This window comes from Chlamydotis macqueenii, chromosome 3 (assembly GCF_036417535.1).
Source record: "Chlamydotis macqueenii isolate bChlMac1 chromosome 3, bChlMac1.mat, whole genome shotgun sequence".
NCBI classification, from domain to species: Eukaryota; Metazoa; Chordata; class Aves; order Otidiformes; family Otididae; genus Chlamydotis; species Chlamydotis macqueenii.
The window spans coordinates 44,334,996-44,479,174 of NC_141558.1; the positions used below are offsets into that span (position 1 = coordinate 44,334,996).

Here is a 144,179-nt window from a genome sequence, read left to right on the forward strand (position 1 = left end):
AGAAGTTATCCTCCCCCCTCCTCCTCCCTTTAAACTGTTTAGGTACCAAAACAAAACCCCAGACCCACACGCACCCCCACGCCGCTCCTGCCAGGGCCGGTGTCGCGGGTGCTTCGCGGGGCGCCCCGCCACCCTGACGGCATGCGGGGGCGCTGGGTGAGGTGCGGTGCCGGGCCCCGCCGTGCTGCGGGGTTTCGCCCCGCGCAGCCCTCGCTGCTGGGCCGACCCCGCTGCTCCCCGCTCCTTCTCGCCGGAGGATGCGCGGCGCGGGGCGCTGCAGGGCGGTGCGGAGATGGGGAGCACGGGGCTGGGGCGGGGGCCACCGAGGCTCCTCGCCCCCCCCCGGCAGCCCGGGACGGCCCGCACCGCGCTCTTATTTTGGTTGGGAGCGGGAAGGGCTGGCGGCTGGAACCGGGCGAGCGGAGGGAGGCGAGCTGTGCCCCTCTGTCTGGTTTAAGGTTGGGTGGTTTTTTCTTTCCCTTTCCCTCCTCTCTCTCCCCTTCCCTCCTCACTATAGCAACCAACGCCAGCCTGACAAAAATGCACCCTCCGTGGACAATGGCCCGGCCTTCCTGCTCGCCTCGCTCCTCTTCTTCCTCGCCGAGCGAAAGTTTCCAGACCCCCCTCCCCCGTCTCCCCCCTGCCCCATTTCTCTCCTCTCCCCCGCCTCCCCGCCCCGGGGCAGGCTCCTGCCCAAATCCCGGAGCGAGGCCACCGGGCCACGCTCAGCCCCCGCCTGGGACCAGGCCGACCCCCACGTGGGAGTCCGGGTTAGGGGTGGGAATCACAAGTCGCCCCCCCCAGCCGGGGTCCCGCTGCGAACGAGACGGGGCACTTCTGACCTGCCAGGGCGGATGGGGGCGGAAGGGGCTGCCCCCCGTCGCATTGGGCTGCAAGGGTTTTTGGGGAGGGGGTGATGCCGGGGGCGGTGGTGGCCAGGCAGGACACCCCTGGGCAGCCCTCCAGCCCCGTGTCGGTGTGCGGGGCCGCCCGCAGCCCCGGCGATGCAGAGCCCCGGCTCCCCTGCTCGCATCTCCGATGGTAAAAAACAGCGTCCCCGGGCCGGCCCGGCCTCAGCCCGCAGAGGGGCGGGAGAAGTGCCCCGAAAAGCTGTAAGGGAGGGGAGAGAGGACCATGTCCCCTTCGGTGGGGCAGGGACACGATTTGTCTGAGCTCCTCCCGGGGTGTCTGCTTGTCTCTCCATCAGGCGCGATCTCTGAGTGAAACAAACAAAAAACAACAGTTAGATTTGGCAGAGAAGGCTGGGCACTTTTTTCTTTTTTTTTTTTCCCTTTATTTCTTTCTTTCTTCTTTCTTCTTTTTTTATTATTTTTTTTTTAATCTGTTGCTGCGTCTCGTCCTGCACCACTCCCCGCACAGCACAGGCTTTGGAAAGTCCCGGCTGATCCGGCTTTCCCGTGCCGGAGCAGGCAGGACCTCCCCTCCTTCTCCCCTCTCCCCCCCCGCCCCGGACCCACCCGCTCCCCCTAACCCCCCTCCAGCCCCACGGCGGGGCCGGCACTGCCCGGCCGGGTTTTTCAACACCAAATCGCAAAACTCGCAGCACCGACCGCATCTGGGTCGGTCTGGGAGAATTCAATAAACAAGCTCACTAACTCCAACCAGAATTTATCCCGCAGACTGATGGAATTTTGTCTTTTTTTTTTTTCCTTCTGCTTCTTCTTCCCCCCCGCCCTCCAAGGCCTCATATCCACCACTCAAAATTTAGCAGCCTGCCTTTGATAAATTACTCAAAGTAATCCCCGCAACAGCTAAGTCTGACTGGTTGACGTCGTGTTAGAAGTCTTCATAGCGGTATCTGTCTATAAAATATTCACTCGCGGACTACAAAGGGTGGATCATTTTTAATGACAAGATTCAGAACGGGAGGATGAAGGGAAAAAGATTAATATCCGTGAATTCAAATAATTTCATTGCAAATGCCGAACTTAGAACGTTGTATCCGACCAGTTTAAACCGGGATGCAGATAAAACAGCGGAGTCTCAGGTGGATGAAGTGGCCGGAAGAACGGAATGTTGGAAATGAACATTTGTACAAACTTTACGGGAACTTTTTTTTTTTTTAAATCGACACCTTTCTATCTTCTGGGATAATGAGTATTCTAGCAGGATGTATAGGATGTAACACATATTTGCGTGTATATCTATATATGCGGGGAGGGAGGTTTTCTTTCCCCCAGAGAAAAATGGAGAAATCTATTTAGACGGCGGATTTTAATTTCAATGGGTCATGCGAGCTTGTGCAATCAAAGTTATCAATTTCTGTCCTTTTTGTTTAGATTTCTTAGTTAAATGTGTTTGTTATATCTACCCCGAGGAGAAGCAACTTGAAAGTGTAGCTTTCGAGTCATCTTATAAACACATCCCCGAGGCTGCAGTTCTTGCAGCTTTAAGGAGTTTTCATTAAAGCAGCCAGCTGCCTCTTTGTGTAGATTGGATTTTTTTTCTTTTTTTTTTTTTTTTAAGCAATCACTTGTGAAGCCCCGGCCTCAGTTTTGTCTCTCCGCAGGCCCTCAAAGTTGAAGTTTCATTCATGCCCTGGGTCTCTCCACCGCATCAGGCTCCTCGGAGCAACACTGGAAAGAGCCGCACGACAGCGCGGGCATGAATACCTCCTAGAGTAAAGGTTAAAAAGGAAGCAGAGATCAAAACAATCCCATCTCACAAAAGGTGCATTAAACGCGCCCCGGCAATAAGCACAAATCTTCCGAGCCGGCCTTTAAAAGCCAGCTCCGGGAGCCTCCCCGTTTATTGCACCCCAGCCGTTCCCGCAGCGGCTCGCCGCGCCTCTGCGCTCCTCGGCGCGTTTCTTCCTCCAACAACACTTCACGGGAAGGGAATGGAGACGGGGAAAGGAGGCGCGGGGATTTCCCCCCTACATCCTCCTTCTTCCCCTTTCCTTTTAGCCGCTTGAGTCCATCTGCAGGCTTGGACAGTTTAAAATAAGCTTTTTTTTTTTTTTTTTCCACCTCCGAAGGGAGCGGGCAGGGGCGATACATTCCACCCGCCCCGCCGAGGCATCCACCCAAAAGCAGGGGAGAGCTCCCTCCCCCAGCCCCTTCCAGGGCCCCGAGGGAGGCTGCTGAGGGGTGGCCGGTAGCCCAGGCTCGCTAGCAACGAGCCGCGCTCGCCTTTTTCCTCCTGGAAACGCGGCTTTTCCTCCCGGGGGTCGAAACGCCGAGGGAGCCTCAGCGTCTGGCAGCAAGCCCGAAGCGTGGGAGGGGGGACACGACACCCCCGGGTCACAGGAGTAAAGGGGCAAAGGGGGGGTCCCGAAGCCCACTCACGTCCCCCCCGTCTCGCGTGCACCTGATGTGTGCGCAGCAGCTCGCCTCCCAGCCAGTGTGTTTTATGGGGAATATTCTCGAGTAGCTCGCACCGCAATGAAGGAGATATCAAGGAGGCCTGTCAGTTCAAAGCTTTTGGGGTTGTTTGAAAATCTTCTTCACGTCAAAGTAAAGCAGCCCCGGTATTTGAACAGCTGCTTTGAACAGTGAAAAAGGGCTGAGCCGAATCAAAACACCGCAGTGTCTGCCCGAGACACCGCATCACCCTCCACCCTGCTTTTATACCAGCAGAGAAAAGGAAAGAAAGGCTGGTGAGACCTCTAATCCCGCGGGGTCAGCTCCGCCGGGAAGGGGGGGCACACGGCTGTCCCTTTCACATCGGGACCCCAGCGGGTCCCCGAAAGCCGGAGCCGCTCGCTTGCTTCCCGGCGCTCCCCTCCCCGGGGGGTGGAGGAGATGCGGGATGGGGGGGCAGGGGGGGCGGAGAACGGGAGCGAGGGATGCTCAAGGAGCGGTATTAATGACAGGGCTGACAAGGATGGGGAGGACGAGGAGGTGGAGCCTGCGGCGGCTCCGAAAGCGCCGGCCGGGCTCCTCGCTGCTCCCCCAGCTGCGGCCCGGGAAGGGGGCGGGAGGGGCGCCGGCGGGGGGCGGGGGGGTGTGGGGGCTCTGCGGCAGGGCTGGGGTTTTGTCTGCCTCCCGATGCCGTGCTGCCACTTGGGTGACTGTGTGATTGCCTCTGAGATCCGCCCGCGGGGGCGGCGGGGAGGCGGGGAGGGGGAAGACACGCAGGACGGTGACCGCGGGCATCGCCTGCCAAGCGGCCGGGCAGGACGGAGGGACGGGTCCGAGGGGGAAGGGGAGGGGATGCACGAGCGGGGCAAGCTGGAGGCCGTTCCTCGTGCGCCCCGCACCCCTCAAAAAAAAAGAAAAAAAAAAAAAGCTGGAGTCACCCGCGTGAAAACGCGGCCCCGCGTGGCGCGTCCGCGCAGGAAGTTTCGGCAGCGGAGCCGGACTGGCGGGAACGCTGGGAGCGGGGGGGGGGGGGGCGGTGCGGGAGGGTCCCTGGGATGTCCGCTGAGGAGCGGCCCCGTTGTTGTGCTTCAGCTGGCTGGTCTGCACCTCCCGGGGCGGGGAGGGACGAGCAAGCGAGCAGTGAGTCGTAAAAATTCCAGTTTGTTTCCACGCGGGGAACGCACAAAAGGGCAGAGCATCACTTCGGAGGCACTGGGGTCCCTCCCCGCCACACTCACGGAACAGGCGGTATTGTTCCTCCCTCCGCCGGCACCTCCAAGAAAGAGGGGGGGAACAACAACAACAACAAAAAAAAACCCGGGGAAGAATCTCCGCTCTTTCACGGACAAAGTTTGCTTCCCTCCTCCCGCCCCCGGCACCAAGGAGAGGGAGGCGACCCCCGCTGCGCCCCTTCTCCCCGGGCCCCGGATCCCCCCGTCTGAGCCGCTCCTGCCTGTTCACCTGCCCATCCCTCCCCCCATCCCCTCACCCCGCGCGCTCCTCCACACCCCGACGCAGGGGGAACATTTCCAGGCGAGGAGCTCACGTCGAAGGCGATGATTTACACACAACTCGCGGGAAAAAAAAAAAAAAAAAAAAAAAAAAAAAAAGCCGTTTCCTCGTTAGCGGTAATAAAATCCCCCCCCTCGGCCGGCCCCATTGTGTTATTTCGAGGGAGACAGCGGCAGCCTGCGAGGCACACCTGCCCGCGTGGGCCGTTTGTTTTCCAGACAATGCTTACGGCTTCCAGCCCACGCACGGGCACCCAAACTCTTTTGGGGGAGTCCAGCCCGGGCGCTGCTCATCCCTAGGAAATCCGGATCCAGTTCCAGGGTCCAGTTCCAGGGTCTCCTTCCTTCCCGTCCGGGACGCAACTTCTTTCTTTTTTTCCCCATCCCTCTCTTTTTTCTATTTTTCTCCCGTCTCCATCCCGCCTCCTCTTCCCCAAATCCTCGGTATCGATGCAGAGCCGCCAGCGGGACGGGACAAGGGGGACGCTACCCGCACCCCTCCACCCCGCGCAGCGCCGAGGTGCGAAGCCCCGACACCCTGCCGGGCGGGGAGGGGGCCGCCCGTTCCCCTGCTCCCCGCCCTCGGGGGGCGCGGCTCTTCCCCGGCCCCACCGGCGGCACCGGCTGCGCTCGGCCCGGCGGAGGAAGTTGCGGGCGGGAGGGCGACCCCCGCCCCGCAGCGGGGGACCCGCCGCGGGGCTCGAGCAACAGGAGCCGGCGGGGCGGAGCGGGGCGGGGCCGGCGGCGGAGCCCCCTCCCCATCCTCTCCCACCGCCCCCCCCCCCCCCCCCGCCCCGCGGCCGCCGCTCCCCCGCGCCCCGTTCCCCCTCGGAGTTGGGTTCCAGAGGGCGGTCGGGGGCGGGGCGGTCGGGGGAGGGAGGGGGGGAGGTAGGCGGGGCGCCGCCGGCGGGGCGCGCCAATGGTGGGCGGCGGCGGCGGCGGTCGCCAGGGGCGCCCGCGTCCGTCAGGGCGCGGGGAGCCAATGGTGTGCGGCGGCGGGGCGGGGCGGCCGCGCGTGCCTTCGCAGTGGGCCCCGCCGCGCGGGCCGGGGGGGCGCGGGCGCCGCGCGGCGCCCGAGGCGAAAAAGTAGCTGTCAAATGCGCGGCGCCTTTAACCGGCGCGATCAGTGCGGCTCGGCGAGTCATGGCGACCGCAGCCTCCAACCACTACAGCCTGCTCGCCTCCGGCTCCCCCATGGTGCACGCCGAGCCGCCCGGCGGCATGCAGCCCGGCGGCGGCTACCGCGACGCCGGCGCCCTGGTGCAGGCGGACTACGCGCTGCAGAGCAACGGGCACCCGCTGAGCCACGCTCACCAGTGGATCGCGGCGCTGTCCCACGGCGGCCCCGGCGGCGGCGGCGGCGGCGGTGGCGGCGGGGGCGGCGGCGGCGGCGGGGGAGGCGGCGGCGGCGGCGGCGAGGCGCCCTGGTCGGCGGGCGCGCTGGGCCAGCCCGACATCAAGCCGGCGGTGGTGCAGGCGGGCGGGCGCGGTGACGAGCTGCCGCCGCCGCAGCACCCGCCGCCGGGGCGGGCGCCGCACCTGGTGCACCACGGCGGCGGCGGCGGGCACCACGCGGCGGCGGCGGCAGCGGCGGCAGCGGCGGCGGCGTGGCGGGCGGGCGGCGCGGCGCACCTGCCGCCCGGCATGGCCGCGGCCAACGGCGCGCAGGCGGGGCTGCTGTACTCCCAGCCGCCCGGCTTCACCGTCAACGGCATGCTGGGCGCCGGGCAGCCGGGCCTGCACCACCACGGCCTGCGCGACGCCCACGACGAGCCTCCGCACCACGGCCCCGAGCACCCGCCGCCGCCCCACGGCCCCCACCCCGGGGCGGCCGGGCCGGCCCCCCCCAACGCCGCCGCCGCCGCTCCCCCCGGGCCGCCGCCGCCGCCGCACCACGACCCGCACTCCGACGAGGACACGCCGACCTCGGACGACCTGGAGCAGTTCGCCAAGCAGTTCAAGCAGCGGCGCATCAAACTGGGATTTACCCAAGCGGACGTGGGGCTGGCGCTGGGCACCCTCTACGGCAACGTCTTCTCGCAGACCACCATCTGCCGCTTCGAGGCCCTGCAGCTCAGCTTCAAGAACATGTGCAAGCTGAAGCCTTTGTTGAACAAGTGGTTGGAGGAGGCGGACTCCTCCTCGGGCAGCCCCACCAGCATAGACAAGATCGCGGCGCAGGGCCGCAAGCGGAAAAAGCGCACCTCCATCGAGGTGAGCGTCAAGGGCGCGCTGGAGAGCCACTTCCTCAAGTGCCCCAAGCCCTCCGCCCAGGAGATCACCTCGCTCGCGGACAGCCTACAGCTGGAGAAGGAGGTGGTGAGAGTCTGGTTTTGTAACAGGAGACAGAAAGAGAAGCGCATGACTCCCCCGGGAGGGACGCTGCCGGGCGCCGAGGACGTGTACGGGGCCAGCAGGGACACGCCGCCGCACCACGGGGTGCAGACCCCCGTGCAGTGAACTCGCGGCGGGGGCGCCCGGCCCCTCCTCCCCCCCACCCTCCTCCTCCTCCTCTCCTTCCCCCAACTTTTGATCGTCCTCCTTTTTTGCTTTTTTTTTTTTTAATTTTATTTTCTCCCCCCTTTAAGAAAAAAAAAGACAAAAAATCAAAAAACAGACACACACACACAAAAAAAAAAAGACGACAAAAAGCGAACGAGAGGGCGAGCGCGAATCACAGCAGACAGACAGACAGACAAAGCACCTGCACCGGACTGTCCCTTAGACGGCAGCAGGTGCGATGCTGTATTTTGACCTTTCCCAGGCGCGTGCCCGTGCACCGGAGTGGAGTGAGTACCGCGCACGGGCAGGTAGGGCAGCGGCAGGCACCGGTACCGGTACCGGCAGGGCAGGGGCAGGGCCAAACGGTTGGCGCAAAACTCCCTTTTGCTGGCTGGCAGAGGATTTAAAAAAAAAAAAAAAAAAAAAAAAAAAAGAAAGAAAGAAAGAAAAAAAAAAGACAAAAATCCCGGCGCTGCCCGGCCGGGGAGGGGTCGGGAGGGGGAAGGGAGGGGGGTGAAGGGGTGCTAGCCACCTCGGGTCCCCTCCGCCGCCCCTCCCGCCACACAAAGGCAGATTGCATTGTGGAATGTCGCTCGGTGTTGGCACATGCTGCTGTGTTTATTTTCTGTGGATCCCCTGTAGGAATATATGGAGAAAAAAAAAAAAAAAAAGAAAAGAAGAGAAAGGAAAGCTATCCCTTTTGATGTAGACAGTATTTAACCGTACCAATTTGCACTGCAAGAAAATCGAAGTTTACATAAACAAATTCTTTTTTTTTCTTTTTTTTTTTTTCTTCCTTTCCGACCTTAATTTTGCAAATGACTTGCATTTTCCACGGTGAGCGTTAGTGAACCGGTGACCGGTCTGCGATATGTTACTGTGTTTTAGCCTTTGCTTTATGTGTATATGTGAACTTTTGTTATAAACAAGTCTTCTTAAATATGTGTAACGCTTATTTTCTCCTTTTGCCGTAGCAAAAAGAATGCGTGTTATCTGTATGTATGTATGCACAGGCGTATGTATATACAGATAGATATACATATATGTAAAATCTCTCTATATACACATATATATACCACCAGCTTCCCTTCTCCAGAGAGGTGACTCTCCTTGTTGCTTAACAGACGCCTTCAATGGCAAGAGTCGAGTTTGGAGAAGGGAGAATGGATGCAAACCGACAAAGTAAACTTCGTTTTCAGGCAGTGCGGCCGGGGGCTGAGGCGCAGCTGGAGGGGGAGAGGAAAAAAAAAAACAAAAAGAAAAAACAAAACTAAAAAAAACAGGCGCAGCCTTTCCAGGTCCTGTCAGAGCGGGCCGGCGAGGCCCGGCATGGGAAAGGCGGAGGCGAAACAACGCTTTTCCATAGTTTTCCCGGAGAAAGTGGCACTTCCTTGAGAGGGAAAGGGGATTCTTTAGCTTCAACCCCCACCCCCCCAACCCCCTTCCTCTCCTCCCCCTGCGTGCCTTCGGCATCCCCGGTCCCGCTGCCTCGGCAGCCCGTGCCCGTGTCGGCCCCCAAACTTTCACTGAGCAGTTTCGGATGCAGGCAGAGCCAGGGAGAGCCCGAGGAGATGCTGGGCCCGTGGAGGGGAGGGGGAGTTGCATGGGTGCTCCACACCTGCGTGTAAATCCACGCTCCCCCCCCCCACCTCCGCTTCCCTGCAGAGACCGTGTGCATTTCTTTTTCGCTTTTACTTTTCGTATTTTTTTTTCTATTCGTACCTACTCCCCCTCCTCGTCCTTTGATCAGATTGCGGTATAATTTGTTGAAGGAAAAGACCAATTTCAACTGGGACAGCCTTGTGTCTTTCACTGGGGAATGAAATGAAGTGGGAAAAAAAAACCAAATATGCCATTTTTCAATCCGTCTTTTTCCCCTCCTTCGTTAATGGTTTTAAAGTGCATTTCGTGACATTATCTCGGTAGGAAACGGTTAACTTTCAAAAAAGAAAAAAAAAAGAAAAAAAAACCCATGCGGACAAAAAAAAAAAAAAGGAAAAAAAAAAGGCAAAACAAAAAGCTCCGAAGGGAAGCGGAGCGGAGGAGCGGGCCCTGGGAGCAGCGCATGGATGTGCGTGTGCCCGCCTGCGTGTGTTTGGGTACTTGTGCACACACACAGCTGTGCGTATGCATTGGAGGAACTTTAAACTACCATGGTTATAAATTCATAAAGCGGTCATTTAGTCAGCACAAGCGGGTGCTATAGAGACAAAGCGTTTTTGTAATCTAAAAGTTTACTTAGTTGAGTGTTGGACCATTATGGAGAAAAAACAGTGAGGCATTCCCGCAGAACCCTCCTATAAATATTGCATTCAGTAGCTAAGGCTTTAGAGTTTGTTTCTCATTGTCCTTTAAAGCGCCTGTGACATTGGGTTTTCTTTCCCTCTTTCTTTCTCTGTCCCTTTCTTTCTTTCTCTCTTTCTGTCGTTCTTCTTGGTAAGACAGATAATGGTTTCAAAGAGGCACACGCATTAGCCTTTTTCCTAGTTTTTCCAACAATTGTTACAAAGATACGGGCACCCGGCTTTTCTCTTTTCTTTTTTTTTCTTTTTTTTTGGTTTTTTTTTTCTTTTTTTTTTTGTTTTTGGATGTATTGAGCTGCTTGTTATTTAAAGTGTTGAGGACTAGCGCCTAGTGAAGAAGTGAATCAGATCAGGGCAGATCCAGTGGTAAAAGGAGGAAATGAACTTTTGGACACTTATTAATATGTGCGTAAGGTCAGAAAACGGAGTCGAGAGGATGTTTGAGAAAAGCCTCAAACTCCAAATAGGTTTACTAAAAAAAAAAAAAAAGTTACCACGCAAACCTTACCACTATGTATATATGTTTAATATTTGTCCTTTGAAATGCAGAAATAGTTTCAATGTTTTCTTTGTCTATTTTTCTTTTTTTTTTTTAAATGCTACCCAGGGAAATATTTTCATATCATTTTTAAGTGGCCTGCCTCAATGTATATTTATTTCTTTTAAAGCAAACAGGTTCTGGAAACTGTTTTTCTGTAGCTTTAAACGAGTAGGTGAACAAAATCTATATGGGATGTAATTTTTTTTTTTGTTCAGTCTCTTTAAAAATACTTTGTTTTGGTACATTTGGATGTGCTTGTGGGGAAAAAATAAAAACGCAGAGATCCTTATATATTTATGTTAAAGTAATATTTTATTATCTACATAAAACAGAAATGCACAATACCTTCATAGTTTGTTCTAATTATTGTAATACCTTTATTTTATTTTTAAAGATAGCACAGATTTTGCGTAGCTCTTGAGATCTCGAGGGAGAACGCCCCGGGTACCCGTTCTGGGTTTAGTTCTGTGTCTCGGCGCCGCCGTTCCTTCCTATTTCCTGGCATTTTGGGGACAAATTCGATGCCGGTCCCTAGCTCCCAGGCTCTGGCCGGGGGGTGGGGGGGTGTGGGCCGGGGCCTCTCCCCGCGGAAGAACCGCAGCGGCGTTGTCGGGAGCCGTGGTTTGGGCGCGGGGGTGCCCCGCATTCGGCGCGGGATGGGGAGGGGCCGCAATCTGCTCGTTGGGTGCGTGTTTCGGCGGGGGGAGACCTCCTCCTTCCCTTTGGATAATTTAGGGTCTGACTCCTTAAAAAAAAAAAAAAGAAAAAAGAAAACAGAAAGGCGGGGCTTAATTATGGGCGGGGGGGGGGGGGTGCTGTGTGAAAGAGGGGGGGAAGGACTCGGCTGCCCTGTGGCAGCAGCGGGGGCCGGGGCTTTGGCTTCAGGCGCCTGCGGGCTCCCCCGTCTGTGAGGGTCCGGTCGGTTTTTAGGAGCCGGCGGGCGACACCGAACCGAGCCGTGCTGGGACAGGCCGGGGGTACGCTCCCCTGCTTTTCGGCTGACCGGGTGTCCTCGGTGCGATACCCACTCCCCTTTCCTCCCCCGTGCCTTCACCGTAGTTTCGAGGCTGATTAGATTTAATCATCTTTTCTAACTCGCGGTCAATATTGCGCTCATCCCGAACAGATTCAGCTAAACGATCGTATCAATAGTTTCGAAGAGCAGTGACAGGAAGAAGAAGCGGTGGGGTGACCGCAGACGTGCTGACGGGGTGCAAAATTGTGGAAGCTGGGTATGGATTTAAAAGCCCCGGGTCCACGGCCCGCGGAAAGCGGGCAGCCTCTGCCCTCTGCAGGACAATTCGCTTGGGGAGGCTGGGGAGTGGAGGGGGTGATTTGTTTCGGCTTCGGCGATGGGGGTCCCTTTGCTGTCGGATGACTTGGCCGGACAGTGCCTTGCTGGGGGTCCCCGGGCTCCAGCGAGGCCGGGGGGCCTGACCGGACGGGAGAGGCTTCCACTCCTCCTTCCCGGGAGGCCGGCGGGGCTGGAGGGATGGGGGAGTCTCCTTTTCCCTGGTGCCTTCTTTTAAAATAAGAAAGAGGGGGAAAGGGAGCAGCCATCGGACGCGACTTTTGCAAGGGGGAGGGGGGAAGGGGGGGGGGGTCGGAGTGCGCGGCCGCTCCCTGGGCTTCCCGAGTCTCCTTCCCAGCGGGGACTCTGTCGTAGGTCGGGTGTCAGCAACAAAAACCCCTTTTTCCTCCGGTCCCTCCCTCCGACGCTGGCAGGCGGGAGGACCCTGCTTATCCCGAAGCCCTTGAGCCGGTATTGCCTCCCCCTACTCGTGTCCCCGAGGGTGGGCGAGCGGGGGGCCGGGGTTTGAAAAGAGAGGAGCGGGGGAAGGAGGAGATAGTCCGGCGAATCGGCCAGGCCGCGGGGCAGAGCGGCTCGTACCTCCCAAGGTGATGCTCTCGGGCTGGGCCACTGGCGAGAGCCCCGACGGGGGCAGGGGCCTCGGTCACCCCCCGGCTCTGCCCCGTCGTCTCTCTCTCTCTCTCCCCCCCCCTCGGGTTTTGTTGGAGGGAGGTCGGGGTTCTCCCTTGTAGGGATGGGCCCTCATCCTCCTCCGGCTGCTCCGGGGCGGCCACAGGCCCCGGGGTTTTCCCACACCGCGTTGTTGGGGGTCTCATGGCTCTTTGTGTCGGTGCCGTCGGTGCGGGGGACGGGTGACCCGCCTGGTGAGGGCAGGCGGCGACCCCCGGGTGGGCGATGGGGCCCGAGCGGCCACGGCTGGGTTTCGTCCGGCTTAAACCTCGGGGCTGAGATCAAGCCGTGGGGAAGGTCGCGCATTCGGGGTGTCCCCCGACCCCAGCCCAGGCAGCGCCGTGCGAGGCAGGAGCGGTGGGAGCAAGGAGCAGGATGAGGGGAAGATGCCGGTGGCTTCTTGGTGGGCGGATGGGGCAGCGGCGGCCTTCTCCTGCCCCGAAAACCGGGGCTGGGTGTTGTGGTCTGTCTCGGAAAACGTGTTTCTCCCGCATGCCCCGCTCCTTCGTGGGGTTCTCTGTTTATTTTGCGTTTCGGAAGGCGCGGGGGCCTTGGGTTGCCGCTCCAGCTTTAATGTTGAGGTGGGAAAGATGACAAAAAAATAGTTTTTCGGAGTTGTGGGTGCTGAGTTGGTACTTTGTGTTCGGGGCACGGCCGGACTGTCGTCGGGGATGCGGGAAGATGCTCCGCAGGAGGCAGGTTTCGCCCTTCGGGTTTCGAGCAGCGGGCGGTAGCTGGAGGAGCGGGGGAAATGAGTGAGGGCAAACCCGAAGCGCGCTGTACCAGAAACGGGAAAATAAAAAGTGAGACCTCCTTCTCGGACCCGGCTTCTCCCCAAAGTACAGACCAAACAAGTGGGCTTTTCGGCAGGCGAGCCCCAGCGTGGATTTCCACGCCGCATCCGGCCTCAGCCTATGGCCTGACCCACGCTGCGGGTTCCTTTCCTGGAACCGCACATCCCTTCGTGCGAGCTCCGCGCAAAAACAGCCCCCGAGCGTCCCGGCTGTGCGGGGGTTTGCCGCAGCACCCTCGGGGCCGCGGAGGCCGGCGCGGAGCCCCTTCCCCTTGCACTCCCTCCCCCCCCCCGGCCTCACAAGGCTCCGCAAGGCCCGGGCGTCCCCGCAGGACGCAGTGGGGGGTGGAAAACCCCTCGCCGGCGCGGCCGGGGGCGGGGAGCGGCGCCGGGTCCCTTGGCGGGAGCGAGTTTTGGCCGGTGTCCGCCCGACCCCGCCCTCCGACTGGATCGGTCCCTCGCCGGAGTAAAGCCGATGCCGGCCCGGGGCAGGGTACGGGGCGTGGGGGGCGAGGGGACCCCACCGCTCCCTCGACGGGGCCGGGCCGTCTCGTGGGGCGGAGAGGCGTCCCGACCGCGGCTTTCCCGGCGGCGCCGCACCGCCCCGCACCCGGGGTTGTAAGAGGCGCTTGCCTAAAAAGTTAAGGCTGGTTTTTGGCCAGCCCGGCTCATTCATGAGCTCCTTCTCCCCCCAGGGTTCATTCACGGCTCCCGCCATTCACCGCCAAGTCCGCGCAGCCGTCGGTCAGTAGGGGAGGCGCGCAGACGAGGATGCTGCTATTTATTTCCCTCCGCCTGCGGATTTCTAAGACGTTCAAGCAGGCACAATCATTAAACTAATTTGTGTTTGATTGTTTGGGCGGACGGGGGTGAATTTTATTGCGCTGAGCATTCAAGCACGCACGCATCGCTGATTACCAGTATACATTAAATAAAGTTGTTTGTACACATTGTCTTACCACATATAGGCAGTCTTATTATTCTAATTACTCTAATTAGTGCATTGAAATGTTTTCTACTTGATTTGAGGAGACAGTGATTAGTTCTATTACTTCTTTTAACTCTTATTTCATGGAAAACTGTTGATGCATGTTCCAATTACCTTGTTTTTCTCTTTCATATAGCGCGGGCCAAAAATATGATGAAATGATACCGTCGGCGGGTAGAAACATTCATCTGTTTTCCCTTTTAAAAGAGCTTCCATTTTTCATAGATCCCCCCACCAGATAGACACTGCCTCCCCTCCCCACCAAAGCGTTCAGAAATAATTATTTCTAGCCAAAGCAGCACGTTTCTTCTTTACAATTTATTATGCTAGTGCTTTGGTACTTTATGGTTGTAGCATTTACCTTTTTTTTCTTCGTTTTTTTTTTTTTCCCCTCTCTCTCTCAAAAAGAAAGAAAAGGAGTCTGAGCTATATTTAATGCGAATCTACTTCGTAAGTTTTAAATTAAGGCTACTATTAATTGATAAGATCAGTTCATCAAACATGTTACTTCGAGAGGGAATTGTAATTAAAACCTTAATCCCGTTTGAGACTTTTTTTTTCCCTTAAACATTTTCTTGAGGGATTTTTTTTTTTCCCCCTTTTCCGTGGCGGTGCGGTTTCAAGCACGGCCGAGGTAGGGAGCAGAGCCCAGAGCCCACTGGAGTAGGGGGGTTATCCCCTTATCAAAACACCCATCCCCACTGTTGAGCCAATAGAGTTTTTGTGTCGAGTTTTGGGAGGGGTGTGTGTGTGGGGGTTGCCTTTTGTGTTGATATGCCGGCCACTTACACTCAGCCGGTGACAAAGCAGGCGGCGTGGGACGGAATCTCGCCTTCCTCTCACGTTACAGACAGGGAGACTGGGCACTTCTTATTCAGAAAAACACTGCTTTTATTGTTGGTGTCTCCGCCCCCAAAACGCTCCCCTTCCCGCTAGTTTGTTAAATAAATACGAAGGGATGGGGAAGAAAAGAAAAAAAAAAAAAAAAAAAGGAAAAAAGAAATGCAAACCGTCCCGTAAATTCTTAGAAGTCCAAGTCTGGAGGGAAATCTATGGAGTTACACAGGTAAATACTGGGCCTAGGCCGCTTATACTTTTAATATTTAAACTGGGATTATCGGGGATCTGAAGACGCCTTCCTAACCTTTGCCAATTGCCTGCGCAAGGGGAAAATCCCGTGGGATACACAAAGGGGCGAGACGCCTTCCCACGGCCTCTGGCAAACGGGACCGAGCTTCCCCCAGGGTCGAGGTTTTGCGGGACACACACACGCGGGGACAGCAGCGGGGTCTGAAGGGGTGGGAGGGATGTGTTTAGGTGAGGGAGTCCTGTTTCTCCTTCACGCTGAAACTCGCTTCGCTCCTTGGATCAGCCTCAGAGCCGGTACCGATTCGGTCTAGGGAAGATGCCACGGCCTCGGCTCCGGTCCTGGCCCCGGTTCCGGCTTTGGCCCCGTTGGGGACCGGGGCCGGGACCGGAGCCTGGACCGAAGCCGGAGCTGGGGCCACGCGTGGAGTGCGGGCGCCCCCTAGCGGCCGCCTCCGCCGCCGTGGGGACTCCCCCGGGTCCGGGGCAACCGGTGCAGAAGTGGCTGGAGCCCACCGGTGCCTTTGAGTGGAGGTGGAAAGAAGAAAGAAAAAAAAAAAAAAAAAAAGAAAAAGAAAAAAAAAATCCCTCTCGCTCCTGCGAGGTGAAATCCCAGTTTCCCAGGAAAAGAGAACCAGAGCTCTCCCACGGAAGCCATTCGGTGCTGGCTGGGGGTGCTTCTTTTTTACCCAACACCACAACAGCCCCGCTGCGACACCCTCCCCAAACTGCCTGACAGCTATTGGGGGGGTTTGGCTCTTTACAGGACACACACCCCAGCAGCAGCGCTGGTTGGGGAGGCCGTACGTGTTTTACATCTTGCATTTCTTTCGGTGCTACCGGTTTCGTAACGAGCTCCTGGAAAATGTTAAAATATTGTGAATACTGAGGAGCCGTGCCACTCAGGCGTTCTGCTACAAGCAGAGTAAAGTACGCTGAAAACAGATAAGTGACATATCACGATCGCAGAGCCTCTTGCTAACTCAACACGCAAATTGAGCTGAAACAAAACAAAACAAAACAAAATCCCAAGATTGAGTTTTAGAAAGAAATGAGCGTTCTGTGCAGAGCTAATCACGCTACAGACAGCCGATACCATTAGCACGGAGCGGGCAGGGGTGGAAATAACCTGTTTTCCAGCTGAACATCGATTGCAGCCCCGTTCAGATCACAGAAATAAGATCCTGCGTGCAGGGCTGAGACAGGAACAGTAAGCAGTGGCTACACCCTCCTTGATGGACCAAGCGCGTGCCAGCCCCAGCTGCGGAGGCAGCTCCGTGTGCCATAGGCAGAAAGCCACACCGAAGGTTCAGCCTCTAGAGGGAAAAGCTGGCTTTGCCTCAGGGACCCTTCCTAAACTAGAAGATAAGTAACAATGGATTTCTTTGTTAATGGGTTTGGGGAGCTGGGTAACACTGACCTTCTGCATACGAATTTTGCTGAACGCCCACAGTGTATAAATCACATCCCAAACCAGGCAGTTTTAATTTGGTGGGGGGAATCTAGGCCCTTAACTTAAACAGTCCCTTACTAAAATTATGAACTTCTGGCCTTTTGAATTGGGCAAGAAAGAGGACAGACAAGCCAGTCTGCCTACATGCCTCGTGTAGGGGAGGGAGATGTGAAGGGGTAGCCGGTCAGCTCAGGGTGCGTGTTGCCACCTCTCCACCTGACCATCCAGGGTCAGCCGGGGCCAGGCCACATGAAGTTATGTGTCTGTAGGGGTAGGTTGGATTTCACTTCTCTCCTGCTCGCGGGCCCTACTCACGAGGCTGAAATCAATCTCCCTCTTCCCACCTGGTCCAGCACCGCGACTCTTGCACTCCTGCCTCTCTGTCTCCAGCGAAAGGGCAGAAGGGGGCTCACCCACAGTATCGCCGTGTGACCCAGTGGCCACGCCTCAGCTGTATCTTCAGTTCCCCTTGGCCTGAACCCAAGGCTTCCCACATCCCAGCAGTGCTCTACCACCAGACTCGGACCTAATGCTTACCAGGTCAGACAAGGTTAGCTGAGGTCCGGACTGAATCTAACGTCAGCAGTGTCTGGAGAGTCTGAGGTAAAAAGGACGCGCTTTGGACTTTGCAGGAGAGGCAGCGACAAAACATGAGCAACAGTCTCAGCGAAATGCTACCATTGCAACGTGTTACTTAAAGCAGAAAAGCATCCTGAGTGAACATGGCCCCTTTTCTCATTTCCCGTAGTTTTGAGATAAAATCTAGCATGGCTATTTCTCAACAAGAGGGAATGGCCTCTACCTTCCCAGTACAGATTCTGCCGTTCTGTGAGAGCGGGGCCACAACAGGCACCAACCGTCCAGCAGATGGAAAGATGCAAGAAGCAGCTGCGGTTCTCTCACTTCTCCAAATTTAAACTCATCATCTGCAGGAGACTTCTGGGAAAAAGTGTTTTTACTGGAAAAGAGTGTGATTCTGAGGGGAAAAGAAGCTAGTGAGCAAGGTAGCATGCTTGCTTTCTTGCAAAGAGGAAAGTGTGCGTGTTCACTTGGTCTCTTAGAACATTTAAGAAAGAAAATATCTCTGTATTAATACAAGAGTGTTCAGCATTTTTAGGGGATGAATTGCAGTAACATTGGAAGTATGGTATGATACTTGCCACACACCAAGTACAGGCATGAAGGTGATCCATCTGCTGATGCGTGGCACGAAGCTCCTCCAGTCCAGCTGACTGTGGCAGCTTTAGCTGCCAGGGTTCTGGTTCAGTTCCTACCAACCGAAAGATGTAAAAACTGCCTAAGGACTGCATATGTAGAAAAATGCAAAAAGGTGGGATCATGACCCCACTCCCTTGCAACTGACTTCTTGCTCTCAGGTGACAGACACCACCTGATCATTAGCTGGAAATCGTTACTCTTGATCCACGCCCCCTTTCCGAAGATCTGCCACTTTCAGCAGCGGAGGCACAGATGCAAAAGCCTCTGAGCCCTTTGGAGAGCAGCAGAACACCCGTGGATCAATACTTTAACTTGAAAGCTGCTGTCACTCTCAACAGACTGAATTAAGTATATAAAAAAAACAGAGCGGCATTGTGGATCTCTAGGTCTGAACGGTACCCGCTGCATCTTGCTCTTAAAAATCCTTTCTCCTGGCCAATTCAAAGATAATGATTTAGTCTCACATAATTTCAGTTCTTCATTAATCTCATTAGTATGAGATAGAGTAAATATTACCTGATCACACAGAGATGGAAAGTGAATTACAAGTTTGGCAACTTGTCCCCAGGTCAATGGGCACAGGTACAGCACTGACAACGACACAGGCCAGGGCGCCCACCTGAAGGCTCTGTACCCACCCACTGTCTTTTTTCCCTTCCCCAGTCACTTAAAAAAGATGAGCATCTTGTGCTCAACAGTAGGTAGTGATTGCAGACTTTAAAGAAAATACATCTACTGGAGGAATGAAAGTTACTCCAAAGCATCATATCAAGTCTATCAATGCATTGTGTGGCAAAAAAAATAAATATACAAATGCTGAAAATAGTGTGTCATCACCTTCAGTAAATTCTTCGTATGGGTCAGATAACTTGCACACAAATCCTTTGCAATTACTAAGAGAAGTGACTGCAAAAAATGCAGCAAAGATTTCTCTGAACAGATACTGCGTAGTCAAGTCTCTAAAGTTCATCCCAAAGCACGCTCCTTTTACAGATTTTCAGAATGCCCAATTAAGCAGTTTAGCAATCTGACATTTTGCTGTAGTCACTGCAAGGGAACAGCTGCTCCCAGCAGCAGCGTCCCGCGAACAGGTGTTGGAAAGCGACAGCAGACACCAAACCCAACCATCTTCAGCAGCATCGCGAAGCAAGAATGAGAATTGCTTGCATCAATCACCCTTTCTCAGATGTAATGCAACTTTTTATTTTCATTCCCATTCCAGTTTTCATTAGCTCTGAGCTGCTTTTGTTAATTTTTAGCAACTGTTAAAATGACATGGTGCACTTTCTTCTTCTATGAGAGGCCTCCTGTGCTGAACTAACAGCTGTACAAATTGTTACATTTACTCTTGGATAAAAGTACTAGAAAAAAATAACTTAAGTAGACATGCCAGTCGCCTTTTTCTATGACATTCAGTGTAGTTTTTAAATATGGACTATTTTGTTCAAGCCCTGAGCTTGTAGCCAGTTAAGGTGGCTAATTCTAAACATAATTTATCCTTTTTTACAAAGGAACTATGTGGATCGTATCACTGGGCTCCAAAATTACTCGGAGACCTATTGTCCTGAAGTTTGAACTTAAATTGCTGGTACATTTGCATTCAGAGTGCTGGACATGACCTTGTTACAAAAATGCTGCCGCACTTACTTTAACTCCAAAGGATCTTTGGCCGTTCAAGACTGCATGGTCACTGTGTCAGAGCATTTTTATTTCTAGCTCTTCAAAACTGGGAGGGAAAGTATTACGCTAAAATCTGCTTATAATAATAAATGTCTGCATTGTACATGATGACATTTGATTTTACCTGTGAACAACTGCAGCACGTATGGTATCAGATCTACAGAGTTCTGTTTAAATTCAATCAAGATTCCCCATTGCATCTTAAAAGTGAAAAGTTCACACCTTTGAACATTTTCACAGAACACTGAACTTTCCTCCCTCCCTCTGGACATGTAAGATGTAAAACTACATGAGTACGGAGAACATGTAACTGCTTTCACTGTCCCAAATAAAAACACACTCCTGCCAAATAATAATGTAATACAGTGTACTACAGACTCTTGGGGATTAAAGTCTGGAAATCCTGAAATATTTTGAAATACAGCTTTATCTGTGTGTTTTTTTTAAATGGTTTGCATGATCAGAAGTGCCACACAGAGGAACAGAGACACTTGACAATTTTCATTTTTATGAGTGAATTTTCAATACTGCGAAAGTAGCACTGCCAAACAGGTATCTGTCAGAAACAGGGCATCAGAAATGACATCTGAAACTGTACTTGGCACATGTCAGAAGTCAGCTGCGCTTTGCCCAAGACGCACAGAGGCTGGGTCCAGTCTTGTCCTTCTCAATAACCAGAAGCACCAGCAGCTGTAAGTTGGTGCTAGAAGACAGTTTTAGCACATTTTAAACAGTACTGGCCTGAGGCAAAGTTGTGATACAAAAGCCGAACGCTTTGGTAGGTGCCAGAGATTAAAAGTCTTAATAAAAGTTTCCTTAAGAGATGCAAGAAAACAACTCAAAACTTTGTATTTATTTTAGTAGGAGCATTGTCTTTAATAATTAACAGTATCAGGCAAATCTAACACTTAATAAACTTTGTCCACAAGAAAATGGGCACTGATCAGACCAACACCAATTTCTGAACCAAGAAACAAACTGTTTAAATACTTCAGGAAAAAGGAGGACAAAGTCTAGCAAAGCAGTTCTCATTCCCAATTCAATACTTGGGTTGTTTTGGACAAGCTGAGTCCAACCCACCACCTGTCTCCTTCTGGTTCCCATTTTCCAAAACTGCAGAACGCTGCAACATCTTTGCTAAATTTAGAGTTTATCGTATTACTGAAGTTCCACAACATTTAAACACAACTATATCACTACCTGTATAATTAAAGGGATTAAGAAATCTGTTATGGTAACATAATTTGTGCTAGAGGATGGAATTGTTCTTGAAAGAAATTCAACAATTATTTTTTTTCCTGGAGGTCTCTCTTGCTACACTGCAACCTCCATATTCCGCTTTATATCCCGTCTGTCTATATACATCTGCTGTTTCTTGCTCTGTACCTAGATCACAAACAGTTTCAGGCAGTGAAGCATCTATTTTGTCCAATCCGCCTAGTTCCATGTGCTCTCATAGGACTACAGTAAGCTAAACAATAACACATTTTTCTTAAAAAAAAAGTTAGCTCACTAATTTGTGTCTAAAAACATCCAGAGTAGCTTATTTCAAAATGAACAGTGATAAAAATATGACTGAACTGTTTCTCTGAATGCATCATATTTTGTGTTTTATTTCACTGTTATTTCAAATGAATGTACAAAAGGTCAATGAATGTAGACAAATAATTTATTTTTGTTTTATTTATTCATTATTTTATGTACACTTGGTATTTTGCAACACAGTCAAAGGGAAACAAATTAAGTGCAAAGCAAGATAAATATTATAGGTTGAATATATTTTAACACATTTTTGTCATCTCTGAATTAGCAGACTGACAATTCAGTGAGGACATTAATTTCAACTTCTTTATACTGGCAGTAACAGAATAAAACTGTTGTACAATGCAGTATTATGACATTTTAAATGATCCAACGTGTCAGAATAAAACAGGTTTAATTTACTAAACAGAAATAATTGGTGTATAAATACAGAATTAACTTTTTAAAATAAAAACAAGCGATCTTTGAGTTCGCAATAAAAGGCATTAGATGATTTCTCCATAATTAATTCAATCTTTTTTTAAATACAGAGCTAACATCTCTGTTTTGTGTGTGTTCAAGTACACCCTTCCCTTATACCACAAAAACATACTTAAGCGGTACGAGTCAAAGGTACTCAAAGGAGGAGGAGCCAGGTATCTGTGCCTGACCTGTGCCTGCACATGCAGAGAGACCTTTGGGTTTATGCAGAGAGAGAAGATGCAGTACTCAAACCTGAACAGAAGTAAGATGTTAAGAATGTACCTTCTGTTTACTACTGGTCAACCAGAATACTGAGGCGGGCGGGGGGGGGAAACATAATTTTGAAACATAATCAAGTACTTGCATAAGTATAAAAAAATGCACAAGCCTCAGAGAGGAATATTAAAAGCAAATGTACAGAAGATGCCAAGGTAAACACTGCTAGTGTACTAAGAGGAGAACAAAAGGAAAATTGGGGTTAATGCTGAATGTGTGCGACTTGGTGAATGGCAGCACAAACAACAGATTCGGGAGCTAAGATTGCACATACACACACAGCTCTTGGGATACTGACTATATTTAGGACTGCAATGGTGCAAAGTAGCAGATGGGCCCATGGGCTCATGTAGCTTAACATCAGAAAAACAGTCCTAAAAAACACATCCACAAACCGCTGCCCCAACCTCCCACTTTCGGTTTTGCTAACCATTGCCTTCACCACGCTTTAAATACGCTCTTACAAGCCTTTCTAACCTACACCTTCCCACGCCTGTTTCCCAAAGGACATTCATTGAAACCAGTTAGGACTTGCATGTCCTCATATGTTCACAGTAGCATTTTATACTTTAGGGCTTTAATCACCATTATGAGGTGAAAATAAAAAAAAACCCTTGGTTTGGACATCTTTGCGACACAGTACTGAGATGAACTATCTAGAAGTTACGGAGCCTTGGAACACAATCAAGAGTGGCTGTCCTCATTTATGCTAATCTGAATTAAAACATTTGCACAACCAACGTGCTCCCATCTGCTGTTTGTTACTCTTTTCACTGAAGTTAAATGCCCTCTTCCTTCTGCTGGCTTTAATACCCAACTTTGGAGGGCAAAAAAAAACACCCCAAAACTTTAACACTCAACTACTAGAAAACAAAAAATTTTCTAGTTTTAGCCAAGATATTTTGTAGAGAGCCAACAGATACAGTTCAACGAACAGAGCAAAGAAAGTGGTGGCCTTTGGTGGAAGCAAGGGAAGCTACGGAGCTTCCAAGGGGTAAGCAATCCCTAACTCTGAATCCACACATGCTAAGACAGCACGAGTAGTTCAGGGAGCCAGTTTCCAACAGAAGTTTTATGTGGTCTATGTGGAGCTCTCCAGAGGTCAATTCAAGACCTCAATTTAAGACCAGTCTCCTGATCTGAATCACCCCATGGAAGAATCGATCTACCCAGAGTGAAGGGACCATAGAAGACTAGTTTCCTAACTGTAGTACCTATCCTAGATATTTAAAATTAGATGATACAAATATCCTCCAGTTACAGAAAATGTGCTTAGAGGTAATTATCCCTTTTTTTCCTTCTCAATCTGTTATTTAAAAAAAGGCATAACTTGCCTCTGGTGCTTAGCTCTGGCACAGCATGCATAGCAGAGCTACTTACAGACAGTGTCCAGAACTGTTCCCTCTACTGCTGCTCTTCCACCTTTTACAGAAATTAATCCCTTTAAAAGGTAACACAGTAGGAGTTTGTTGTAACATTACTCAAACTCCTATTATTGCAGCAGAAAATGGAGTATACTATTCAATCATAAATACAGTGCAAGTATTTTGTTGCCAGTTATTTGAGAGGGGGCAGGGAGAGACCTATCATTTTAAAATGAATTCAGGTGCTGGGTTCAGGTATTTAAATTTAAAGACCTGGAGATGCCATTCCTTCTCATCCGCACGTAGGAATAAACGTGAGCAGGGAATTTCCTCAGGTAATTCACGCACCTCACCTGCAGAGCTCAGCCCACTCTCAACACACCCCAACTCCACTGTCTGCCCGGTAAGGAGATGAACACAAAACGCCACAAGATGCTGAAGAGCTGCAGTGGCTTCATGCTCACCAGGAAGAGCCAGAATGAGACTGTCACATCGATTTCACTAAAAAGGCTCAAGGGACAGCTGGTAATTAGGACTTGTCTGAATGTGAAAGTTAAATTAAAGTGCAAGGCCCCCTGCGAACACACCAATTCCTCGTTATTTTAATTCACTTGCAGTAGTTGTTCCAAAATAAGTCCAAGAGTAGACTAGCCATTAGTTTCCAAATCACAACCAAAACAGCTATTTTTAATCTGCCTCTAATAGTTTCACAACAGTGTACACGTGCAGAAATCTGTGCTGCTGCCTTGAAGAAAATAAATCTAAATAGACCAAGGTCTGATAGAGAGAAGCCATCTCCTGCTGGTGAGCAGAGGACTGTTCAACCCAACAGCTCTTGACACTGAACAGTTAACCACTATACTCTGCTGGAAACTGAGGAAGCAGAAACAACTGGCACCTAAACCATGGCAATCCCAGCTTATTATAACATCTATGTAAACCAATACTAAAAATATGCAAACTGAACTGTTCCTAATATATTATAGACAACTCAGTTTCTAAACAGAAACTATCATCAGTATCCAAGAATAGGGATATTTATCTTAGTCTTTGGAGCCCAGGACCATTGCCAGATGGCTTCTGAATATCTACAAGGGTGAAGACTCCACAGCCTCTGTGAGCAACCTGTGCCAGGGCTTGGTCATCCTTACCGTAAAACATGTCATCTTCTATTCAGATGGAGTCTCCCGTGTTTTAGTTTGTGCTCATTGCCTCTTGTCCTGTCTGCAGGCCCCCTCTTCTTCATTCCCCCTCTCCATCAGATATTCCTATACATCGACAAGACTTCCCCTGAGCCTTCTCTTTTCCAGAGCCTTCTCTTTACCATTTTTACCCCCAAACTGCAGTTTATTTGTCCTCAAAAAGAGAATAATTGCAAAAATTCTAAGCAACTAAGTCTTACATACGTCTGTGTGTGCATGCACAAAATCATTTCAGAGTTTAACAAAAAATGCAGCTCAGCAGTGGTAGGTGAAGAAAAAATATTTTTATGTAGTTCATAAAAAATGAAACAAAGAGACTCCTGGGATTACTACACAAGCACATATATGAAAGGTCAATATCAAGAGCATCTAAATGCTAAATCTTGACTTAGAAGTATGAAAGTATGTGAAATTATATGGGAAATTAAATTTCTGGGAAAGATAACAGCTGTTCTAGAACAATGCACTTACTTTCCTCATGTCTATAAATGGCTCTGGCCACCCTTTCGTAAGTTTCCAGATAAATCTGGGTAAGTCCCCTTTGTTTCTTTCCTCAACTTTCTTGACATTTGCATTTCTCCAGTGTCCAAAGAAAAAGAAAGAGCTTAAAAATAGTTGAGGGTTTTTCAATTTGTTTGGTTGGTTTTTGGTTTGTTTGGTTGGTTTTAGAAAAGGGGAACAAAACATGCAAGAGAAAAACATGCAAGAGAAAAACTTAATTCCTCACAAAGGATCCCCTCTGATTTAGGATGTTCACAGAATCACAGAATTATCAAGATTGGAAAAGACCTAAAAGATCATCCAGTCCAACCATCACCAATACTTCTCAGCTAAATCATATCCCTCAACACAACATCCAAACGTTTCTTGAACACCCCCATGGTCGGTGACTCCACCACCTTCCTGGGCAGTGCATTCCAGTGTCTGACTACAGGATGTTTGTCCTAACTGAGCCATTTATCATTCTTAAATAACAACAAGACAGGAAGAAACTAGAGCTACATAATTCAAACTAAAATAACAGTACTTAGCCCATTAGCTAAAAAGGAAAATCTCACTACTGCCCTGCTATTACTGAGGCTGAATCTTCTTAAAAAGAGCCACCTCTTACCCGAGGCCCTTCTGGGAAGATTATGAGGATCTCTAAGACACACCAGACTCATGCCTCAGCGCTTCCTAATGTCAGTGATCACAACCTGTCCCATGCCTGGTAGTATTTAATAGAGTCCTCCCTGGGTTTCATTATCAAGTCAGAAATCTAAAATCACATAAAAATCATCTCAGCAAAGGACAAATGCCTTCATTTGGGAAAAATGTTGACTGTGTCTAACACAGCATGTACAGACGCATTAAATCAGAATTTTCTAGCTTAGTAATTTCAAAAGTTACAATTTATGGAATCATTGCAAAAGAGTAATAATGAACATGTAAATCAATATATAAAGTCACCCCCACAGTCCATATAATAAAATGCTACATTTTATCTACTTTTTGTAAATTTAGTAGTCCTGCAGATGTGACATGGGAAACATATCGCAGAAGATGCAATAAGCCACACACAGTAAGAACCAGGACTAAACACACAATTTTTGCAAATGCACAGTGGGTAACATTTCTGATGACAGGAGAGCAGTTAAACTAGTCAGTCTTAATTACAGCAATATGAAAGATTATCAAAATAGCTGCAACACATTAATTACATTTGCCCATTAATTTCATGCATTTACAGAACTATATGTATAGCCAGTCAAGTACATGAGATTTCAGAACAGGGAAAGAGGATGTACTTCCACCATCAAAAAAAAGAAAAAAGGAAAAAAAAAACAAAAAACAAACAAACAAAAAAACCCCACCCCAAAACCGACATACCACAGGCATTGATTGTTAAGGGACTCTGGGGCAGAAGTAGATCCTGTTATTTAAAACACTACTTTTGAAGTTGTCAGCATCTCTAATTTGCTTCTTTCTGGACAGATTTTGGAAGGTTTTGAGATCTGGGGATGGATGTTGTTCCAGTCTTGTTTTTTGCTATTCCAGCACAGATAGTACAGCGCTGAATTGAATTAATGTCAGTTTAGTATTCTAAAGCCAAGTATCTAACCTGAGCTAAATCATAGCTTCCACAGTCTCCAGAGAGGCTCCCCAGAACATGACTCACTTTCCTTAAATATTTATTGTAGTAGGAGATTAACAGCTCTTTAGAGGTGCTCAGATTTCTCCTTTAAACTAGATGTCTAACTTTGAGACCTAACATGCAGTAAGATGAATTCTACTCACTATGTACCATGACTACTGGACATCTTGGATCTGGAAAAGCTGGCATGAGAGCTCCAAGAAAAGAACCTGGCAGTAAATACAAAAGTCTTCTGTTTTGGTGGGAAGGCATTTGGTCTGAAATTTGGACCTTAAAGTACAAGTGGATTATAAGATCCAAAACTCCTATGCAAAACTATTCTTCCATATGAGTCCTGCTCACTAATATATGTAATCATGTGCAAAATTTAATTGAAGCCTTCAAGAGCTGGGAAGATGCTTCAAATTGTAAAGTTATCGTATTCATTTTTAAAATGACCAAAATAATGACATATCTACCTACACGCCACCTCACACCAATTTCATACACCCAGTACGGAAGCTCCCTTTTAATTTAAGAAGAGAAGCACTTCAAAGAAAGCCTCTTTTTTTTTTGGACATGTTAGCAATGTTTTTTTAACTTCTATTGCCAAAGCACATCTTTTACAATGCTTCAGAAAGACAGACAAGATCAAAGCACAAGATAATAAAATGGAATATCCTCAAAAGCAGAATTTAGGTAACATGACTGAGGGATGGTCTAGTGTTGGAGGTTGTCCACCACAGAGATGACAACCCAATTAGAGAATAACTAAATTCCTCCAACTGAGGAATTGCCATCATTCATTTTGGATCAAATGAAAACAGAATACACTTCCCTCTATATGACTGCTTCAGAACGCGACAGTCCACAGTAGTTATCGGACTTTGCATTCACATTCTACCATACCCTGTAATACCTTTCACACGTAGACAAATCAAAAGGCACTTTGGCAAAGTAACACAGGAAATCCAGCACACCTCCCGGCCAGGCTTTTCCTGCAGCACAGGTGGAGAGGAACTCATTCACCTCCAGTTACAACAGTTGAAAACAGAAGTGCTATGAAAAATCTTCTGCTATTACTTTCACTTCACAACAGTAAATACTGCCTGAAAAACTTTGACATTTATACATATAAGTATGTACACATATACAAAAAAAATTTAATCTATACACAAACGTGTGTATATACATAATTTATACATACATATGTATAAATAGATACACACATAAGTATAAAATAGCAGAAGTAAAATGTCAGTGATCTATTTTTGCTTTTTTGTGATGTATAAGGAAGGTATAAAAGCCTGTTGTTTTGTTTATCTTGGAAATATTAGAAATGTCAAGTGTGGTCTATCCTCTCATTTCTGGAAGACTTCTTGGATGTATAAAGCCTTAGCTAAAAGAGCTTCTCATTTGCTGACTGAAGGTTAAAGTCTACAAGTAGAGATGGAAGTCTTTCCCAATTATTTCTCAGCTATTTGAATTAATTATGTGTTAGCAATAGCTAAGTTTTAAATAGTCCAAATAAAAGCAGACTTCAATTTATCTTTCAAGTGACAATAGAGAATTCTTGACAAAAACAATTTCAAATGGAAGAAGCATAAGAACATAAGAAAAATAAATCCTTTAGTATGAACAAAGCATCGGTTTAAACCTCCTTTATACTACCTAAAAAGCAATAGAGAATGAAATCATTTACACATACATGATTACAAAAACACCTATTTGATTCACTAATGCTGTAGAAGTGAAACTGTATTATTTACCAAGTTTACCAGTTTGAAGGCACAATGGCTATCGCTTCATCCACATCCCATTCTATTTACAGTGTAAAACAAACAAGAAGGATCTCTAAGAAAACAAAGGAGATAAACACAGATGCACCCTGAGAAGTGAAATTTCACAACAAAAACATTTGTTTTGAAACTGTTAATTGTAAACTCCCGTTATCTGAACCTGTGTTCTCCTATGACTAGAACAATAATGTTTAATACTTTATTACAATGAAAAATATTACTTCCAGATAAAAAAAAAGTTAAAAGCTAAGTTTCCAAAAAAATAAATCAACCCAAACCTGATTGAAAGAAATGAGGTCTCACATAGAATCTCACTAAAGCGGACATCGGGGGGGGGGGGGGGGGGCAAGAAAAAAGAAAAAAAAAAGAAAATCAATCTAAAGATCTCCGAAAATGTCCAGTTTTCTTAAAAAAAAAAAAAAAAAAGGAATGGCATAATCTATTGGAAATCCCATAGTGCCATCTGTGTGGAGGAAAAATCAAAAAGCCAGCTGTGCGTGCCCTTCTTTGGATCTGGAATTCTCAAGAGATTCTGTAAAAATTAGAAATCTGAAGAAAAAGGTCTTTCTATAAAATCAGATAAACGTTCTGTAGCTGTTCCATGATATGGTTTATAAAGTATTGGCACCAGCACAAAGAGTTAAAAGCGTTCATTGAGAAGTCACAGAGATCGTCAAATCTTTAATGATTTGTAGCAGTCCTCTAGTAGCGGCTGGTTATTTACTGCATAAACTGAAGTACTCTTTGCCAGTGATCTTCAGTGCAATAATGTACTTCTGCCAGACAAAATATTTTTCTTCTTATTCCAGTAGGTAGTAAATGCCATCAATAGAAGAACAGAGGAACCAATATCCAATGATAGGCTGTATTTCATGGTCCATATTAATCAACAATGGCTAAAGAGGTAAAATTCTAAACTCAAGCTGTACATAGCAACATACTCTAGTAGTGGTATTCAAGAGAAAAAAAAAAATCATCCAAGGAAGTGCAAAATTAAGAAACCTCTAGAATTTGTCCATCAACATAGTTTTCCTTCTCCAGAGGCTAAATAGCATTAAAGAGAGAGAGTGCAATAGTACTTTGAGCGATCACCTCTTGGAAAAAAAAAAACAAAAAAAAACAAAAAAAAAAACCCAAAACCAAACCAAATCCAGCACTAAGGTTTGGTGATTATTAAATCACAAAATTATATTGCCCTCATTTCAAACCCATTATATTTTCATTGCTGTTTTATTGAACAAAGAGATTTGTTTTTACACTTGACAGTAGATTTGATGCCAGTGTAAGGGACAGCTGCTAATGCAGTACCCCAAGTTCTATTTTTTTTATGGTACTCTGCAAGATAACCAGACGTATCACAAATCAAGTCTTGACTACAACAGAAATTTGAAGAGAAAATTGCTTTGGAGTTTTCCACACATTACCACTGACGACACTAAGTACCTGGCTCAAACTTTATATCCAATACCAAGAAGCAGCTGGCAATTTCCTCTTTCATTTCTGCTCTAAGTTCAGGCAGAAAGTTCTTGCATTTATCTGTGGACTGTAAAACATCACTACCACCTATTTCAAGTGGAGGAAGGGAGAAAAGTGTATCAGATACAATCCACTGCCAAAAAAAATGAAGAAGATAAGGTGCCTTTTCAATCCATTCTCACACAAGTTTAAACAGGTTTTCAAACAACTAATTATAGGCCAGATCTTATGCTGCAGGCCAAACTTGAATGCTACAGTATCTGTATATGTATATACAAATACACCTGTATACATTTATATATACACACACAAACACATATACATAAAAAGGAAGCACCCATCTTTTCCTTACTGCTAAATACTGAACTTCTGCTTTCACCTGGATATTAACATAGTTTATTGTGTGCAACACCCCATAAAGGGACATTTAAGAAGACGTTATTAATTTTCTCATTCAAGCCACCCCTGTGGCTGGTATTTAAAAACATGCAGTACCAGCAATTAACACAGAGTAAAACAATTCTTAGATACAATATTAACTCTTTAAGAAATGCATAATACGTTTAAATGTATTTTACCCATTTGTGTAGATAATTAATACTTTCCACTATTTCATAAGGGATTTATATTCTTCATTAAAAAGTCAGCACAAATTCACAGGAAACAGCTCTGTCAAACGAATTCCGCGGCAGCATATGTAGTGAGTCACTGGGTGAAACTCTTCTTTATGAACACATTAGGAAAGTTGGCATTCAGTTCTAGGACAACTCTATTATCAATTTGTGAACAGAAGGACACATCAAGTAAAGAAAGATCTTTACAAGACTCCAGCAATTTTCTTAAAGATGCAGGGCTTACCATCCTTGTCCCTGTTCAAAAAAAAAACAAACAAACAAACAAACAAAACAAATTGTGAAGTTACTGAGAACAGCATTTCTTTTTAAAGCTGCTAAGCTTCATATGTCATGAAAAAAATGCTACTGTAACACAATTGTCATTTAGATTATTTCAGTTAGATTTCAGACTAAAAGCTTCTCAGAGACAGTCCGGAATTTTTACCTTTAAGAAGCCTGTTGTGCTTCCTTAACTCAACCGCTTACATAACTCCATCATTTTCTATTGGGGACAACATGACAACTTCAAGGGGAATCTCTAAGCCAAGTACCCAAAGCCACAAGACCTCCCAGTGACCAGATCCTGGGCTTTGGCAGCAAGGGACACAGTATGCTACACTCATGCTCTCATAACTCTCCTGCTGACTGCACTTGCCAGCACAGCACACAAGCTATTGTGGGTTACTCCAATTCCAAATACATCAGAAGGCTTCTAGGACTCCAGAGTGAGTGTGAGTATTACACACATGCAGGGACAGCTCTTCAAGAGACAAGCAATCATACCTATATATACACTAACCATAACAGAAACCACACTATTTACCCCTGCTAAAAACGTGACCACGGTGACTGAACTCCTTAAGTGTCTCACAGAGGCAGATCAAACACGGGATTCAGTCAGAAATCAAATAAATAGGTGTTTATAAGCATGCATCTACACACCCATTATAGGTGATTGAAATCTAGTCAGTACAGTCAATGATTCAGCTGACTGGGCACTGGGGTATGATTCAGTTGCCCGAAGTGTCCAGTGCCCCTTGGGGTTCCTTACACCATGCAGGACATCCACACAGAGCTGGCAGACAGGACACTGGACCCAGAGGATGAGATACATGCCTTACTGGAATGGCTGGAAGCCAGGCAGGTTACTCTGGCCAAGTGAACCAAGCCTGGATGTCACAGTATCACAGAATAGTTCGGGTTGGAAGGGACCTTTAAAGGTCATCTAGTTCAACCCCCTGCAAGAAGCAGGGACATCTTCGACTAGATCAGGTTGCTCAGAGAGCTGTCGAACCTGGCCTTAAATGTTTCCAGGGATGGAACACCTACCATCTCTCTGGGCAACCTGTTCCAGTGTTCCACCACCATCAGCGTAAAAATTTTTTTCCTAATGTCCAGTCTAAATCTACTTCCCTCTATTTTAAAACTATTATGCCTTGTCCTATCACAACAGGTCCTGCTAAAGAGTTTCTCCCTGTCTTCCTTATAAGCCCCCTTTAGGTACTAGAAGGTCGCTATTGTGTCTCCCAGGAGCCTTCTCTTCTCCAGGCTCACCAGCCCCAATTCGCTCAGCCTGTCTTCATAGGAGAGGTGCTCCAGCCCTCTTATCACCTTCATGGCCCTCCTCTGGACTCACTCCAACTGGTCCATGTCCTTCTTATGTTGGGTTCTCCAGAACTGGACGCAGTACTCCAGTGGGGTCTCACGAGAGTGGAGTAGAGAGGAAGAATCACCTCCCTCGACCTGCTGGCTACGCTTCTTTTGATGCGGCCCCGGATGCAGTTGGCTTTCTGGTCTGCTAGCACACATTGCTGGCTCATGTTGAGCTTCTTGTCCACCAGTAGCCCCTAACTCTTTTTCTTCAGGGCAGCTCAATCCATGTCTACAGTGGGCTAAACTGCTCACCAAGCTCTCTCGGCTCTAAAAAGAGTTTATACATCCAGCACGACTGCAGGCATCTGCTGGTAGACACTTCAACTTACACAGCTGAACTGCACTCCAAAAAGCCATCTAGTTCAGGATCTTGTCTATGGTCAGGGCCAATAATGCTTACTAAAAAAAAATTTAAAAGAAGGAAAAAAAGAAAGGGCAAGAGAAGATTTTTGAAGCAGCTTTTCACTGGTGGATCTTCTCAACTATCAGAAATTATCAGTTTAGGGATTTCTAAAGCTACCTTTCATGAATGCTATGACTTTTCTGAATTTCTTCATACTTATGACCCCTTCACACGAGTTCTACAGTTGAACTATATAATGTTAAAAAAAGAAAAGAAAAAAAACAGCCTTAAACCCACTGCCTATTAATTGCAATAATTAAGGGGCAATGAATCATAAAGCAGCAGTGAGAGATCATTCCCAGTTCACTACTTTCACATCATTCATAATCATATGGACATCTCTTCTGTTCCCTCAAGGCTGTCTGTCTTCCAGACTCTTTTGCATCTTAAAGGACCCCTGTTGTCCTGTTTCTGCAGTAACTTAGTATTTTCGAAATTGTATAACCAGAACTATACAGTGCACTGAACACAATCTCACTACCTGTATAATGAGGTTTCCTCTATGTCTTCCTAAGAAAGTCTAACCTTCTCTTTGCCCGTCAGAATGACACTGAGCAATGAGCTAACGTTTTCCAAAAATTGTCTGTCAGACCTCTTTCCTACAAAACAGTAACTAATATATAGCCACCCTCCACCATATGCTTAGTTAATGTTATTTTGCCTCATGTGACTACTTTGCACTTGATGGAACAGTTTTCCTCCTGCTTTATCATCTGTTTACTAAGTATCATAAAAGCATTCTGCAATTTTTCAGTGTAAAGTTCTTCAGCTTAAGATTTTTCTGTCCTGAATACCTGTGCGTTACCCTCTGGTACACCACTATTCACCACTTTGCCTGGATTACTTATACAAATCCTTGCTGACCACAGCCGTGACGTTCTTGTCCTCTGTTGTCTTTGAAACACTCATCATCCAGGAGAAGACAGCTAAGTTACAAAAGCAGAACAACCCTGGCTAAAGCATTTGAAAACACACTCCTCTAGGGACTGGATCACTGCTCACCTTCACCAAGAACTCCAAGGAATTCTAAAAAGACTGGAGAGGCATAACTATGCTATCCTCAGAGGGATGGACACAGCTCTCCTTCAAAATATCCTAATAGTCTTCACGTCCACTGACTGACTGACTTTCTTATGGTTGCAAATGGTTTACACAGAGTAAAAGATGATCTTACTGTTTTGTAGCTTCTAACAGAAGACGGTGCCACATTTGTAACCATTCATTCCTCTAGTGCTGAAGCTGATTTAAGGGACAGATCACACACCAGAAATAAGATTTCCATAGCCCTGTATTTGAGCTCATTTAGAACCACTGCATAAATGACATTTAGTTCTAACAATTTATTATTGTTCAATGTATTAATCTGTTCAAAAGCTTTCTGTATTTGCATTCCAATTTAAGGCAACTTTCCAGGCTAATCTCCTGGAGGCTGTGATGTAGCAGCCCACTTGATGCCCCTTGCCACGAACACTAAGGGACAGACAACAGTTCTCTTACAACAGCCTTCTTGTTATCTGAGTGATCCTTCACATCTGAAGTATCTACTAACCTCAGAAACTCTCCTGTAGACAACTTCTAACATATCTGAAACACCGTTTTAGCATTTACCTTTAGCCAATGGTTTCTCAATATCTCATACTGCCTTACTGTGATATTGTTTCACTTTGTAGGGTTCATCTTCCTATTTTCCTTTTCTGAACAGGATTCACTTCCAGAAAGATGCCTCTGTTTTTAGTAGTCTCCTGTACTCTTCTGCATAAGCAACAGGGTATCTAAGCGTGGTCTTCACTTCTTCTATGGCAGGCTCTCAGATTAGTTGCTTTGAGACATCATTTAACATCACCCCAAAGCAGTCTTTGCTATCACGTCCCTAAATTTTACCTCACCTACACAGAGGTAATCAAAGGTTGTCATTAATCTTGTGAATTTTAACTCCTTTATCATCATATGATCATTGTCACCACAACTGTCTGGTGGTTCATGTAACAGTCCCTATGGCCATATGCTGGAATATGCTTTAGTTATTCACTTCACTTGACCATAAATTTTGCCATATTACCGCTGTCCTACCATTCTATCAGGATCTGCTCTACCATTCCAACTTAAACTCTAGGAACAACACATTATGCTACTCATCTTTTTTCCACCAAGCCTTAAAATTGCTACTGCATCAGCACCTCCATTTAAAACCAGTCTCATTTACGCATCACAGACTTTACGCTTCAAGATCCAAATGTGTGTTTCTACAAAAATGTTACATCTAGATGCCTAGTCACAGATTTCTTGTGTAGGATGTTCTTCATTGCTTCCTACCTGAACTTCGACAGTTCTCCTACCATTTCATTTAAGACTAAGTTACAAATCAATTTAAAAAAAAAAAAAAAAATTATCTAAGTAGGCCATCTTGAGTTGCATGTTTTACTGCACCTGATTCTTCTTTCCTTCTCAGACTTAAAATTTTATGTTAGGAAATACCTTTTTCTAAAAGCTAGAAAAGGCCAGCAATCTGTTTGGGGTTTGGTTATTCACACCATGGGATATGCAATCATCATCCACAGCCTTACTTTTATTTATACAATGTACAATTTGTGATGTATTTTTCTTAAAAGTATGTTCGAAAGCATTTCAGAAGTGCAATACAGCACATTTTCCTTTGCTTTTGAAAAACAATGTATCCTGCTTGTTACCTATACAGTGCCTTTTTTCTAGAGTTTGGAGGCTTCTGGACCTTTGTTATTTACTACAACTTTTCCTACATGGACTAATCAGCCATTTCTCAGAATATACACACATAACTAGTATATTAAAATTTGCTATTTAATTCTGTTGTTCAGTTTATTCTCTGGAAAAATACTCTAGTATCACCTTTGTAAAAAGCACTTCTGAGTAATAATTTTTTTTCTAAAACAATTAGGTTTATTAGCTGTAAATTATTTCATTTATATCTATCATATATCCAAGTCTTCAAACTCAACAGCTGTTCAGGAGACCTGTGTATGATGGCTATAAAATTGCCAGAGCCCCAATTTCTAGGGCAAGGAATACTACTACACATCAAATAATATTTAAGAGTAGAGACTCTGAAGACAACCAGCACTATTCCCTCAAATGTTCATTTCCTTTCCTCCCCTAGACCAGCCAGATCAGCCTTTTATTCTTTACATTGTTCAAGCTATTGCACACAACTCAAATTCCAAATTTTAACACGCTACACATTTTCATGTTTGAATTGACTAACTACGTGTTGATGCTCTCAAGATAAAGCTGACAATTCTGACAGCTGGCAAGGGGGCAGTTGGGTTTTCTGTTGCTCAGGAAGGTGTGGGAGGTGTTGGTATGTAGACAGGAATACATAAATTTTGTGGTAACAAGGGTGTCTACTTTTCATTACTCTTTTCGTGCAGGACGGAGGCAGTCAGGACTTTTGGGGAGTGAGGTTAAGATGACTTATAATTCATCCTTGACAGCAGCTGGTAGCCCCACAGCAACAGAACTAAGCAGCCAATATGATGTACAAAAAAAAAATGCTTTCAGCACTGCCAATTCAGGTTGTCATCCGACTCGTCACATTGCTCAACGCTGATCACACTTTGAAGACTTGTTTTCAACTACAGGTCTAGAGGCGTCCACTTAACTTTCGATAGCACTGGATGATGTACTCCATCACTACAAAGCTGTCAGATGATCACAGCTGGATTACTCTACTGCAAGGTGGAAACCTGCCATGTCAGTCAGCGGAAAAGACATGGGCAGAGACGGAGACAATACTTGTAAGCAAGCAGCTCAGTATGTAATGGGTAAGAGAAAGCTCAGAACTAAAACTTCAAGAAGCACACCCTCATGTACTCAGTGACACACATCATGCTTTCTCTTTCAAACTGTATTGTAATACAGCAGGTATGGATCCAACCCATGATTTATATATTTTTTAAACAGAAATTTACTTTCTGAAGTATGTTTTACAAACCACAATCACAGCCACCCATCAAACAAAGCTTTACATGGGCCAGTAAGTTTATGAAGCCCTTGAAAGCTGGCAATTTTCATCTTCTATGGAGTCCTCTGATTCTGTAACAAGGAAATTGCCAAATGACAATGGAGATGCTAAGTAAAGGACAGATGGGCAGCAAGCTGTGGGACCTACCTCCTGAAAACACCATCCAGGGTATATATAATATTCATTCTGTAACGCTTAGAAGAACGACACACAGTTAAACGAGATTTATTTCAGAGGCTTACACTCCTCCAGTCCTGAAGCTATTGTGATGACAAATAATCTGTAACTAAAACAAGATGTTTTCCCTGACAAGTTTATAAGTTCTCACAACTGCAGGGAGAAACCAGTATAGTACTGTCAACACTGGTGGCTACTGTGCAAGGTAAGACATTTTGATCCCTACTTAGGTAAGTGCCTGTATACAGGAAAACACCTCAAGCTTTCATACAGCTTTGTTGAAGCAAAATAAGTTATCTTACAGTACGCACTGCTAACCTTGCAGCAATACTTCTACACCCTTCACAAAGCATGTACAAGCCAGGTATTTCTGTACTTGGGAGATGACAAAGGATATAATGAGAGCACCTCTCATTCACTTACATCACAGAGAAGACCCACTGTTCAAGGTTATTCTTGCAAAGCTGAGCTCTGACCTCAGGCCTCTAACAGTTTCAAGACCTGTTGTTACACTTCTTCAAAAGGACCAAAACATATTAAGCACCTATGTAGCTTATAGTTACAGGATGGCCCTACATCAGCTGCCAAAAGTTAGAGCACATATAGAGATTTGAGACTTTCTTAGTACTTCTGCTCTGTAAGAGACTAGCTCTTCAGTTCAGACAACAGACTTCTGCACTTACATGAGGAACACCTGGCAACTCTACCTCCAGACGACCCGATGTGGTTCTGCTTGACAATTTTTTCTTTTAACCACAGACTGTAATGGTTCTCGTATTCAGACAAAGAAACGAACGCAATTTCCTTGCTGTTGCCAAAAAGGCTGGGTAACTCCTTCACATATATCATATCATCTTGTACCAACTTGTTTACAGCAGAAGACAATCTTTTTTCCCCTCCCTACTAAGTATTCCACTGAAGGAAGAAAGCAAGGTCTGGAAGGTGGATATTAAGGTTTTGGTAAGATCTTGCAGATGCTATTGGATATCCTCTGGAGAGCACCTATCTGAACCCAACATGCTGTCTCACAGGGAAAGGTTGACTGCAAATCCACTCAACTCAGGAATACTGGTAAGCACCCAGGGGACAGAAGAAATTCCTTTTCCACATTCACACACTATTTTTCCACAAAAACATGGATAAGATGTCAAACAATTCAAATGCTAAAGAACTGCGGCAACAAACCTTCACTGCCAGCAGAGAGGCAACAGAAGTAGCAGACTATCTGTAGGCTTAACACAGCTGAACTATTAATCAGGCAGCCTCTGATGTAGTGACAAGGTCAGACCACTTTGTGGGCAGACACAATGCCATTGTAATAAAAATGCATGGAAGTGGGTGGTCACAAGAACATACATGTTTATGAAAGACTTCGTTCACCATGCTGTTTGGAAATTTTTCATGTCTGAACAGGGACATCCAGCTACAAAATACATTTCCTTAAGGATACGCAAAGCACATTACCTCCTGTAGACATATACATCAAATCTCTACAATTTGTACTAGGTAGAGATAAGTTTTTGTCTGTTCATCCTCCTTCCCCATGTTGGTCAGAAGGCAATTTTCTCAGTCAGAGGTGAGTAAAACCATATTTCACAGCAGAAGAGGGTGCTAGCTATACTGCAGTGACGACCTGAAGCCATATGGTAAAGTTTTTGTAAAGAGAAATGCTAAATGCTGATAATCTTAAACTTGCTTGGAACACTATTCAAGTCAAGTGCTCTCAGTTCTTTCCAGCATCTCTCTCAACCTAAATAGAATATTTTTATTAAAATGATTAATTATTTAAAATATTTAGCCTATCTGCCTTCTTCCCTTTAAATCTTCCTTTTTCAACTAACCCTGTGAAAATAAGTCAGTAAAAGCATGAAGAAGTTTCTCCCACCTTGATGTCACAAATATCCCTGCTGTCCTACATTTTTTTAAAAAGAAAACTTCAAGTTCCTCATAAAAAGAATAAACTTCATAAAAATAATAAATTCACTATCATGCAAAACTAAATTTCTCAAAGTCCTTACTCAAGAGCCCGAAGTATATTTACTTTAGATTTCTGAAAATATTTTTAACTATAGAAGCAGCACAGGATTAGAAATTTAAGATTTGCTATGCTTTTTGCCCCTCATAATTTCCTTCTCACCTTACTAAAAAGTCCATTTTAAATTTTGCTGCTAATTACCTTTTTCTCTTTAATGAATCAAATTCACTTCCTGGTAAAAGTGACAAAGAAATTCAATACTGCTTGGTCTATCTGTATTGCATAAAAGCAGAAACCTGTTTATTGATCACAGACTTGCACTATAAATGTACTTTGTCACACTTCATAGAAATAAGACAACAAACAAAAGCAGAAGGAAGGAGAAGAAACTGGATCTTCTGACAATCAACAGATAAAGATTTCAGTTAAAAAAATTAATAGGCATGAAACAAAAAGCTATTGGAAAAATCTTCCATTTAAATCTCAGTTTAAGCAATTCATACTAAGCAGTCAAATTACATTGTTGGTGTAAAACCACTGGATTCTAAGTCAGAAACTCACTGCAGTGCGTAAAACTTCCCTCCATTTTTTTTTCATAATTTTAAGAAATATTTCCTTAAAAATACATCTAGAAAACAGTTTTGTCTTAAAGACTCCTTTTTAACAGCAAGGATTTGAGATGCAGTAAGAAATATACCAATAGTCCTTTATTTTCTTACCTAATATATCCAGCTGCCGTAAATGTGTACAGTTAGCAGCAAGCTCCTCAATGTCTGTGTCACACACAGACCTGTTGGCCGTAAGAAAGAGCTTTTGCAAGTTTGGGAGTTTACGTGCAAGGTTTGTGAAACAGCCTGTACTGCTCTGTAATGTAGGGCACCAGCCAAGATCAAGTTCTTCCAAAAGCTGGCAGCCTGAAGCCAATTCTGCTATTCCACTTTCAGTTATGTTTTTACATCTCCACAAATCCAGACTGCGAAGCTTTTTGCATTTCGCTCCCATCATGCTTGCTATAAGATCATAGTCTTCAATCTGCAAGGAAAGCAAACAGTTTGTCATGTATATCATCTTTCCAAATATACATAGGTGTTTCAAGATTTGCTTGCTAACACACTTACAGATCTGTCTTAAGCATTTATATTTCTAAAGAGCTCTGAAAATTATTCCTTGTAGAGTACAGTGAGGTCTACTTTTACAAAAGACAAAAATAAAATAAATTTCCTATCAACTCCCAGACATAAGTGATTCTAAATCCACTTAAGTGAATTTAAAATTTTCACTTTCACGTCAGTGAAAACACAGTGAAAAGTTGCTTGTATTTGAAAAGCCATCCTGGTTTTTTTTACATAGTTGTTTTTCCTTTAAAAGATTATTAAAACCAGTTTTATGGCCATAGGCACTGAAACCATAAGCACATGCAGATTTAAGAATGTGCTTCTTTCCATTCTAGGTTGATCAGCTGCTGCATTTCCTTATGGAAGCTTTATTAGTTACCTTGGGCAAGCCAAAGGGACTGAAGCAGGGTCCCACTATACAGGCAGAAGGGACAAAATCCACTATCAAAAAATGCAGGAAGACAAGGACTTTTGGAAGAACATAGTCACACTGCCTTCCTTTCCTGTCCATGAGTCAAAGGAGGGAAGGCTGAGCCAATTCTGCTTTGTTGCTTGCTTCCTGAACTACAAGGATGGTCAGCTAAGTCTTCCCGATGAGTTATCTGGAGTGTCTATCACCAGGGACAGCAGCAAGACAGAATCCCACTACTCACCCCTCTGGCATTCACATGCAACACAGCTCAGATGAGTGCCCTGCAGGAATTGCCATCCCTCCTCTCTTTCTTTAAATCAATGTGTGAGCCCAGCAAGTCTATAACTCAAAGGGCTTTTGCTGAAAACATTTTTCTCATGGTTATTATTGCAGGGTCACACAAAAGCATTCATCTGCTAGGAATGATGATTTGGTCTGAATAAAAATAAATAAGTCTTGATTATTAGTTTTGGAAACAAAAAGTGATTATGCATATAAAGAATGCTCAAAAATTTAGGAAGGGCTAAAGAACTATGAGAAAGCCTACAAGCTAGGTTCTAGGCAAACTAAACTGCCATGTAATCCATAAGTATATGACTAAGTTGCATTCACCCTGGACCTTTCAAGAGAGTATAGCTTAATATCAACCTAGCATTTAACAAGTCTTTGTGAAAGAAACTCAGGTGTAGGTGCAAAGAAGGCACGCGCGCACACACCCCCACCTCACGTGGTATAAGTACTCACCATGACGCAGCTGCCCAGGCTGAGGTGCTGCAGCTCTGAGCAGAAGTTCAGAATACTGAGCAGGGCTGTTTGCTGCCACGGGGGAACACATCAGAAGGAAATATGGAAAGTGAAACAAAGAGAAGAGGTCAATTAGACATTAAAGGCTGTCACAGCATTTCCTGAAATAAAGCTCAAAACTCTGTTACAGACATCACAAATGCCACTTAATGAGTCCCTGGGTACTCTACCCATCGATTGCCTTAAAGCAACGGTAATCGTTACAAACCTTTATGCAAGTCACTTTGGATGTGGTTTTGCATTGCCCTGAAGATACCTACACACCCATGACCTATCTGCTCATTTCCCACAGGAAATCTGCTGAAGAAGTGTGGCAAGTTCAAACAACAGGCAAGGCCAGCCCGAAAACACAGAGGGCTGGCGACATACCAGAGAAACAGCAGAGGCTCTGACATTTGCTGATCGGCTGTAGCCTGATGGAACTGCCAATAGAGCTGCGCAGCACCAGGACCAAGCTGGTGACTTTAATGTCAAAGGAGTCTCCGTGCTGACAAGGATGCTGACAACCATTGAGCACCTGTCACTACTAGCATTCAGACCGAAACAGATATAATGTGTATTTTACAGTCATCTTCCTGCCATTTAACATGGCCATTCTTTTCAGAAAGTACTGCACTCTGCTCAGCCTGAAATTGGACTGGAATATCAGAAGCATCTTACAAAATGTAAAGTACACAGCTGTTCTGTTCCACAACAAGGGAAACTTCACAGGTTTTTATTTGTGTTTCTAAGATGCAGAAAAGATTCTTCTGCATTGTCTGTAGCCATATTTTGTTTTGTAGTTGGAAATACACACAGTGCAAAAAAAAAAAAAAAAAACCAAAAAAAAACCAACACAGTCTGAGATTCACATCACAAATAGCTGTGTATCATACTTAAAACATTGACCACTTTGTTAGGACTTTGTCATCCATATGAGCTTGAAAACAGGAATAAGTTTCACAACATATTAACAATAGAAGTTTCTAATGGAAAAAAAACCACCCCAAGCACTGTATAAGGGACAAAATAATCTACTGCTAATAAGTGAATTCCTACAAGAACACTAGTCAACAATATTTGTATGCATGGGTAGTATGGTTTATTTAGAGATTGTTTTTAAATTATAAATTTACTTGTTTTCAGAAAGTTTACAGTAAAATGTTTTCATTTCCTCTGTTTGTTATATTCTAATGAAACTTGGCAGGAACATGATCCTTTGTCACAACGCCATGAAAAAATATCTGATCCCTTGCACTGAAAGGCTAGTGGACACAGAATAGTGACATAGCATGGGGTATTCAGGGAGACCATTTCAGACATCTAATGTAGGTGTCTTCAGGGAGCAATTAGAAACACCCAGCACTTGCCATGTATGGAACCGCAGCTTCCAACTTGGCCTTCTAAGATTTGATTTCCCAAAGGCAGCCTAAAAGTAGATGCTATGAGTAAGCCTTCCTCACCTATATCTTTGCAGAGGTCTTACAAAGCCACTGTCCACTTGCTTGCTTTACTTTCATTCATGTTTTTACAGAAAAGGTAGCTAGGGAATTAGACACAAGAGCACTAAAAAGTCATTATTAAAGAGGTAACACTTAAGAACACTTTAAAGCTAGTAAATGTGTAAATATCTAATACATTTTAAATAACATACTTAATAAGCAAATGCTTCATTTGGATCATTAAACCTGAATAAATGAGTAACTCCAAGAGAATGAGACACAGCCTTTACTATTTAGCTCAGTGAAAGCTGTGAGCTTTAGAACCTACTCGGGTGCACAAACTGAAAGGAAAATCCCCAAACTCCTCTCTACAAACCTTAAATATCAGAGCTAAATAAATCAGTCTCTGACTGCACACACAGCTCTAAACAGGGTTTCTGCAGGCATTCAGCAAACTCCACAGGAAAGCTGAAGACCTTGGTGCATTCCACCATAGCTTTTAGTAACAGTTTCCAGATTGGAACTTAAACACTGGCCTGAAAGGATGGGAAGCAGCGCTATCTTTCCTTAATTGACACAACCAGTACAAAAGGGAACAGTCATTCTGAACAGCTTGTAGGATGTGAGATCAATTCCATACTTCCTCTTCTTCACAGAGGGGTGAGATAGGTATGAAGACTAATATTCATAGTTATCTTGATTAGCTAACTGCCTTACTTTTGTTGACTTGAACAGGAATTCAATGCATCTCTCAGAATACCTTTTGTAATCCCTCTCTAATTTGAGACAGTCCTTCCTGTATCGATATGCATTGAGTCCACGTTTTTAAAGATCTTTTCACAACCTATAAAACCTAAATTTAAACAATTATTTTTAAAAAACTCAAACAATTTTTAAAAAATGACTTCGGAACATAGGTAATAGAAGGGAGCTTGGTAGAACCATGTTATACCATTATAAATCATGCCAAGTCAAGCCCAAGAGTAAACAACTACTTAACATTAATTATAGCAGCTACATTAATTTCTCTTCTGAGGTGCAAATATGCCCACACACAACAAACCATATTTCTTTCAGAAGTAGTATTTGTTCTTCTATAACTGAGGCAGGGTTTGCATATGTCAAAAAATAAGAAAAAAAAACCTTTTGTGCATGCCTAGTTGTGCCTCAGTCAATTGAGAATCCAGGTGGCAAAGGACATGAAAATAGCAGGACAGAATGGCAGCTCACAGAATCCATATGCACTACATATAGAAGGACTATCATTGTAATAACCTGTCTGTTTCAAGCCATCTGTCTGTACAATTCATCTCTCTGACTTGCAATACAAGATGAGTGATAGCACTCCTATTTAAGCAAAGGAGAAGGAGCGAGGCAATTGGCCGACCCTGAAGCTGTAACACAGGCCAAACTTCAGAAGTTAGAGTGTTTTACAAGAAGAGCTAAGAGGCCACCTAAATCCTGGATGAGCAAGCTTTAACCTGGACAAAGTCTAATGTCACTTTCTCAGCCAAGGAGAGACAGTCAAATCAAAGACTACCCATGTAATAATATTATTAAGCTTAGTAGCCAAGACATGCATGGGTTGGAGATTTTTTTGAGTTTTCCCTGAACCAAAGGTAAGGTTTGGCTTTGTACCTGCTCCTCTTTACAGAGTTTGAGAAAAGAAAAGAGTGGATGATTTAAAAACAAAACCAAAACAAACAACAACAAAAACTCACTGTGGAAACAAACTTCAGACAAGAATTACTTTTTCTTTGTGGAGTAATGTATGGCATAGCTTCAGTGGTGTAAATTTCTTCTGCTATCAAAGGCAAAACAAAGTACTAAAATAATCAAATTTTTCAAGATGGCACAGACAACAGAAGACTTCAAAGGGGCCAAATAAAATGGTCTACCCTATCCTCCTGTTTTTCCCCTTCTCAGAAGAACTGCATCTGACATAAGCTGGGAATTCTTCCAGCTTCTCCATGAAATAAGTTGAGAGCCTAAATATTTTACAAGACTTTTATTCTCCTGCAATTTTTTCTTCAAATTTTTCAGTGAAGTGAATGTTGAAAGAAAGTAATCTTAAAATCTCATTAAAAAGACTGCTTCCTCCCTTCTTTAAGTATGGTTTCCCTTGTTTGCTATGTTTTTAATCACAGAGTTACTAATTCTCCAGTTAACCACTTTGTCGAAGGAAAAATTGAATTATGCAGGACTTAAATTTTGGGTTTTTTTTTTAAACTAAAAATTTAAGTTAGAGGTAAAAAAAAAAAATTCCTTTAATCCCTACCCCTGTCCAATTGCATTACATGAGAGGACAACCAAAGTTGTATTATTTTTTCTTACCATTTCCAAATGACGACCTCATCTCTAGCCCTCCCTGCCCTTTCCCGCCTCAAATCCAGTTGTCTCCACTTGCTTTCAAATACTTACAGAACATTAGTTGCAGGCAGATATCAGATAACCTGCCTACATTTGCAAGCTCACCACAACAAGAATATTGCATTTTTCCACAACAAGAAAGAATTAATATAACATTCCTAAAGACAACTTCTTCTTCATATTTCAGTTACTTTTCTCTCCATAAAAAAAAAATGCATCTTGAAGAGTCTATGCAGTGAGTTGCCTTTGCATATAAATTTATGAGGTTGTTATATTTAATAACAGATTCTATCACAGTATTTATCCCTGTTTCCAGGTAGCGTTTTCATCTTACTCTACAGACCTACACTGTAAAAAAGATTTGCTTTTATGTTAGGATCAGGGTCTTTCGGACTATATTAACCAATGGTACTGGATACCATGTTTAGACAAGCTTACTCCACAAACATGACTAAAGATTTGATCAGTCCGCTGGTAAAGAATTGTGGAACCCCGAATATCCAGTACCCAATCAACAGCTGTCACATGCTGTTTGTGTATAAATCTTAACACACTTAGCTAACAGTTGACAACAGCAATTCAGCAATTACTATAGGACACCAAACAGTCAGTAGACATTTGATACTACGCATTTACATTTTGGGAGCCTATTTATCTGACAGAACACCTAACAATATTATTCCATTTAGTAACAACTAATAATCTGCATGAAAATCCAAGACAGAAAATTCAACCTTGCCTGAATGAGAAGGGGTAAATGTGGTAATAAGGAAGTAACTTGACAGGGTACTCCAAGTATTCTGTCTTCCTAATAAAAATACTTGTAATCTGAAAAGCAGCAGATAGAAAGGAGAACTGGAGAACTACAGATTAAGGTCAGGCCAATGAAATCTTCCACGTCTCTCTGACATCCTTATTCTCAGAAGTCAATCCTTCAGTAAAGCTACATCTGCTTTAGCAAAAAAAAAAAAAAAAAGAAAATATTCTCAGAAATGCACTGGAAGGTTCTTCTATTCATGATCTGGGCAGAAGCTTCCCTTTTGTTCTCAAAAAGCATAAATGTACAGCAAAGGAGGCTGGAACCAGCTGACTCAGTCAGACAAACACACAACTGTGGCAACAGATTAGACCAAAACGTCTCAAATTTCAGCACGCACATCACGAGTGCTACTTCTATCACCACTGCAGATACAAAACCCCTCCCTACACAACTGCATTGTCCTGCACACAAGTATTACCACATACACATTAGTGTGTAAAGTAACTTTAGAAACTCTCCTTATAGGTAACACAAGGCCTGCAGCATGCCACAGAGTAGAATTGTCCTGTTGGAGAACCAAGTGAGACATACAACACACACAAAAGACATAAGTCTGCATCACATCTTTCTGCATGCAGTCACAAAGTAAAGATGATACAGAAATTAGAAAGTTAACATGCCAAACAGAACTTCCTCCTTAATAGTAAAAAAGATCTGCCAGGTTATTGCAAGTAAAACCAAACCTTTTAATGCTGAACACATATGCATGGAGAACCCCATGTGTCCTGGTTTTGGCTAGGGTGGAACTAAACCTCCTCTCAGTAGCCGCGGTGTTTTGGATTTTGTATGGGATTTGGTATGTGAAGAACATTGATAAATACACTGATGCTGTTACTTGTGGGTAAAGAGACCAAGGACACTGTCCAGCTTCCCAGGTTTCACTAATGTGCAGGTGGAGAAAGCTGTGAGTGGTATAGCCAGTGTACGTTGACCCAAACTGGCCAAAGAGAGTCATAAATGTCATGGTCAGTATAAAAGTTGGAGTTGGTCAGGGGGCAGCTCTCCCTTTTGCTCCTCTGCTTGCTGCTCAGTTTCACTTCTGCGATCACTGCCTCGTATGGGCTGTATCGGTTACTGAGGCATCGGAATGTGAGAAATTGTGCATTGGCCATTTTATATATTTTAGTATCCTATATTTTGTTATATTGTCATTTTCCTTTGCTATTCTAGTAAACTGTCTTCATCTCAACCCATGAGTTCTCCTTTCTTCCCGATTCTCTCCTCCATCCCACTGGGGAGGGGGAGGAAGAGTGAGCAACTACGTGGTGACTAGTGCTAAACCACAACAGCCTTTTTGGTGCTCAACGTGGGACTCAAACCCACAACCCTCACATTAAAGTCTGATGATCTCCTGACTGATCTAGCCAGGTCCCTTTGAGTCCCACAACACCATGGTGAAACAAAAAGCTGACTATCAAGTCAATGAGAAAACAGAGAGAAAGGAAACCACGACTTGCTTTAAGAAAAGTACAAACAAGTTCTTGGCAAATCAGGAAGAGACATCATGCATGCGGTACTTATCAGTTGACACTGAGATAATAGTCTCACACAGGTTATCTATTGGGATCAAGTAATCTGAATCAAAAGAGTATTTGGAAGTGTTTACAGAACAGCCTGACTACCAGAATCGAGGCCAAGCTTTTTGGAAAGGCAGTCTAGTGACTACAAGTTTATCCCCTTCCCAATTTCACATCAACAGTTCAAATCTCCTGTGGTAAGACTAATCCTACTTAACAGCCACCATACCCTGCTTTTCACCAAGGATGTGTTTCTGAAAGGTGCAATTGTTAGTGATTCCATGGGCAGCAAGTAGTTTTCGCCCATAAGAACTAACATAACAGAGGGGACATGCAGGGACCTAAGAAATACACACTGGTTTAATATAGACAGGTCACATACATGATGTGATCATCACCTGAGGTATGCGATGGCTTTTAAACTGGCTTTAAATTTTTCAATTTCAGAGAAAATAATTGAGACACTCAACTAAATGTTAATTCAGCTTTAGGACTCCCAGAAATGCCCTAGCGAATAGCAATTGCTATGTGTTCCTGCATCATGCGGAGACAAGGAATCTTGATAGCAGTACATCACTGGATTCATTTATTTTTTTTTTTTAAGACTACAGCTATTACTGTATGTGATTAAGGTATCTTTGGAATGGCAATTTCTTTCTATATGTAAAACTTGATAAAAGGAGGTTCCAGAAAGACTCCTTGAAAAATAAAGAAACAATAATCAATTCTCCCTCCTTGTCGTAGTTCAGCCCTGATCAGGGCCAGACTACGCAGTCTCTCTCTCACTCCCCCCACCTTCCAAGAGAACAGGGAGAGAAAATATAAGAAAAACGGCTCGAGGTTTGAGATAAGGACAGGGAGAAATCCTTAAAGTTACCGTCACGGGCAAAACAGACTCGACTTGGGGAAAACTATTCATTTATTACTACAAACAGCAGGATAATGAGACAGAGAACAAGATAACCTCCCTCCACCCCTCCCTCTTCCCAAGCTTAACATTATCTCTACCACCTTCCCCTCCTGAGCGGCACAGGGGGGAAGAGGGAATGGGGGTCGCGGTCAGTTCATCATACGTTGTTTCACGCCGCTGCTTCATGGTCGGGGGAAGAACTCCTCACATTCCTCCCCTGCTCCATTGTGGGGTCCCACCCATAGGCCACAGTCCTTCGTGGAACTGCTCCGGCGTGGGTCATCTCTTCCACGAGGTGCAGTCCCTTCAGAACAGCTGTCCCAGCAGGCCCTCCACGGGCCACAGCCGCCTTCAGGCATCCACCTCCCCCGGTACGGGGTCCTTCACGGGCTCCAAGTGGATCTCTGCTCCTCCGTGGACCTCCATGGGCTGCAGGGGGACAACCTGCTCCACCATGGTCATCACCACAGGCTGCAGGGGAATCTTGGCCAGGAGCCGCATTACTCCTCCCCCTCCTTCTTCACTGACCTTGGCGTCTGCAGCTGTTCCTCACAACAGGCTGGTAGATGTCTCTCAGGATCTTTTTTACATCTTATTCACTTCTCATCTCCTCTCCACTTCTTGCAGCCGGGCTGGACCGAGTCGGGCCCAGTCGGCTGCCTGGCGAGAGGCCAGAGGGTGAGGCCTGCAAGGCCCATGAGGCCTGCGCCTCCCGCTCTGCGCCTCTGCCCCCACTCAGCTTCTTCACATCTTCTCTCCTCTCTCTTTTTTCTGTTTTCCCTTTCTTAAATACGTTATCGCAGAGGCGTTATCACGGGACATTCTGCTACCAATCGGCTCGGCCTTGGCCAGCAGTGGGTCCGCCCTAGGCCCAGCCAAGTCCACTGAATAAAGGGGAGCGACTTCTAGCAGCTTCCTACAGAAGCTACCACCTTAGCCCCCCCTCACTAACAAAACCAGAACACTCCTCAATAACACAGCTCAGCAACAAAGTTCTTCCCTCCAATTTTGGCTTCTAGTAACAAAAATACTGCAGAAATGTTGGTTTGGTGTTTTCCATCAACTATTTGAAAACATATAACTGTACTCTATCACAATATTTATCTTACGACAGTGAAGTTCTATTTCATAGGTACTGCCCCAGAGAAAGTTTTACCATACTAGAACTACCTGTGGTAAAACAAAAAACAACAACAACAAAAAAAAACAAACAAAAAACCCCAAACAAACAAAAAAAAAACCACACAACCAAGAAAATCCTAGATGAAAGCAGACAATTTTATTCCAATCTGAGTGCTGCTATTGCTATAAATATTTGTAATTACAAACACCTCATACAAATGTAAAAGGTAATCTTGTTAAGACTGTCAAAAGTAATTAAAAATCTGTATAAATTCGGAATACTTTATTTTCCTCCCTTCGGCATTATACAGGACAAGAAAAGAGCCAAAAATCAGCTTTTCGGGTGTAGGGTTTTTTTTGGCACAGTCTATGAAAGAACTATGTCAGAAATTACTTGGCATCTGCTATTCTAATACAGTAATTAGAAAACACATCAAGTGAAAAGCCAGATTTTTGTAGAATTCTGTTACACCATTCATTTTGAAAGGTACAACAGGGCAAATCAATATTGTATATAAAAAGGTAAAAAAAAATCCACTTAATGAATTTCAAGGTATTGTACCCCGGCATCTATAAACTAACCTACAAGCAACTTACAATAGTCTCAAAAAGCAATTCTTCTCATAGAAAGAAGAATGTAATATGTTAATAATATAGTAACAAAAGGTATAGTAATGGTGAACTACAACTCTTACCTAAATCTGCTCCAGCAAAGAAACTGTAAAATATGCTTCTGGACGTCCTCTTTTTTTTCTTCTTCCTCCTCTCCTCCCCACCCCAATAGTATTTTAAGACATCAAGATAATTTCAAAGTTATGTACTTGTTAGTATGATACTTTGAAACAACTATGTTAAAGATATGAGGGAATTTGAGAAGTTCAGAGAGGTGAGATGATATGTGTGCTTACAAACACATGACAGTCATTGGTTTAACCAGTTAAAAAGGACAGAAATTTAATTTTAGATATTTATACAGTGCTAGCTTTTAGTTTTCAGGAAAAGTTTTCATACCTGTTGGCTTCCCAGAGAGCGTTTGTTTTCAGACTACTTCTAAGATTTTGAGTTCTAAGAATAAATACTTATCCTCAGTATCTTATTTTTGACAGAAAGAACATATCTTAGGACAGTACACAAACATTCAGTACACACCAGTAACATACTGGTTTTGGAAACTTAAATTGGATCTAAAGGTCTACAAAGCTATTCAAGTTGTTCAACTTCTTTCAGTTTCATCTGTTTTCACTGTTCTTTATGTTAGTTTCCAGTTATTCATGCTACAAGCTGAAAATAGCAGGAAATCATATGCTAAATTAGAATGAAATGGTGGCCAAATTTGTTTTATGTTTAAGTCCTTGAGTTCTCGGAGCTAACTTGCACCTTTTCATGGCAAAGCAAATAGGAGAGGTCAGCTCATCCTTTACAAGGTAGTTTTTGTGGCCTTTAGGAAGAACAAGATACCCATGTAGTCCCAGACAGAGATAAATACTGAAAGTCTCCAAAACCATTTAGCTCACAGAAATGCTTACGTCTCTTAAGCAAGCTTTCTTTAGCAATCCTTTTCTCAATTTTTTTTCCAGAGGAAAAAGGCTGAGCTTTGCAACTGAATGGACTTCCTGCAACTTAGAAAAGCATGTTATCAAGTGACAGTATTTCAAGTCCTCGTACACAGTCCTATGTAAGGCACTCTATATAGTACCATATGTATCAGAAAAACTCAAATTGTTCTGTGTATTTATCCTTATACCACAGCTACAAAATGAGAAAGTTGCTATTAAGCAAATTTTACTGATGGGAGAAGCGTGGCATACAGAAACAGTGCATCTCACAACTGGCCACTGTCACAGATCAGGAAAACAAAGCTCATGGGTTAAGTCCTCAATTAGTGCCATCAGCACCAAGTCACAGAATCACAGCAGAGCTGAGTGTTGGAAATTACTTCCAGAGCCTGTTTAGCCCAGCTCACCTGGCCTCTCCAACTAGACTGAAAAAAAGCTGTCAACAGGTGTTGGAGCCAGCCCCTTTCACAACTTCCCAACTGAAGTCTGCAGAAGGGGAACCCCAACCTGCCCTTTATTACTACAGTCACAAGTGTACTCAAGTCATGCCTTCTAGATAGATACATTAACACAGACAATTTTCATTTATAGATTCAAAATAAATATGGCAGCAAAACCATTTTCCTCTACAGTATAAACTGGTATTAGAACAGGAAGCCTATTCTCCCTCAAGCATCCATTGGCTATCACCTTGGAAAATACAATGTGGAAAGAAACATGATTAAAAGGGTCAGAATTGAAATATATTTGTTAAAAATCGACTCCTCACTCCTTCTCTCTACCCCTCCCTACAATGTATGTGGATTATTAGATCATTTTTGAGATTAAGAGCTAGACAGTGACAAAACTTTTGCCTACAAAACTTTATGACACAGGTTTAAAAACAGATGCAATATGAACACTTTTGAGCATCAGGTAAGATAAGAAAGAGAATACATGGAAATGAAAATGCAATGAACCTTATTATTGAGAACAGATGTAACCTTTCAAAAGTCAAAACACTTGCCTCCTCACAAATAGGTGCAGTGTATTTTGCAAGCCAGAATTCAGGAGGTACAGGGACATCTTTCTGTTCTCTACAGCTACTTGGCAGTGCCAGGGACACAGCAGTGACTGGGACACAGCAACACCGCAATTACTGAATTAATTCAATGAAAGTAATACTATCTGTAGTTAATTCAATTACTGTATTTTGGTTTTGCTTCATTTGGTCAAATTATGCCCTCTCTTATGTCTGCAAATCTGTTTTACACCTTCACTCTTCCCCTTCACTGTTCACATTACAGGCTCAAATGACCAAATTCAGCCCCATGAGCCTGACACAGGATCAGAAGGCACCATTAAGGCCCTGTATTACATGATTATTTGTCACTGGCTCAACCTTCCTCCAAGAATCTACTTTCTAGCTAAAGGCTTTCACTGGTTCCCCTCCACTATTTGTTTGCAACTCTTAATCCTAAAGATTTGTACCCAAGCCAATGAAGTTTCATCCAAGCTGCAAAACCCCAGACAATAGCTCTCAGAAGTATAATATGACTCATAACAGGTTATTTCTGAAAACTCTACAGAATTATTTTATGGCAGTATTAACTCTTTCACTGCTCATGGCATAAGAAAATAAAAGCTGTTACATTTACTGCTAAAATTCTTATACCTCTTCTCAGTATCTAAAATTTCTGAGGTCCTCTCTTACAGTCACCCAAGTTTCAAATCTGTTCTCGGTCAAAGTTATGAGAGACATAATTCTTAAACAAAACACTTGCTTTAAGACATGGGCAAAACAAAGTCCTTTGTCCACTGTAGTTTGATTTAAATTTAGTTCATTTTGTATTTAAACTATAATTGTAATACAAACTTCTAAAACTTTTTCTCCACACACTACAAATAAGCAATAAGGACACTGTCAAGTTCTCCTACTGTAGTAGTGGCTTTGGTTTCTTTAAAATACAATTTTGGCTGCATTATTTATATGGATAGAATACTTCATAGTAAGTATTAAATCAAGATAATATTCATACCCAAACCACAAAAATGTGCATTGCCAATTACTGTATACAATAATACCCTCATTGTTCATTGTATTCTTCAAGTGTGTCAATGCCAACAAGTGCTTGAATTATGCTGTGAATACATTCACAATGAATACATATTAAGGATTCGTGCATCAGCAAATACCAAAACCACCAGCACAAAAATCTCACAAATATAATAGTGGTCTTGAGCTAGCAGAAATTACATTTACAAAATGTTTGGATTAGTTTCTCAAAGCAAGTTAACAAATTATTTCAAGCATATAAATAATCGAACAACCTTTAAGAATGAAACCTTTAATAGTGGACTTAAAGCAGTGAAAAAATGAGCTATGTTTAGTGGGAAGGAGTACAGTGATGCAGGACAATTTTTTTGTTTGTTTGTTTGGCCTGGAAGAAGTCACTGGACTCTCCCTCTTCTAACAGAGAGGTTGGAATAACTCAAGGCTGTTGGAACCTTCAATTCAAAGGTCTGAAACCAATTTTGTACAAAGAAATTTGCACTCTGTAATTCAAGGAAATAGCATTGTATATGGTCTTAAGAATCAGCAGGGTTAGGACTAAAGACCATAAACTTCTCCAGATGGTACAGCTATTTTCCAAAACAGCAATGCAGTGCACTAAGTAGCAGAACGAAGAAGCAGTAGCAGAAACATCACAAAAATCAAGGACACTACTGTATTACAGTTCTTTGAAAAGTTTTAGAGAAGTCTAAATCACTTCAGAGCACACTTGATATCTCTCTCCTGTCTTTTTTGCATCTAGAAACAAGTTACTACCTAGCATCTCCATATGAGCTGAAGAGTACGGACGGAAAGGTAGTCTACTTTGTACAGAAAACCAACGATTCTCATTAAGAGAAGCTCATGGTGAGAAAGGTGATGTTATTTCTACAAATCTAAGATATTTGTAACTCTAATCCTCTATTTTAAATCCTATGCTATGTCTTCATTCTTTCCTTTTGCACCTGTGATGTACAATGTATATTGTTAAGTGGCTTCATATTAACAAGTAACAACAAAAGCATCCTTTTCAGTCTACCTATTTAAATTTCTAGAAATTTCTCTTCCACAGTTTGTTAGGAACAGTGCCTTTTGCTTATACTTATGTATAAAATGGAAGCATAACCTTAAGTGAGTTTGATTATGAATGAAAGTTCTTGTCAGCTGACAAATCACTGATCTTCCATGCAAGTTAAAACATGCAGGCTTTTCATTTATTTTTGTTAAATCCAGAAGCTGTTTCGAAAATGAAAAAAATCCCATGTTTTTTTTAAACTACCTTTGCATTTTCTGAATTTACCCCTGAATTTACAAGCAAAATTCGAATTCACTTCTTCATTAATGAAAAAAAAATAAAATACAACTTTACCAGGACTGAAGTATCTATTGCAAAGGTTAAAAACACTTGTTCCTACCTCCACTTTTGTTCGGTAGAGAATGAGACGCTTTAGGCTGCCCACTTTGGCTATGTGGTTGAAAGCCTGAGGTGGTATTTTATCACATGATGAGAGATTTAATTCCTGAAGATTCGGACACATTTCAGTAATGACCTCCAAGCATGTTTCATTGAGGAAATGGCCACAAGACAACTCAAGACGTACTAGTTCAGAGCCACAAAAGTTCAAGAACCTGTAAAAAGGATATTTTATGTGAAAAAGAAATGTACTTTTCCATAAGAATTTTTGAATATGGTCAAAACCTTAAGCATGTAAACCAGGAAACAGTTCCTTTCAACAATGAAAAGCCTACAGACCACAGCTCTTACGTCACCTCAGTTAACTAACAGAAAACATGATTAGGTTAAAGTAAATTAATCATAGCCACTCTGAAGGAGTTACTTCTGAATCAAATCTGTACAAATCCAGAAGAGACCAAACCAATGAGGTGCTGAGTTAGAGAGCAATATTCAAAACCAGAAGTAGTCTGAGACTGAAGGCTTTTCCACCAACATTAACTTGATACAGTACATAACCTAGATATTACACAATGTTTTGTACAAAGGAATATTTGACTACATACTTTTTAAGAAACACAGAAGGCTATATAGTGCTACACATGGCATAAGGAGGCTAAGGTCACTAAAGTAGCCTTAAAATGCAATTCTACCTTGAAAACAAATTGCAAAAGAATCATTGGGGCAAGAACGGTACAGAGAGGGCTTTTTATTAAATTAATATTAGTCTTGAGAACTTGTGTTTTGGTTTAGGAAGTTGGAATATGCTTCCTTCTTGCCATTTACTCTGAGGCAATGGACCAAAATACAACGCAGGTAACATCTGAAATGCTTTTAAATAGTCTCCAAAGCAAATTTTTACAATGGCCTGCTAATTTTCACCAATAATTTCATATTTCTCTTTATCACAGAGAAATCTGCAAATATGAAAATTAGGTTAAACAAACACTTTTAAATGAATGAAATATTCAGGGGAAGTATTTTAAGACTTTCAGAAAAACACCTCATTCCTTTCATGAATACATAAGTCAAAATCAACACTTTGTAGCTGTCCTAGAACACAGAGATTCCTAAAGACTATTTCACATAAATTTTTATGATTCCAATGAAAGTAAAGATATTAAAAGAAAAAATCTCCAAAATTTAGAAACTTTGATTGTCTGTGCATGAACTACACCTTCTGTCGGAGAACTTGCATCAGAAATTCAATCTATTATATCTAATTCAAGCTTTAATTAAAAACACACAAGCTTATGTCCCTTTTTATTGCAAAGATAACCCTCAAACTGTAAATCAATCACTAGGCTTGAAACTTTGACATTTAATAAGAAAAAAACACACCCCCACATATTTCCAGTGATTTTGTTATACTTTATTTTAATAGTTTCTCCAGTAGAAAACCTAAGTTCCCAACCTATGGGCTGCAACGAGTACCTCTTGTTACTTCCTAGAACAATGGGGCTACTTGTGAGATAGCATGAATCAGTTTCTCATAATAAATATTCTATCACCAGTCTATTACCAGTCCTATTCCACAAAAACCTTCATGCACACAAAACAGGTTTAGGTTCTGACACTTTCACCACAAAGTTAGTATTACTTCTTGGGTTTAACTGATACAATAAAAATGCCAGAGAGACATGAGGCTTCTGCTTGCAAAAAACTTCCGTTGCTACAACTAAACAGGTATTAGCCTTCCCAAGACTTTACCTGTGCTGAAACTTAGGAGAAAATAGCCACTGGTCTTAAAAGCAGACACATTCAGGGAAGCATTCCTCAATTACACCAACAGTAGCACAGGACGTGAAGTCCGTCTCTCAAGATCAGAGTTTTCAAACCTTCTCCACTCCTCATTACTCACTCAAGTCACACTTGCCATTCATCATCACCTTTCTTTATTCCTTTCATCTTGCACATTAGAATCATAGAACCACAGAATGGTTAGGGTTGGAAGGGACCTTCAAAGGTCACCTAGTCCAACCCCCCCTGCAAGGAGCAGGGACATCCCCGACTAGATCAGGTTGCTCAGAGCCTCATCCAACCTGGCCTTGAACGTTTCCAGGGATGGGGCATCCACCACCTCTCTGGGCAACCTGTTCCAGTGTTCTACAACCCTCAGTGTAAATTTTTTTTTCCTAATATCTAATCTACAGGGCTTTAGTTTGATTATGGAGATACTACGCAATACTGAGGGGAAAGGAGACTCCAGGGTGGCATCTCCATCCCTGGAGGTTTCTAAGAGTCACCTAAAACCTCGACTGACCTGATCTAGCACTGGGGACACAGGCACTTCAAGTGGGGAGCTTGGAGTAGATGATCTTCAGAGGTCCCTAACTTCCAACATTTTATAAGCCTATGCAAACAGAAACAAAGCGAGGGTCTGAGATCGGAAAGGGAAGACACAAGCCCCAAAGCCACAGGGTTCTGCTAAGTAAGGCCTTCAAATCTACTCTTCCACTATGTCTGTCTAACTTTGCAGTCTCTCTTCAGAATCTATTTTAGCTTCTAAAATCAGAGTTTATCAAACACCAAACACTTATTTGCTGAATTCACCTAGACTGGTAAGCCTTCTTACAGGAGTGTCAGAGCTGAAATGACATGACAATTCACAAGAATTAACATCAGGTATTTAAACATTAGACAGCTATTTTAGGCTAGTAATAGAGTGCAACACTGCCATGGAAAAATGCAGGATGGAAACCTCCTGGAAATCAGAGTAGACACATATGGATTCATTGCTGATTACCAATTAGCCAATTCTTCTACTTAATGAGTGCTTTAACAACACATTCACACAGCTTCTTTCATCAACAAATTATCAGGTTTGTTTGAATGGTGATATGTCCCATAAAACCTTGTCAATCGCCACTTATTATACCTCTAGCTTTTAATTTGCTCACAGATAAATATTTTATGAATTACTCCATTACAATAATGGATGTTAGGTTAACTGCCATATAATTTAACAGGGCTTGGCTGTTATAAATGTTGGTACAAATCAATGCTTTTCTCCTCCTAGGACTACTAAAAGTTAACATGACCAGGTCAGGGAAACACTCAGCTGACCCCCTAAACTTGGAGAACAACTCCAGGCTCACCAGCTTAAGGAGTTATTATCCTCATAATGTTTTACTTGAATTCACTACACTTGAAACACACAAGGAGAGCAAATACAGTGACAGCAACAAGCACCGCACTTCATGGCTTTGCTGCCTTTTTGGGAAGGTTATTTAGGCGACATTAAACAGAAAGGCAAGCAGGACAAGGGACATGCAGCAGGGTACAAGAACAAGCTGACATGCATGAAGTAAAGAGATGAACAGAAACAGAAGGAGAAATTTGGGAAATCACCAACAGCACAGGGCAGAGACCATCAGGCAGAACTGCAGAGTTCTCTGAATGATCAAGACACTCTAATCTCTGTTTGCATTTAACAGGCTGCTCAGGACAGAGGTCTTTCTACACAGATCTCCAATGCCATACGGCGAGGTAGAACTTGTTTCTCATGCTTTCAAAACAAATATGCATTGCCTTCAAACTTCTGAGACTTAACAAACACTGGATGCCTCGCTCTGGCTTAGCTCATTTGAAAACAAACAAGCCCCAAAAAAGCACCTTTTACCCAAATCAACATTTCTTCACATATCTCTCCTTTAATCACTGAGGACTGACTGGTTCCTGTTTTCAGTCTCTTCTCCTTTCTGCACAGCCATCCATCCCTTTAGTTTTGTTTTTTTAATAAATATTTTATACACACAATTTCTGAAGTTATTTTCCTTCATGTTTGTTATGAAATATGCCTAAAGAACCTAGAATGATGTGAACATGTACATTTATTTTGCTAAACACTGGACTGGGCCTTTCACTCTAAGTTTATCCTCATTCTAGACTGCAGTACTTTAGGGGGGTTTTGGTTGTTGGTTTTTGGGAGTTGTTATTGGGGGGGGGGGTTGGTTCCTTTTTGTTTGGTTTGTATTTTGTTTTAATTTAAAAAAAAACAAACAATCTCACTTTCTATCATCTTCTGCCTGCTCTCAAGAACCACTGCACATTTTCTCCCCCTTCAGCTTTTGGGAAGTAAGTTAGTCCTAGTGAAATCCTTCTGAAACATCAAATATATCCATTAGCAGTTAGGACGCTATTTGCTCATGCCGATGTTAAATCCATCAAGATCATGGGGTTGCTTAGTTTATTAACAACTTCCAATCTTGTAATTCATGTCTGTATCTCAAGCACATCCGATGAGCCAAAGATGATCCAAAATTAAAATACCAAGGTACAAGAGACAGCACCTTTCACGTCAAAACTGGCACATAAGACCTCCCAAACAAAATTCTGACATATGCTTATGAGGGTACTGAACACATCACATTTGCTTCAATGGTTTCTAATGGAACTGCACTGGATCCCAAACTACACTTCACTGTTAGCACAGTGACCCTCATTTACTTGATATCCCATGGTTCAAAGTTACTGAAAACTCTACAAGCAAGGATCATAGTCTAGTACTCTCTCATCTACCCATCCTTCCTAAACACAAACAGCTACCAAGATTAATGTCAAAAAAACACTTGGATTTTATTCTCTCATTTTACTTCTAAGACCTTGAGGTCTTCTCTTTCTTATTGCAGTTCTATCTATATGATTACTCACACAAACTCAGCAGAAGACTTCATAATCCCAACCTGTTTTGCAGTTATAGTTTTGCATTTAATCCAGTGTGTGGAATTACATTTTAACATATTTCTTAAAGTCATATTCAGGTATTCTTACATCCACAATGATGTTCTTCCTTTCAGGACTGCCGTGTTTAACAACAGCAGCAGCATCTAGTACAGATAACTGTAATAAAAGTGTTAAGATCGGTATAGATCTATATAGATAGAACAAATAGGTACATACAGGTGTAGAAGCATGAGAAAGAACAATGGCAATACAAGGGCTGGTAGAGCAGTGCATGTTGGTCAAGTCAGATTAGCAGGTCATCAAGATCCTTGAACATATGTATGTGCACTTTCTCAGGGCACGCAGATTAAGAGATAAAGGACAGAGGTGGCACAGGATGGTGAGACCACACGCTAGACAAAGTGCTTGAGGCAAGTCTCAGTTGTTTTGGCGCATGCATGCTTGAAAGTGAGAATTATTAAAATAATTTTGTTTTTAAAAAGAAGTCATCTTCCTCTCACCTAAGCTATTCTAATTGTTACAATGTTATTTTCTGCTCTAGTATGTATTACAATTTTTCTTTTGTCAGCAAACCTTAGAACACTGCAAACAAGTAGGAAGAATAGTAAGTACTGGATCTTGTGCTTTTCTCAACATAGATTAAACTATTTCAATAAAAACACACAAAATGAACATTATTACTTAATCTCAGTTACAGCAACACTAGGTTTTACTAAAAGATTGTGGAAATTAAAGCAAGAGATAGACATGATTTTTAAATTAAGAATCCCTGTAAAGTCACACATTAGTCCTATTTTCTGTGACTGGGTATCTGATGTATTTTTCAGTAATTTCTCTGACCTTCCTGCTAGTTTGATTTGTAGCAAAGCCCTACCAAGCTAAACATTGTCAAAATACACCTCTACTAAACAGCAACTAAAGCCTTCAAATGTTAACAACAAAAAAAATTGTTAAAGAAATATTCATGGATATGCTTGACATGTAAACACTACATCACTAGTGTGGGAATAAAATACTCTCAATTCATTTTCACAGTATAAAATGTTAGAAGTAAATAAAAATCTTAACACCTCAGATATTTAAAGCAAAAGAGTTTAAACAAGATAATGACATTATCAGTGACACAAAGAAATCTGCATGCAGAACTCAGGTTTTCAAACTGTCATCGTCCTTGAGCTCTTTAAACCTCAGAGCATTTACTCACCATCCCGGTATTTAGTATATCTCCAGTCAACTTGCCTCACTTTTCCTATCTAGGTCTTACCCTCCCACACTGATATTCCTCTGGCATGAAGAAATTTACCATTCCTCTAAGGCCAATAGAAATGCAGTGCTGCTTATGCAATGCTTGCTGTGAAATCTTTGCTTATTCCCTGTCACTTTGCATTCCAGACACTCAAGACTGCTCAGATACTCATTTCATTTTCTTTCACTTTCCCGTATACTTTTAGTTCAATCTCAACTATAAAGTTTAGTTAATTTATATTATATGCTGAAATGAAAAATTTATAATAGTCATTTTTAGCCCTAAGCAGCAGATGTTATCAATAAGTTAAAATACCTTCAGCTTTGCCTCAGGATGTTCATATGCCTGAAGCACTCAATCTTCTCATGATAATACAGTATTTGCTTCAGTCACATTTCTTAAAATTACTCTTTTAAAAAATTTTCTACTTTAATACATTTTTGCAATAAAATACATTTTTTCATTTACTTCTTACAATTGCATCTGTATGAACCTTTTAAAGCAACACACAAATTTACACAAACTACTTCTTTTAATACTGTCATAGGAAACCACAGATAAAAACATTTTTGAAAGATATCTGCCAAAAAAAAAAATTCAAGCAATGCCCAGACTTGCAGAAATCATAACCCAAACTGTATAGTTGTGAGAGTGAAACTAACTCTACCAGTTTTGAACTCAACAGTGCCAACCATAACACCAAATGCTGAGAAAAGTGCAAAAATAAAGAAAACAAATTAAAAAACAGGCCCTGCAAAATGAAATGCTGTTATTTATGAGGATAAGGTACTTTGGCTTTAGCATTTTGCTGGTTTTATACTGCAGCAATTTGCAGCGTTTGTAAAGTTATTACAAATTTCATTTTGAAAACAATGATTTCTCTCCTTGAATTGACAATACAGGTTGGCCTTTTAAGAGAGTTCTTTAAATTGTTACAAACTTTTAGGCAGAATTCACTTTCACTTATGCAGCAACGTATCACAAAATGTATAAACTTGAAGTATTGGAACAGGCAATTTAGGCTCATTTCAACTCAACCTCAAGTTACATGAGGACCTCTTCACCAATTAAATCCAAAATAAAAGATGTAGCTTGGTGCTCTATATGCACACATCATTGCCTTATTTTAAAATTTCCTTTGCAGAAAGAAATAGGAAATACGAAGACCAGAGAGGGAGCCAAAAAGAGCAGGATAAAGAGAAAACAACAAACTGATTCAGAACCATTCCTGCAGTAGGCTGCAAGAGCAGATTTTACACTAACGCATGCAGCGGTAACGTCTTTTACCGTTATGTATAGAGATAGACAGAAATACTTAAATATTCAATTTCTGGAAAGGACAATTACAGTCTGAAAATCTGATTAATTTTTTATTAACAGTTAACATCGGCAGGTAACTGATAAAAGCAGCAATGCACTCTCCCCAGCCAACTGAGAATCTCCTCTGCAATACTTATCTTCTGAAGAATAAACTAGAAAGAAAATTTAAGTGTGAAATAGAATTCCTAGGAATGTCGAAGTACCCCATTCTTTGGAAACTCTGGTTTGTGTAGTATGTCCCGAAAGTCAGCCTAGGTGAGAAACACCTAGAAGTTCAAAAGGAAAAATTGTGGGAATTCATGACTACGTGTCCTGGATGCTGCAATATCCACATGATGGTGGTTTCTTACTGACAGCCAGGGCAACAGAAATAAAACATTACTTGACAGATTTTCCCTTTGGGAAACAGTGTCTCTTACCAGGAAGCTACTTTTTGAAGAAAGTTACATTAATGCTTTTCAAAAGCAAGTATTGTTCTAATAATATATATTTCCGTAGCACATGAGAAGCAAATTTTCCTTTTCTGGAGGCCAGCTACATGCTGATGAAGAACGTCAAAAGGAAAATGTGTTTGTAAATTCTACTAGAAAAGACACTTCCACAGAACAGAGTTGCAAAATTATTTTTATGTTTGGAAAAATAAAACTTTCAAAACCAGAGCTAGTTATAGTGTAGAATTTTTTGTTTCAAAGTGAAAATTCTGAGTAGCAGTCACACCTGAAAATTATTTTAGCTTACAACTGTGTTTCAAAAATTTGACTGAACTGCATCTTCCATTCCCAGATTGTGTCTGTCTCTTCCAAGAAATACTTTTTCCTAGAAATACAAATAACTTCACAATTGTATCAATGTCTAAGAACACTTCTCCCACTTGTTACAAATATCACTTGTTATAATGAATATAAATTGACCATGTTTATTCACTGATTATTAATAGTCAAACAATGAATATTTATTATTTTAGAAATGCTGACTACATGTAAGTGCTGCTATTAGGTCAGCACTGAAGTAAAAAAAAAAAAAGAGTAATTAGCAATAAAGCCATTTTCAACTAACTGGAAGTTAGAAATACAAGAACTGCAAAGTTTATCATTATCTGGATTTGGACATTCACTACTTTCAAGACTAAAAATTTTTAGCAGTACTGCATGTTAAAAAAATCATGAAAATTAAAAAAAAATTGCCATGAAAATGCACATACTTTAAATCTGCCTTTTGAAAACTTAACAGTTAAGCATCAGAAAGCAAGCACTTCATTTCAGAGCTGAATTCTCAATTAAAGCTTGCATATTTATCCTCTGCATAATGTATCTAATATGAAATCCAAATTTAGGAGAAATGTTTGTACTGCATTTAACAACTAGCTGAGGTCTATCTCATTTTTCTACCAACAAGCACAAAAGAGCATAGGGCTCTTGGATTATGCTGGAAGGTCAGGAAAAAAGGAAGTGGCATTCTCATCCTGACAAAGTATGTCTTCATATTATTTTACTTCCCAAGGGAAGGCACCCAGGCACCAAAGGAAAGGAAATGTTTTAATACTTCATTTAACCTTTTTACTTAGAAAGCAAAAGAGAGTAAAGACAATTTCTTTTTAGATACATAAAACATTTCTGTTTCTTATCAGTCAAGTTCTGCTTTCATCTGCCATTGCTGATTACCTCTTATTTGAAGCAGCAATTTTTGTTTAAATGAAATGCATTGATAGATGCTGTTTAACTAATGCAAACGAGCAAAGAAGCAAGCAATGATATGTTAAGAAAGCAGAGAACACAGCTGTTACACAGAGAAGAATCCCTGAGAATTTGCTATTTTAATGACCTACAGCACAGGCATACTTTCAGCTCAGTGGAAAATGCACATGCAAACCCCCTGTTTCCCAACAGCACTAATGTTTTAAATCATTTTAATGAAAATATTTGCATTTACATTGCACTCCAGTGATTACTTAGGGCCCATACCTTATAAGCGTGCACTGTAATCAGTTTATTACTGCAGCCATTCTAATACAGTCCTACTGATGACTCATCTGCACAAAGAACAACCACAAACATTTTCTTCATGAGATGGACTTTTGACAGGTTGGTTGAAGTGGAGCCTTTTAGAAGCCCAGAAGCAAGCAAAAACACTGCTCCCCCCTGGAAGAAGCCTTTCAATCACAGGCAGTCTGGCACGTGCAGACTCTACATATTGAAATGGACTTCTGCCATTATTTCCAGTATCTCTTACTGTTTCAGCCGTTTTGTTTTTTTTTTCCTCTACATCATGACAATCACAGCCTTTATAAGTAAATCAAAGACATTTCTTGTCTTTTAATAAGGTTTCAAATACATAATGAAACTACTGTACAGCAGCTCTGCAAACACAGCTTGTCAAAATACTTCTGTACATTTAGCACTGACCTGCTAAATCCAGAAACAGAGATGGCTCCCCTGTTTCCAGTCCAAGATAAATTCAGCCACTGGATCAGAGTGCAGCGAGACTGTAGGTATTCCAGAGACGTGTCATTAATCCTTGCCCAGTAAGGTTGTAAACTGAGATGAATGTATTGTAGAGGATCACAGCAATGTTGATATAGTAGCTTACAAGTTTGCGCTAGTCTACACAGGTCTGGTACTGTAAGGTGGCTCAAAATCAACTGGATGAGCTATATTAAAAACAGAAAAAAGTCACAGATGATCATAAAAAAATGTTCTAAATTGAAAGAAAAGTAAATTCTTTTACTGAAAAGTAACTTCTCAGATAAATCATTGATTAACTATTAAATAGGACTGTGCTGCCTTCTCAATTTGACAACATATTAAACAAGAAAGGAAAAAGCAGATCAGCATATGAAAGTGACAGAAAGCTTTCAAATTAGAAGTTTCTTTACCCATGCAAACTTAAACAGTGATATATATGTAAACACTATGTTTACATATTTCCCTTCACAATGTCTGCACTGCTGTTGATCAGAACACTGAATTGGCATCCTCTTTCTTCTCTGGATTTGGTTTTTAAGATGGAAGTATATTTGCAGAGTACCTAGAAAAACTATACCATGTCCCAAACTTCCCCACACCTTGAACTGATTTCAAATTTATTCATTTGCTTCCCACTTTAAAAATCAGGGTTTTGTCTTCTACCTTATATCCTCTCCCATCCATGCTGAACTATACAACTAGGTAAAAAATTACTTCATAAAAGAAGATCTGAGTATGTTTAATCTCTTTCTTGCTGTAATACTTTGAGAGCCTTTTTGTTCTATGCCACAGTCAAATATGAAAGGCAAAACCTCTTTTTACCTTTAGGAGACTGAATAATCTCAACTTCAGAATAATCACTAGCCTTTCTGACTCACACTGCTATACATGTTTTTGTAATTACTTAACTCACACTCAGAAATTAAGAAGTATCCCTCATCTCCTATCATGCCCTGTTTTCCTTTTCCTTTCCAAAGGAAGAGCAACACACACAGACATACATACTCACTTTAAGGAAAAAAAAAAAAAATATTCACCTCTAGCTTAGAAACTGAGCAAAAATGCACCTAAAAAAAAGAAATCTAAAAATTAATGTTTACTTTACCAGGGTTGTCTTAAACAGCTGTAAGTACCTGCATTCAAGTTATATAATTAAAGACTAAGTGCTTTCAAGCAGAGTGGGAAACAATAACTCGGTGAAATGAATCAGTGTAAATTAAAAAAAAACCAAAACAAATGAAACAAAACCACAAACATGCTTAAACTGAAGAGAGTCCCATTGCCCTTTCAAAATACCATAATGTTTCTTTTTAATGTCTTATAAGGATTCATAAGCCAAAATTGCCAAAAATCAGAATAAAATGCTTGACATAAAATGAAAATGAAGCTTTTTGTGAGAACCAGATTGTACTTCCAATGCACCAGCTTATTATGCAGCTAGCTTCCGCCTCCCCTCCTCCTCCCTTCATTTTTGGAAGAGAAGTAAGAAAACAATCCAACTTCCTGCAAAATGAAAAAATGTTACTTCCTACTCAGCTCCAGATTTAGTATTTGGATTTCAAACACGATCTATGACTCTTCAAAAAAATGTAACTTCAACTCCAATGCCAAAATACAATCTTTCATATACTCCACATTCTCTCAAGCTTGATTTCAAGCCTTCCCTCTTCCCTTCTCCTCGCTCCTCCTTCCCCTCAAAAACTGCCCAAGGTTTTTGTCTCTGCACGTGCCTGGAACTCTCACCTCAGCTTGATGCAGAGGATCTGCGTAGATATTTAAATGTGACAGCAATATAGATAAAAAAATACATACGCATATATAACAACTGCAGTTAATATATTATAATCAACAAAGTTTGCTCCCAATTGACATTTAGGATGTTGGCACTTTGGTATCAGAGAGAGCAAACTAACTAGGAGCTAAAATATATATAATCTCAAGTTAATATCTTGATTTTTGCTTGGCTCAGACCCATACTTCAGCTTAAATATTGCTTAACACTGTTTTGTTTGTCATTCTAATAGCAGATACCAAAACATATACCTATTTTTCTAAGATTATCAATTCACTAAAAATAGTTTTCAATATTCTGAAAGAGAACTTCAAACTATTTTGTAATCTTTCAGCTATTCCACGCTCAGTAAGCCACCTAAATGTCTATTTTATGAATGTCTTTTCCTTCAGATTTTTCCCATGCTTATTTATTAAGTTTTCTAGAGCATACAGCTCAAAGGCTGCACAGTTAGCTAAATTTATGCCTACAAATGTGGTGTAATAATGTCTGATAAAAACAAAGCAATGAAGTTTTGTTCAATGGAAAAAAGTTATTTTGTAACTTCTGAGCAGTAAAGATAATGGTGAATGAAACTATAAATGTCTCACGAGTATTTCATAACACACAGGATGCTGTCACCCTTCCTCACCTGAGATAAAATCTCTTACCATATGAATGTCTTAATCAGAAAAAATAATCCTTCTTTATTTTTTACTGAAATTATGTTACTTCATAATATCTAGAATGAAAAAATACAATGAAATGTCACTACCATGACATTAAGATATAAAGCATTTTTTTCAAGGCTTTTGATTAAACAAAGATAACAGGTTCCAAACCTACAAGCTAATAACCATTAATCACTGTTAGTCTGGAGTCTGGTGTCTGTCAGAAATTCGCTTTTTATGTATGTGTATCCTAGCATAAAGTACAATTTTATACCATAATGAGTGTGTGACATGATGTGCTCTATTGTGCTACACTGTGTTCATGGTGATTCCAAGAATGCTGCAGAATTTAGTATCTGATATGAAAACTAATTTCATAACAGTTTCCTGCAAACAACTGTTTTTACTCAGCATTTATGAAAAATTATGGCAACCATTATTGTTTTACCCTTTCTTATAAATCAATCAGTAAAAACAAAGATTACTGGAAAAAAACCACAAAGGAGTATAAAGATGAAAACAAAATATGGTCTAGAGATCACTGATCATTTTTAGGCTATGATGGACCAAAAGTACTTTCTCATCCATTTCCAGGGCAAATATGGCACGTGTCTGGTTTAGAGATGAGGTGAGATCAACACCCACTTTAGTGAAAACCTCCAAAAACTGGAGGTTTCCAGATCATAATCCTCCACAACAATTCAAACAACAGTATACAAATTCATTGCATGCTGTTTGAGTACAAAAAAAAAAATCCTGATTCATACCTGTTCTGTGTGTGCTTCTTATCACAATCACAGACCCTGACTGCAGCGTCTTACACAAACGCATAATTTTGAATTATAAATTAATAAATACAACATCTTAAAAAAAATAAGACATCTCACCCACTGCATTAAAGTCTGCTTATAAGCTTAGACAGGATCTCCATCACTCTTCAATACACGAGGTAAAGTTTTACCAATGGTGTAGCTCCTAATAGTGCTTACCTACCCAAAAGTCTCTTTTTTTTTTCTGAATAATAACAAGCAATAACCACTTGCACTCAATAAAACACTTTCCGTGGCTAATGCAGAACTTCATTTGGTCAGAAAATAATGCTTGGATGCTGGTCATATCTAGAATATCTGCACTTTCTAAAAATTTCCTCTTTCAGTTCCTCAATGCAAGTCCCGCCAATACGAAAATACATCGACCTATACAAACCACTCATCCAACAACAAGCAAATTAATGACTTGAAATTTTTTTTCATTCTGCAGCTAGAGTTGCCACAGCTTAGACTCTAAATAATTAGAATTGATACTAAGACACGTTCAGGTAAAGGACAAAGGATATGTGCACAAAAAGGCAATGAGAGAAGGCAGGAAAGAGAATAGGGTATTCAAGGGCTTTTGACATTCCTCAGTACAGTTTAAGAAAATACACTTAACTAGTTCCACGATCCTCTAGCTTGCACCACCAAATGCATACACATTTAATAGCACATGTGAACACATGAAAAGTCAATCTTGCAACTGTTTCACAAAACGTAGCCATTTCACAAAACACAACCATTCTCTATTCTACTCACGTAATACATTTTGGTAGAGCGGGCTTTACATCACCAGGCTGTAGGCTCTGATCCTCTCTCAGCAATGAAAGGCTGTAAAGGTTTTAAGCCCCTTCTTGATTCAAAGTACAGAAAAGGATCTTACTGACAGCCTGCACAATCAAATAATCAAGACTCCAGGAAGACTAAAGCTGGAGAGATATCTTCTCCATGTGCCATTGCTCAGAGCCTAATCTTCTGTAGCAACTGGTAGCATATTGGCCATTAACTGAAGGGAATCCTGTACCATGTGGTTAATAGCTGTTAAGACAGCTTTTAAGACCTTGATAAGTTTCTCTTTCCAAAGAGAGGCATAAAGTCTTGCTGATTATCTGAAAGCCAACAAATATTTTTTTTCTGGAAAAATGTAAGAAGTTTACTGTTAAGGGAAAAAAAGTGTATGACACTTAAAAATGCTCCTGCATATTGCTTCGACTCTTCTAACTATCATTTAAGGCATGCAGATCTTACACTCCAGACCCATTTTTCCTGGAACATAGGTGCCAAATCCACATTTAGCGGTTAAATTCACTTCCCCAGTAGACATGAACAGCTCATAAATCTTGTGGGCAGCTTTAGGAAAAATTGGTTTCAAGGAATGACAAATATGTCATTTATATCAAAATTTATATATATATAAAAAAATATATATATTTTGGACTGCAGTATGCAAGATTTCTCCTGACTCCTCTCTCTGAAGAACAAAAGTTAGGTTCTTTCCGAGTCTCAAATTGCACAACAGGTATGCTGTGGCAGGCGTTCCTCACCTTTCTCAAAGGCTTTTAACTTGTTCAGGCCTTCAGATTTCAAGCATTCCTGCAAAGCTAACTAAGACTAAGGCCTTACTTCTTCCACTTTACAAGCAGCACAAGTTATTCAAAGATAACTGGGAAGAAAGACAAAGACATGAAGTGTCTCCTACAAAATCCTTCCTCAATTTTAAGGTAATTCTGGAGAGTAGATGACAGCACAAGTACTAAGGACTGGTTAACATCCTCCTCGAGCAGGGAAGGAAAATTCTCTCACCTAGTTCATCCAAGATTTCACACTTTCTTCTAAGGAAGTCTGCGTCCCAGGAGTCAAGCATTTTTCTCTTCTGTTGGCAGAAGCAACCTAGACTCTTCCAATGTTTTTAGAGCTCACACTGCAGCAAGCCATTCCTAATGCCATCTTGAGGAACAACAGTCTATGAAAGGATAGTCTATGGAAGTTTCAGAAAGATGACAAAGGCAAAACAAAGCCTGGAGGAACTGCTGCCTACTTTAAGATTAGCACAGAAGATCGTTCAGCCTGTGTATTCTATGACTTATGGACGGTAGTACAAAAAAGCCCAAAACAAATCAAATAAGGAATAGGCATATATATAAAGACTTAGGACAGTTATGTGTTCACAATCAACATGAATGTATAAAAAGGTACTTTTTTTTTTCATGTAAAGTATCAGTCAAAACTGGAAGGAGTCAGTGGTTGCCTTACTTCTTCATTACAAGGTTTGAATACTTCCCAGAAAAATCTGACACTTGTCGGTCTTGAAGACAATATGTAGAGTACTGTTCCCATATCTGATGTGATAAAAACTGTCACACTACAAAGTACAACATTTTTCTTGTTCCGATACCCAAACCCTCCAGCTGGACCAAGAAAGTAGGAGACTAGGATTTCTGCTGTCACAAAATCGGTCCAGAAATAGTTTTTTATAGTTTTCTGATAAATATTCCACCCATATTTTCAGTTTCTTGAAATCAAAGCAGAAGAAAAAAAATATGTTCTTGGTATTGACAGACCATATAAATGCATTCATGAAACCAAACATGTTGAAAAATAGATAAAAAAGGAAGCTGGTATACAAACAGGAAAAGAGAAAAGCACAATAAAGTACACAGAGGCAGAAATTCATAGGAGTAACAGGACTACACAAATACTTCCTAAATTATTATCTTAATATGTATAATCACATGGAACAAAAACCAGACTAATCAGTCTCTCTGGTAGTCTGCTATATTACCAATGAATTTATCCAGCTTTCTCAAACAAGACTTCCTATATTTAAATCAAGTTTTCTCTACAATTAATTCATTCCAATGACCAAAACCAACAAATTTTCAAATGCAGTTATATGTTTTAAGATGTTCTGGAATCAACTGCAGTTTTGCATATGCAAAGTACTTTCTTTACTTCAGTACTGATATAAAAGCACCAACAGTAAAATATATTAAATACTATATGGACTCTGAGGGGGGGAAAAAAAAAAAAAAAGCCATAAACACTAGAGTTAACTCAGGATGAAGCTAGTATCCCCATTTAATATTCCACTGCAGGAACAACAACAAAAAAAACAAACTCAAGAACTGAAAGAGACTTAAAAGAGAAGAAAGATACACAGGAGAAAGATGGAGAGAATTGTGATGTTCACTTCCTTGCTCTTTCCTCTTCACAAGCATAGCAAACTTCTGCAGGTTGGGAGCACACAGGCACCCAACCATGGCCTTCACGTGCTGAACTGAGGTACTCGACACAAAAGAGGTGACAAAACCAAAATACTATTTGATTGGATCACATATTTCTGAAAGCGCCCTGCAATCAGCAATAGCATCTCTCACCATCCTCTCTTTGCTTTCAAAAGCCAGTTTGATTCAAGTGACAAGCACTGTGAGCATCTGATGAGTTACTGCAATAAACAAATATTTGCTTCTTTTGCCAGACTGCAGTACACTGAAGAGCAGGAACAATCACGTCTCTGCCCAAGTCCAGAGGTCTGACCAGCAAGTAAAGGCTGCTTTCCACTATGTGAAAACTCAGTTTATTTCAGGAGAGGTGAAGACAACTATTTCATCTCTCAGTTCTTACTCTAACTAGGGTATTGGCCTCTATAACACCTACAGCCCACTGAGGATTTCCTGGCCTGCATACAATACTCAGCAATCATACTTCACAATCACATTATACTTGAGGTTGCAGGAGAAAAAATATTTATCTACGCTGACCCCGAGCACACTTGCAACTGCCCCGCTGCCAGGAGATCTAAAAGGAGTAGTTTCTTCAGAACTTTTGTTCTGTGCTAATGATACAATTAAAAAGTGCAAACATATCAAAACAAGACAGTGTACAGAAGCCCAGCTACAGCATTTTTTACTTGCACCACGATTCAAAACTTAGCTGGATGAAGTTTATTTCATAATATTATGAAAATAATACGGCAGTTGCAAGAACAAAGTTCTGGAGTTTTCTAAGAGAGGTAACAGGAAAATAAACTTTTCGTCTATTACAAGCTATTTCCACTTCCAGATCTTGATTGGGTCTTTTCACATCTCTTTTACATATCTGCTTCGTCAAGCATGAGCACTAAGACTACTGAAAAACTGCCAGAAGGTTCTAAGTTCAAGAACCAGAAATTCAAGGCTAGAACAACTGGTGTAAGAACTGTGTGTGAGTGGACAGACTCCTGAGAAATAAAAGTGCAATAACTATGCAAATACCAGCAAAGTGCCTTGCTAATATCCATCCATGGAAATAGACAGACTTACACAATTCAGGAGTAACTATACAATAACTGCAGGAAATTCACAAAAGAATGCAAAGAACTCTTAACTGTAAAAAAACCAACAATCTTAACCAATACCCTATCAAGCACTTTTCCATCCTTAATGATCAAGACAAATACATTGAATATAAATGCTTTTTTTACCTCATAAGGCAGTTTATCAAAATATCCGTTAGTTGGCCATTCCCTGAGGGTAACAATGCTGAACTGTTTATTAAGAGTGTCCATTCCGCAGCCATACTTCTCTTCATCCTCATCTTCATCGATATCGTTCATATCAATCATCGAAGTCTTAAGCGAAAGCACAGGTCTCTCTTTCACACCGTGTAGTACCACTGCATCCAATTCAGTGTAATAGTCCAGAAGAGAGCTGTTCACTTCCAGTCGGATCAAGTTTGTGGGAAAGTTTATCTGTTTGATACAAGGTGTGAACTGCCGAGCCTGGGGACCATTCACCTTTGTCGGCGCCTCAGACCAAAGAATTTCCCATCTGTGAAAGAAAAATTACACACACAGACAGTATAGGGATTAAAATCAAAGTTACTAAAACAATTCTTGAACACAGTAAGAGTGCTTCTCTGTCAGAAGTATTTAACAAGTGAGACACATAGTTTATAAGACCATGAAAAATTGTTGCTTTCCCTAGATTTGGTAAATATTCTAAGGATGAACTGAACAGTGCATACTAATTCATGATCTTAGTGTATTTTATCTGCATTGCTAACTAACAAAACAAGCTGTATACTTAGAGTTAAGCAGTTGTGTTATAGTAGTTATTCACACAGAAGTTGTTCTAACATCTCACAGGTAATCATAATAAAAGTATTACACGTCTTCACAATGACCGCATGTTAGTGTAAGTATGCAGGGAATAGTCTTGCCATGTCACCCAAATACACAATCAGTTGAGCTCTCGTTTCCCACAAAAGTTTTTCACAAAAAAATAAGGAAAAAATTCCACAGCTCAGACTCTTTAACATCAAATTGCAGCACTGCAAATTATTAAAAAAAAAAAAGAAAAAAAAAGAATCTAAACTTTACTTTGTTTATCTGTCTAGGCAAGCAAAATTTTACTTTAAAAAGTAATTCACTGTGAAATTACCCAAGTAAACAGAATCTTCAAGTAATTTTTGAAAGGGTCCTTTGCAAAAAAAAAAAAAATAATAATCTTCAAACTGCTAAACTGAAAAAGTTTTTCTCCTCTATGGTCCAGTGCACAGAACTTCCATACACACATCCTTATTTTCACACACAGACTTCAAGTGTCCTCCAGTAAATGACAGTGAAGTCTGTTGCCAATTGAGTAATCTGGAGAATCAAGTCTTATATTCACTACGTCTTGAGTGCTCCAAAACTTGACAAAAGGCCTGAAAACAGAAACATGCTCTTTATATGTGCATGAGTCCTCATCCACTGAATGGATTTTAGAGCTCCTTCAGTCACTGATGCTCTTGTTTTCCTTCTTCAAGTCTATTTAATTCTTAAAGAAGGAAGTCTCCAGCAGCCACTGCTCCTGCTGCCTTTGACAGTACACAGAGATCTCTGCATCCCATGTGCAAAACCCAAGCAATTCCACATCTACTCCATCTCTCTCCGATCACTCTAGTCCCATCTTCAAGGATTTCTCTCGGGCTACTTGTTCTGTCACACAGGTCTCAGAAACACTGTATCTGCTCCCTAGTACCTCAGCATCTTCGCCTACCAGATACCACTACTCTGAACTTACAAGAATTGCTCAACGCTGACATGTACTGCAGAACACATGGAGGACAAAAATTAATTAAAAAAATCAAACATGCTTTATTTTTCATAGCCAAATGCTTAAACTTTGTCCATCATCCCAGGAAGTTAAACATATGTAAGGACTTTCATTAAAACATAGCACACAGTATAAATAAGGCTTAGAAGCTTAATATTTGCTACTATTTCAAGGATAGGAAAATTAATCCATATCGGCTGAAACTTCCATTTCACAATGGGCGTTTTCAGGTATGCACAGATAAATTTTCCTATCCTGCATCATGTTGCTCTCCACAAATACCTTACAGTAGAATGGGAGGCCTGCAGAAGTCTTCTGCCAAAGGGAAGAAAAAAAAAAAAAAGTCATGAACTAAAAACAAACATGCAGGACTGATGAATATATGGCACATCAGAAAATACCAACACAGGAGAGTGGACAACTCTACCCTAAGGTCAACAGGTTTTATGAGAGAGATCTATTACTAAGAGAAGATTTCATTCATTCAGGAAATGAATGTCAACTCATGGCAAAAAGTAACAAATACAGTCCCACTGTCATGCCCTCTCACACAAGCGGATTCTCTAAGCAAATACTTAGTGTTGGCAATGCTCATGACCTTTCCTGAACACATCTAGATCACCATCTGACATTTTGCTTAGACACTTTCAGGTACCCACTCAAACTATCCTTAGGGAACCTCAAGGCTATTTTTTCACTGATTTAGCATACGTTGGACCATCAACTTTTAACAGAATGTGTCTCAGTTATTGACTTCTCCTTTAGTGCCCTGGAGAGAGGATTGTCTAACAGTAGCAGAGAAAAAAAAAAAAATGCCCCTGGAGGTCTAGGTTCATCAAACTGCAGAGTAATAACCTCCTTCAGCAAGCAATGTCTCTAGTTCCCAGTCTTTGTAATAAACTAGAGTAAAGGCGGAAAGACGCATAGCACCGCACACAAGAACAGGCCACAGCAATAGCTCCAAGTCAGGGTTGGTATATTCCTCCTGAGTATAGACATACTCTTAATACACCCATTACTGCAATGAGAATTGGTTTCTTCATCTAGGACAAGCACTTTGACATTTAAACGGGCTACATGGAATCCAAATGGGAGTGAAGATTCCACAGTTAGAAATGGATTATTAAAGTCTAAATTTCCAAGAGGCTTCAGTGAGAACTGCATTTCTTCTGCTCTGGAGCATTTTTTTATGGCCATCCATTTCAAAATCCTTTGGAAGAAAGGCATTTTGACAGTCAGCTCTGGTTTAAGGGTGTGTACCAAAATCAGCTTCCCTAATAATGTTGCTTTGCATGTGTTCTAAGCTCAAGATGTTCGATAAACTATTTAACCCAAAACAAAGATAAATTGAATCCCAAAAAATACCTGTAAAGAGGTCAAAGGAATTTTCCGTTTCCTCTCCTCTTTGAGTTAATTAGGTAGCTCTCAAAAAAATCAAGCAGAATCAAATGACTGAAGGTAAGACATTGTCTCAATGTCTCAAGTCTTGCAGATATACAGTAACAGCTGATCAAAGATGAGAGTGCTTTGATAAGGTTTCACCAGCAACATGCCAGAAAGCCTCAGTCATGCAAAGCCTGACTGAGAGGCAGTAGCATCTGTATTATTTTCTCTAGCGATTGAAGAAAATGAGGACTTTAAATGAAGTTTTTCCGTTCAGCTTTAATGTACTCATTTTTCCCATTAGATTTCTCTTTACGTTATGAAGATAGCTAGGAACTCATTCTGTTCAAATTTCTGATACTGAAGACTCCATACATCTATGTAGCAAAAAAATCCCATTCTCCTTCCCTCACAGTGAAGGAAAAAGTCTAGTGATTTTTAGGCTGAGAAACATACTTGCAAGGTTTGCGTCAAATGAGAGCACATATTTAATGCTTGTTAACTTTTTTGTTGACCTAATGCTGTTGGAAAGCTTTTTAATAGCTAAGATGATGCCTGAGTAGACCTGGTTACCTCTGAAGAAAATACACAATAAGAAAGATTATTTGGAAAAGTGGGTTCCAGGAAAAGTAATCAGATTTCTTTCCAGCGAGACAAGATTAAACTTTGCCTGCAATCTGCTGAGATTTCTTGCATTGTAAAATTGAGATTGGAGTAGAAAGTGAATAAAGCACTATGTGCGATCCAAGTCCAAAAAGTAAATGTCCTGTCCCAAGAAACTTACAGCTGTGTTAAAAGCCAAAAGAAGGCAGTTTCAGATAGACCAAGGAAAACATATGGAAACTCAAAGAATAATATGACTACATCTTTGCTGAAATTGCAACTTCTTAAACAATTATAATCATGATATGTGATTATAACACATCCCATCTGCTCTTATCCAAACAAGGGCTCTGTAAATAATCTGTTACCTACAAGAAAACATCTCCTGCCTGCTAACATGTCAGGGATGCTTCAGCACACTAAGATCAACATAACCTGGAAAGTGCTCCCCTAGCCACAGCTGTGAGTTCATAAATACAAAAGACATGGAAGACTGATCACGAGAACAATTTTAGAAACATTCAGATCGAGGAGACATGCAGAGTTCACAGCAGTCTAATTAGTATGGGGCAGCAGATTTTCGTTTCTACTTTGAGAGTTCGATTCTGAAATACCAGAGAGCAGACAGGACTCCAAGAATGCTCAGGGCATTTAAAATAGCAAAAGACATTTCAAATAACTGCCCTATCCTCATGAGCTTTTTATGGGTTTCTCAAAAAATGACTGTGTCCCATGAACTCAGAATTCTTTCCTCTTTGACAGTCATCTGGACATGAAAAAGCTGTTTCCCTGAAGATGTCAAAACAAGTTATAAGTAAGGATGCAAATGGCTAGAACTTAAGTTCTGTGTTACACATAGGTGAGATACAGCCCTGAAGGTCCCTTATCACACTCTAATGTGTTGATGGTATCAGCAGTGTTTTGGGTACCGTCATCTGAGATTCACAGGGAACAAAAGGTAGAGCAAAAGAACCATCTGAATGCCACTCTACAAGCAAGAAACTCACAATATTTTGCATTCAGTACACTGCCTTTCTGGTTTCACTCTCTTTATCAGAACGGGTGAATTTTTTTCAATCAAACTTTGTTCTCAAGCCTGGCTGACAGCAAACATATCTGCAACAATCCCACCTGGATTAGACTTCCACAAAGAGAGTTTATTCCCTAAATACAACAAACTTCCTAATGGAAGGAGAGGGAATGTTTTACTTTGTCCATCTTCCCTAGCCTGCTCCTCTGGTTGCAGCAGCTTCTACCTCTGTAGGCTTCGAGACCTTCAGAAGAAGAAAGGAACCTTGCATGTTACAAACAGAGGTAAGGAAACATTGAGCCAAGTTGTTAATCTACAATTCAAACTCAGATTTTTTCTCAAAAGAGCATCTAGCAAAATTCTAAATGACATTAAAGAAGTTAAATCAAATAGAAATAAAAGGTGGGAACACACAAAGCAGAAGGCTGACACTGGTACGTCTGGAACTGCTCCCAGACAGTCAAATGATCATGGTATCTCACCTGTGAGAAACAACACTTGATTTTCTAGGGTTTATGAATAAACATCAATGGCCCGGTATTTGGAAGCATGTGATACTAAGTCAGACAGAATTATGCTTTTTAGCTGTATCTATAAAAGAAAAGTCAGGGAAAAAACACACAGAATCCAAGCTAACATTGCTTAAACCACCAAAGCTTGCATTTTAAAGGAATACTATTTGTTCGCCTGTTATTTTCTGTAGGATACATTTTGTTAAGTCTTTCTTCTATCAGTTCTTCTTTCCGTTATGGGTTTGGTATCATTTAAGCTTTTTCTGATTTATATAGAGTACTTTGATTGTACATACTTGCAGCTTTGCCCAGGGTTTTCCCCCCACTATGGCTTTTACCTGCTCTCTTTCTTCTATTTCCTCACACCCTCACTAAGAGTTTCATACCTCGTACATAGTGGTTTTCTTTACTATCTTACCATTCCCTAGGTCCCCATCTTCCTGTCCCCCCAGCTGGAATTTCATCAGGAGTTCCTCCTATGAGGAAAACCAATAGGATCAAATCAGCTTCTTTCAGTCTATGAAGTAACTGTAAAAGCGAAGTGCAGTTCACACCCTTTCAGCAGACAAATGGCATCACATTTTGTCTGACTGTTCTGTGCTTCTGATTTTGGCCTCATTGCCATATGGATGGTTATAGTGCCCGATTGTACTACACACACAACCTAAAACATGCAGAGAGAAGAAAGAGTTTATGGTGACTAGAAGCAGGATGATATAGCAACAGAAAATCCTCAGCCTCTTCTACACAATTTGCTTTTCTTAATTGGAGAAAGAGAAGAACTCAGAACTGTCATTTCAAAAGTAATTCTTGTACATTCATAATAATAATTGTTCATTAAAATTCCGACACAAAAACTATCATTACACAAACTAAATCTGATATTAGGATCTGCATTAATTCCTACCAAAAAAATCCACATCTCTGAAGTTGCTATAAAAACATGTCACTACAGCTTTAAAAACACGCAGAAATAAAGAAAACGTTAGTGGGCCAGATAAAAAACAGAGAATTACAGGAAGTCAAGTTCACCAAAGAGCGTGACTTGTAGCACTTAACATCTTACAGGAAAGCATAAAGGAGAAAAAAAAAAAAATTACCTTACTTCAGCTGGTGGATTTTGTGAGTAAGGATTTGCAGAGCATGCCAAAATCCTGACTACAGCTCCAGGATGATACGTTTCCAGAATGTGCACTGCAGTGGGATAAACTGGTTCCTCAAAAGCGAGTTCCACATAGTCCTGGCTACAGAAGGTGGGTGGCGTCCTCTTGAACGGCAGCCGAGCACTGGGGCAATGATCCCACCAGGTCCCATAAGTTCGAAAGACGGCAGTCTGAGTAAAGTCCCCAGAACTAGGGTAGACGTTTGGAATACCTGCTAAATTCCACATGGTATACGACATGCTGTTTTCACTACCATAGTGAGAGCTGAAATCCAGCACTTCTTTGGCATACTGAACTATTTCAACATTGATAGGTAAGGCTCGGGTGTTTGATTCAATAGCCCTCCGGCTGTTCATTTCTCCTCTTGTCGCTGTCCTAGCTCGGCGCCGAAGGCACATATAGTAAAACATGCTCAGAACTGTTAACATGGGAAACACTGGTGACATCTATATACGACTTAGGAAGATGCAAAAGGTCAGGCCTCCTTTATAAAGTGCATTAACTGCTTCTGGTGGTTTGGAAAAGAGCTGACAAAACAGAATGAATAAACACAGTGAGGAGATAAAACATTCTCAGAAAGCAAATTGTATGCTTTCGAATATCCTCTGAAACAAAGTATTGCTACTAAAACATTAATAAACTATTACATTTTATTCTAAGACAATTATTTATTTGGAAGCTACTAAGTGTAGCTTCCCATTTACTGTGCTTAAAAAAAGAGAAGACTATAAAGAAACATTAGCCAAAACTAAACGCCAAGCAACAAAAAGACTAATGGTTAAATTAAGCATTATTTTCAGGGATTTATTAAGAGAAAAAAATCTTGCACTGACTTATGGAAATGAAATCAAGTATGAAATGAAATCTAGCCCTTGCAGTAAACAACTGTAGATAAGTATCTGAAGGTACAGCTAAAATTATCAGTAGTATAGTTTTGAAATATTTAAACTAAAACTGACTGTGAACAAAGCATTCACGTACCTACCTAGTCAGGCTGCAGCAGTACACAGCTCAACAAAACTTAAGTAACCTCACTATTTGTATTTTGCAGTAAGACTGCTCCCAGGACCCAAATTAGTTCATTTCAAGGTAGCTCAGGTCTATTTAGTCTATGCTATAATCTGGAGAGTAACTACACCCTTCAAAGACAGCTCATGTAGAAAGTTGAACAGCTACTCCAACAAATTATTTCCCCTAATTTGTTCCCATAATTTGTGAATGGTTTTAAGAGTGAAAAGAGTTTTGAGCCGTTATTCTAAGTCAAAAACTTAATGCACTGCTTCCTATATCAGAGCACTAGGTTTGAAACAGCCTCACAAAAACACTGGTTTTACCCTTTGAAGTCGTCCATGACAGCATTCACCAATGACAGAAGGGTCACAAGCCTCCTGAAGGATGCTCATAATTCATTAACAACATCAACTTCCTTTAAGCCAAGCAACAATGTAAGTCTTCAGAAGAGTCCTGGTATCAGAAGCAGAAATCTCCATAGACAGCATTTTACTTCTAGTAAGAGAAAATATTTTCATTTATGTAACAATTCAGTTAGATGCAAAATGTATTAGATCTGCACACAAAGCCATGTAAAAAAATCAACACAAAACATACTATTAATTAAGGATAACAATGTATTTTATATGGCCTGCATCAAATCACAATAAAACAAACAAGCAAGCAAGCTTAACTATTTTAAAAAGCCAAATTAATGCTCTCTCTGCTGAAGTTTTCTATTTACAACAGTGAAGAAATATTTATAGCTAAAATTTGTCTTTAAGACACAGAAGGGCTGTATCATATTCCCTACTAATAAAAATCCTCTTACATATGCTTGTCCCATATTTAGCAGGCGTTCCATATCTGTGTGATGTAAACTGTTACATTTACCAATACAAAACAGAACGAGGAATGTACTCTCCGATTTCTGCTAGCAGTACACAACACACCTGGGCAATAACACAACACTCCAGAGTTCACATCCTCCAGTACCAGAGAGCGCTTCTCACAAATTGACTTTCAGATTAACTGGTTCACGGGACTTACTAGAAAAGAGTAAGGAGCAATGCCCGTAACCTGCTAGAGGCCAAAACTGGGATGACTAAGCATGTCTCAAAATAGAATAAATGTTTCTTCAACAGCCTGTACTAGAGTTGGCAATTAGATGATCACAGGATACATACGGTGGTAATCACTGAACCAACAGAGGTAATGCTCCTATTGCAGAAGACACACCTAACAACAATTAACACAATGCCTCACATTGCTTGGGAGACAAATCACATATTTACAAGTGAAATCATATTTTATAGAGTTTTTGGAAGAATAAGCTTAAAGTAGGGTACACAATTAAACAAATGGAGATGAATCAAAGTTACTTTTGTATGCCTCTATATAAACCCACTGTGCATGTTTCCTGGGTAAACTTCTTGTTTCCTGTACTTACAAAATGCACACAGAGCATTTGACATTGAGAGCTTGAATGCTGCCAACATGAAGGCACTTGCAGTAACAGATAAGGACAGGCTGCACTATTTGACCCTCTTACTTGTGACAGTGAGAGTTTACTAACGAAGTGTTCACTTCTCACCTTCTTGCCTCCTCTATTATTAGCTTTTTGTTTAGTTCTTGTCCTTAATTCAGTTTCACATGTTGACATAGCTGTCAACAACATGAATTACTCCTGACATTCAGTGCAGAAGGGAATGCATAAGACGATATGCTAGATTCACTTCAAGCTTTCCTGGAATGCCAAAACCCAATAATGTCACATTTCCCCCAAACATCCTGTTGAATCACCTTTTAGAACAGGCACTAGGAAAAAAGCAGCACTATCCCCAAATCCCTCCTCCTTAAAAAAAAAAAAAAACACCCAAAACCCCCACCAAATCCAAATTGAAAATTGGTATTTTATCTTTTCAGCGTAGAGTTGCTGTAACATGTAAGTGACGATTACAAATACATTCTCCTTCTGAATTTTTCCCTCTTAAAAAGAAAAATCTTTTTACAGAATATGCCAACAGACATTAAACTTCAACAAACTTACTGCTGTCAAGCCCTGGACTCATGTGTAGACCAGCAGATACATCAGCTTCTGATTCAAAATTTCACTGATTTACATGGTTTAAAGGCTACTCTATGGAAATTATTCCTTTACAGAGCTTAATTTTAAGGATCATTCAGTTGGGGTGCTTCAAAATCAGGTGCCAATCACTTATCTCACATACACATTCTACCCAACTTCACGCCTCCACTGCAAACTCCAGGCTTCCTCTGGCCACAGCCCAGAGCTCTTACAGCGCTGCTGTAAAACCCAGCTGTGCTCCCTATCAGTTTGTCAAAGACCAGCATAATCGCTGGCTGGTTCAGAGCTGTACCTCAACAAACTGGCCAGTTTAAGTCAGGTCTAACAGAGCAAACAACATGAAATCATGCTGCAGATTTTCTATCAGCAGAAACGTTAATTTGGGTCATTCCCCCTCTACCAACTTGGTGATTTTCACAAAACCTGTAAAAATTTTGTATCCTTGATGCTGACGCCACTTTGTCAATTTGGGCTGACAGTGGTCAACAGGCTCAAAAGTAAGTACGTAGGAAGAAACATGGAAGAGCATACAGCTTTCATAAAAATGTATTAGTATAAACAATACAAGCAGAGGTAAATTACTCTTAAGGACTTAAAAGTAATACAGGATTTAGTAGTTTGTAAGAAGTAAGAGGAAAAAGAAAACTATTACAAAAGAAGGATAAATAAGCATTAGAACTGTAATAGAAATAGAAACTCTTGGTATTTTAAAAGCATTAAGAATTGTGTGTAGCTAAAAGACAAATGAAAAATTGCTCAGGAGGTTGGAGGATAATAAACTAGTGAAAGAATTACATTAAATACAGATCAGTAGGGCCAGATGATATAGAGAGGGGGTTTTTTTCAGGAACTACCACAGGTCAAGTTGATTTCCAATTAAAGAGATGTAATTTGGAAAAAAGATAAAAATGCAGACTCAGGCCTATGCAAAGAATCAAGACAAACAGCTATGCAACAGAGTAGCCCCATGCGCATGCAAAGCGCCCGCCCCCCAAACTGCCTGATTATTTTCAAGAGAACCACTTGGGCCTATGTAACTGTACCATCGCATCTCTGGCAGCACCTTTGTCCTGTTGTGTATTATTCATTTTCTATTGTACAGGCATAATTATGCCAAACTGAAGCTTAATAAAGGTTTCCTTGAAACATATGTTAGTATCCTCCTCCCAAGCAGCAGCCACTTTCTTCTCTTCTATTGGGTTTCTTACATATCATAATTTTCTTCTGCCAAGATACCATTAAACGGACTGAAATGGCTCTACTGAATACCAGGACCTTCAGCAGCCACCACAGACTAGCACAGAGAGCATAACGGTTCGATTAGAAACAGAAAGCAACGCGCTATGAACATAGAATGACGTTGTATGCCTACACGCCCATTTTGCACTTCCAAACTGGATCCCATCCCCAGCCTCTCCTGGGGCTCCTCGAGCTCTGCCCTCCCACCTCATGCTCCGCACAGACCCATCCATCTCTGCTGCACAGTCACCTCTCCAGCGGGCACTGCTGGGAAGCCAGATGAGTCTTCGGGCTCATCCAGCCAGACAGCAACCACTCCCGCAAGCAGTGTAGTTTTCAGTCTGTTCATCTCCTTGAACCAACTCGCTGCCAGTTAACGCAAAGTCAGTGCTGGCTCAAGGGGGCAGTAAGACAGCAAGAGCCCCAAGTCGGACCAGCTCAAAGGGCCATAGAAATGTTACCTCTCGTTTTACAAAACAGACAGGCCTCCAGAGAACCAGACTGGACTAGAGTTGGAATAAAACCTTCCTAAGAGAGAGAGATGCTCCCGTCTTTCAAAATACATTACAGTCCATCAGATTACTTACAATCTCTCCTATTCAGATCATTATTTAATGGACAACTATTTCAATTATATGGGCAAATTTCCTTTTTCTATTATGATTAACCCTTCTTCCCTTTGTGCTATACATACAGAAAGCCTTCTAAAACTGTAATTCACCGTCTTTGCCAATCTCACGCCTGACAGTACTGTGCAGTTTTCGTTCATTTGACTAAAAAACAAACAGCAACATTGACAAATTACAAAGAACGTATAAATGACAAAAATAATAAATTGTATTATCTCTGAAGAAAGATTAATACAATTTAATATGTGTCTTTTATCTAAGACAGTAAATGGGAAATCTCTTAATTATCTTTGCATGGTAATGCACAGGGGGAATACATTACATTACAGACTAAAACAGAGTATTTTTACCACAGGTTAGCATCTCTCACTGTTAATTACCTAGACTGTACCAACATCTACATCAACTTGTTGAAACTATTAATTAAAAATTAACAAGCTCTTAAAGCATACTTTAAACTCAGGCCCCACTTGCTGTGTCTCTTCCTGCAATGTGTTTGGGCACTAAAAACATGACCATTTTGCATATCTGCAACTTATAAATTTACACTTTGAAAACCCATGGAACATTATGACAACTCTTGTCTGCTTAAAACCTTGCGTGTGTTGCTGTAACGAGCATCAAAACATGCAAAATCCAAGAATTTCACATTACTTCACAGATTGCCTGTTCCTTCCTGCTAGGACATTGCAGTATAACACAGACAAAAGTTCCTTGGGCATCTATTACATGCTCCGGATGACCACCCTGCCTTCTGGAGGATGTCTTCACACATAACAGAAATTGTTTCTCAATATGGGTAAATCATCAGGTAGCCCCTTTTAAAAATTACTCGTTCTACACAAAGCCTAAAGTCACCAGCAATATACCACTTCATTTTGACCAACTGCCCTTCCAGCTAAGGTGCAAATCTCCCTCCCCCATGCAAAAAAAAAAAAAAAAAAGTAACATTTATATATGTATCCCCATTCAATACTACTTTCAGTATGCAATTCAAGCGCATTTGCCTTCTCATCCTTCCCTTCACAATGTTGTACTACCTCTCCACGCAGTCATTTTCTGTACAGCAGCTCCTGGCTGGTCGGCTGCCTCCTCACTGCACTGAAGGGAGCTATCAGGCCAGGTAGTTATCTCCCACCGTCCACTCATCGGCCTGCACCGGTAATAAATAACAATTCACACGCTGTGAGGCACCCAAAAGGACATACCCAAAAAAACCCTAAGTAAATACCGCTAGTTAAGCTCCTGCCCCGCTTCTGTTGCGTTGTCATTGGGAAAGGGGGGTAACGAGGGGTGTAACTCGTGTAGAGCAACAGGTACCGCACAGCTCACACCCACGGAGAGCCTGACGCTCCCGGGTGGGAGGGGGGGGCAGCAAACAGGGGGCTGCACAGGAGACCACGCACAACCGGTGTCCCAACTCTGCTCGCTGTGCCCGCCTTTATCACCGTTCCTCCGGCCGTGTTCCACCTCCTCCCTAAATCTGGCACCCCCCGGGCCTTCCCCAAGGGAAGGTCTCGCCGAGGCCCACGGGCACCGGTGGGGCGCTCCCTCCCACGACACCTGGAGCCGCCGCTGCCCGCCGGTTTCCCTCCCCACCGGGCGGGCGGACAGCAGGCCGCCCTGGCCCCGCCAACCACCGCCGGCCCTGCAGCTCGGCCTCCGCCGGGCGGGCAGGCACACACCTGCTGCCAGCCGCACCCGCCGCGCAGGACCGGCACCCGCACCGGGCTGCTCCCGGGCCCGGCGCCGCGACAACCGGCGGGCTGGCGGCGCTGCCAGGCCGAGCGGGGGCGCGGAGGGAGGCAGCGGAGCCTGGCACCCGCCGCCCCACCGGGGCGACGAGAGGTGACGCGACACGGCGCGACCCCCCTCCCCCGGCCGCGTCCCGAGGGGAGGGGCCCCGGTGGGCAGCGCGGCCCCCCCGCGTCGAACCGCCACCCTACCCCGTCCGGAGGGCGGAGCACTTCGGGCCGCCGCCGCCGCCGCCACAGCGCCAGCCGCCACCGGAAGCCGCGCACGGCCGCGGGGGCGGGGCACCAGAGGAAGAGGCGGGGGCCAGGAGCGGGGCGGGGCCGCCTGAGCGCGGGGTGGGCTGTGGCAGCCGTTAACGGCTGAAGGAGGCGGCGGGCGGGGCCTGGGGTCCCGTTCTTCATTTTAATCGCAAAATCAAGCTAAAGTCGGTGTTGTTCGGTAGTTGTTGTTCGTGGCTCAAGCCCTCTCTGGCTTGTGTCGTTTGGTCTTGGCAGCCGCGATGAGCCGCCCTCTGGAAGCCCACCTGCCCTTGGCAAGCCCCAGCCCGGTTTCTCCCCAAGCTTTTTAACGGACGGCTTGAAAGTCTGGCCCTAGCCCCAGCCCCAGCCCAACCGGGTCATGCGTTTAACGTGGTGCTTTGAGCCCTCGGGCTGCCCTGATTTTAATTGCTCTTAATGAGTGCTTGCTCCAGCGAATTGTGGTGCCTCTTGGGTCCCTAACTGGCATATTGCAAAGGAAGTGTCATGTTTTTCTTCCATATCCTTTAATTTGATATGCATGCCCAACCACTTGTGCTTTCTATCTCAACCGCCACTTCCCTTTCCAGCTCCTGCCGTGATCACCAAAACTGCTGTCAGTCCGTCCAGTCTCCTCCTGCCTCCAGCGAAGCTCCACATCAGCTCGTACCCGGGACCGTCCAGTTACGGTAGAAAACAGGGATGCTGACTTTGACTAGGTAGTCAAAAAATAATTCTAAAAATCCAGAAAAGATTAAAAATACTTGATAATAAGGTACTTTTTGTATAATACTTTAATATAAATTCTATACATTTATAATAAATTCCAAATATAGAAATCTATAAATTTAGACTAGAGTGCTTCTCTGGTGCTAGCTGTAGTGGCAGACATGTCAGGGTGACCACTTTATAGACTGTTTGTGTACCTGCACGCATGTGTGTGTGCACATACAGTAATGCACATACATATGTATGCATTTTATATGCATAAGATGCCACTGTACCGTACACAATATTGTAAAAATAACATTTCCAACGCTAACTTTTGAGACATTACTTTTACAGAAGAGAAAGGTAGGTGCTTCAGGTTCCAGTGCCAGTGGTGCAGTGTGCCGTTTTGCATCACAGCCTCACTCCCTTGCTCCTACTCTACACTTAGATGCTAGCCACAGAGTGTTTTATGAAGACACTTTCCATACCCACCTTCCTGACAGCGGCCACCTTAAAATTTGAATTCATAAGCATACAGGAAAAAAAAAAAAGGAAGTAAGACTATGAATAAGTTTGATGAGTCAGAAAATAGGTTAGGCATGAAACTGAATTTTTGTGGTTTATTTTGTTTATTTTATTGTTTTCATTTTGGTTTTTGTGCATGTCGTGCTATGTTCCCTTTCCTAATGAAATGAAGAGAAAGGGAACACTTTGAAGGCACAATTTATCTAACTCATTTAAGACTTCTACTTTAGCATGAAATATATCACCTAGGAACAGGAACCTAAGAGTATCCATTTCTGTGTATTGACTACAAAGGAAAAAGCAGGCAGCTAGTTCAGGTATCAGTGCAGAAGTCTATGTTTGACCAAATCATTCCTATCTGGTGTTTATTTTAAGACTATATTGAGATTGAGTTCTGAGTCAGTGCAGAGGATAGGAGGGCATGAAAAGTTTTTCTCTCAGTTCACTCACCCTCCAGCTCACAAATGCTGGAATTATCACTTAAATTTAGCTTTGTAAAGGTTGTGTGTTTGATCTAGTCTGCTAGGCTTATTCTGTAATTCATGGGGAGACACGGCTGCCTCCAGGGGATCTGACCTATCCCATTCACTCCTATGACAGGTGCCTAAGATACACAGAAGATATTGCTGTTTGGAGGTACACCTCTCTCCACTTAGCATAGACTGTCCCCAAGCATCCAGATAGCAAATATGATGTGCTATGTATGAACATATCCTTACCAAGCTAGACAAATTACGGAACCAACTTCATTGTAATTCGCAGACGTTGTCCAACAGCAGGTAGCATTTTAAAGCTGCAGAGAGACTAGTATTTATTGAAGGGGACAGAGGACATTGGGTGACAGTGTCCTTTTTGTCTAGGCTGCTGTCTCAAATTCAAGCTGTGTGCATTCAAGATGTGCTCCAAATTACTGTCAAATTGTCATTCCACAGCCTTTGTAAAAATCAATTGATGATCTGTTGTTGTTCAACAGTTACCCACATCTGGAGCTGACAGATAATTTCCAGTGAGCTATGCCACATAAACACTTTATACATGTTTCTATATACACATCAGCAGTAAAACTACAGATAGAATATGTTCCAGAAATGATCCTCTGTGTTGAAAGGAAATATACTGGTAGAACAGTACAGGAAACCTTCCATTTATAAAATAACAGTGAGACTTATCTTCTGTGTGTTAAGCAAACTTTATAATCACCAAATTCATGTCTTAACAGCATCCTTCTCCTTCAGCTTTTTCTCATTATGATAAGCGGTGCTATGGCTTGCTTGTTATGGGGAAATCTTACTGAAGTCAGTGGGAATAATGTTATTTCAAAATAAGATATGAAGAATGGAAAGGCTGGCATGGTTAAATGTGGTAAAGTTATGTCTGTGTTGATACCAAAGGCATTTAAGGGAATGATATGGCTAGTGACATTTCAATTGCTTTTGATTCCCAAGATATGTGGTTAGATCTTGGATTCACGGTCAGATCCTTTAACTCACTTGCAACCACAAGCCGCCATTTTGATAAGAATGTCCAGAAGGAAGCTTTGAATGGGAGGAGGTAAAGATCCCACCACATCAGCTGTTGTATCTGGAGATTGGAGCCAAGGCTCTTTTATGTTCTGCACTCTCAGAAGATATCCAGATCCACTTTTCCAGGCAAGGTGGTCTTTGAAAAAGCACATGTAGCAGAAGGATTTTTAGTGAGAACGAAGAATCTGCTTATTAAGCAATGAAGCTTACCTGAGCCTTGGGTAAAGGGTTAGGAGACAGCTCCTCCTGAAAATAAGGTAGCACTTTAGTCAAGTTTGCAAAAAAAAAGACCTGTGTTGCTATTTCTAACATATTGGTTGAGAAAACATTTTGTAAATAAGCAAATCATGCAAAAAAACTACCTGGCTTGTTAGTCACCAGTTCCTGCTCCCAGCAGGGAGCAAAGCTTTGTGTTTTAAAGTGTTAAATTGAACCCTAAAAATAATGAAATAATTTTAATCAGTGAGTTATTTTTAATACAACCAACTTAGCCAAGTGTTAACCCCAAAGCAGCACTGAGTGCCTGTGCATAACACTGTTGCCATTGGTGTGAGTTGTTCTCTCTCACTTCCTCTGCATCCCAGGATATTAACCCAGTGTGGGAAACATCTCACTGCCTCTTGGACCGGCATTACTGCTTTTTGATATGTGAAATTACATATATTCTTTGAAGTGGAAGAGAAAGTATATTAAGTCAATGAGACTCCTCACTGAGTAAATTTAAACATGTTTGTAGGTGTTTCCATGAGCCAGGCCTAACAAGTCATTGGTTTCTCTGTCTGCTTGATGTTTTTTTCCAGAGGAAATTTTTTATTCCCTGTGGGTTTTTTTTTTTCCATGTAACAATATTTTACCTAGCATCCTTTCTCTACTATGCTCTATGAAAATGCCATATTGCATAGTTAATCATATTTGCTGTATTTTATCTTTATTTTCCTGTATTTTCATTTAAAAATAAAGGTAAGAATGTGCCACAGTACAAGTAGGTGCTTAAATTTTATACACAATTAAACTGCTGCAGTGTTTCATCTGTCTTTCTGCTGCTTGGCACTGGTTCTCAGTAGATCACATAGAATTTATATTATAGACTTACTGGGGCAAGACATCGTAGATGTCTTGCTATGTCTTCTGTGAAGTACCTAGTATATATTATCAAATTACATAACAATAACAGTTTCAGCATTTGAATGGCTAAGCACTGCCCTTACTGTGGAAGCACTCGGCATGATACATAATTAAGCTTTAAGAAAAAAGCATAAAGAATGAGAAAATCCGAATTTATCAAAATACAGTATTATCTGGACATATCATGGTTAAAATCTTTCCTCTTTCCTTTTTATCTTTCTGCAGAAATATACTCATGAGCAGTAATCCTAAAGCCTGGAAAGGATGTGCTAGCTGAAGTCTTCGTGAGGTTTTTAATGAGGATTAGGGAATGTGAGATAGCAAAATCTACTGTATACAAGGAGGTTGTTGTGCAAGAATCTTCAGAGAAGTTTTAAATCACAATCCTTTGTCAGCAGCAGTAGGACCCAGTGAGGATAATATGCTAATTTTAACCAGCAATAGGCTTCATATAGGGATCTAAGAAGGCAGAGATAGATACAATCTTATTAAGCTTTTGTGTTGACACTACACAGCTTGTTACTGCATTCAATTGAAATTTAAGAGTGGGAATGTAAAACCTGTATAACATTTTAGCAAGATATACAGTAACATTGAAACGTGAATAACAATTGAAAAAGTAGGAAATTCCCTTAGCCCTTGGGCTACCGCCATTTTTCAATTCCAGCAGACAAGTAAATGCTCTAGGTGTCTATGCCATGAAAACTTTCCCAGAGGCAATTCTGGCAGAGCACCTACTTTCTTCAAACCGGACCCGTTGCTTTAACTTTCTGAATGTCAGATTTCTAAAGCTAAGTGCTTCTGGTGTGCTGTCAGCTGCCTCTAGTCTCTAGGCTTTCCTTCCAGCCTGCTAGGAGTGCAGAAGAGTATCACAGGCATGTATGCTCAAGGAGCAGGGACAATTGATTCCTAGAGAGCTGCAAGGTACGTTTGAACAAGGTCTTATTACAATTTCGTGATGAAAGGAAAGTTCTAATAATTAGCAAGACTCTGTGTTTTATCAGGCTTGTGATACTGGTAGTAATTGTTAATCATCTCAAGTCTCCTTTATCATACCAGTACCTTTTCTTTAGAAATCTATCAGCTATTTCATATTTTCTTGCATGATGACTGTATGGACTGACTGTCAGCAAGGAGCAGATGACTGGTAGTTTGGAGACAGACATGTGTAATGTCCACACTGTGAGGTTTTTTAACACAAAAACCCAGGGAATAGATACAGCTGCAGTGCACTACTTCAATGTTTGCAGATCTGAGCCATATTGATTTCAATAGAGATGTGTCATTTAGCCTCACAAAAAGACATTGTTAGCCTCTGATCAAGCATCACGTAACAATTTAAAACCCTTTATAATATGTTCATGTGACCAGGGATATTTTTATAGGTCAGATGTGTTCCATGGCTACAAATCTGCCTGTGGCTCATCCACTGCTGCCACATTTCACAATGGCATGATCAGTCAAATCAGAGCTCAGCAGAGCTGAAGTTACAGATACTAAACAGTAAAACGATTCCACCCAAGGGTTAGAAACTTGGAGAACTCTGGAAAGTACTGTGAAGTTCATATCACTGTTGCAATCAGATCAATGTGAGCATTATTATCAATGGCAATGAATGGAGTTGTTGGTGATGCTTCGCAACTGATGTGTTAGGCGTCCAACATGATGGATCAGATGTGCAAAAGTTTTCTTTCAGAAACAGCATGCGCGTCTACTGCATACAGAAAAGCTGCTTTCAGCCACATAAACATGCCAACAATAGAACCATATGCTTATTTAGTACCTTTCTCCGCTGCTAAAGATATCATACACGTATAAAAAGTAAAAGTGGTGTATTAAAAGACAATATAAGAAAATTTACCCATAAAAAATTAAGGAACTTTACTGCTTGCCATGTTTTATTTAAAACTAAAAAGGAGAGGCAATATACAAAGCACATTGCAAAACTTATTTTGTGATGGAACAGTTCAGAATATGTATTAGAATTCAGCATCTTATTTTGTTGCCTTCTTCTAAAACAAGTTATTCCTGAATTTTAGTGAAGGAAATTCTGGGAGCTCTAAATGTATACAAGCCCTAAAAAGTCATGGGAAATCTACCACAACTTGGACAGTTAACGACCTAATGACCTCTTGGTTAACCTAATGAGTCCTCTTCAGCAAGCAAGGGCACAAAAAAGGAACCTATCTTCTCAAAGAGATAAGGTTTATTCATCAGCAGAAGTTCAGTCCTCTGAGAGCTGAGAATAAATGGTTTCAGATCATCCATCTGAGTTTGTCATTCAAGCATTTTTCCAGAATATAGAACAAATTAGGGGAATGTGTTGAGAAAGAGGGCTTATATCGCTGGGGCGGGTGTGTAAAACTGGCAAGAAGTTTCTTTCTACTTTTTGTTTCCAGCCTATAATGTGTAAGAAAAGAGATTGTCACTTCCCTAAATTTATAAGCTTTTAGCAGCCACTTTCATGTAAGACTTAATGAGCTTCAAATCCTAACCAGAAGTTCATAGCCACCTTCCTTTCCCTGCTCTACCAACAGCCAAGAGTTACACCGTGTGTGCTTGTAATATACATGTGTACCTACCCCACCCTGTCACCACATACCTCATTGCAGGAAATACTTTTGATCTGCTTAATTTGTGAAAGTCTCACAAGTATGGATATGGTGCAAATACAAAATAACACAGCCAGATGTCTGACCCAAGCATTCTCTGTTTAGGAATGAATTTGCTGCAACAAAAGAAACAACTGGACTAAGTCACTTCTGAAGTATGCATGGACACCATCTTGGCATTGAAACAATCAGAATATAAAAGCCAAGAGTCTGGTGTTTTTTTCATTTTTGTCTCCTAATTATAATGGAATTTTCTACCTTAGTGAGCTGCATGCTCTATTCCCATCTTACAGCTAGCCAGAAACAAGCGAGCTGTTATTTGCAAGTAGTTCTCCAACCCTTGGGTCTTAGTTTATTTAGCTAGCTCCCTTCTGTTTTGCATGTTTTGGCTTTTGAGATTATTATCTTTTCTTGCAGGGATTTGACTGGTTTCCATAGATAATGAAGTAAGTTTGTGAGTCGTAATGGGCAGGACGTCTACATGTGGGTTCTCCACGCAGCATTGCTAGGGAGAAATACAGGGAAGCAGCAGTAAATACTATCTGATCCCAAACAAGAAAAACTAGGCATCATTTTAAAATAATTCTTTTTCCGCATCCACGCATCATTATTGCTTTGGAAAGAGGACTCGTAGCATAATGGGAGGTGATAGTTCCTAGCTATAAAATTACCAGCGCTGTGAAACTTTAAAAACACAGATGTGTTCAGACTGAGTTAAGTATGATAGAGTCGCACACCTTTAAACCTGCATGGTCTGTGATTTTATCAGTTGTGGATTGATTCCCGGTATGTTAATGAAGACCTATGAGTAGTTTTCTTGATTAACTTAAGGCTTAGGACTTGTTACTTCAGCACTGAATAAGATTTAGGTTTTTGAGCAGTTACATTTGATACCTCAATTATTCATCCTGGGAATTAATGTACAATTAGCATGAATTCCTGCTCACATTGAAATAGATGGTCATGTTAATTTGGATGCAGTTGCTGAAAGAGTTCTGAATAATGAAAAGACTGGTATTAATATCTGATACAGATCAGACTGTGTAAGGAACATTTTTTTAAATGTAGAAATGTCTTCACAGTTTGTTTTATTTGTTCCATTCTCTTTTCAGTTTCAGGCTATTCGGCACATCTGCCAGTGATTTCATATAATTATGACTGTTAAATAGTTTTTGACTACAAATAGATATAAAATATTTGGCCTACTTCTGTGCTGATTCATACACTTCCGAATGAAAGAAACTCCTTTGAAGTGACTGGAATTACTCCATTATAAAGTCACTGCAGGAAGATTGTAGGTAGGTCAGTTCTTCCTGGAGCTTTTTTCCTCCAACATATCATGCCTGAGATTTGCCAGTGAGTTGCTGGTACTGTAATTAATTAGTTTATCGAAAAACAAGGTAACAGTGTGCAGTTGCTAAGAACACTGGAATATGTTTTCATGACAGAACGATTTCATTCTTAGCTTTTAAATACAGCATTTTCACCAGAAGAACAGAGTTTGGCTTGAATCTGTTTTTTTTTTTTAATCTATTGATTTCTCTGCTTCCTGGCACCAAAAGCTTTCCTTACTGTTTGGAGGACATAGCTAGGGATCATCAGTCCAAGCCTGAAGCTGCAGTGACATCTGCAGCTCCTGCACGGATTAAGAAGGCTTGGGATGCACAGAAAACTGCTTATGTGCGTGCAGCCCACTCACCTCCACGCAGGGGACGCCAAGCTGCTTGGAATAACTGGCAAAATGAAACAGATTTTTTTTTTTTTTTTTGCTGCCTGCTGTTAGTTTCTGGTATGCATTAATGAAAGGTATTCAGTGTTTTTAGTGAGATTTTTCCCTCTTCTATTATTATAACCCTTTAGACTGAGTGTTGTCCTGTCCCTGGCTTCCTGATGATCACTTATTCTGGGCACATAGTTAGCCCTGAAGGTGGCATTGTTATTGACTGAACATACTAACTGCTTGAGAAAATGTTGATTACTTCACATTCCTGAAAATTAATCCTGAAACCTTCCTGAACTATATTAATCAACTCCTTTAACTTTTTCTCCAGTGGAGAAGGTGGAGGCCAGCAATGTCACCCAAGAGCAGGTGCTCCTCCTTGCCTCATTAGCACCTTGCCTTCTTCAGTTAAAAAATCCTCAAAACCAAGAACACTATTTATAGCTTTTACAAAGCTCCGTTGGCCTATCCTGTCTCTGCAGCTAACCATTTGTCTGCCTCTTTCACCACTTTAAATCAGCCCCTTGTGACAGCACCCTCAAGACCTGCAGAAGCTATGGCTCTGGAATGACATGGCAGGTCTGAAGGAAATTGATAGCAGTTCGAATGGTGGACTGATGGGAGCATTTAAACACACCAGTTTCTGAGAGACTGAGGAAGAAATTGAGAGCATGAGGATGATAAAAGGGGAATATGGGGGCATAGGAGGGAGGAGAAGTAGGGACTCCCATAAATAAGAGCTAGCCACATCCCAAGACAGGAGGGTAATCTCAAAATGCCTATAAAGAGGATGCTGGTAACAAATTACTTTTTATTTTTTAAATGTGTATTACATTAGGACCAGAGTGCAAGAGGGCACTTAGATCTAATAATAGAAGCTATGTTAGAAAAAAAATGGGAGTATTTTCTTCCCTGTATTTGCAATAATTATCTTCTGACAGTCATCTTTGCGTGTCACAAAATCAAATACTACTGTTGGATTGTTTTGTGATGAGCAAGAATGTTTGTAGTCCTCTGTCTGCAAGGTATCTCTCACCAGATGTCCTTGTGGTTCCGGGATATCTGTGGAGGATTTTTCCTTCTATATGCAAGGCAGCACAGCCCAACTGGCCAAGGATATTACTCTGAAGCACCAGGCTGACCTACCTCCACATACTGGATACTGGAATTAAGAATCATTATTTCAGGTTGGAATGCAAAATCCTGTATTTCTACTGGCAGTAGTGATAGCCATGATGATGAGTGGTTTTTCGCAATGTTAAAAGGCAGGGACCTTTAAATGTTGACAGCAAAGGTATGCAGTACATTTTAATGCTGTGGTAATCCATTTTCACGTAGGAAATGTCTCTGTACATACTCCTAGCATACACTAATAGCTATGCACACAAGAGGAAATCAGATGCTCTGGGTAGTAACACCTAGGTCTGCTGCAGCCAGCTGAGTGACCTTAAATATCTATCACCTATCTATGTATGCAGATGCTCTCCTATCACAAAGGAGGATTAATGATGCTACTTCAGAGAGCTAATGAGAAAATGAATCAGTTAATGTTTGATTCACAAGAGCCATAAAGCATTATGTAGACATTGTTTGTTTTTAATTCCTCCCTCTATCATGCTGGCTAATAAGCAGTATTATTCATATTCATACTGTTATTAAAATCACATTATATTTCCCAGATAACCCAAAGAATCTTTCTGATATGTTTTTTCTTGCTTCTTTTCCACTTAGTATTTCTCTTCCAGGCTACCTGGACTGCAGAATCTCAGTTCAACAATATGCATAGGTTAGAAGATATAGGCAGGCAGGATCATGTCCCACTCCATCTCCCAAAAGTCATGATCAAAGATCAAGATCAAGGATCTGACTCAGAGTTTGTCCTCCCATTTCTATAAAGCTGAAAGAGATCATTCTTAAACAATCAAAGTGTACATTCACATTTTTGTAGAGCTTACATGCTTTTTCCATCTGATCCTTGCACCAGATAACAGAGGTGAAAAGACATCATCAGCAGATGATGTGAAGCATCATTTAATCATGTAATTTCTTTCCTGTTTAATACCAGAGGACATATGACTTTGTAAATATTTATACAGGGTCGATCACCAGCACAAAAGCCTGTGCTTGCTAAAATGAAAGGTAGTAACAAATACACACTCCTAATACAAATAAGAATTCTGATAAGTGCTATCGTTTGCTTCTTTTTTGGTTTTATTTTTTTCAGTAATATTTCTGGTTATCAAACCCATAGATTCTTCAAACAGATCGGGCTATATCCTGTCCTAATACAAGCATAAGTGTCTTAGGAACAGAGTTTGAGGATGAGACAGGTCCTGTTCAGACCTCTCAATCTGCTATTTTATTTCACTTAGGAAAAAAAGAAATAAATCACTTTTTTAATTTCCTTCTTTTACATGCTATTAGCCTTCATAATGTGAGATGCTTTCTTGAAGCAACTTAGACAGCAGTTCATATGAAGCCTCCATTAAAAAAAACTTTCTAAAGTACTGCATGAGTCTTTACAGTCCACCCAGTTAGAGAGTTTCTTTTTACTTGTAACTTTCCACCTGGATTCAGAGCCTTCTGAAAAACTCAGTTCTCACTCTTTCAAGGGTTAAATTTCTGCTAACAAATATGGACTATTTGATATGAAAACCATTATTGTTTGATATGTCAAATAAAACATTTGTCAATCAAAAGTCTTTAAGCACTGGGCTATGTGACATTTACTCTTTTGTAAACCGACAAAGTCCCTGGTGGCATGCCTTTCTTCCTCTCATTTAAATAGTGGTAGGAGAACAAATCACACTTCAGGGCAAGTTGATAACTGCCAGTCACGATTTCTTCCTTGTTTACTATAATGAGGAGGGTAATAAATGCATCTGACCATTTCAGCTGGCATTTGCATAGATGAATGATTTGTCCAGTCAGTTGCTCTCCAGTGATTTGGGCCTTTTTGTCAGCACAAAGAGCATTCAGTCTCCCTGGAATTTACAGCAGCCAAGCTCTCATTAGCAAACATCCTTTACCATGAATGATTCAAATAATTACCACTGAAATAATAAACTGTTTCACAAAAACATTTTATTTGATGGCTCCAAACATCAACTTTTCTGAATTGTTGACATTCAAATAAGCCAGAGAGCTTTATTGTTGAGCAACAATGATCCCCTTGTAAAAGGGTGGGCATTGTTTTACCTCCAGCAGACCTTTAAACTTGGCGAGATATCAAATGTGTCCCTCAAACAGCGAGCCAACGTGCTGGGTAATCGGAGGGCACATACCAGATGGAGCTATAGTAAAACTGTATGTTCAGGCTCCCCACTAATTTTCACCAGATTTACTTAGGATATTGTGAGCGTAAAATTCCAGACTAATTAGCAGCAAGTTATCTATTTGTTTCTACAGGAGTTGTATAATTATTAAATGCTTCTGCTTACACTGAGCTCTCGGTTCTGACTTCTCTTCTGTAATGATATTCTATGTGTATAATTAACTGTTATTTGATATAGTTTTGGAGTTCAATCAAATGAGCAAGCAACAATTATATCCCATGATGATCTCCTCTAGTGCCTGGCAATAGGAATGCTGCCACTGCATGTCCAAACCCGTAGCATGAGGTATAAGGGATTTCCTGCTATCACTCTCCTTTACCCTTTCTACCATGCGTAATTAGAAAAGTTTTATTAGTTAATTTAAAGTAGGGCTATTTACTACAGGTTTTCAAAGGCTGCAGGAATGTGTTCAGTTTTCATTGCAGCATTGTTTGTGTGGGTATGTTCGTGAAATTATTACCTTAATATCAACCAAACAGGATTCAATTGCACATTTTATGCATCTCTTAACTGCAAGGAAACAAAACGCAACAACAGAAGGGGGAAATATTTCACTCATCCCAGCACATTCTTCATTGCATGATTTCACTTTCACATAAAGGTAGGGTAGGTAACAATAATCTCGAACAGCCTAATACCTGAGACCTTGAAGTTCAAAAGTAGAATAACAGAGCCCTGATTGTCATTTAGAGAAGCTTTATAGCTCTCTGGCAAGATAAATTTCTTATGCTGCCAAGGAGAGGTAGAGAGTTCTTAAAATATGTGAAAGTCAGACCAGTAAAATTAAATACATTAAAACACATGACTGTTATTTGCAAGCTGTAAAGTGCAGTCCTTAAAATATAGTGTCTGATAATTGTTCTGAGCCAGGAAGGCAAATATTTAGTACTCAACTTTTCATACTTAGGTATTTGCAATAGGAGGCACAAATTCTGCCTCATTTTTATTCACTCGAGGACAATTGCCCATAACAACACCCAAATTTGAGACTATATATCCTATTTAAGCACCAAGCTTTGCGAGCTGAATCCAAGTGAATAAAGCTACTTAAATTTTACACCATCTTTGAGCTTTCCAAGTTTGTCCATGGGCATTTCTTCTTCACTCAGCCAAGACCATTCAAGTCCAATGTTATTTTTTTTATTTCCTCCTGCTGTTTCTCTAATCTGTAGTCAGAACCTAGATTAAATAGACTATTTCTCATTTTAATTTTTGGCTTCTCAGGTACAACATCAGAAGGAAATTAAGAAACCCCTTAATAATTCACTTTGACAGATGTAATTTTTAAAAATTTCTAATCCAATTTGGTGTTGACAGAGCTAAGAAACAAACAAAATTGGCTGGAGGAATGCAGAGATGACCAATGTGAAGAACATTTTCTATACCTCCTAGTAGTCCCATGTTCTGGTAGATTGAGAGGAGCATGCTATCTTGCAATGAAGAACAGTAAAAGCTCAGTTAAAAGCAGTACTTCTTTCCAGTCCATTTTACACATCAGCAGGAAGAGAACCTGCACACTCACATTTAATTTGTAGTTTGTGCTCTGTAGTCTTCTGTAGTAAGTACATCACATTGTTAGCCACATTGCCAGTGTGCCACAGGTGAATGTGCTGCTTCTGCCACCATCAAGCTAGACTTAAAGCTGACTTAATTAATGAGTTATTTAATATCAAACTCCATACATCTTAGACATCATCAAAATTTATACAGCAATTTTTTAAAAGGACTAGTTTTGATGAGAACAAAAGAAAACCAGAATTAAAACTAGAATTTGGAGTGGGATTCAGCTCTGGATATAGAGGAATATGTTTAGATGTCTGCGTAGAGGGCAAGTATCTGAGCTCTTCTCCCAGTAAGTAGAGACCCTGTCAATACTGTCAGTGGACCATAGAGAACAAACTCAGATCTCCATTGAGTGTAAAGGGTAGATCTCCACAGGTTACAAGGATTAGATGTCTTGATCACCTGTAGAAATCTCCATGTAGACAGCTAAGGCTCAGTTTAGTTACTTAAATACAGGCACTTGGTGTTATTTGAGATGTTCTGTGGTATCTAAGGCATCTGCACAGGGCTATAAGCAACTTGCACCCCTCTGGACCAGCAGCTAGAGACTATGTGCGACAATGATGCCACTAAAACCCATGTCTGCAGCTCTAAGCAAAGGTGTCTTAATATTGATCTGAATCCTTCCTCAGGTCTTCAAATCCAGATATGCTGAAAATCCAAGCTCTGACAAAACTGGAGCACCCTGAGCAGAGCTGGCTTTACACATAGGCAGAATAGGTGTCTGCTTAGTGCTGCACACTGCTGCTGGCAGGAGAATTGTGCACAAAGGACCATTTATGTGTACCTCAGCTTCCTGGGCATTTAGCACCTTCTTCACATCTCCCCAGTCATCCTTCTCTGCTGCTGCCATTTCTACCTTGTGGTAGACTATGAGATCTGTAGATGATCCCAGTAGATGAACCATTTACAGGAAGTTTTATTTTATTTTTCCAGTTCGTCTTGTTGTGCTTAGACAAGCTACATGATTTAATTCATCAAGGCATTACAGTTCCCTGTATTTGTAAAGTGCAGCTGCCATCCATTGGTAAAATATTTTTAAACTTTCTTATGCATGTTTTTCTTTATAATTAGTAGACTTCCTACAGTATTTATGACTGTTCTTGACTTCTACAAGAGATAAACATCAAAGTACTGTGTAAACCCAGTGAAATGAGTAAATCAGACCAGTGGTAGTAGTGAAAATGTTATCTGTAAGTACTGGTACAGTGGATCATAAGAAGTTACTTTGTATTACCTTCTGTATTACCCTTCATTGTGATGAGGAAACCCCAATTAACAGTCAGAGAACAGAACTTTTTTTTTTACTTCAATGTCGTGGCAAGATTTGCACTGGTAGATTTAAAATTCTAAACACAAAAGCTTTCTGTAAATGTGTTTTGTTTGCAGTTAAATTATCTATAGCAAAATTGGTTAATTAAAAATAGACTTGCAAAGTACCTGAAAACTGTCAGTCTGGAACTATTGTTTTTAGAATTTCATTCAGACTATTTCAAGTCGTATTTTAGTGAAGCAGCAATGATATGCATCGCATAATTCTATCACAGATATCAAATCATTTTCTGTCCCATGTAAAAAGGGTTATTCTGAAGATGCAAAGTGTTACAGAACAAACTACACAACAAATCTGTTATATGACTTCTCAAAGGGGAAAAATATTAATATATGTAAAACAATTTCCTATCCTTTTAATTAACTGGGGAGCTTCTTGAAAACTGTGTAGTGTAATCACTTCTAGTTATTATCGCAAAAGTAAACATTTCATTAGAATTACGACATATTATAATATCCCAAATTTCAGGCAAACACATCAGTTAATTTTCAGTGATATCCAGAGTAAGTTGTGAGTTTATTCTGACATACATAGTTTATGCTGCAGTAAATGCTTGAAGGAACTAAGGTATAAACTATTGCACAGAATGTGAAGAATTTCAAGGTAATGCAACTTTAGAATTATGCTCCAAGTACTCCGTTGTATTACATCTTGCTCTGTGTCTGGCTATTTGTACTGGATGTTCGCATTTTTGTCAGTGTGGTCTTTTCCTGAACACTCTGGTCCTTCTCTAACAGTACATTTAGAAACCGTCAGAGTTATGAATACGCTAAGTACATTAGGTGACTCTCAGTTTTGTGAGACCACTGTCTACTTGACCTCTTTGGCAACCTCAACTGAAGAATCGAAGAAAAAAGGAGATAGTCCTCATAAGAAGCAAACTGCTTTCTTTCAGGATGGATGCTTTCACAAATGATATGTTTATAACCAGAGGCAAATGCTCAGCTTACCATCTTCACATAAACAAGCGTCAGGGTCTTATGATCTGGGCAACAATAAGATTCTAAAAACCTGCTTTCTCTTCCTCTATGGGTAAGTCACAACAAGTGGCCATTTATGAAGTCTGTCCTCAGACCTCATGAGTCTGAAGTCTGTGTTCTTTGTGTATGCAGATTTACTGTTTAAGAGCTAAAAAAAGCTCAACAAGCCCTGAAAAATAAATAAATCCCAGCTACTGAATTCCCTTGTAAGTCATGTCCTCTGAAAAGCTTTGTCTGCCTCCTCCAGAGGTGAGTCGTTTGGCCTGAAATCTTTTTGTCAGTGAGCCAGATACTGGTTCCTGCCTTCTTTTATATTCCTCCTGCAGACTAAAAAGCCTGTAATGATCTCTGGCAATTCTCCAGGTGCAAAAAGAGTAAATCAGCCCCATGGCTGTGCCTTTACCACATAGCAAGTGCCTTCGGGGCCATGCACCATAGCTCCCTTGCTTCCCTGCAGTCCAGACCTTGGTGGGATGCTAAGCCAATTTAGAAGCTGGGAAGCGCTCTCTGGTGCTGCAGTCTCAACATTTCCTACATTTGTACTGCTCTTATGCCTGTGCCACACAGTCTCAGATAAGCAAATGCAACCAAGAGAGGGAGATGGTAGCTCACGGGTGGGAGAAAATGTTTTTGATGTGCAAAGTGTGCGTAGTGGCACAGACCATAAACAGTGTGCAAGGTTGTCAAAGCAGAACAGCTACAGGTGACTCCCCCCGAGCACCTGCACTGCAAGCTCCATGAGTCTGAGTTCATTTTGCAGGAGACAGTAAGGAGTTAAACTCCCACTGTACTAAACAAAACTGTACAAAAAGGATGTGACTCCCACATATCCCAAACTTTCAGATGCCAAGCATATTTTCTTGAATTAAAGCCCTTTTGGTATTTTTCATTGGAGGAAAAAATGCATTTCAGGAGAATCAAAATCAACAAAGAGATTACAGATAGCAAATATAACACTGCACATATTATAAGGGACAAGTACAGTAAACATGGATGGCTAATTAAAGAAATTCTTGAGAATGTCTTGAAACAGAATTGCTGTATACATTTCCGATGAGCCAGCCTTAAAAGGCATCACATTCAGGAAGAGTAATGGAAAATCTTGATCTTTCCTACCAGAAGTGCTTTATCAAAAAGCTAGCTTCACTTTTATTTTTTACTAAGCTTACAGTGGTGCTTAGAGTTTCCAGCTGTTAACCTAGCTGCTTAAAAAATATTGTTACAGACAGCTGCTGACTCAGATTTCTCAGAGAGGAAGGCAGGAGACACTCCTTTCCATTCTCTCCAGATCATCCACACAACACCTCTTCTGGGCCAAGTGGTGCTTCTGTAGATTTTAGATTTAATCATGTCTCCTTCCATGTATTTCTTCAATTTGAACTGCTGGAATAATATGAAACCTGCACTGCAACCCTCTAGAGCAGTGTTTTGACAAAACTGAGGGCTTCACATAACATGTCCTGGAGGATGACATGAGGGTGCAAAATGAGTGAGATAGTGCTGAAAAACTGTGCCAGGCAGGAGGAGCCAGACCTAATGTGGTCTCCTCCATACTGCCTTTCAGGAACAGAGCTGGGAGTGAATTCAACAGGGAAGGTACTTGTGCCTTGTCTTTGTAGGAGTTGTCTGCAGTGATCAAAAGCAAAGCCAGGAGTGAGAAAGGAATTAACAGGGTGCATAGCTGCTGCCTGGAGTGAAAAGTTCTTCTTTGGTCCTCATTCATTTAGTAGTATGGCCAGACTCCTATAGGTATGCAAGAGGTGGCTGGGAGATGGGCAGAAACTGAAGCTGCATCTCCTGAAGCTCAGCCCTGTTACTCGGCCGCTGGATAATCCCTTCCTCACTTCATCTACTGTGAAAAAGCACCATTAAAAAAAAAAGAGAGGACAGTTTTTGTTTCTTATTTAGTGTTTAATGCTCTCAAAGGAGTAAAACTCTTTCCCCTTTGCTGCCCTCACCACTTTCAGCTCCTCATTTCTGTCTTCCAGCAGAAAATCCATGTGCAGAATGAAACCCCAATTCTCATGGTTTTGTGACAAAAAGCAAAGCGCTAGTCTTTCCCACATATGAGTCAGGGACAAGGGACTCTGTGAGGACATAATGAGTAGGATATTTTGAGCAGGTTTTGTGTGATTACTTGTTGTAAATTCTGAGAAACAAACACAAGCCTACACCTCTGAGGAGAAGACCCAGGGCCATCTAGAAGAGAGCAAGATGTCATTATCAGAATCTAATGCACTCTGAGTATCAGCAAATGCTTCTACTTTGAAAATTTAAACTAGTGAGAGTTTACATCTGCTCCTGGCCTCTTTGACTTAAACCAATATAAGGTCCATCTAGCCCAAGACCCTGTTTTCAGCAGTGTCCAAGGGTAGGTAGCTACAGAAAGGTATGAGAATAGAGAAAGCACATAGTGATACTTCCCCAAAATACTCTCCTAGCAACCACAAATTTACATCTCAGGGCCTTTCTGAGCCAGAGAGAGTGTTTTGTTTTTAACAGCCCTTGGTGGATTTCTCTTCCATGGATGACTCCAAAACAGAAACACAAAAGAGTCAGAGGCACTACATTTACCTGTCTGAATGCAGGATGGAATCAATGGAGTGAAAATGCTAAGAAAAAAGTTAAGCTCATTTTCCCTTCTGTAGAATATACTTTTTTTTTTTTTAAAATGCTGATGGTATCACAGTATGTAGTCCGCTGAAATTTTAAGTGTATGTTTTTAATCACCATAATTGAACTACAAATCTCATGAAGTTCAACAAGCCCAAGTGCAGGGTCTTGCACATGGGTCGGGGAAATCTCAAGCACAAATACAGGCTGGGCAGAGAGTGGATTGAGAGCAGCCCTGAGGAGAAGGACTTGAGGCTACTGGTGGATGAGAAGCTCAACATTAGTCGACAATGTGTTCTTGCAGCCCAGAAAGCCAACAACATCCTGGGCTGCATCAAAAGAAGTGTGGCCAGCAGGTTGAGGGAGGTGATTCTGCCCCTCTACTATGCTCTTGTGAGACCCCACCTGGAGTACTGCATCCAGCTCTGGAGCCCCCAACATAACAAGGACATGAACCTGTTGGAGTGGGTCCAGAGGAAGGCCATGAAGATGATCAGAGGGCTGGAGCACCTTTCCTATGAGGACAGGCTGAGAGTTGGGGCTGTTCAGCCTGGAGAAGAGAAAGCTCTGGGGAGACATAATAGCGACCTTCCAATACCTCAAGGGGGCCTACAGGAAAGACAAGGAGAAACTCTTCAGTAGGGCCTGTTGTGATAGGATGAGGGGTAACGGTTTTAAAATAGAGGGAGGTAGATTTAGACCAGATATAGGGAAGAATTTTTTTACAGTGAAGGTGGTGAAACAGTGGACCAGGTTGCCCAGAGAGGTGGTAGGTGCTCCATCCCTAGAAACACTCAAGGCCAGGTTGGATGAGGCTCTGAGCAACCTGATCTAGTTGGAGATGTCCCTGCTCTTTGCAGGGAGGTTGAACTAGATGACCTTTAAAGGTCTCTTGCAACCCAAACTATGCTATGAGTCTATGATTCCATAATGTGGATACACCAGAGAAGTTGGACTCTAACAGTATAAATTGCCAGAGTCTTCATGAGGTCAGTGAGCTTCCCCACTTGCACCACCAGAAAATTTGGCTCACCATAGCTTGTTTTACTTCAGATTCTTTTGATAAACAGGGCTGTAAAGAAACATTACATGTATTCCTGGGTTACAGATACAGATGATGGAGGTTTTTGAAGAGAACTTGATAAAAAAAAATGTCAAAGAAAAAGAACTGCATGCTCAATATTGTATTTACAGAAGTTAAAGTATATCTTGGATAGCCTTGCATGATGTCAGACAGTAAAATTTAATTCTGTTTAAGAAAGTTTGCTATCCAACTTTATCAGGCTCCATAAAATTTCAGTTTGATATTTTAAAACCTGTCTAAAACAGCAAGAACACAGATATGTGCCACACTATGAATATAGATGCAAGCCATTTAAAATATATCTAAGCAAGCAATCCAGGAACAGTCTGATCATGGGGGAGAAAAACAGATAATCTGAATTTGTCTATATCCATGTCTCTCTGTGTAAATACCTATCTGTGCATACTCATAAATATTTCATCTGGATCTAGTTTGAATTTGGATTCAGCTCCTAAGGTAGATAGGCAGAGTTCACAAATTGCCTGTTCAGTGATCCTGCTTTGTTTTGTAAGTGTGTAAGGATGTGATTCTCACAACTGATATAGAAGCAAAAAAACTCAAAGAAAAAAAGCCTGAAGGACAAGACCTTCAGCTCTGAACAGTCAAATACCCTAGATTCTTGCTGCAAGGTGCATTATGAAGGGCAGTCAATTCACTGCTCAATTTCATATTAGAGGGATTGAAGTGAGAGCCTGGTTTCTAAATAGCTATTTCTATTGACCTTTGCAGAAGACCATCCAGGGCACTCAGTTATAACACCACCGAGCACCTCTCATGGCATGTCTGTTCTGTGCTTGGGAAGACTTTTCTAGAATCAGGAGCAGTACGCATAAGATATTTTTATCCCCAGGGAGGTGGGTTTTTTAGTACCTAAAAATTAGGAACACCATTGCTGTTTTTTCTATTTGCTTATGTAAAATTAGTTTTCATCAGGATGAAAGAAGAGAGGAAGCACTCTGGCCGTGTATCCTTAGCTCATCTTTGCTATAAGCTTTTTCTTTAAAAAATTGTCTGATGCAACATATATGTTCAAAAATTGGGATCCAGAAAATACAATGGTTTTACCTGTGAAAATATTTTTTTTTTGGTGAAAATCACTGGTTTTCTATATTCTGTTAATTCCAAACTGGATTAGTCTAAGAAGAGATATTTGAATTTCTTTCTGCAAGGTAACTTTTCAAGTGGATGTAAGATATTGAAAGCAAGAACTTAGCGATACCTGTCTGCTCAAACATAATTATACTGTGCTGCTGCAATGTTAAAATAAATCCTTTCACCCCAGCATGACCAGCCCAACTGGGACAGGCAGTGCCTGCAATGCTGCCCTCCAATGTGCTGCCTTGGCTGAGCTCGTGCTTGTGAGCTGTCACGCTGTTACCTACGCTAGGCTTGCCTCACCAGGAGAAGGAGGGACCAAGTGAGATGAGAATGTGGCTTTCCAGGGTGACTGATGCCATTTTTTCAGAGGAAACAAGGGCTTCATGGCTTAACATGGGACAATAATCATAGAATCATAGGATCATAGGATGGGTAGGGTTGGAAGGGACCTTCAAAGGTCATCTAGTCCAAACTCCTGCAAGGAGCAGGGACATAATGTTGCTTTAGGCAATTACTCCTCTTTGCCTCACTTCCTTGACTGTAAAGTTGGGATAAGAGCGTCTAAACATTAGCATGAGGCAAATAATGATCATGCTTACATGCTTTTCCATTTTTGCAATGATATGAGAACCTGAGAAGTTGGAGCCACTCAGGCTGCAGTTTCTGTTTGGTTTCTAGGAAAGGAAATGTGATGCACAAAAGCTACCTGGAAAAAGGAATATAAATTCCTTCTTGTTGACTTAAAGGGAAGTTCTGTTAATCTTGATCTTCATTAAACAATTTTTTTTCCTGAAGATTTCAAGCAGATCTATTATTTATATGTCACATAGATGTGTAACAGTAAGCAACAATATCAATATCTGGGAAAAAAAAACCTTAATTTTGTCCTCACAGAGCTTCACAGAGAAAAGCACTTTAAAAAAATGTCCAGTTGTCTTTTTGTACATTGATTTTTAGTGAACTTTTTTCTCCTCTTACACTTTAAAACAGTCAAAAACTGACTGTGTGAAGTGTACCTCCTGTTACGTAGTACTACCAGTCTTTTGAGTAGCTGAAATGACAGCATGCATGGGCAGCTGCAGCACAGAGAAATCCAAGCAAATGTGCACACAACACAAATTTCACAAATTTAGGTCCCGATTCAGCAAAGTCCCTAACATAGGAGCATAATATTAAGGATATTAATAGTCCCAGTGAAACTAATGGAATTATGTTCCTTCTAGTTAAGTGCTGTATTCTGCGGCACATGTGCACAAGGAAAGCTGTAGAAACTCCCATCGATCTTTCAAATAGCTCCTGTTGACGGCTGCTGAACACGGACAAGTATGCCCAACACCATTCTGGCTTCTGCCGGTATTATTGCTTGTGTCACCTCGGCACTAGGCCGAGGGAGCGCTGACGGCTTCTCTGTGGGGCCAAAGGAGGCTGTAATGAAGAGAGGGAATCAGGCAGAAGGGCCATGTGGAGCTGTAAGGAGCAAGGGAGAGAGATGTGTTGGCTGCAATAAATCCCCTCGCTGGAGCCATAAAACTTGGATTTTCCCCTTAATAGGGCTCTCAGTTCCTCTGTAATGTCACCTGAAAAAAAATATAGCATTAGAGATGAAGGAAAGGAAGCTTCTTGAAGATCTAGGCTGATTCAAGCTAATTTGACCAGATTATTAGACAATATTCTCTTAAATTAAGACAATATTCTCTTAAATCCACGAAAGAATATTGATTCTGATATTCTGTCCATTTTAAAAGCATAAGGTCTCTTCCTGAGCTCCAAAGATCTATCGTGGCAGTGTATGAAGGGATACTTGCTGTAGGGCTGTAATTCACCCTGACATGGAGCAGTTACGCAGGTGCCTCTAGCATCCTTGTCTCCTTAGGGAAGAATTAGATCAGGTTGCCAGGGCCTCTATGTTCAGGCTCAGTCTAATCTTAAGATTGTAGATATATGTCTTGAAAGTACAGTGTGAAGAAGCTCTTCCCTTGCTGTATTGCCCTTGTTTTCAAAGGAAATCAGGTCTATGTTGTCATGCTCTGTATTCGCCTGTGCATCCGCAGCCTTTCTCCACTCCCAACACCATCTGAATTTAAAGTCGCAGCCTTCAAACCTTTGGCCAGTTTTCACCAATTTTGACACTGGGGTAACAGGCCCAAAGACAGAAGTTCCTGCAGTTCTCTGAAAGCAGGCAGCTGCCCAGAGAAGAGAGATCCACCCAAAAGAAAGGCAGGCGTGTGCCTTCAACCCTTCTTCAACATCGGAGGATCCACGTGGCAGAGGGAGACTGGGGGTGCCCAGCTGTGACAGAGGCTCGCTTGGAGCAGGCTCCTTAGTAGACACTTGAGTATCCAAGCAGGAGACACCCACTGGTCCATAGGAAACCGGGCTCCCTCAGTCCCAGCAGCTAGGAAACTGCTCTGCTTCCAAAAAGGGGAGCAAAGCACCGGTCAGAGGATAATGATACTTCTTAATTTTTTTTTAGTTTATTTTTGCTGGTAAAATCTCAGCACTCATGACAGTTGTGACTTTCTAAGGTAGGTCCTGGGGTCCACCTGGCAGTGCTGTTCAGCCTGCCCGCTGTACAGCGTTGGGGAGAGATAAAAGCCAGCATATTCTGCACATCAAGCTGGTTCAGTTCCAGCGCTGAGCGTGGACCTGCCTGAGTGCAAGTGGAGCTGTCAGCTCATACAGGCTTCACTGTCAAGGGCTGTGTCATCTGTCAGTGTCGGTTCCAGCTCACTGTACCACACAGAGGCGATGCACTGGTGCCTCCCAATTGATAACACGCTGCCAGAAGCATGTTACTTTCTCATCTGTCTTCTTGTAGCTGTCAAACCTGGAATCCATTAATTAGTTTGTTCTTGTGAATTTTAGTTGTTCTGAAGACGTGTAAATTTCAAACTAAGACACACTCACATTAAAAACAAAAACAAAAATTAAAAAAAAACCAAACCACCAGGAAGGTGCCAATAGAGGGTTCACAAATCCTAAGTGGCAGTTACTATGAACGGTAAGCACAGGCTACAAGAACCTGATCTAAGTGAGTATAATGATGTGGCTTGTTACACCACATTGCTTTTAATGAGACTGAGCTGCTTACAGGGGGCGAGACGCAGTGACAGCTAAGGAAAGGGAAGAAAACAAGGCACCAACTAGTGAAGTCAGCTGGGTCAAGAAAGCTCTGCTTGTTGTTTGTGTAGAGTGTTTTTTTTTCTATTTTACGTGTTATTTACTGAGAGTGGAGAAAAAGTTCAACTGAGTTTTATTTCTCCAAATTTTGTATCTCATGAAAGAAATAATGTGATTTCAAAAGGAGATTTTGGCACCTCTGTGGGTTTAAGATGAGATGCTTCTCACTCTAGCATCTGAATGGACAGTGCTATCTCTAAACAGAACAGCAGTTCAATTGAAATTTCAAATATTAAATATGTATGTTTTTATTTTACATGGGTACTTGCATCTGCTCCCTTACTTTCTCATGGTGTCAGCAAAGAGACTTGAGAAAAGTTTCAGAAGTTTCCTGAAGTGATTCTTCAAAAGTGAGTAAGGGATTGAGAATCACCAGGACCTTAGTGCAACTAAGTACAGTGTAGAAATCCCTGAAATGGCACCATACGAGCACAACCTTGAAACCAGCCTTGCCAGCAGGCATCAGAAGAGCTGGCTAGCTCTGCCACAGCCATACAGACACCCCCAGGCAGAGGCAGACTCGGGCGGATTCCGTCGGACCTGGAGCATCCATGCGGATTCTCGACACCATTGCCAGCGTGCCCTGCCATGCGCTCTCGTGTTTCTAAGCTCAGCCTTGGCCCACATTCCTTTCAAAGTCACTTTCAAAAGTTGCTTTAAAACATGGGAATTATGCTCATGCATTTCTTAGTATTTCTAAAGTTCCCATGCTAAGGAGTGTCACGTACAAGCTAACTTCAACTTGGCTGTCTCGCTTCTTACAAAACCCTAGAAAGTATGAAATCATGATACTAAAAGTTTCAGTACTGTAATTCCTTCTACTAGAAGGGCAATTTGCTAATGCTCTGACTAGAGACATGATTTGTTTCTGCATTTTCTTTACATTTTTCTTTAAAGAAATGTCAGAATACTTCCCTGGCATTAGTCCTCAAAATAGCTGCTTGTCTCTGAAAAATCAAGATATCTCCTTCCTTTTGTCCCAAATTATGCCAACCAAGAACATACAAATATATTCACCCAATGTAAAAGGTGGGACTATATATTAACAGATAAGACAAACCTGCTTCCAGGAAATCAGATCCTTTCTTTGCTTTTGCACTGGTTGCAGAAAAGGAAATGAAGCCAAAATTTGCAATTCAACAAGGTTACTTCAGTGTCAATACAACACCTTTCATCAACGCTTTACGGCCATTGTACTTGGATATCTTCATTTGCATGCATTTACCTCATGTGGCAACACACACTTTCCTCAGTCTGTGTACATCTTTTTTAATATCCATTGAAAATTTGGCTCAGAATCAGCTGTTTAGTAGTTTAGGTTCATTCACTCACACAAGTAATCTGTGGAAGAACAAGCATTTTAAATGTTCCTCAGAGAAATAAATAGCTGCTTTATGTGTGTTTTGGGTATTTTAGGTACTCACATAAAGAAAAACAAAAACTGTTTATGATAACTGGTTATATACTTGTAATAACCCATTTCTGAAGTCCTGAAATCTCACCGCCTGGCACCAGTGTCTCAATGCTATGTGCAGGAATGGAGCTCTATGCTTTTTAACAGTGTTTGAACTCTCTCGGAGCCCTTGCTGTTTTCTGTGCTTTCAAAGCTGCCCAAATCCTGCCAGAACAGTGGTTTGTACACACGGTCAGACCTGGGGCTGGAAAAAGGGGCCTAAAATACAAATATTTCCAGCAAACAGTGCCAGAAGGGAAGGGGCAGCCAGTTGCAACTTTTGCTTGGTCCTGCTCTTTGCTTCTGCACTAGGGCTGTCACTGCTCCTCTTCTCCTCGCCAGCAGCCCTGGAAGACAAGGAAAGTTCTCTCTTGTCCATCCACAGCATCTCAGCCCTGGGCAGGGTGGATGGCAGGCAGGCTCCTTCCCAAGCTGTTCATCTGCTTGAAAAAGGGACCTAGAAGAGGCAGCAAGCGGCATCCCCCCTGGTTTGGGGGCTGGGGTTCTCCCCTCTAGGTGGGAAGGAAATGACAAGCGCAGATGGGAGGTTGACCTATGGAGCTGGCTAGACTTGGCCTGTTATAAACGTCTGCAGTGATGATGTGAGGCCTCCATATTGCTTGTAAAAATAAGCAATAGCCACTGTGGATATTTATTGCCTTCTTTTGGGAATCTTATCTCTCAAGTAGCAGCAAATAGAGCCATTTGAGTACAGTTGGCAGCTGCAATGCACATGAAATCAGAGGTGTCTGGTGGACAAGCTCCCTCTAATGTCAACAGCAGAACAGGACTTTCTGGAGAGGGATGGGACTGAGGTGCTCATGAGGAGCAGCTGGCTGGCCCGTGATGAGCAGCAGCTACCTAGCTGGGTGCTCTGATGGGTGTTCCCAGTGCTGACAGGTGACAGCCATGAGGCTGCCTCCACATCCTTCATGCATGGCGTAGGTATGAGGACAGGACATCTTATCTTGCCCCCACGGAGAGAGTCAAGTTTGGAGAGGCTTTGGCTCTCAGCTAGACATCACACAGTGTCTAAATAGGCTCTCTTGCACTTAGGAAGCCAGACAGTCATTTACAGTGTAAATATCCTTTCATCCCATTAGTGACCATTCACATCTCCACCTACATCAATCTGTGGGGAGAGAGCAGTTCTCTTTCCTGAGATGCCTGGTTGTAGTTTGGGATACTCAGGCAACATGACATTAGGGACTCCACGTTGTCACAAGCTGCCATAGCCAAAACAGAAACAGCAAAGCCCCATCCCCATGGATATCCTAGAGCTTCCCATAGGTCTTATGGGGATCCTGAAGTCTGTGACCACTTTCTTTGTCCAGAGTCAGTGTCAAACTTTATGTCTCTGTAGAATGGAAGATTGTAGAGAAAGACATGTTGGAAAAATCTACTTTGATGGGATTTGTCCCCAGGACAGTCAGCATGATGGAAATTTAGAGCTAGATTAGAGAAAATCTCTTCGTGGTCAAGTAGTATTGCATAGGTCAGTTATCAATAACATAACCAGTTGTTTTATTGTATAAAGCAGAAACTAGATTGCCCTAAAACAGCCCTAGCTCTGCCCATATACAGAGGTATATACTCCCAGCTGTTAGTTTATAATAAAGTCCTTCAGGAGAACATTTGCCTGTGAATCCTTAAAGAAGGCTTCTGCTTTCTGTGGTGGATGGAAATTTATACTTTTATTCACACTTTTTTCTTAATGACCTTCTGCCATAAGAGCAATTTGCTTAGTCCACTCCAGGTGATTTTGCATGATTTGCAAATCTAATTTTTATCTCCACGTCTCACATTTGAAAATCTTTTGCCACCATATTAATTTAACATTTTTATCTTTTACCCACCAAGACAGCTCATCGTGACCTTTAAATTCACTTACAAAGGATAACTCGTTGGTTAATCTGGACCAATTGGCCTCAGTTACACACTTGGTGACAAACCATTATTTCTACCCCAGTTCTTTAATTGGCCAGAATGCTCTTTTTTATCAGATATATTAGTTGTCAGAAGTGCCTGCTAGCCTTTGCGTACTTCCTGGAGAGTGTCCAGGTCATTAAAGCAACATCTTCTGTTCAAGTCTGGAATATTTATCCTGTGCCAAAATCCTAATTTTCTCCCTGCTTTTAATTAATTAAAGCCTGAAGAATGCTGGATGGGTCATTCTACAGGCGAGCCTTTTGAAATGGAAAAACTGATACGAAATCTTTCATGCTTCTTTTTCTTTTACTCATTCAGCAGTTTTGCTTCACAAATCACAATTTTATACTATTTAAATTTCATCTGGTTGAAGTATTTTACTTTTATTTCTGCTGAATTCTTTTACACTACAATAAGACAAGCACGGTTTCATGGACGGGGAGGAATAGCAGGAGCTGAAGGGGCTGCAGTCTCTGTAGTCATCCTCCCATTTCTGCAGGGATACAGTCTCATCAGGACTGCATCCTCTGAGGATCAGAACCAGCTTTTGAGAAAAAAATAACACCCCACAGCTATGACCAGAGTTCCCACAAACCTCTACAGTCCTGCGTGCAGGCAACAGCCAGGCAGCTGAATCCCACCACATTTGCTGTGGTGAAAAAACTGATACACCTCTTCAGGGTCCTTGGGCACTACTTGTACAACTAACATGCATGAACCACATCCCTTTCTGTATTTAATGTCTAACAGAGATGCTGGTAACATTAACAGTCCTTCATCCTTTGCACTCACAGAGAAGTAACATCAAGATTTTCACTGCCTTGGTGCTGTAAATATTACATTTACTAGCCAAGAAGACCTGGTTAAAATAGAATTTTACAATGAAAATTTATTTATTATTTTATGCCACTGCACTGTGTTTATTGTCATTTATACTCTGTATTCTCTCTCAGTGACTCACAACAGAATCAAAAGGAATTTCATGAAAAGAGATGTGGTAAGTGTGGTGATTTCTTTGTATCTATGTAGTAAAATATTGTTCATTAAAGACATATCTTGTAATATCTCTTGATATCTCTTTTATACCAGTCTTCAATGAAAATTCCAAAGTCATCCTATTATAAGAATGGATTGACAGTCTTCAAAATATTGTAAGTTTACTCCAGTTTTGTCAGTGTTATGTGAATGTGAATGGGAAAACAGATTTATCTCAGTGAAAATATGCTTTTCATGAAACTGCAAGAAAATAATTCTTGCAGCTTCATATTCTTTCAAGTTTAATATTAACACTCTATGAAATGTAAGACTAATGTCTAAAGGTATGGCAAATTGAGATGTTATTTGAAAGGCAACAATGAAAAATTAATGTAATACTTCTATTCTTGCTTCATGTTTTTGGCTTATGAAGCAAAATCAATGTATTTTAAAAGTAACTTTTTTTTTCTGGATCTGTACTTCCCATGCATGTTCCTTTCCATATTTTATTTATTTCCTATTTAGATTTGGATGATCTTTGAATAGTTGAAGAACATTTCTGGGAGAGCAATGTTCCTGCTTTGCTGAGATCAGGGATCAAACTTCACTATTGTCTGGCTTTTACCCACAAAAAAAAAACCAAAACTGTTTTGCAGGCAAAACAACAACCCCTAGGTAAAGCCACAGGAGAGGCATAACCTGAATGAGGCATAAGGGCTCTACTGGACGTGCTCCCTATAGAAACCTGCAGTGTCACCTACCAGCAAGTCCTTCAATCTCTAGTATACAGTGTGTTTAAATGCTGTGTAAATATAGCTTTCACACTTCCATTTATCTTTGTCTCGCTTCTGCTGCCGTGCTGCCAAACAATGCTGGAAGCCGTGGGGGGGCTGAGCATGCAGGCTTGTACAGGAGCACATCTGCCAGCGGGCTGATTGAAACGTTCAGGAGGTGAACATCGGCCTCGTCAATGAAAAGCAAGTCCTGCGGTTCATGGAGCCTGTCCCAGCCAGGCTGTGATAGGCTGCTCAGATTTTTAAGCCTACTGTATTCTTCGCTAGCTGAGGTCTCATGTTTGCAAAGGGTCAGAAGATGCAGTTGCATAGATCACATTCAGGATGAGGTCCTTTACGTGCATTTATTCTTAAGAAACAATTTTGCAGTGGCTCAAAAGAAACTGTACCTTGGTCATCTTTGTTTGTTTTTTTTTTTATTCTCCCACATGTTATTGTAAATACAAGTCTCTCAGAATTGCCTTTCATTTTGGCATCTAAAGCTGGTGCAGACATTTTTTCCGAGGACATGGATTTTAGGTGTGTTACATTTTCTTCTTTTGTTAACGGATAAACAGTCAACTTGTTGCACAACCATTGAACAAGAATATCACAAAGGCAGGAAAATCAAACTCTAAAAAATAGGTTATGCAACAGCTGAGATTGTCTGAAAAACCCTAAGTTTCGACTCCTCATAGTTATCTGCATTAGGGATTACTTACATGGCTGTATTTTTTGCCACAAAACTGATGCTACAATCAGCCAGAAGATTTTGAACAAAACCTGTATCAAAAAAAAAAAGGCCAGCCTCTGAATGACCCTTCCACTGTAGCAGTGGTAGGTAATGGTAAGGTAGTGGATCTCCAGAAGAAAAGAGATGATTTCCAGGCTATGGTAGTCTCTGCAGTCCTCTTTGATGCCAATAGTGTTGCAAAAATTAAGCTTATGTTTGGGACATGAAGATACAGCCACAAGGTGCATCTTGCAAGCCTCGAGGAAAACGGAAAATTTGCCAATGGACCAGAATGTGAACAGCATTTAGAAAATACAAAAACATATAGGAAATAAAGTGTGCCAAACGAGGGAGAAGAAATTAAACTGTACATACTTGCTGAGATAGGTGGTCCTCTTCACCCCATTTTTTACGTACATTGTGTGGGCAAGGGAAAATTAAGCTTGGGCTATTGCCTAAGTTTTTAATTTATAACTTAATGCTCCTTCATATATTCTCTTTGGAAGTAAAATACATACAACATGAACACTCTAGCTCAGTGGTACCCAAAATCCAAATAGAGAATGAATAAAAAAGAAAATTAAGAAGTCACAAGAAAATCCCCATGTCAACATGCTTAGTAATTCAGTTTAAAAAACCCAAACTCATATATTAGAGAGCATGTATTAATTGCAGCTTTTAAAAAAACTATGTATGAGAATATTTAGAATAACTGCAAAAACCAAATCTTGCATAGAAAAGCCATACATCCTGCCAAATTTGAAGGCACTACTCCAGAGCATTTGCGTGAGACAGTTCCTCGAATAAATGATTTTTTTTTAACAGAGGAAAACAGTCATTCTAGTAACCTGTCCTCAGGATTAGCTGACTCATTTTTAATTGGATTCTTTCAGCTCAGCCATTCTGAAATAAGCCACTGAATGAAAAATTTCTACTCACGCACTTACAGTTTGTCAACTGAAAACAGAATCTGTCCATACAGAGGATCAATGTACCCTGAGCGCAGCTGGGGCTTACACCGTTACATTTCTGCAGGTTGTGAGTCCTTAGATTGGACCCACGCAGCTATTGGGATGCCACCTCATTCAGCCGTCGTCTCCAACAGGACTTCCAGAAGCTGAGGAACACTGCTTTCAATGATGGCACCTTTGCCTTCCGTGGAGCGGATGCAGTGCTGCTTCCCAGGAACAAGAAGGGTAGAGGACTGTGGCTCAAAGGGTCGATTTTAGTCGAAGATGTCCCTGCTCTTTGCAGGGGGGTTGGACTAGATGACCTTTGAAGATCCCTTCCAAACCATTCTATGATTCCATGATTCTATGCTTTTAGCACCAAATTTGGAATTCACGTTTTGGCTCACACCTAGTTATTCATTATTCCACTACACAAGTTGATCAGAAATTGAATTGAGGAGACTCTCATAGGTAATTATAAACTATCTTCTAAATTATCTTATTGCAAAGAAGGGGAATAAATCTTCAGAAAGCAAGATAAAACCAGAGTTAATTTTATGCCAGCTGGGTCCTCAATAGTTTACTCTTCTGCTTGTCAGCTGAACTACTAAGTTATTTGTGATGTATTAGCATGGCAGCCTCTCAGGATATGGATGTGCAATGTGCTGGTATTCCAGCACCACATTTGATATAAAAGTCTGGATAAAACCAGCACTAGAGGTAGGAATGACAGCAGTGATTGTCAGTGCCAAGTTTGGTGTCTACAGTCTCCTCAACATTGTTAGCTGTTGGGCTCTTGGCTCATTTGCCTGCTTTTTAAACATGCTCGGCCTGTGAACTCTTCCAGATATCAAATTGCAGCCAATGATCTGCCACTTGGAGCTGGAAATGTTTGGTGGGATTTTACCTAAGTAAAGTACCATGGAAATCAGGTGCAAATCGCAGACTTTGCCAGGAAAACAGCTTTAAAAACTAGGGTCAGCTTCTGGGGGGATGTAATCTGGGGACAATCTTTGTCCATTTCTCTGTTTGTGATGTATTAATATTCATCCTAACCCAGCCCCGGTGGGAAATTACTATGCCTTTGCTCTAAATCGGTCAAAACTCCTGAACCAGCCATATGGTGTGAATCCCTGTTTGTCTGGTAGCGCGGAGTCTATCTTTCGCAGCCCTGATGCACATACAAAACTGTCTGCTTTCACTGCTTCCTCGCAGTGTTGTAAATATAACTGAACTTGTGAAAGAAACAAGGTGTTAATTGATGGTGTACATATTCGCCCTCATAAACGTCTGCTCCTAAATCCTTCTCCCAGTTTCTAAGGAAACCCTTATTCCTTAAAACAGCCAAGATTCTCGCTCACAATACAGTTTAAATTCTTAATCATCTAAAGCACTTTTCACTGTGAGGGGAAAGGTGTAGATACAGCCCATCTGTATATTCAACAGTTACTTTGAACTGGGAGGAAGGGAAGATTTTTGTCGGTGCTGACTGTAGGAAACCATAGATTCGCACATTGTGGGAAATGTGATGCCGTATTTTCAACTCCAGCTCCTGATTTTCTTAATTAAGACTGTGCTAGACATGCCAGAAGAAGAGGTCTGTGTTACTGATCATGTGCAGGCAGTTAAAAACAATTGCCTGTGGTTGCTTCACTTGTCGTACCACCTCATTTTATAAGGCTATACCAATATAGGTCAGCATCACATAAAGAAGAGACCGTCGCCAAAAACCATGGTGCCTTCCCTTCAGTCAGGGCTCCTGTTGCTTTGCTTTCATGCTGCATCCCACAAGCCAGGCTGAAGCAGAGTTATCAAACCCAAGGGGCCACATCTGGGGCCAGCTGCCCATTGACATATCCCTGTTTTTTTCCCCAGCCCAAATCACCCTAATTTAAATTAACTCCCTAGGCTAATGTTCTCACAAGAGCAATTGCTGCATTGGTCAAAACAAGATTAAGGTTTCTAAATAGAAGTATGTGTCTATTATGCTGTACTGGATTTGCATTTAAAAGGTACATGGGAACCCCTGTAACTCAGAGAACGCAACCACTGTGGCGAAAGCTACACCGAAAAGAAGCAGCCCAGATCTGGACAGATCTGGTGGGATACCTGAGCTGAGGAGTACGTGAGTCATCTGCCTGCTGACTTACTCTCTGCAGTGCAGCTATCTGCTGCTCTCCAAACACTGGATGCCCTTCCAGCTACTTCAACATGTGATGATCCCTTCCCTTAATAGGGGCGAAGGGAGGGATGCTTGCAAAAGCCACTGAGGGCTTTTGCTTCACAAAGTGACCATTCCTGTCACATCAATCCTTCTCCTCACAAAACTGCATGACGTAGTTTAAGAATCATCTCTTTTTTATTGCAAGTAAAGCTTCAGAAAAAGAATATGAAGAACTGAGATTTTGTATCTCCAGACCATTACTGAAAAAGGGGACTTGTGGAGCCAAATCCTTGACTCTGCTAATGCCCTTAACCTTCCCAAGGCTGTACAAGGGTGAGCAGTGCCCACTGGCCCTCAGATTCTGCAGTTTCAAGGTGTCAAATTAGATGCCTTGTATTTCTGAGGCAGAGAATCCAACTGGCATTGCTTTTATTATTCGCATACACTGCTACTCCTTCCCAATTCATTTTTAGATTAAAAAGAAAATAGCATCTTATTTTTTTCCGAGATTATATTTTTCCCTGGAGAAAAAGGGGAATTGTCGGGACTGTATCATAATGTCTGAGTCACTGCCAAGAAGGTTGCAAAACCATATGGATAGACCTGCCCGATTGCAGGTGGACAACTTCTTCTTGTTGTTATCAAATAACTCTCCATCAGTCCTGTCTTTCAGCCTCCCCACTCAACAACTGCCTTGGTAGGAATTACTGAACACATTTTCACTGCCATAAAAATTGGCCAGAGCTATATTTCTGGATTCCAAGAAAGCTTTTGACAGCCAACCATGATACTTTATGTAATAAGTTGTCAGCATACTGTGTATCACCTAATGCTGTCACTTGGCTTAGGTCAAAGCTGTCAAATTGCCAACAAAATATTGTTACTAGAAGCACTAAATCTTCTTTTCAGCCTAGTCCTGTTGGTGTCCATCAGACATAGTCCTTGGTCTGTTATTGTTTATGCTGTGTATAAATGACCTACCACATGAATATGCATGAAAAACAAAGCTTACATATATACAGACAACATTGCCAGCAGATGCTGCAGTCAGATTTCAAAAAGATCTGTGAACTGGTAGGGGAGGACCACTTATGGTCTGCTTGTGGTTCTACAAGCACACATACCAAATCTTTCAGATCAGGGTGCAGACTTTGAGCTTCTCCATTACACTTGCAGGTTACGTTTACATTGCATGTTAAATTAACATAGTTAGCTATAGATTTGACTCGTTGTCTACAAAAGCCCCAGCTGAATTGTGAAAAACTCATGAAGCCCAGAGGTGAGAGGCCAAGAGCGAGAGGTGAGAGAGACACCTGAGAGAGGGATTTGGGAGCTGCCCTGTCTGGGATGCAGCTGTGAACTGCCCTGATGCTGCTGATCTCCGAGGACTTCTCCTCTTTTCCTTCCTTCTGAGCTGCGGTGTAACTTTCGCTCAGCTGACTCTAGAGGTGGGGAAAGGTGGGAAAGAGGAGGACGAGCCCATCATCAGGACAAGATCTCAGTTGAGGGAGTGAGACCACAAAGCCTGAGCTGTGGGTGTGATGCTCGCTGTGCAAGGCTGGCTTTGGAAAACAGAAACAATTTGTCTCCGTTGCATAAAAAGAAGACTTAAAGGGGCCAAAGCAGTGCATTATCTTCTCTTTTCTTAAATACCTCTAATCAGCCTTTTAAAAACACAGCCTTCCACACAAACAAGTAGTCTCAGAAGCACAGAGGTGTTTTAAGGATGCGCACACGTCTGTCATAGCCAGTACACCCTGCAAAGACTGCAAAACAGCATTGCGCTGTCTTGCCGTCAGTTTGACAGCGAGTACAAGGAGGTGAGTACCAGCAGCAGTGTGATTTCTTCTCGACCCCTGAAACATCTGGCCATCTGCTTCTAATTTCTTGTGCATTGGTACTGAAACTTCACATCAATAAAACTCCTTTACCGTTAGTGGGAGTGATTCTCCTTTCAACTGGAATGAGCAAAAACTGAGTCAAGCTCCTGGAGAAAGTACAACAGTGAGAAATTCTTGCATATCATAATGATAGATAAGGGAAGGGAAGAGAAGAGAGCAAGGAAGCCAGAAATTCAGGCCAGAGTTTCGAAAGCAGCCAAAAAGTTGAGGCTCCTCAGTTTCTAGATGCCTGGCCTAAGGCTCTCTAAAGTTGTTGAGTATTAACAGTGTCTGAAAATTAAGTTAATTTAATACAATCATAGCATAATTTGGGTTGGAAGGGACCTTTAAAGGTCCCCTAGTCCAACCTCCCTCCAAGGAGCAGGGACATCTCCAACCAGACCAGGTTGCTCAGAGCCCTGTCCAACCTGGCCTTGAATGTTTCCAGGGATGGGGCATCCACCACATCTCTGGGCAACCTGTGCCAGTGTTCCACCACTTTCACTGTAGAAAATTTCTTCCCTGTATCTGGTCTAAATCTACGTCCTTCTATTTTAAAACCATTACCCTTTGTCCTACCACAACAGGCCCTGCTAAAAAGTTTCTCCTCATCTTTCTTATTACCCCTCTTTAAGTACTGGAAGGCTGCTGTAAGGTCTCCCCAGAGCCGCCTTCTGTCCAGGCTGAGCAACCCCAACTCTCTCAGCCTGTCCTCATAAGGAGAGGTGCTGCAGCCCTCTCATCATCTTTGTGGCCCTCCTCTGGACTCGCTCCAACAGGTCCATGTCTTTTTTATGTTGGGGGCTCCAGAGGTGGACGTAGTACTCCAGGTGGGGTCTCACGAGACCAGAGTAGAGAGGGAGAAACACCACACAGGATACAGTTGGCTTTCTTGGCTGTAAGTGCATATTGCTGTCTCATTTCTTGTCCACCAGTACCCTCAAGTCCTTCTCCTCAAGGCTGCTCTCGATCCATTCCCTGCCCAGCCTGTATTTGTGCCTGAGATTGCCCTGACCCAGGTGCAGGACCTTGCATTTGGCCTTGTTGAACTTCATGAAGTTGGCACAGACCCACCTCTCCAGGCTGTCAAGGTCCCTCTGAATGGCATCCCTTCCCTCCAGCGTGTTGACTGCACCACACAGTTTGGTGTCACCAGTGAACATGCTGAGTTTAAGACATCAAAATTAAATACTGAAAGAGTGATCTGACTTAAAAAAAAAAAAAGCTCAGATGTCTTTGCAATGGGCTCAGTGCACCATCTCACACCAGTTCACATACTCTTGCAGAAGTATCCTCCATGAGAGATGTCTACATTCCTAATCACAGCAGCTGTATCTCTACTGCTGGATTAAATGGGTCCAGGAGCTGTTCTCTGGCTCTGTGGCTCAGAAAGGCACTGGCTTACCAGCTGCATGGCATTTGACTCCAGGTCTGCCTCGAGCCCTGTGGGATGCTCCTACAGGCCTAGATATGAATGTGGAATTCTGGCTTTGTCATTGCTGTGTTTGGTGCTGAATCACCAGGATCTGCAGCCCATGACGACAATGTTTTCCCAGCAGGAACCCCAGGCTCAGTGCTGCGACTGCATGGGAAGAGGTGTTGGAGAGAGCATCCTGGAAGCCCACAGGACACAGGGAGCCAAACCTGGTGCGACCTCGCTCACAGCGCCAGCCAAGCGCGCGGCCAGCTGCGTCCTGGCACTCTCGAGGGAGAGGAGCCGGCACGTATCAAGACCACGCCGAGGTGTGAGCTAACAGCTAATAGCTAAGTAGCCTGCATGGCCAGCAGTCAAGCTTGCTCCCTCGCCCTGCTTTATTTAGCAGCACAGATACAGCCTTTGACAACTTGATTTTTGCTTTGAGAGCGAGCGCAAGGCCCACAGAAACATCCGCGGAGTGTAACGTGTGACTGCGTCTCCCGGATCACTCTGCCAGTGCAATCCAGGTGTGACGTGGCCTGCAGTCCCCTCCGCCGCTGCCCACAGCTTCCCGGGAGCCCCGCCTGACACTCCTGGTAATTTATGCCTAATCCCGGGGTTGCTTGGAGATGAACAAAAGGATGAAATAATCTTATTTGGCAGCTTTATATATGACTGGGAGGAAAAAAAAGCCCAAACTTGAGTCAATTTTTTCCCTTTAATATAAAACAACTGTTAGGACCGTTTACAGATCTATACATTTAGGTTTTTATTGCTTTGTTTAATGATTTTATTTAAATGGCAGCAAAGGTTCTACTAGCTCCACAATATTGATTATGTGGTCAATAACTGGATACAGTTATTATACCAAAATGCATTCTTACATTAATGCTGATGTAAAGGCGTTTCAAAATATGAAGCAGCATTGGATGTGTTGTGACTCAGAGCAGAGAATCAAAGTCACAGCATGGGATGGCAATAAAGAACACAGTAATGAGGAGAAAAGTCTAAGAGAGAAAAAAAGGCAGCACTTGACAGACTCTCTGAGAGTTAGAAAACAAGCAGTTCTGAGAGCCGCATCATTAACGAAGCCTAGTTTACTCTGAAACTGTGTCCTATATTCCTACTCCCCTCCTCCTCCCCACAAAGCATCCCAAATCCTTACTGTTTTCCCTATGGCCTTGATACCCTCCCACAGCATCCTCCTCTCATCCCCTCGTCCCCCACCTCCCCCAGCACTGTCATCTCTCCGCCATCCCCCGTGCCAGCCCAGCGGCAGCACGTGCCGCGGCTGGTCCCCAGGGATGAGGTTGCCGAGCTGGCCAGTGACCACCTCCTGCTTGGCCAGCTGGCAACCAAACCCTGCAGATAACTGCTGGGCTGAGGCTTCTGCCGCTGAGCTCTTCCCCTAGGAAATCTCCAGCACGGCATTTCCTTGGATCCCTCTTCGCTTTGCAGATGCTGCTTTTCGCAGTTTCTAATAAACTCACATAGCTGAGAGCTGCAGTCGGTAAAATTTATTTATATCAATCGTCAGTGGATTAAAGAAATGATGAGGTGGATGAGTGGAATCTCAGGCAGTACAGGTTTAAGTCATTTTTTTTCCTTGCAAAACTGGAAAACTGGATCAGAATACCTGTCCTGTATCTACTTTTCCAAAGAAGAGCTACAACAAACAGCTCTGACCAAAGGTCTCAGCCTTTTTCAAATGCTCGTTTTCCCTTTAAAGAAATATTCATGTTAGCTAGATTCTGGCATAGTATGAGGGCCATATAAATTAAGACCAACGACTAAAACTCAGCCTCAGTTTCCATCAGCCGTTGGTATGCCATGGAAAAAGTAACACTGCCATCTATAAAAACTGTAGCTGCATGTACAGCTTAACCTGAGCCTTGGCTTTTAGCAGTATTACTTGTTTTAACGGCCACTTGTGGAGTTGGGAGGCTCCCACTCTTTCATCCCACGGCGTCTGGGGATGGCTGAGGCAGATACAGCACGAGAAATAATCAGCAGGTTTCAGTGTTCACAGCGGCCTGGGATTCGGCGTGAGACTGCTTGATGGCATAATTAAAAGCCTAATTCAGAGACCAGAATTAAAGTTCAGCTGCCACTTTTACCCTTTTCCCCTGCCTTTGAACCTTTAATTTTGCTACGTTAGTAATCATGTAAGATAATTCCTGTGGATTGTTTTGTATTTCTTTAAAATGACGGGAATAGACCTATTCTGCCACGTACCTAGATCTGTTAGCACCAGGGCACCTGGGGCTGTTTAGGAGGTACAACCCAAGATCGAATATTCTGCCTCATTTAATGTAAAATTTCCTGAGTTGTATGGATAAAAATTGGACAGTGGCAGTGGCAAGCATCTCTCTGGCAGCTTAGCGGAAATCTTTCCGTACAACTCCAATAACCATTGAGAAAAGCAGGGTGTGATTTACATACTCCTACACTAGGCATTCCCGCAGAACCATAGGCTGTGATTACAATACATTATTAAATGCAGAGAGCATGCAAAAAAAAAAAAAAAGGACATTTCAAAAAAAAAACCCACCTTACAATTTATTCAAATCACAACAGCTAATTTCCACCAGCTTACAGGAAGCACATTTTGCTCTCCTACACATCCTCTTTCTCAAAACTGTCCAGTTTCTGTTTGTTTTGACAAGTCTGGTCTCATTTTTTAAAAGTGTTGGGTTTTTTTAAAAGTTTAAAAAATGCCTAAGCCAAATAATTTTCCAAATAAATGGATAAATAAATAATTACAGAATTGAGAAAACACTGCAGTTACAAAGGAGGAGGTAAAGAGTAAAAATAGGAAGCAGGTGAAAAGGTGGAAATGGCTATATAGTCCTAACTGCAGGCATTACATTTAGTTTTGTTTATGGACATGTTCAACATATACTCATATCACACATTTGGGGTAATGATGGCCATATGGCAGAATGTGGAACTGCGAGGAAAGTCCTGGCACAATGACAATATGATTAAATCACGTGTGTGTGTGTTTGACCACCTCATTGACTCCCTGACCATGCATCCATCTCTGCTGAAGCTCTTGAGATGTTCCAAGCCTCTAAACAGATTAAGGCTTTTCTTCTAAGCTAATCTACTAGAGCATTTCTTTTGTATTTCCTGCTTAAGGATCAGGACAGATGCTTTGTGTCATTGGGAAGGAAACCTCTCCTTCTCAAAGATGTAGAGGTTACCAGAGTCACAGAATAGGTTGAGGCTCCCTCTGAGCCTGAGAGGAATGTGAGAGAATGGTCTTTCAATGCAGGACAATTTTATGTGCTGAAAATCTCTTCTAGGCCATTTTAAAGCAGCTTTTATGCCTTCCTCTGAGTTGTGCACCCATATTATTTGATTCCTAGCTGAAATATGGTTCAAGGATATAGATCCACATTGAAGTTTAATAGTTACTTCAACATCAGAAATATTTGTTTGACTTGTATCTCCCAATGTCATAAAAGTTCAAATACTGCTGCAGCAATATTTTAAAGCAGAAAACCAAGTTAAAAATTTGAGGCCAATAGGTCAAACATTCTATCATTTAAAAAAAAAAAAGAAAAAAAAAGAAAGGAAGTTGAGCATCTATTTCTTAAAAGATATTCAGAAGACCACCAGATCTCATGCAGAAACTTGCTCTTTAGAAGATGTATATTTTAAAAATGCAAAAGAAGAATCTTAATCAAAGAAAGCTCAATTCATTCCCTTTCCCCCCCTTTTTAAAGAAAATAAAATATAGAAGTTCGAATTGAAGAGTGTGTCTGTGAGACACTGGAAGATGCTACCCAAGGGTGTTCAGTGTAGAGAGGAGCACAGCTGTATTAAAATGAATAATTTTGTGGGGAAAGGATAGAGAGTTGTTGCTGTAAGAAAAAAATCTTTTTGATTGACATGAGAAATTGCTGCCACATGAAACAGTTCATCTTCTTTGAAGGGCTCTTTTGTCAGTGAGGTCAGGTCAAAGAGGTTTGAAAGGTCCTCATCAAAGGAAGTTGCCTTTCTAGGCCCAGTGCATTCCCTTGCTGGAGTAGTCTTGGCTTCAGGAACTGTATGGAGATGTGGGAAGCCGGGGGATGGCAGCTGCATAGTTAAGCAAGCACGGCTGGCTGAGCCATGAATCAACACTGTCACCTGCTGTGGGCAAGATAACCTCCTCACCACCCAGGCTGATGGAAAACGGCTGCACATGGGCGAGTGCTCAGTAGCAGCTGTCTGACTGTAGCACGGTGCTGCTCTGCTTGTGCACATAAGTACGAAAAGCAGGAGGGAGTCCCTGTGCTCACTGCCCGCGCCCCAGAGTCTGAATTTGGGTTTGCAGATTAAATAGCAGTGTAAGCCATGCAGCATGTCCAAAAACCAGAAATCCCTGTTCCCCTCTTTCCTGTCTTAGTGCCATTCCTCGTCCCTCAGGCACCTCCGCTCATCCAGGAGTGGGAGGGTCCAGATTTTCCCCTCAGTAAAGAAGAACTGTCCCCAGGGAGGGCATAGCACCTCTCTGCAATGTGAAGGAGCAACACGTGTTAAATTCTAGCCCTAACCCTCTAGTCCAACATGTCTGTGCCACCCTTCTGCCCCAGTGTCACTAGCCACTAGCTACTAGTTTTGCAGGTGTCGCCCACCGCCCCACTCAATGATGGAGATGCCAAATCAGCCAAACCAAGGACCTGGGCATGACGTCTAAGTGTCACATCCAACCAGTTAGCCAGGCACTGTGCTGCAGCGGGCTCAGCTGAACCAAGTCCAGGCTGTCATAGCCTCTGCTGATGTAGCTGAGGCCACCGAAAGGGAGCTCCAGCTCCAGAGCTGCCAATGCACTCCAGCTCAATGCAGACTGAACAGTGCAGGCGGCTGTATATGTGTTCTGGTAGCCAGGACCACTTTCTGTATTCTCCATTTTCTTCTGAAATCTTGCTCCAAGCATCTACTCTTGCTTAGTTTTCAAGAGACTACAGACCAGGATGGCAGTTGCAATCCTGTGAGACCTGAGCTCTTTCCCTTATGTCCTGCAACTCATCACAATTGAGAGCAAAATTCACCGCCTTCTTTTTCCCAGTCACTTGGGGATGCCCTGTGTGCCGAAGGAGGGTCCCACTCCCCACTTCCACTCTTCTCCCACAGCCTCCCACTCTGTCAGGACCTGGTGTCTCCCTGCAGAAAGAGAGTACAGGAATTAGCATCTCATTGAGATGAGAGAAGCAGCTCACACCTCTCCCAGCGATGTGCAAAGCCCAGCTCTGGTAAAGGTCAGTTCAATTTTTTTTTTTTTTTTTCAGAGTAATTTTCTAGGAAGGCTCAAAAATTTGGAGGCTTCTGTTTGTTCTCTAAAAGAGAGCTGACCTTCTGATACAGTTGTGCGACTCGAGGCTCTGCTTCCTTGGACAGGAATTTCGGATGCTCAGTGCCTTAAAGCCTCGCTCGGCTGATTGTAGGCAGGTTTCACCGCCACTCGCTCAGCCACATCTCCAGTTCTGTGAAAAATCACCTTTGCTGATTAGGACAGGGCTTTCCTTCCTGATTGCATTGCCCTGTTTACTGTCATTGACTTTTGAATCAGGAGGACGTTTTGTTTGTTTCTCAAATTTTAATTGCTGAATGACTTTCCTCTTCCTCACTAACCTGCTTTTACATTTCATCAAACAGTTCCAGAGGTAATTGCCAAATTTATATATTCATGGAAACTCAGCAGATATGTTCGATAATAGCACAATTTGGTATTTATGAAGTGCCACTTTTCTATAAAGGTAGAATTTCAGTTAATTATCAATGGGCTGTTTATTAACACTTGGAAATGGAAAAATAATGAATGGGCACATCGTTTATTCATTAAAATGCTGCTGATGAGTTGCCCCATTCATAAATTAGCCTTGCATTTCTCTTCAGCGGAGCACTGCCTGTGCTGGTGGGTTTTGAAGGTCAATTGTACTTTAACCCACAGCTTCCTGTGAAGGACAAACATGTCGCCTTAGACTGTGATCACAGTGACTCTTGTCAACCAAACAGAGTTATTCTGCGAGGAGTTTGGCTGGCAGGCTGCGTAGGCAAAGGGAGAGAGCTGCAGCAAGCGCCGTTGTTGAGGAGATAATTCTCTTTTGCTTGGAAGCAGTGCATCCGTCTCTATCAGACAGTGAGGATTGATGCAGCAGGCTGGGAAGGTGCTCCTGTGGACGTCCCTATATGTCTTCTGAAATCAATGCCCTTCCCTCTCAAAACCCAAGCTGTTCTTGAGGAAAGAGCTGCCTTTCTGCTGTCACTCCAATGAGAAATCACACCCCCCTGACTGGCAGAGCTACCTGGGCAAAGCATTTTAATACAGACACAGGTGAGAAAGAGAAATTCAGAGCAAGGATCTGAATATTTGGGCTACCTATTACCCTTTTTCCATGAGTGACCCCTCTCCCAGCCCTGGGAGGACTGTGCCAGGGCATGCAGGGCCCTGTGGGAGGAGAGAAGCAGCAGAGGCAGAGCTGGGATGGAGAGGCTGGGCAGAGGGCATCTTCTCAAAGCATTTTGCTATGCAGTGCAGCATTGAGAAGATGCTACCCTGGAGCATGATCTAGTAGAGAGGCTTTTTCCTAAATTACTAGAGTCATTAAAATTATCGAGGACTTTCTTGCAGGAAAATGTGAGCCCTGGGGTCAATTTAGAATTGCATATTTCATTCTGCCCCTCCCCAGCCTTCCTGCAGTGCAGGCTGGATGCTGCCTGGTGCCGTTGAGGAGTCAGTTCCACTGAGGTGGTCAGCGTGGCCGCATGGCCAGTGGTAACATTAACTAGGTGCTCCTGTGAGTATCTTGGCCACTAAAGCATTTTCAGAGGATGCTATTCCTTTCTAATAGCATAATCACTACTTGCTCCTGTTAGGAGGAGTAGGAAACTTTTTTTAGGAATGACTGCAAAGTGAAAGGATGACCCTAAAGGGCCACAGAAGGATAGATGTAGTTATCTAAATGTGAAGCCACCTATAAGCAAGGTGGGTTTTCTGAAAAAGGGATCTACAGTGACCTTGGATGGGAACAATATCTCTCAAGCGTTCATGTTGCACGGAGTTGTTCAGAGATAAGTCTGGGATGCTAACATTAGTTACTAAGACTATATATTGGCTTATTTTTCCAGTGGCATGTTTGAAAACAAGAATGCAAGAATCAAATTCAGGGGTTTTTTTAGCTGCCTTTAAAAATGCATAAAGTTTTGCTTCAAGTGTCACTGTTGGAGTTTTACTATTATGCTAACAATCCAGGCTACCCGCTGAATGCAACGGGCTACAGGCTTCATTTCAGGATTTTGCCTACTGTGAGCATTTTTTCATTTCTTTTAAAATAAAATACTGTTCTCAAGTGCCCACCTTGCAGAGTTCCTTTCATATTTTTTTAAATAAAAAGAATGTTTAGAGAAATTATCTCTGCTTTCATACATATTGCTTATAAAGTCAAAGAAAAGTATTCCTGCATTTTTTTTCCTTATCAGCTACAACTCAAATGCAAAATCCACCAAATTTTTACCCAGTTTAAGGTACACTACATTCTTCTAAGCACTGTGATCCTTTGTGAGGTGACCAACTGAATTTTAAGGTGCATGCCAAATAAAATTATTAGCAAGGACAAATTAAGGTTAGCATTTGACTTTTTCTTTTGAAGTACAACTTATTTTCTTGCAAAAGTACAACATCAGTTCCTGCAAAGCACTTCTTTTGTTATTGATTGGAGAGATATAATATATAAAGCTGCTGCCTGTACCACTCTACAATAATTAAAAGTACTTCATCATGCAGCTTTGAGATTTATTTTAAACGCACAAAATATGTTCCTTATTGTGATTCACAGGAATTTACTGGTCTAATTTCTTTAGAGACCAGCAGGAAAATATATTGACTCTGTTTTATTTATAAACCAGCTATTTAAATTACCAAGTTATTTACATTGTTATTGTCTCCATCATTTAGTCACCATTTGCAAAGATTTCACATTGCTCTTAATTTGGCACTCCCTAGCACTAATAGTACTTATGGTAGAAGGTTATTTAGAAGAAAGTCACGTAAGCCATCTTGGTACAGGCGATCTCCTTGTTCTCATGGTGACCTCCTTTGCAAGGGGAGAACATGCAGGACTGAGCCCTGGAGAAAGTTGCAGCTGCTTATCATCATGATACAAAACCAAAATAAGGCACATTGTGAGAAACTGTAGATCCAGGCAGTTCAGTTGCCCTCAAGGTCTGGATTAAAGAACCTCTGGGGCAGATGTTTATAATGTTGCCCAGCTGTAAATCAGTCTGTTGGGGAAAACAGAGAGCGTGAAGGGAGGGACATAGTTACCCAGAAGTCCTCAGAGATCCTGATTTGGTTCTGGGGTTAGTTACGTGAAGGAAGAAACATGTTTTGAGTGGACTCAACTGGACCTATTTCATCTTAGTCCACAGGCAATATATGAAAAACAGCAAGACCACAAGGCTCTGAAACAGCTGTAAGAGTAGCCGAGGAAAATAGTTATTAAGGGATATTTCATTCCTGAGGGTGAGGACATTACCTATTCCTTATTTTCATTTCTAGCAGCATTTTTTTTTAAATCTTCAGCACGCAGTACACTACTTATTTTCACAGCACTCACTCTCCCTTTCTTCTTTTCTTTTCTGCCTTTAACTCTGTGTGTAGAGGATTGAGAATAACAGCTATTATTTCCTACGCGGCTTTTATCCTGTATCCAGGTCTCGCGCTGAAGGGCCTCCTTGAGTATCTCCAGTCGAGAGACAACTGTCGAACAGACCGTGATGAAGAGCAACCTCGGCAGCCCCTGCAGAGAGATGGGCGGCGGGTGCCCTGGCCATGGGGATGTCGCGCTTTTGGAGGCTGAGGGGGAGAGGGGTGAAGTGCCCCGGCAAACCAGCCAGGCCCGGCGCGATGAAAGACTCGTCAGGTGCTGGCAAGACTGGTAGACACCGACTGACACTATGCTAAAAGCCTTTCAGTGTGGATGAAAGAACTGCAGCTCAAGTGTTTGTGTGGGGCTCTGTTTTTGGTTGGCTTAGGGATGATTGTTGGCTGGGTGAGCCTGGAGAGGTAACTCATGTTTTATCTTGGGTTGACCTCAGCGCCGTGGTGACTGGGAGCTGCATACAATTATACAACTCGGTTTTCATTTCCAACAGCAAAAAATGAATGGATTCAACCACCTAAGGGGGAAAAAAAAACGGGAGTTTACCATCACTGAGGTTTATCTCCTTCTAGATGCTTTGAGAAGGAGTCTCAGATGGAGGTACAAACACTGGGAGCACCATGTAAGTCATGTGCCAGGGCAGTGCTGGCGCTGCCCGTGGCTTCAGGAGGCAAGCAAGACAACAATTGCCCACACGTCAACTTAAAAACAGGGCTCAATGTGATGCCAAACCAAAGGTGCCCACCAGTCATGGTGTCTGCAACCCCATCTTTCGTTGCTACTGTTGCTGTGATGAAAAACACAACACCGATAGCAAGTAAACCCTCTGAAAGAGTGTAGTCCCTTCTGCAAGGAGATAACTGCTTCTTTCTGAAGGAGGAAATTACTGAAATAGATGCTGCTCTGTTGCCTTGTATTTCTAAATAGTCACTTCCACATAAAGAATGAATCCTTTCCCTTACATAATGCAGGCAGATTCAGAGCACATTCTGGAAGCAAGGGATTTTTTTTTTTTCCAGTGAGCTTTGGATTATAGCATTGGAGTTTTTATATTCAGAACAGTTTTAAGGGAACTGAAAAAGTTTCAGAGGTATGGGTCCATTCCCAAGCCAAGAGATGCTGATCCAGAAATTTTATACCACTATACTTTCTTTCAAGATATCCAAAATGCCATGAATTATGTATCCAACCTTGAAATGTTGTTAAAAATATAATAGAAAGTCACATATTGTGCATATTTAAGCTTTTTCCAATACTCATACTTCATAGTTTTGAGCCAGATTTCTTCTCCTCGGTGACATTTGTCCACACCAAGAACTGAGTCCAAAATACTCTCAAAGGCAGTTGAAAGTTGTTTGGAATTTTTCTGATTTAAAGCATTTACTTACTGTGCAAGTTGCCAAAAATCTGAACAGTTTAAAAACACTGGGCACCTCATTTTCAGTTTTTCTCAGCAGTCATTCCATTTATTTCTTTGGAGCTTTAATACTCTTACAGGTTTTATTTAATTTTCACATCATGCATGTCAAGATCATTTTCGTGGAGTGCCTTTAATAGATATTGTTTTAATTCCCAGCATACAGATCTTCATGGTTATTTATTGTTAATGTTTCCTCTTGGACTAAGCCCAAGAAACTGAAGAACTTGGCTCCAGAACATGGCAGACACATAGAGGGAATGCTCTGACAAGTGCATTTGGGATTTAATTGGCTTGTACTGCTAGATGCTGGGTTTGAAATGTATTGACAGCAAAGGACTGAACGAGAAGCCTTGAACAGTACAAGCGTTATTATGCTGATAAAATGGAGAGCAAAATGGTTAATGATCATTTCTTTTTCTGGTTGTTATCAGCCATCCCCCAAACCAGCGTGGAAGCTGTTCTTCAGTAAATCTTCAGCTGATGTAAAGCAACTTCTTTTCAAGTCAGTTGCAGGTGTGCCATTCTATACCATCTACGCGTGTTCACTACCACCTTTGGAGAGGAAAAACAACTAGTAAAATAGACATTAAAACTGAATCTGGCAACAAAAGAGATTCTTCAAACCATGATGACTGATCTGAAAAAAAAAATCTGAAGCAGCTTCACTTCAGCCCACATGGCCAGCAGATACAGGCATTCATTTACAGGTAGGACAGAGGATAATCTCTTCCCATTCCCTGAATTCCATCATTCTCGGAAAGATAAAAGAAAAAAAAAAAAAACCACAAACCAAAAAAAAAACCTCTGACATTTGAGCGGAATTTCCAGAAAATCTATGCTTAGAGCACCAGTAGTGGTCAAAGACATCTGCATTCTTCTGTCTTCCCTTTAAAAAGCTTTTTTTATCAATAATAAAGATAATTCAAACATGGTTAAATCACATTTTATACTGAGAAGAGCTAACTATGGTGAAGGAGGAGATATGAAAAAAAAAATCTATTCTGATTTTTCAAATCATGAAAAAGGGAGACCTCGTGTCACGCTAAAAAAGTCTTCATTCACACAGGTATTGAAATCCTAACCTTTCCTGCTCTGAATCGTATTACTCACAAGAGAGGAGGGAGGAAGCGGGAGAGGGGCAGAAAATGAGGGGAGCAGATTGCCTTATGTAATCAATTTATGCACTGTAGATGAAATTAAAATACATACTTTTACGACACTAAGTGCTAATTCTTCAGGTCTTAATTGATACAAGGGTGGATTTGCTTGATTAAAGACAGTAAAACCCAAACCAGTGGGGACTTCTGCTTAAAAGGAGCATGCATGTTGTGGTCTGGAAAGGAACTTGAGAACAGGGAAATTAAATATTCTACTATATTTCTTAGAGGACATAAGCTTATTCCTACTTGGAATGTATTTAATTATCATCAAATCCATTTTCTCTGAAACTCTAAGTTCCAGTAACCTTGCAGAGTGAAACAATACCTACTTGAAAGAGTCCTGATGCAATGTGTGTTCTTGTGCAACAGAAGAAAACGCTACAAACCTCTCAGATTTAGCAAATGAGTTATTTGTTCTCCATCTTCTAAATAAAATTGGTGTGCAACATTTCTGAGAAAGACATTTAATGTCACCTGGATTAGTATAGGTGTACACAGTAGATTTTCTTTGTCAAAGATGAGGTAGTTTGAAAAACAGCTTTTGCTTCTGCTATGGGGAGTGTTTACTGGTCTACTGTGAAAGGGCATGCTAATTCACTTACAAATGTTCCTGGAAGCATCTGAACGATCTGCTAGTGCTGTTGATTATTGTTTTTTTCTTTTCTTAGCTTTTCTTCTGCAAGTCCCTGTGAGCCATACAGTATGTAGTGATTTGGAAACATCCTGGCTATATAAGAAATGCAGCTGTGATTACACAACAAATCAGGTTAGAGCCTAGTAACTTTGGAGACTTTTTGTTTTGTGGGTAGCGAGGCAAGTGAGGAGGGTACTGGCTCGTGGTGCTGCTTTGTTGTGCTGGCGTTGGCCAATGCAGCAGATGGATCCATCCTTAAACAGAGACACTTTTGATAAATCCTGGTGCTCGTCTGGATGTCAGTGGGGCATGCAGAACTCCTGTTATGCTTGGACTTCAGGATTATATTAAAGAGAATCCTAATAATTTTTTTCATCTGTCTGAAATTTCATGTCCATAACTCTATATGTCAATGCAGTAAATGAAAATCTGTTCCTGCAAAGACTTTCTTGTCGGCTTTAATATCTGTGCAATTTTTGCAGAAATCTGGGTCCATAAAATCACATTCTGTTTCACTAATTATCTGCACAGTGTATCACAAATAAGATCCTGATGCTGCTGGGGGACAAAATTTCTTGCATCCAGTAAAGGTGCAAGTGCACATGGATGGTGCAAGTCTCCCTCCGCTTCCCACACCAATAAACCCCACTTTCACAGCACTGGGAAGGGGCTGGTGCACCGCTCCCTGCTGTCTTGAGACAAGGAGCAGCAATCCTGGTCCATGCTTCAACCTTTTCGATTAAGACACTTTCTCCTGAAGCAGGAGTAAATTTATTTCAAGCAGAATCCTAAATAGTCTGTAGATAATAAAGTAATGTCATGCCAGGGACAGATTTGAACCAGTAACCTACCTGGAAAACAGCTTTATATCATGTGGTTTTTCCCTTAGCAAATAAGTCACCTACAGCCCAAACATTGGTCCTTGGATTTTAAAATACTTCACTGCATATTCATAATCTGCTTTTTGTATATTTATGCCTCTAATATTTGTAAATTCTTATTATGCATCTCTCACCCACTCTTAATCATCACCTACCAAAGATAACTAGTTATCTTTCCCCTTGTAAATGAATTCACTCTATGCCCCTAATTATTTTTGTAGGTCTCATTTCTCCTGTAAGACAGAATCTTATGATTAAGGAAGTGCCTTAAATGAATTCATTCTTTCCTGAATTATGTCTGTAACAAAATCCTTCTGAAAGAGTCTGAGACTTTCTTTTTACTTCAGGTGCTGCTCTGCTGTATATTCAGTTTCAGATTCTATAGACATTTTTATTCTCAATTTCTTAGCTAATTTGCCTTTTGCCATTCCAGATGGTTCTGTTTAGTTACCACTTCTTCCTACTTCTTCTGCTCTCAGAATATCTGTATTATGGATAATTTTTCATTACCAACTTTTTTTTTCCAAGTTAAATGTGCATCACAATTGGGGAAATACGTCTTTGTGCAGTTTACAGATTTTTGGATTGGGATTCTCTGGTTATCCATGTCAGACAGATAAAACCCTCCAGCTAGAAGGAGGAATTTGTTTGCCTTCTCTGCTGTCTTTTGCATCTTGATGAGTTCAAGCTTACACAAGTGACAAGAATCACTCTTGTAACCTGGCTCACCTTTGGGCTACTCTTACAGCTGAAGTTTTGGAAAGAGTTTGCTTGTGCTTCTGGGGAGTCAGGACAAACCCCAGGTCTCCTGTAAGAAAGCACACTCCCTGGAAATACGACATTTGACTCACTGGATATATGATGTATGTGACAAATGTGGCTCACCAGAAATATGGCATTCCCATGGCAAAACAGACTTTGTAACTGAGGACTTTTCAGAAAGCCGTTTGTTGCTTTCTGCCCTTTCTGGCAGTCTTTAGGTGACTGCATGTGCTAGAATATAGGAAACAAGTGGTTGTTGAGTTCTATCACTAACCGAAACACTTAAGTACTTAATCTATCTCCAAAGCAGCTTTTCCAGGCATACTGCAAATCACTAGAGTATTCTGATTATGTTAAAGACTTAAGTAAAAAAGAAAAACCCCATGTTTCTTTGTGGAAATGAGAAAGCAGTGTGTCGCGGTTAGTGCTGCTGACTTACAAAGCAGAGGCAGAAAGGCATGGGGTACTTCCATAAGGAAATAAGTCTAAAAATGAAAGGATCTGCTTGGGAACTGATACAACTTTTGGCATATATTAACTGTCCTCTGAAGGAAAGCTCAACTGCCCCTTATCACACAACCACCTTAAGATTTTGCTTTCCCAGGCAGGAAAAATATTCTCTTCCCTGGAAAAAAGACCTTGCTTTGCCACTCGTTGCTATTCATCCCAGTCTTCTTCCAAGAAGTAACATGATGTGGTTTGCAATTAGTTTATAGATCCAGTAGCTACAGTCCCATTTCCATGCTTTGCACTCCATTTGTCACTTAAATGGAAGGCCCTACGGAGACCACAGGCCTGAGGAAGGACTGGCATTCAAAACCAAATGTGGTTAGATCAAGATTGAAAGAAAAGTGTGAAGGAAACACAGACAGTGGTAGGAAAGTATAAAAGATAAAAGATTAGGACATGTGAGAAGCATAGGGAAGGCACATGATTTCATAATTTAAATTATTTTAAAACTGTTTGTTTGTGATTTACACAGATAATTACTGTCATCTGCACGAGAAATATTTACAGGAATTTTGATGCTCAACTTTACAGTAATGTGAAAAAGCATTGATCCAAACCAGCTATCCTGCTTTGATAGATTCAATCCAAACCTCCTACATCACATCAGCCAGGAAATTTTAATTGTGATAGGGTCAATTATATTCATCTGCTCTTGCTTTGGCTTCTGAGAGGGACTTAGGGTTTGTGAGCCTACACGAAAAGCAACGTCAGACCTACGGTACCTCCTTCTTTATTTATTTGTTCAAAATCATCTTTATTCCACTGTGTATTGTACCCCCACATTTAAGTCAGTCATACTTTTTTCTTGTAAGAGCATAAGGAAAGGTTATGACTGTCAAAATATTTACCTTTCTAAACATTTACATGGTTGATTTCCACCTTTGATTTTCCGGAAAAGGCAAATACAGTGCCATTAACATTTTAAAATAAGTAAAAATCACAACATTTTAAGGTTTTAGAAGGCTTAAAGTAACACTAGGTATTCTTTGGTGCCACGGTAACAGCAAAAAGTACAGACAGCTGAACTCCAAATGGTGGGCTCTCTAATGCTTACCAGGGAGCATGTTCTTTCATACACTTAAAGATATACTATTGCATGAATTTAAGCCATTTGAATACATACCATATTAGTTCTTCCAAGAGCAAAGGGTTACCCTTGTGTACGTATATCTGAAACTAGATAGAAAGTTAAACAAAAGCCAAACTTTAAATAAAAAGTTGTTCATTGCTATTGACCAGAAAGGAAAGTTACAGGGAAACCATTTACATCTGTGTAATCTTCAAATAAAAGAAGAAATTAAATAATTTTTACATTTTTACATTACAAATTTTTAATGTAATTTTTCTATTACAAAATTTACAAATTTTTTACAAACTACAATTTTTACAAATGTTTTTACCCTGTTTATGAGCTGGGTGCACACATGGCTACGGCATGCGTACAGTGTAAGCAGGTATAGGAAGAATTACCAAAAAGGCCACAGCAAAGGATATTATATACAGAAGAGGTTTTAGTTAGCCAGAATTTTAACAGGATGGAAAAGAGAATAAAAAATTAGTGTTGGTGGAGGTATTAAACCATATTAGTGACAAACCCTTGATCCCCAGAGTGAGAAAACACAAGAAGAAGAGAGAGATTAAGTTAAACTGTGAACAGAAAGAAACAATGAGGGAAACAAAGCAATGAGGATTACTGAATTTACTCAAAATTCTTGCGAACACGCAATTGAGACCAATCCTGCATTTGCTATGGCTGTATGAGCTGAGGTATATATTTCTGCCACACACCAGAACTAAAACAAGCATTTTCCAGAAAGCTTGGTATTCCCCACACTCAGTTTATGTGGATTAGATGAAATTTCCTCTTTCTTTCAGCAATTTTGCCGGACTGCTGTACATTACCAAGGGTTGCCATTATCTTCCTCTAAACACCGCTGGAATGTTTTGCAATTTCATCCTAGTATTACCAAAGAAACCTATAATCTCCAGGTACATTATTTTAAATCATACAGCCCAGCAATCACATCAACAAGCAGAATCCTCACAAATGAGGAAGTTTTTATCTAGAAGAAAAAAAGAATATTTATTTGCTATCACTTCCCTTTGAAATAAAATCACCCGAGCATCTTAAGAGTGTAAACAATGAGTGTAATCACAGTTCTCTTTTTGTCTACAGAAGAAATGCATTGGACAGATGCAGAAAACCTCCTATTAGCAGTAGTGCTTTTTGGTAGAACTGGTGTAACTGGGAGTGCGTTCAGCACAGGCAATGTGCTGTAATCTGTCATTATGCACTGGACTGCTGTCAAAATGCCTTCCGACAGCTGGGCGTCTAGGTAGATATTTACTAGATTTAATCTCCTTCACCAGCAGAGGTTAGGAATGCAACCAACGTTTTGATCAACATTTCAAAACGAGGCTGTTGACTGATACTAGTTTCAGCAGAATACCTCACAATCTAGTTATTTTTCATTTTTCCATAAATATATAATTTTTAACAAAAATATTTTTGGTTTCTGTTGCAAAACAGTATGGTAATTTGAACTGACCTGTTCATTAAACAGAGTCTGATCGCCTCCTGAGGGATTTTTCCAGGGATCTTAAACAAGTAAAGGACAAAATGCCAAGCAGAGTAGGAATTTATGGAAAGAACAGTGTTTTAGATAGCAGTCCATCAGTATTAGATACTCAGATTAATACTTTTTGAAAAACAAGTTTAAAAATTATTAGAGAAGGGCTTTATCAGATGAGAACATTTTAGCATCAACTGAAAAAACACTTTAGTGGGTTATGGCGGTAAAGCTATAAAGAGGGCCAAGCTCTTATCGCATAATATGACATAATGAGCTCTGTGAACTAATGAATTCTAAATCAATTCAGGGCCAGTCTTATTTTCACTGACACAGAAAATTCCTGCCTTTACATGTGTATATGTACATGTGCCTATCTCGTTATAAATTGCACTCATTATTTCTGCTTGTCACCTTAATGATGGAGCCACTTCAGCATTTCAATACAGTCACTAAGAACACTCCTTCAGGAAACTGAAGGGAGGTTTTTTATAGGCATTTGTGTTCCTCTTGCTAGAATTATACCTGTACAAACATATATTTCACTGGCTTTTCCCTTACTTAACATCAGTGTGATGTCTCGGTTTCTCTAAGTGACCTGCAAGGGCTGGGGATATTTTTTCCTTTCCTCAATGTACAGCTTGGCTTCTGGCAGTTTTTTTTTCTACTTTACTCTCAATTATCTTGGACTGGCCATAGCGGGGGAATGAGACGTTGTGCTGCATGCATCCATGAACTTAGTGCTTTTTTGCACCACATGGGATTGGCAGGGACTCTAGAAAAACAGGGAGTCCACTTGTCTGTGGCATCTAAGCATGATCCACCTCTTAGAGTTGCTGAGGTGCTTCCATGTAATTCCCTCACTGTTGTGGGATTTCAGATACAGGCTGTCCCTTTCATCATCACTGTTCTTCTTGTGGCACTTTGCAGCTTTCTTGAGTCTGGTATTAAATTGCCTGAAAGGGTTTTGTGACTGGCGGCTCTTGGGGCACCTGAATTAGGTGATCAGTTCACCCATCCTCTTGGATGCAAATCTGTCACACAGCTGCTTGTCGCTGAGCACAACACATGTTAACCCATGCAGCCTTCTCCAGCCTGCGCTTGCAAGCACTAAGAGGAAGCACAAGAGAATTGTTTGCAAATTCAAGATGATGTTCTTGAAAGTATCTCCAGTCTAGGCATTTGCAAAATCTCAAGCATTTTCTTCATAAGATGCTTTGGGATCCGCAGGGATGGAAAACCCTGTGCGGAGTTAGTAAACTTTCCTCACTGTTCTTCTCGGGATATGAGTAAAGATAACACGGGTCAGCTAATGATTTCCAAGGACTGCAGTTGTACTAATAACGAGATATATGTGCTCGGCTGGGATCCTTCTTGGTTGCTGTGATTGCTCTCCTCTACCCAAGGCATTTTATAAAATATGGTAATTAACGCAGCGCCTTCAGACAGTCTAAATTTATTGCTATTTATATGTTCAGGAGTCTTGGTAAAAGGCCAGTGCTGGCATTTCTTTAACTAATAATTATTGTGTTTTATTGTTGTGGTTCTCTAACACATTAACGAGCGAGGACCCGGCTTTATTAGAATTCACTTGGCCCCACTGTTCCATGCATATTTATTATGTGAGAGAATAGGATTCTCTTCCTCCAGCCTTCACTAATTTAAAAGAAGATATCCTCAATGAAATGTATTCAAATATTTTGACATTTTGCTTCACCTCACTTACAGAGCAGAAATTGTTTCTGACAGTTATTATACAGTACGGGAATCCTGCTGTTTCACTCTGCTGAAGCGCAGGTTGAAAAGACACAGCGATTGCATTTTGTTCAAAGAGTGATTCTCTGGCCTAGAAATAGCAACACTGTCAGCTGTGATTCACTGGAAGTTTAGATAATATCCGCTCTGTACCTCTCCACCAAGAATGTGAAATATTTTTTTCTTCTTAAAACAGAAGAAAATGAATCAAAGTGTGGGAAATTTAGTGACTCCAACTTTGGGATCTGAAGTAGAGGAACGGTTTGATTTTGATGTGTAAGTGGAAACTGGGAGAAATGGGAGTAAGGGAAGTTGAATGGGAATTTTTTCCTTCTTTCAGACACTTTCAGTTCTGTCTTTTACTGTGTTTTAAACGGACCTATTTACGAGACAAAGTAGCAGAGGTATAAAATAGAAACACCTGGGTATTTCCCAAGATTTAAAATTACTGAAATAATTACAGGTAGCACCTGCCTATCCTTCCTTTAGTATCATGCTTCCAGGCAAGCTACATGTGTGGGAGCATCTTTTTTAATACAATAACATCTATATGTAAACACAATAACAAATTTCTTAGCTAGTTTTCCCAAAAATTGCTTGTAACATGAAAACCTCAGCCTTTTCCCCTATCAGAAAGCACTTTGGTGCAATCTTAAATATATATAGTTGAAAAAGAAATTTTATCTTTAGATCTATACAATCAGTTCTAAGTGAAGTTAAGGAGGGCTGTGGTAGCATATTTAACAGTTTAGTTTAGCCTGGAGGCCCTTGCTTTTAGAGCAGATTTTAAGTTCTGCAAGGGTTGTTTACTCGATGGCAAATGGAAGAGCAGCTAGAGAATCCAAAGCAGGAGAAGGGGGATGGAAGAATACAGGGGAAAATCCTGTGAAAGGCTCCAGAGGTGCTTTACTACTCTCTTCACTGTTCATATTCTGCAGATCCTGTATCAGAATCGAGGCTTCTCTTTTCAGAATAAGAAAGTGGAAGTCCAATGCACAATGAGAAGAAATTACAACAGTGGTATCTAATACAGTTCCTTAAGATTTCAGAAACTGAGTTTCTGTAAAAATCACAGGATATCACAGAAGGGGGTAGGGGACAGTGATAAAGGGCCTGTTCTCGTAAAAGGGGATTGTTCAGCTATAACCTCTGTTAATGCTTCTGTCGTATCACGGGAGAATCTGCTATTACATCGATGGGAAAATAATGAATATAATACCTGGGAAAATCATGTTGTTCAAAGAGTTCCCTAGCTTTTCCACACACAATAAAAAGCTTCCCATACAGAGACAGGCATTATTAACTGGAGTGAAATAATGAGAGCGGTGGAGGATCCAGCCCTTCTTGTCCTGGAGGTGCAAATCTGGGCTGTCAAACGCAATGAGCAGCATGGCGTGCGAGCTCGGATCGAAGCCCAGTCCATTAAGGCAAGTCAATGGAAGCTTTAAGTCAGATTTTGGTTTCTGCCACTTTGTCAGGGGGCTGGAGGAAATAGGACGCGTGCAAAGGGTTCCCCAGAAGGCTTTGAAGAAAGAGGCGTGCAGCAACTATTCTCTGCTGGTCTCTCAGGCATGAGGCATGCTCACCCTTACAGAACTGCTCAGGGATGGGATGGCCATAGCAGGAGCCCTGCCAGAGCAATCGCCCGTTGATGAACCACCACGGTTTCAAACACTGGGGTCACTGACTGTCCAGAGCATCTGTTCTCCCCTTGTCAGGGCCACATCCAGCCTTCCTCTGGGCACAGAAAGCTCCTCAGCCTCCCTGGCCTGTGTTAAAGCTCTCCCTCACAAAACGTGAACTTGTCCACACTCCTGACCAAGTCCAGTTCCTGGCCCTCACTGTCCCATGAAGAATGACCTCCTTGAACATCTCCTCCTGCAGAAACAGTCATCATTTACACAGAAATAAGAGGATGTCAAAGCCTGGGATAAAGGGGTTGATCTTAACTGTACACCCTGCTCTTGGGACTTCTGCTTCCACATCATTTTCCTAGAGAATCACACTTCGTATGCAGCAAAATCTCTCAGGAAATGGTTGCTGGCAGAACAGGGTGTCTTCTGGAAATGTGACTGGCCTAATTTTGAGTCCGAGAAAAGTCACCTTGCCTTTGATTGTCCTATTTATGTGAAATGTTGGCCAATAGTTGTGTAACTGTATGTGCCAGCTTGTGCAGTGGATGACATCATTGAAATGGGTGACTAAGTCCTCATATCTGTTCTGCTTTTAAATACAAGGGATTCATGGGAAGTCTCTGTTTGTTAGGGGAATGAATTGTGGACCCTACCCAAGGGAAAAGAGATTTTTAAAGAAAATAGATAAAATGCACTCAGGTGACATTTTCAACAACGTAAGAGCTGAAATTACTAAACCTGCTTCCCACATCTAACATAATCGTATCATTTCAGATCCTCATGCAACATGCAGCCAACTGTAGCAGCACTGTAATTATAGTAAAGGCTGATTATCCTCTCTGACATCATTTTCTCACCTGTACTCATCCCAATATTTTTCATTTTCACAAAACATAAACCAATAAATTTTTCCAATTTTTTTTAATGTAAAGGACAGGCTGGCTTCTCAACGACTGCCAAGGTATTGGCAGGAACTGTGTCTCACAGCAGGTCTGAGACACACAGGACTTCACAGTGCAGAAGACACAGGCAAAGTAGATGCTCGGAGGCCACTTTGAACGCTGATATCCAGGGTAAAATCCAGCTGCCCAAAGTCAGTGAGGTGGGACTTCACTCTTTGATTACACAAATAGGATTAAGACTGTTTAAAATGCCATTGGATATTCATAGAATCATAGAATAGTGTGGCTTGGAAGGCACATTTAAAGGTCATCTAGTCCAACCCCCCCTGCAAGGAGCAGGGACATCTCCAACCAGATCAGGTTGCTCAGAGCCTCATCCAACCTGGCCTTGAATGTTTCCAGGGATGGGGCATCCACCACCTTTCTGGGCAGCCTGTTCCAGTGTTCCACCACCCTGTAAAAAAATTTTTTCCTAATGTCTAATCTAAATCTACCTCCCTCTATTTTAAAACCATTACCCCTCGTCCTATCACAACAGGCCCTGCTGAAGGGACCTGTTAACATATTAATGTTAACAAAAAGGTATTTCAAATAATAGTGTGATTATTTAAAAGTATAATTGTAATCTCAATTTCAAGGAGTAATACATATGTCAGTCTGTGAGATGGTGATCTTGATTCTTGAACTAGGGCTCACTTGCCCCTTATTGACAGAACTTATTGCAATATGAAAAAAATCACCCATGATTGGAAATTGAGGACGCTGTCGTACCTGTGTGCTGAGCTGCTGACGCGGAAGTCACGGACACTGCTGACGACCAATATGATCAAGCAAATGCCAATTTATTGTTGATACATAATAGCCCTTAGCCTATAGTTAATATAGCCCTTCTAATTCCGTATCATACACAAGCTCTCTACTAATTGGTTAACTATATCATGCACCCGCTCCTAGCTAAAATATGATTCGTTAAGTCTCTTTGTTCACGCGCACGGCTCTCTCCACCTGCACCCTGCTTCACGTTCAGACCCCCAGTCACGTATGCCAGCTGTTTTCCTTCTTCTCAAGGTTGCTTCGTTTACTTTCTCACAGGAAGCTTCATTACTTTCTCACAGACGGCCTCATTATTTTCTCACAGGTGGCTTCAGTACTTTCTTACAGGCAGCTTCAATACTTTCTCACAAGCAGCTTCAGTGATGTCCTTGAGGCCTGCTGCTCACAAACATAACAATTCCATTCGGTCTGGATTGTTCACTAAGTGCCCCTGGTACTCCAGGTATCCAACACTGAGCCTCAGCTTGCAGTCCTCCCCAGGCTCTCTGCAGGTGCCTGCCACATGCAGCAATGCTCCGGTCTTTCCACCTCACGTTCTGTTCACTTTATTAAGGACTTTCTGAGAGGAACTCATCTAGAAACTAGATGAGACTCATCTTTTAGGTGAACTTCCAATGCAACCTTAATTTTTGTTATCAAGTCACAAATGAAGAAAACAATGATGAGAAGAAACTATCAATTAAGATTGAGGGGTTGTTTTTTCTGGTATTTTTGACAGAACAAATGATCAGAGGGACAAATGAAAATATACATATAGTATCTCCAGAATATTGTTGGATCTAACTGGTTGGGTTTGTCAAATGATCGCTGACACTAAATGCAGTTTGTAAGTTTGACATATAAAACACAGATATTCTCGTAAATACTGTGCTTCATTTTAAAACCATGAATGAATTGAAAAGTTTATATTTAAGTGGGACTCAAGGACACTTTTTAATAGGAATTTGGAGAACAGCCATTTGACAGAAATACGTTAACTGTAAAAAAGAAGAAATAAACGGGCCTTGGAAGAGGGGAGAAAAATCCTGACACTTGTTTCACTTCCAAAAGCCATCTCAGCTGCTCTCTGTACACAAAACCCTCTCAGATCTTCCCACAGAGCCCCACTACCCCAGGGGAAGTTTTGATGCAGCAGAAACATGGAAGAGTCCAAAACTTGCCTGGCCATCACTGGGCTGACGCTGTAGGGAAGATGAGGCATGCAGTTAGAATGTTTCTGGCTCACCCTCAGGCACTACATCTTGTTCTCTGGGTTTCAGCTGGTCCCTTTGGGCTCACCATATGGCCTGTGGAAAGTAGGAAAACCTAGAGAGCAGGCACATTACCTTTGTATATATCCTAGGATAAAGTAAGCTCCAGTTGCCTGTATTAGGTGAGATAAATCCTACCTGTCAATATGCCTGAGATCATAGATAATGCTCTGGAGGCAGAGTAGGTAAAGACAGAGCCCTCCGCCAGCCTCTTATACCCTCAAAATAATTTACTACTTCTGTAAAACTACTCACTGCTTAGAATAAAAGCCATCAGACAATATGCATATGCTAAATGAGAAATAGGCACATTGCATCATACCACCTCATAGTACCAGCCATCACCTCAGCCCCAGTGAGGTGGGCTTGCTACCAGTGTGGACCAGACAACAAGTTGTCTAAGCAAGACGGTCAGAAACAGCAAGTTGTTTAGGTAAGGAGGATGGGGCAGTGGATTCATGTGTACAGACAAAGAGACACTGACACAGTACCGGCCTGGCGACAATCTCAGGCTCAGCAGCGCTTTCCCCACTGTCCAGATCTGTGTAGGGATCCTGTTGGCTTGGAGACAAGAGAATGCTTAATTTTGCAGTGTTTCCGGAGATCCTGCCAGGAGTGGAGGCAGCTCAAGAAAACTGTGAAGATCCTTATTAGAAGTGTAGCAACTAAGCAATGAAGGCTGGTAGTCTAGGCAGACCTGGCAACTGAGCTTACAGCAGGGAATGGTACGTACACCTTATGCACAGGAGGGAATAGGTAAGAAAAACCTTAAATACCAAGCAGGGTCGTTTAGCTTTGATGTGATAGAGGAGATGAAACCAGTGGAGGAATGCAAAGTGGAGTGATATGGTCAGTGACAGACCAGTAAAGTAATTTCTAGCAGGAAAATGAGTGCTAAATAG

At 41.8% G+C, this 144,179-nt stretch overlaps 2 protein-coding genes across 6 annotated transcripts; one reads left to right on the top strand and one right to left on the bottom strand.

Annotated features, from left to right (window-relative positions):
- Positions 1 to 5,940: 5,940 nt before the first annotated feature.
- POU3F2 (POU class 3 homeobox 2) lies at positions 5,941 to 10,524 on the top strand. Its single transcript, XM_086745747.1, has one exon. The coding sequence runs from the start codon at positions 5,978 to 5,980 to the stop codon at positions 7,292 to 7,294; it is 1,317 nt and encodes a 438-aa protein (XP_086601873.1). The 5' UTR covers positions 5,941 to 5,977; the 3' UTR covers positions 7,295 to 10,524.
- Positions 10,525 to 12,839: 2,315 nt separating this feature from the next.
- On the bottom strand, positions 12,840 to 84,636 carry FBXL4 (F-box and leucine rich repeat protein 4). Of its 5 annotated transcripts, none has more exons than XR_015258120.1 (11): positions 84,594 to 84,636; positions 83,688 to 83,800; positions 79,035 to 79,206; positions 77,638 to 78,227; positions 71,395 to 71,740; positions 63,619 to 63,863; positions 53,927 to 54,140; positions 40,704 to 40,775; positions 39,152 to 39,464; positions 19,347 to 19,425; positions 12,840 to 12,938 (listed from the first exon to the last, which is right to left on the bottom strand). XR_015258120.1 is itself a non-coding variant. In XM_086744519.1 (11 exons), exons 5-11 carry the CDS (start codon positions 78,144 to 78,146, stop codon positions 30,319 to 30,321), a joined length of 1,863 nt encoding a protein of 620 aa, XP_086600645.1. In that variant the 5' UTR covers positions 78,147 to 78,227; positions 79,035 to 79,206; positions 79,644 to 79,739; positions 83,688 to 83,800; positions 84,594 to 84,636; the 3' UTR covers positions 25,164 to 30,318. The 5 variants fall into 5 exon arrangements, 3 of the variants coding, with proteins under 3 accessions (XP_086600645.1, XP_086600644.1, XP_086600646.1); XR_015258119.1 differs by lacking the exons at positions 12,840 to 12,938; positions 19,347 to 19,425 and adding exons at positions 25,164 to 28,192; positions 30,192 to 30,482; XM_086744519.1 differs by lacking the exons at positions 12,840 to 12,938; positions 19,347 to 19,425 and adding exons at positions 25,164 to 30,482; positions 79,644 to 79,739.
- Positions 84,637 to 144,179: the final 59,543 nt, after the last annotated feature.

Bases quoted from the DNA above. Each gene is read 5' to 3' on its own strand.
- POU3F2 (XM_086745747.1), top strand. From the start codon at position 5,978: ATGGCGACCGCAGCCTCCAACCACTACAGCCTGCTCGCCTCCGGCTCC.
- FBXL4 (XM_086744518.1), bottom strand. From the start codon at position 78,146: ATGTCACCAGTGTTTCCCATGTTAACAGTTCTGAGCATGTTTTACTAT. The intron at 54,141-63,618 runs GTCAGTGCTAAA...TCCTTTTTACAG, and splicing joins TCTGTTTCTGGATTTAGCAG to GTTCTTGAACTTTTGTGGCT. The intron at 30,483-39,151 runs GTAAGAAAATAA...TTTTTTGAACAG, and splicing joins ACGGCAGCTGGATATATTAG to GGACAAGGATGGTAAGCCCT.